The sequence below is a fragment of the Enhydra lutris genome, unplaced genomic scaffold, assembly GCF_002288905.1.
Source record: "Enhydra lutris kenyoni isolate GAN:26980312 unplaced genomic scaffold, ASM228890v2 scaffoldscaffold6, whole genome shotgun sequence".
In the NCBI taxonomy this organism is placed as follows: Eukaryota; Metazoa; Chordata; class Mammalia; order Carnivora; family Mustelidae; genus Enhydra; species Enhydra lutris.
In genome coordinates this window covers 21,013,181-21,140,906 of record NW_019154090.1, presented here as the reverse complement: position 1 = coordinate 21,140,906, position 127,726 = coordinate 21,013,181, and the positions used below count along the sequence as shown (strand labels likewise).

Genomic DNA, 127,726 nt, shown 5'->3' with positions numbered 1-127,726 from the left:
GGATGCCTGCCCCCCCAAGTGTGTGCCCCTCTCAGGGCTCCCCTGCTGACCCTGTCCCAGAGCTTCTCTTTCTGCCCTGTGCAGGGTGGGGATGGCTAACTGACAGTAAGGACAGGCTTCTGTTCCTCCTTCTTGGTCCTTTACCCCAGGATTCAGAGTATGAGGCAGGAATGCCCCATCTTAGGAGGTAAGAGTGTGGCCACTAGGTTTCAACCCAGGGGCTGGCCTTCTTGGTTCAAGGCAGGACTGACTATGCTCCTAGTCCTGACAAGGGCTGGCTATGTGATTAGCTAACTAAGAGGGCCGGGGTCAGTTCTGAAATCATCCCGGCACCTGAATAAGGAATGAGGTCGGGGGCAGGGGATGATGGGGGCCTGGTCCAAGGGGAGGTGGGAGGGACTCAAGAGCCCCACCAGGGACCCTGGAAGTGAGTGGGGTCTCCTACCCACCCAGGTCCACACTTTGCCCAAACCTGGGCTTCTGAGTCTGGGGAGCTTGTGAGCAACCCAGGTTTTGGGGCTCCGTCCCTGGAGATTCTGACTCCAGAGTGGAGCCCAGGAATCTGTATGTCCCACAGGATTCTGAGGAAGGTGGCCAATGGATTGTAGTTTGAGAAATAATTTACCATATGATCCCTTAAAGAGAGAGACACACATAACTTAAAAAAAAAAAATACTTTTCATATAAGAGTGGGTGTTTGTTTCACTCACCCACATGCAACAGGCCTCGCTTCTCATCAGCACGGTCTGGGGCTGCTAACCAAAGAGCCTTCCCGCACACGGACGCATATTCTAGCACAGTTAGCCTAACGGCTCCCCTGTGGATGGACAGCTAAGTTATTTCTAGTGATTTGCCGTTACAGGTGATGAGTCTCCAGCTATGGTTCTAGGACCTGCTTGGCACACCCGAGGTTTTCCAGGGGTGTGAGAGATCACTAGCACCAGGTAGAGAAATCTACACTTTCAATCTGAGGCAGTTTAACAAACTGCCCTCCCCAAACAACACTGACAAACAAAAAACGGAGAGGGGTGCGGAATTTAAGGGAACACCGTGAAATCAGCATTTGGCACACTGAAGCCGCTTTCATTCAACCACACGGGAGGGCAGGGCCCAGGAATCTGCATTGCTCACAAGCTTCCCCACAGGCTCCCTTGTGAGCTGTTGGGATGCCCTGCGTGGCTAGCAAGTTGTCTGAAAGGACACCCGCCACGCTGAGAGCTGCGGTCACTTCTAAGGAGTGGAATGGGAGGGACACACCCCAGTAGGCTGAATATTTGCAAAGGGCAAGTGTTCCACCTGTAACTTGATATGCATAGAGATATTTTTCAAAAACCAGTGAGGAAACGAAGGTAAATAAAAAGGGGGGGGGCGCCTGGGTGGCTCAGTGGGTTAGACCTCTGACTTCGGCTCAGGTCATGATCGCAGGGTCCTGGGATCGAGTCCCACATCGGGCTCTCTGCTCCGCAGGGAGCCTGCTTCCTCCTCTCTCTCTCTCTGCCTGCTGCTCTGCCTACTTGTGATCTCTCTCTCTGTCAAATAAATAAATAAAATCTTAAAAAAATTTTTTTAAATAAATAAAATGAAGGGAATCCTGGTACGTGCCACGTGTGGGGTCCGAGTGGTCTTGCCTCTCGCTGCGGTGGTGAGGAGGGTTCTCCTTCTGAAGGAGTCCCCGATGCTACGTGGAGGGAACGCTGGAGCCATGGCCATCCCACTCTCCCGCCACGATGCTCCGCCATCCCCTCCCCAGTCCCACTTCCTGTTTTGCTTGACTTGGCCCTGATTTAGCTTAGGAATCCACGCTTGTCTGAGGCCGCTTGTCTCCGTGAAGACTTGCCCACTCCCAGCCCTACCGTGTGAATCTTGATTGATCTAAACGAGGGGCACTTCATGAGGAGTCCACAGCTCACCCCAGTGAGGGGTCTGTGGACGGTATGCATGGGATTCACAGACTTGTGTGGGGAAAAAAATAATCCATCTCTATCTTCACTACCCTCCAACGGAAATTTAGCATTTCCTCCTGCTATGAACGTAAGCAACAAACCACAGTTAGCCGTAACTTTGTGACTTTGTCCCCAAAAGAAATCACAAATGTTTTCATATCACAGAAGTTATTACAGTATCTTGGAACATTGTTCACACTCATCACTACTTTGAAATTATGGTTGTTATTAGATCGGCTGCTAGAATTTGTTATTTAATGCACTAATAAAGCGAGTTTATTCCTCTACCACACGTTTTCAAAAATATATTTCAGAAACTGTATTTCAATATAATTGGCTTCCTTTGTAATCCCATCATTTTATTTTATGCAGTCAAAAACAGTCTTCTGAGAAAGGGTCCATAGGTTTCTCCAGACTGCCCAAGGGGTCCATGGCACAGAAGAGGTGTATGAACCCTGGTCTAAGCCAATGCTGGCAATTCTGTTATCCTAGCTGGGGAGTAGCTTAGGAAGTGTCATGTGACCTGGTGTGTTACCTTCACAATGAAATTTGAGGGGCATCTGCTGGAGAGACAGTGGATCCCCTGTTGGGAAAGGTATCTTCAAAGGAGGTACAAGGAAGTCATACTTGCTTCCTCTGCTTCTTAGTGTCTAAACGTGTGTGCTTGGGAATTTCTTCTACCGTTGGGCAACCATGTGGAGAGTGGCTGATCCACTTGAGATGTAGAAGAAACTGTCGGGAAAAGCCTGGGTCTTTGAGGATGTGGTTGATCTGGTCTATTAGTTAGATAAGAACTTCCCTATCCCTGGATTCCTGTCATAGGTGAATAAGTCTCTTATGATTTAGGCCAGTTGTGTCACTTCTCAATGACTTGCAGACAAAAACACTTTCTTTAACCTACCATTATTTTTGTTCCCTCATGTTTTCCATGCTTGAAAAATATGTCTCTCCATCATTGGAGAGACAGGGAGAAACAAGTCAGCTCCTTCGTCCTTTCTGACCCTTATTTAGATTGGCCACATCACCTTTCCTTAAGGCTGAACATCTTCAGGTCCTTCAACTGGTCTCAAGAGACATGGTTTTGAGATCTGTATCTACCCCTAACATGTATGTTGATCTAGGTCAGTGGTTCTCAAACTTCAGCATGCATCAGAATCATGCTGTTTGTTAACATTAGCTTGTTAAAACATACCTTTCAAAGTCCCACTCTGAGAGTTTCAGATTCAACAAGGCTGGAGTGGGTCCCCATAATTTGCTTTTCTAACAAATTCCCTTATCACGCTGATGCTGCTTGTCTTGGGGACCACAGTTTGAGAACCACTGGTCTAGGTCCCTATAAAAACATGGCTTCCCCAGAAGAAACCACTACTCAAGCTGGGGTCTGACTAGTTTGTTTTTTTGTTTTTGTTTTTGTTTTTTAAAGATTTATTTATTTGACAGACAGAGATCACAAGTAGGCAGAGAGGCAGGCAGAGAGAGAGGAGGAAGCAGGCTCCCTGACGAACAGAGAGCCCGACTCCGGGCTCAATTCCAGGACCCTGGGATCATGACCTGAGCCAAAGGCAGAGGCTTTAACCCACTGAGCCACCCAGGTGCCCCGGGTCTGACTAGTATTACGCAGAACTATCACCTCTCTCAATATCGACAGTATGCTGCTGCTACTGTAGCCCAATATCCCAATATACAAACTGCTGTTTTATATACCATTGAACTCCAAGCCACCAGAACTGTGAAATTTGTATCATACAGAGGGCTCCTAAACTGTCTCCATATTCTAGAGAATGGGAAGTATCACTTGAGTGCTTATTATGTGTCGAGCACTTTAATGAGTTATCCCATTTCATTCTTTTTTATTTTTAAAGATTTTATTTATTTGACACACAGAGAGAGAGAGATCACAAGTAAGCAGAGAGGTGGGGGGGGCGGGGAGCAGGCTCCCTGCTGAGCAGAGAGCACAATGTGGGGCTCAATCCCAGGACCCTGAGATCATAACCTGAGCCGAAGGCAGAGGCTCAACCCACTGAGCCACCCAGGCACCCCATCCCCTTTCATTCTTACAATAATCCTTGAAAACAAAACAAAACAACAATAATCCTTGAAATGGGCAGTATCTCTCTCTGGGGAGATTAATACTCAGAGAAATAAAAAAATTCCCAAGGTCACCTAGATGGTCAATAAATGAGGGAACCAGGATTTGAGCCTGGCTTACAGAACTCTACAATGAAGAACTCTCCTCCTGCTTTACAGCATCCATTAATCAGCTGTCCTTTGGGGCCCAAGACAAATTTACCTAATTGGGCCTCGTCCAGCTCATTCATCTTTCTTGTCTACAAGGTTGTCAAATGTGATTTTTGTCAAATGCCCCAGCTTTCTTGAGCCTGCAATATCTCCTTCACCCACAACTCAGCCTTTTCACTGTGTCCACTCCTGCCCACAAAGAGTACCTTAGGCTTGCTGGGTTGCATTTGGAGCCACATGAGTTTCGTTTCTGAAAGTGTTAACTGTGGGCACATTTTAATAAAGACCATTTTCTAGGCTACAGTTACATAAACGTTCTCATTTAATATGCAAATGCACCACAAGTGATTGAGGGTGTGCGAGGCCTTTATTGTTCTAGTTGCAGTTATGTTGATTTAGCCCATAGCTTTATGGTTAATAATTTAGTAAGCAACCTCATTTTTTAATCTCCCTTTGTCCTCATGCCTCATCTCTTTCCACATTAAGGGACCTAAGCCTGCGCAAAGATTGCATTTAATGAACCATCAATCCTTGAATAAGAGTAGCTGCAAAAGGATTCCATTCAAATTCTAGGGAAGGCGTTATGTTCACGAAGTTTTCACTTTCTTGATGGGATTCTTGGTTTCATCATGAATATAATGACTCACTTTATCCTTAGCAGTGCTTTTGGCATTATATTCTAATTGGCTTGATATTAACCATTGTTAGACCAGTTTTCTTTGGTTAGTATTTGCCTGGGAGATCTTTTTCTGTCTGCTTGGAACATTTGTGTGTCCTTGTCTTAGGTATAGTGTTTCTTATACAGAGCTTACTTATAGCCGGATTTTGATTTTTTTTTTAAAAATTCATCTGGTAGTCTCTGTCTTTAATAGCTAAGTTTAGTCCACTTACATTTATTGTGATTACTGATTTATTTGGATTTCTTTTCTGCCATCTTATTTTGTGTGTGTGTTATTTGTGTTTTTCCTATTACCATGAGATTTGGTGGGGGGGAGGCAGGGTGAAGAGCATGTGTGGTTAGTTTAATTTTTTTTCTTCTTTCTTGACTTTTGATGACTTTAGAACCCCATCCCTTTTCCTCCCCACTTATTTGAAGGCTATAAGTAATTTTTCTTTTAGTGATTTTATTTTAGTTTTAACATACTTATTTAACTATGTGTTTTTTTTTTTTAAGATTTTATTTATTTATTTGACAGACAGAGATCACAAGTAGGCAGAGAGGCAGGCAAGGGGGCGGGGGAAGCAGACTCCCTGCTGAACAGAGAGCCAGATGTGGGGCTCAATCCCAGGACCCTCGGATCATGACCTGAGCCGAAGGCGGAGGCTTAACCCACTGAGCCACCCAGGCGCCCCATTAACTATGTGTTTTCTTAACAGTCTAAAGTTATTCAGTATCTCTATTTTCTTGTCAAGACAACCCCTTAAGGGGCACCTGGGTGGCTGAGCGGGTTGAGCCTCTGCCTTCTGCTCAGGTCATGGTCTCAGGGTCCTGGGATCGAGCCCTGCATTGGGCTCTCTGCTCAGTGGGGAACCTGCTTCCCCCTTCCTCTCTGCCTACTTGTGATCTCTCTCTCTGTGTGTCAAATAAATAAAATCTTAAAAAAATAAAAAGGACAACCCCTTTAACACAATGTAACTACCAGTTGAACTGCCCTCCACCCCATCTTCCTTGTTATTGTCTAGAATTTTAATTCTACTGTTTTTCACAAAAATTAATATTATATGATCAGAAATTAATTAGATTTACCAATATAGTTGTCCAATTTCTGACTCAGTGATTTTCTTCTTTCACTTTCTGTTTTGCTGAAGTACAGGCTCTATTAATCCTTTCAATGAAGGTATGGGTGGTAAACTCTATTAATCTATGAAAGTCTGAACAAGTTGTAATTTGCTCTTCTTTTTCAATGTTCCTCTAGCTGTGTATTGAGGGAGGTTGATTATGCTTTTCTTTTTTTTTAAATGTTTTTCTTTTTTAAAAAAATAATTTATTTATTTATTTGAGAGAGAGAGAGTGCAAGAGCATGAGCAGGGGGAGCAGCAGAGGGAGAGGGGAAAGCAGGCTTCCTGCTGAGCAGGGAGCCTGACTTGGGGTTTGATTCCAGGACCCTGGGATCATGACCTGAGCCAATGGCAGACACTTAACCTACTGAGTCATGCAGGCACCCCGGATTATGCTTTCCCTCTGCATGTTTACGATATTACTCTCTCACCTCTGTCATCCATTGCTATTGATGACAAATCTGCTGTCAGCTCAACTGGCATTCTTTCATAGGCAATTTGTCTTTATTCTTTTGTAACTCTTAAGATTTTTCTTTTTATCTTTGACAATTTTCTCTATCATTATAATTTTTCTGGGTGAGATTTTTTTTTTTGAGATTTATTTTTTACTATCCTATTTTAACCATTAGTATGTATTTTTCATCTGAGGACTTTCTTTTTGGTTCTGAGATACTCTTAGTCACCATACCTTAAATATTATAACTCCATTACATCCTTTATTCTGTCCTTCTAGAATTTCTATTACACATACATTGGAATCTTTCAATCTATTTACTATGTCTTAACTGATCTTTCATATTTTCCATTTCTTTCTCTCTCTGAGTGAATTACTCAGGAATATTTATCAATTCACTAATTGTCTCTTCAAATGTGTCTGATTAGAGTTTATTCCATTTGAATTCATTTCAATAATGATACTTTTCATTTTTAATATTTCTCATTTTTTCTTTTTCACATCAATAGTTAATTCTGTTTTGGGGCGCCTGGGTCGCTCAGTTGGTTAATTAAGCATCCAACTGTTGGTTTTGGCTCAGGTCATGATCTCAGGGGCATAGGATTGAGCCCTGTGTGGGCTCCATGCTCAGTGTGGAGTCTGCTGGAGATTCTCTCCCTCTCCCTCTCTCTACCCCCTGCTCTCCCCCAACCCCCTCACACACAGAGGCATGCCTTCTGTCTCTGAAATAAATAAAAAAAAAATCTTAAAAAAATAGTTAATTCTGTTTTACTTCATAACTTTTTCCTTTCTATAGGAAAGGAAGTCATTCCTTCCTTTACCTTTATTAAAGTCTTAAACTTATTTTAGCGTCATTGCCAGATTGCTCTATCATTTGCACATATCACAAATGAATCCATTCGTTAAGAGTTGAGTTTACTGATGGTCTCAATGTCAGTTTTCTTCACAGGCTTATTTTTAAGAGGAATCTTTCTGTCCATTTTCTTTCTTTATCCTTGTCTAAACCCAGACCCTAGGGACCCTACCCAAATCAAGCTTCCTAAAGGTAGCTCAAGATTCCTAGTTTGGGGTCATATCAGAGATGTCACAGAAAAGGTTAATGAGTCAGGGTGATTTAGCTCAGGTCCTACTTTCCAGATCTGCATCTGTGCCCCTGTTACCCAAGGTATAGTTTTAAGCAGTGAGTCTGATACTAGTAGGCCTCCAGTTCTCGAGGAATCTGTGTGGTCCCATTTACTCTGCAGGACTTGAATTCCTAGTCACTTCTGGAACCTGAGCCTGGCAGATCTGAGGTTTCAGCCTCCATTTACTTTGTATTTCTCATCTCTTTCCACCCCAAAGAGAAGTTTACCATATTTGTGAATGTGTCTATGTAATTTTATTTTTAAAACATTATTATATATATATATATACTATATATATATATATATATAATAAAACATTATTATTTATATATTATTGTAGTGTATAAACGGAGGTTATCTTTTCCCCACTAATTCATGGACAATGTGGTTAATCTTTCCTACTTCAGTTTTATTGAAGTATGATTTATACCCAACAATAGCACCAATGTAAAGTGTAAAATTCAATGAGTTTTGATAAATCTATAGTCATGTAATCACGATTATAATCAAGAAAAGAATACTTCCATCACCCCCAGCCAAATTTCCCTTGTGCCCCTTTACTATCAATCCTCTTCCCCAAATCCCAGCCCAGGTCATCACTGATCTGCTTTCTATCTGTAGATTAGTTTTGCCTTTTCTACAGTTTCAAATAAATTGAATCAGACAGTAGATATTCTTCTGTGTTTGGCTTCTCTCACTAAGCATAATGATTCTGAGATTTACTCGTATTGTATACACTGATACTTCATTCCTTCGTACCGTTGAGTAGTATTTTGTTTGTGGGTTTATCACAATCGGTTTATCCATCCTACTGATGAACATTCGCGTTGTTTTTAGTTTGAGGTTATTATATAAAAATTGTCCAGTACATTCATATCCAAGTCTTTGTGTACATGTGTTTTCATTTCTCTCAGGTAAATATGTAAGACTGGGATTTCTGGGCGGTAAGCTAAGCATATGTTGGGCTTTACAAAAAACTTCCAAACCTGTTTTCAAGGTGGTTGCACCATTTTGCATTTCCACCTGCAATGTCTGAGGGTTCTCGTTGAGCAGCAGGTTATTTTTAAAGCATGAACTCAATGCCATCTTGACTGGAGGTGACCGTAAAAACACTTTAGAATGTATCCTGAGTTATAAAATGCCAGCAATGGTAATGAAGGCTCTATGAGGGCACAGACTCTTAAGTGTCCTGTCTACTGCTGCATCCCCAGCACCTAGCACCAGTCTGGGTTGACGGCACACACTCTGTATATGAATCAACAGATAAAGATTTGTCTCTGACAAACACTAACAGTGCATAAGAGTTGGACCGAAGTTTGGACTTACTGCCTCTTATCTAATCAAAGGAGGTTTGGGGGAGCCCTGTTTTCTCCTTCCCTAAATGTCACAAAAACCCTTGTTTTGAGCTAGTTGGCATTTCTACCCTGAGCTCTACCATCCCTTCAGTCAGACTTCTCTTCACAGCTCAAGAAGGCCACCCCCACGTCCCTGTATGGGGCATGCGTTTCAGCCAGCAGGCAGGAGAAAAAGGGTGAGAAGGGCACATCTCTCTTTAAAGACACTTGCTTGACAATGAAGATCGTTTCTGCTTATCTGTCATGGGACAGAACTTAGTCACATGGCCACATCTAGCTGCAAGAGAGATGGGGAAATGTGGTCCTTATTCTGACAGTTGTGTGCCTAGATAAACAGCAGGGCTCTTTTACTCAGAGGAAAGGGAAGATAGACACTGGATCACTTCCTGGAGGCCGCACTGCGAGCCCGATTTCATCCTGAACTCTAGGCACTTTAGGCTCAACACACCATATTATTTGAAAAACATGTTTATTCCTCAACTCCAGGGAGAAACTTCCAATTCACTATACAAAAGAACAGACTGGTGGATATAGGAGGTATCTCACTCAGCACCTCTAGGCCCAAGCCCCTGGCCCCAGATTAGCTACCCTGGATCCTCCCTCAAGGTTGTCTGCTCCAGCTACAGTAGGGAGCAGTTGGAGGATGGTGCATTTATAGATGGGGGACGTTAATGATGGGCTCTGTAGGGGGGCCTATGCTGCTGAGCTCCCTGGCACCCCGCATGGCCTTCCTGAGGAAGCTCTGGTGGATCCTATCACTGAACTGGGTGCAGACAGCTGGGCCCACATGGTTGCCCTTCTCACAGTTCATCAGGCTTGGGCTCTGGGAAACCTAGAAGTCTACAGAGGGTAAGGCATGTCCCAGAGCCGAGTATCTAATACAGTAGCCACCAGTTGCATAGATCTATTGAAAATAAAATAAAATATTCAGTTCCTCAGTTACACCAGACACATTTCAAATGTTCAGTAGACACGTGTGACCAGTAGATACTATATTGGATAGCACAGATATAGAATATTTCCATCACTGAAGAAGGTTCTGTTGGCTAGCACTGTTGCAGAGGAAAGACATCTCAGGTCATATTAACAGAGGCAGAGTACCAAGAAGGAGAGCAGCTGATGGGGCTGGTCTACACTATGCCAGGCAGACCCCAGCTGGGCCACTATGGTCTATGGGCTCGAGAGTCTGTCAGGGAAACAAATGAGAGAGGGGAAGGCATCCAGGAAAGGATGACTAGAGTACAGAGCTGTAGGAAGTATATATGTGTCTTGTTTAAAGTCGTTTTAGCATGGGTTCCTCCAGAGCAGATACTGGGCCAAAAATTCAGGGCAAGGAGTTTACTTGGGAGGTGATCTCAGGAAGTTCCAGTAAAGGGATGGGGAAATGAGATGGGGAAAGTGTGCATAGTTACGCAAGTGATCATTGTGAGCAAGTGGGGCTCCATCCTACCTGGGAACTCTGGGAGCCAGGGCAGAGCACACACCTCAAAGTCATCCTGCCAAGGCCTGGGGACCTGTGGTTTTTCTATCTCAACTTCCTCAGTCATTGACTGAGGGTTGCTTCTGGGTGTTAATTCACCAGCACTTCTGGCCTACAAAGTATAAAGACAGAAGGCCTTCCTTACCTGTAGGAAGTCCTCAGGCAAAGAGATGCAAACATGGGGCAGCTGGAAGTTGGCTGGAGCATACTAGAGTAGTGAGATGAGTGGGATATGGGCTGGGAGCTCAGCACTGTCTGCTACAAAGGAGGAAGATAGACTTTTTTTTTTTAAGGTTTTATTTATTTGATACAGAGAGAGAAAGACACAGAGAGAGGGAATATAAGCAGAGGAAGTGGGAGAGGGAGAAGCAGGCTTCCCACTGAGCAAGGAGCCCAATGTGGGGCTTGATCCCAGGATGCTGAGATCAAGATCTGAGCCAAAGGCAGAAGCTTAATGACTGAGACACCCAGGAACCCCACAAGACCGACATTCTTAACCCCAGCTCATCTCATACATGCATATACCTACACACCCACACATGCACCCCACATATGCCCTTGTACATTTCTTGCACTGGCTTCTTCCTTTTCCTCAGACTTACCCTGCTTCTTTCCCACTGTAGGACGTTTGCTTATAGTGTTCTAGCTGTCTGAGACACTCTTCTACTCTTTCTCATTCCCTTTCATTTAGTTAAGTCTACTTATTATTCAGATCTTGGCTCAGATGACCTTTCCTCTAAGGAACCTTCCTTGAGGGACATCCCATCACCACCCCAAAGTAAGAATAAGTCCTCCAAGGGGGGCCTGGGTGGCTCAGTTGGCTAAGTGTCTGCCTTCAGCTCAGGTCATGATCAAGGGTTCCTCTCCCTTGATCCCTCTCCCTCTGTCTACTGCTCCCACTGCTTGTGCTCTCTCTCTCTCTCTGTCAAATTAAAATGAATAAAATCTTAAAAGAGAAAAAAAAAAGAATCAGTCCTCCTGCTGCACTTTGTCCCAGCTCCCTGCCCTATAAGTGTGTCATTATATGTGAAGTTAGTTAATCCTGCCTTCCCTGTTGGACTGTAAGGAAGGGATCTTGCTTGTCTTGTCAACACACAGTAGGTCTTTAAGAAATGTATGGTGAGTGGAAAAAAATGAATGAATAAAAAAGTGAAAAAGTGAATGAATGAATTCCAGTCAGATTGACTACGACTCCCAGTAGCCAGAGAGGGAATTTACAAGCTAAAGACCCCAGGAAGAGGAGAGGGATAATTAGCAATTCATTAGGATCCATTTTCACTTCTGTAGTCAATGCTAATCACTTGTTTGTTTAAAACGGGAAGTTCTGCACTCATTAAATCCATTAGTAAATGGAAATGTTTCTCAGGCAAGTCTGGCCTCCTGCATCGGAGTGTAAATTCAAGGGCTGCACCCCCTCTTTTGTACAGACCTCCCAGATGTCAGCAAAGCAGGTGCTCACAAGCTGGAAATACCCTAGGTGAGGACCCTAGTCCTTTCTCACATGAGGGGCCTGTTTCTCCAGCTTTCTAAGCTCGGGTTCTGCCCCTGTACGATGGGCACAGCATTCAATTTCATGGCTAGCAGTGGAGATTAGAGGGAGCTGAGCGGTCGGGAATGTCAGCCACACCTCGGTATTATTCTCCTTGAAAGACTATGTGGGGAGGGAGTCTATTTTGAAGATGTAGCTACTGTGCAGCCCTACTGGTCTGAACTCTTTGGGTCTTGTTAGCAAACAGGTTCCTCTTTCCTTTTCCCTATGCACAGAGGGTGCTCCCAGGTCACACTTGCTTTGCACTAGTCATTTAATCCTCACAGCCAAAGCCACCAAGTGACCATTGTCGTATGTATTTACAGGTGTGGAGACTGAGGTTTGGAGGGGAGAGGTCTTGCCCTGGGTCTTTTCTCTTTGCCATGCTGAGATGTCTCCTCAGGAAGCCATCTCTGACTCTTGAGGAAGAAATGGTTGTTCTCCCCAGTCTTGGGCTTCATTAGGTGGGTCTGCCATTCCTGGGTCTTACTCATCCTAATGTTCCCAGGAGCCTGGTAGCTCTGCAGAAAAGAAACAGCTATGTTTGTCTGAGTGCTAACTAGCTTCAGGGCTCAGTGTGTGCCATGCATTAAGTTACCGGAGTTCTCAAACAATGCTACAGGGATGAGCTACTATTATCATCTTTATCTTACAGAGGAAGAAACCGACTTCTCAAAGATCACATAGTTAGTGCTGTAGAGGAAAGAATTTCCTCTGCCCTTCAAGATCCTTCTAGCTGGACTAAGAATCAGATTGACAGGAGACAGATTAATAGGAAAAAATAAAATTTAATAGTGTGCACACAGGGAATCCACACAGACGTGGAGTTCTGAAGACAGTGAAGCAGCATGATGCTTATTTGAGCTAAGGAGAGTGAGGGTAGGGGTCTGAGGATACAAAGGAGAGAAAGGCCATTAGTAGGAAGGTGAGAGGAGATGTTTGGAAAACAAAGGTTGTCCTGTTGTGCAGGTAAGTTCCTTAGATAAAAAGGAATCTCTGTGAATAGCTCTCTTCCCACTATAAGCAGGCAGTTGAGGGGAAGGTAATAAGTTTTCCTGAATGGGATGTGATTGGTTTTAACTCAAAATAATGTTCATGCCAAAAGTGGCTCACCTTGGGGTGGCCTGTCCTTGACCCCCACACTGGAAAGTATATAAATGGCAAAGGCAGTCTGCCTTCAGAGCCCCATACATTTCACTTCCGGAAGGACTGTTTTGCCCACACTACAGGCCTCAGAAACTGTGGACAGGGAGGAGGGATGCTTGGGGATGACATGGCAAGGGTAAGCTCTGCCCTCCCCCAAACAGAGCCCTGCAGAAAAGCCCCAGAGAACAACTTCCCAGGGGGATTACCAAGCCACTCCTCAGGCACCTTTTGGGTGCCCACTGGCAGGGGAGCCCAGGTCCACCTTTGGAGTGTTAACCTTAAAAGTAAAATTATGAGTTATTTTACCAGCAAAAGGTGGGTATATTCGGGAATAAAGGAGAACTGCAATCTGGGACAAACAAAACTATAGGCAAGTTGGGAACAAAGGAGAGGTACACTTTTTTAAGGAGAAAAGGAAGCTGTTAGGGAACTAAAAATCCACTGGAGTAAACTGGGAATTTGAAGTGTGATGGCTTCTCATTGGCTGAGCTGTTGCTGGGGGGATAAAGAAAACATCTCTCTCCACATTGGGGTAGTGGAGTAGTATCCACGTGCAAGGTCAAGCCTGCCCAAGGTCAAGTCTGTCTCTTCCTGCTGGGTCTGAAATTGACTATGAGTGGTAGGGCATGAGAGCTCCATCTGCGGAAACCTCCCCACTCCATTATAGTGACGTTTCCCATTACTAATTTTCAAAGGGTTATTGAACAGACCAGCCTCCCTTCCCCAAGCTTCGTCCTTTTCTTCAGTCTCACTGTTTATGGTTCTCACCTCCCATTGACATGAGCAACGCCCTGAATGTGCTGTGTGAACCTCTGTACGTGCTGCTTCCTCTATCCAGAGGGGTCCTTCCCCTCTGTGTCTGACAGGCAAATACTGCAAGCTAGCTTGGTTGGCCTCTCGTCCATGAAGCCTCCCAGTTTCCTTTCAGTTCAACCTCTGTGATGCCATTTATACCTTTAAGGTACCATCGTCTGCATCATGATGACCAGCTCCTATAGCACACTGCTCAGTGGCCAGGCCCTGAGTCCAGCACTTTACTGGTTGACTTCTCAACATGCTCTCAGGGAGGTATCATTATATATGATTTTTATATATGATATATCATATTTTATATATGATGTATTTTTATATATTTATATATACATACATATAGATACATATATATGTATGTATATATAAATATATAAAAATAAAATGTATATATGTATATATGTATATATATGTATATATATATGTATATGTATATATTTCATTAAAGATTTTATTTATTAACTTAGTTATTTATTTGAGAAAGAGAGAGGGTGCATGAGCAGAGGCAGGGGCAGAAGGAAAGGAAGAGGGAGAAGCAGACACCCCACTGAGCATAGAGCCTGATGTGGGGCATGATCCCAGGACCCTGAGATCATGATCTGAGCTGAAATCATATGCTTAACCTACTGAGTCATCCAGGTGCCTTGGGAGGTATTATTTTTATTATCATTTCATCAAGGTATTATTTTTATTCCCATTTTATTCCCATTTCATTCCATTCTCAGAGTGATGAAGAGACTTGCCCAAAGCAGCAGGGTGAGGATTCAAAGCCAGGCTGTCCATCTCTAGAGGCCATGCTTTTTTTTTTTTTTTTTTTTTTTAAAGATTTTATTTATTTGCCGAGGATCACAATTAGGCGGAGGGGAGGGGGGGGGGGGGGGGGGGGGGGGGAGCAGGCTCCCCGTCGAGTGGAGAGCTTGATCCCGGGACTCTGAGATCATGACCTGAGCCAAAGGCAGGGGCTTAACCCACTGAGCCTCCCAGGAGGCCCATGCTCTTAACAGCTGCTCCTGACCTCCTCCTAATACAGAAGATAGCTGCCTCCTCATGACATGTCTTGTTTAGCTCTCCTTTGAGCCTAGCCCCTAGGAGGCAGCATTTATGTCTTTTTGTCTCTGGGCCTGGTCCATAGAAAGCCTTGGAAAATGCTTTTTGAATTGAATTGGTTTCCAACCTGCAGAGTTTGGATACTGTTGCATAAATCTGATATAACTGATCATGTGATGTTAGTAGCCTCAGGTTCGAATCCTATCTTTGCCCTTTACTTGATGCTTTGGGCTCCAGCACTGGAGAGCTCAGTCATCCTAATGTTGAGAGGACGGCGGAAACTTCAGCCCTGTCCAAGGTGCTGAAAATGCGGTAAGAAAGGTGACCCTTCCATGGGAAAAAGGCGCAAGCCCCAGACAGAGCCATGGCAGGACAGAGGGCATCATGCAATGCCTTGAAAGCACTAAGCGTGAACCCTAATTTCTGTCTGGGCAGTCACGAAAGTGTCTGAGGCTCGACCTGCTTCTCTTGGGGTTCTACGCAACTCAGGTGAGCTAGGGCATAGAGGGGAAATAGTTTTCCTACATGCACACAGGAGTCATAGGGGTGGAGATGGGGGCTGCCTGCCCAGTGCCTGGCCATTCCCTCAAGAGATCCTCTCTGAGATCCCTTTGCATTTTTGGATTAAGCAATGCCTCCTCCTCCTCCAGCCCTGGTTCTACTTGAGAAATGCAAAGCACAGGAGAGGAAATCCCGATGATATCAGGCTCCTATCACCAAAGTGTAAGTTTATCATAGCATTATGGACTCACAGATGTCTTATATTTTAATAACAAAAAATTTTTAAAGATTTTATTTATTTGACAGAGAGAGACACAGCGAGAGAGGGAACACAGCAGGGGTAGTGGGAGAGGGAGAAGCAGGCTTCCTGCCGAGCAGGGAGCCCAATACGGGGCTCGATCCCAGGACCCTGGGACCGTGACCCGAGCCGAAGACAGATGCTTAATGACTGAGCCACCCAGGCACCCCTAATAATAAATTTTTTGTGAGTGAATAAGTTACACATGTATATTTTTTAAAGATGTGAAGAGCATAAAGGGTATAATGTGAAAAGACTTCTTATTGCTGATCCTGTACCCTTCCTAGAGCCTGTCACTTGGGTGTTCTTTTAAGAGAAATTCCACACTTAAGGTACCCTCATCCCCCATAAACAGTTGCATTGCTCTACTTGCCATTTTCTTTAATATGTATCCCGGAGATATACACAGAGAACTAGCTCTTTCCTTTAAAGGCCACATGGCAAATGACATGTTAGTAACAGACCCACTAAGCCGGGCCTCTCTGGCTGGACTTTTAAGTTGTTTCCAACCTTTTGTTAATGCAAACAATGCTTCAACGAACACTTTGTTTGTCGTTTTTGCACACGACAAGAAAATTCCTAATGGTAGGATTGCTGAGTCAAAGGGGATGTGCATTTTAGATTCTGATAGCTATTGCTGTTTTATTCATTCTTTTATAGGGTTGTACCATAGTTTATTTAACCAATCCATCCCTCCCTCCCCAAGCTCTTCTCCTGCTTTCTTTTCAATTTCTATATTTACTTTTAGGAAATAGTGAACAGTAACATTTCATGACTTTTGACGGATCATCCTTCAGTACGTATAGTTCGCCAGAATTTCTGTGATGTGAGGTGGGGGTGGAATGGCGGTGCTTTGGCCTCTTTTGGATGGATGTTTCTATCCTATGATTAGGGTTTTTTTTCTATCTTTTGCACCCAGTCTCTCGAGATATTAATGCAAAGCATCAGGCATAATGCCTGGCACATACCCAGCATTCGGTATTTGTGAGTTTCTGTAAATTACAATGTTGCAGTGAATTGCCTATGCACGTACATCTTTGTGCACATGTGTGAGCATTAAATTCTTAGAAGCAGAATTGCTGGTCAAAAGGTACACGCATTCAGATTTGGTAATACTGCCAGACTGACCTCCAAAGAGCTTGTACCACCTTACATGCTCGTTTCCCTACATACTTGCCAACACTTTATTATCAAGTCACAGATGTTTTAGGGAGTGGAACAATGCTTGGACAGTGACTGGTTCAAACCCTTTATGGAGCAGACAGAGCCACTGAGGCCCAGGGATGGGGAGGGAGTGCCCAAGGTCACCCGTGAGCTATAGCATGGTTCAGTTAGCATTTGGGGCCTCTCTGCCCCCTTCTAGGGAACTGGGCAGTGTCCTGGGTGGAATGTGTGGGTGCACTGGAAAGGTTCCACGAGGCGAGAGAGGACATGGAGATGGGGCAAAGGGGAGGTGGGTGTGCAGAGATCTGTGTCTACTCCACACCTCTGCCTTGGGGAATGCCACATTTTTATTTCATGAAGGAACTTCTGACTCTTCTCCACTACTTCTCTCCACCTCTCCCCGCACCATCTTCTTCCTTGGAAACGGCCTCAGAGATTCTGAAAGGTGCTTTCCTTACTTCTGAGCCTGCCTGTGTGGGAGGAAGCTGAGGACGTGAGGGTACTGATTGAGAGAGCAGGTTGAGACCCAGGAGCTGTTGTGCAAAAAGAATGGTAAATTATATAAGGAGGGAAAGTGGAAGGGTGGGGGGGGGTGGAGGCAGCCATTCATCAGTGCTTTTTAACCCTTTCCTGCTGCAGAAGCAGGCAGCTCCGGACAGAGGGCTCGGAGATGGCTGCAGTGAGAGACATTTTCATAAATGGTTTGTGCTGAAGGCTTTGAAGGGAGGACAGCATTGCTCCCTCCTCGCCCTTTGCCGACAGGCTTTGTACTCTGGGTAAAACTGTCGGAAAAGGTAGAACAGCTCCTAATCTAGGAGATGATTCCTGTGGGAAATCAGGCTGCTTTTCAAGCATAATTTGAAAAGCCGCTGCCTCCAAAACTGCGGGGGGGGGGGGGGGGGGGGGGGGGGGGCGTAGAGAGGAGAATGCCATTTATAAAGCAATCAACGCTTCGACAGAGTCAGCCATCACTCAGAATTATTTTCCGAAATTTGGCCTCTGTTCCGTACTCTGGAGGAAAGGCAGTATGGGCACTTCGCTTCCAATCAAGCCTGACACAGAGGCTGGGGTAAGTCACACAAAGGGAGAGGGGCCCCCGCGCTGTTCATCACGGCTGGAGCTGCGGAAAATCATTTCTAGGGCTTCTCAACTCTCCGGCATGAGCTGGAGGAAGACTCATCAGAGGCTCCATTCATCTCACTTCTTACTTTTAAACTTTAAAGCACATATTTATGTGCCTCAAGTTGCCCATGAACCACGGCATGTCAAACAGTTTGGGGTTGATGGAAGAGGTACATTTTCTCGTCCTGGGACTTTTGAAAACACAATCTCATCGCTGGTCTCTCCTCCTTCCGATTGCTCCTAGATGCTGCCGTGAGATGAATATTCCTAAAATGCTGCTTTCAGAGCATTACTCACCTGTTCAAGAACCTTCCAAGGCCACTTGATCTGTTAAGGCTGGAATCCCTAGGTTGGCATTCAATGCCCTTCATAAATGTGGCCTCAGTGAGCACAGCCTGCTCACACATACCCTCCCGGGCTGCTGAGCCACACCGGTCACCTGCCACAGGCATGGGGTGGTGGCTGTCTATTACCATTGCCCACTGCCTGGCCACCAAATGCAGTGCTTCCTTTTGGGGGAAACCACTCCACCCCAGCTCTGCCTCCATATGCTTTGGGTGAGCGGATCTGAGCACCTGCCTCTAGGCCTGCCAGGAGAATGCAATGATCAGAAACCAGCAAACTAAGGTCCAAGGGCAAAAGAATGGCCCATGGCCTATTTTTGAAGGATTTTACACATTTAAAACATTGTTAAAAAAAAAAAATCCAAGAAGATGGCTCAGAGATCCTATGGCCTGCAAAGCCTAAAATATTCACCATCTGGCCCTGTGCAGAGAAAGTTTCCCGAAACCTGCTTGGATGTACAAGGCTTGGTTTGGGGTGGGGCGAAGGACTTGCTGAGCAAGCGGGAGGCGCTAATCCTAGGATTTGAGCTTGGAGCTGCCAGAAGGAGGTGCACACTCTCCTAGACTTGTTCAACTCAGAGAACCTCAGCCTGGAACTAGTGGCCAACCTTGACACTTTATAGAGAAAGGCTGCTAAAATGCGGAGCCTGGCTGTGGGATCTGGAGCAGGAGGGTGGGTGGGTGGGGCTGCTGCCTACGTGAGCCCAGGCATTTCTTTCTGCTCAAGCCAGTTTAAGTCGGGTCTCCTGTCAGTTGCAACCGAAGGAGTTCTGATGAATACAGATATTGGCAGGGATGCCCGGCTGCCTTCGTCATGTCATTTTCCTTGCCTGGACTGCCCTCATCCTCTCTTCCTGCCAATAGTCTGCCTGTCCTACCAGGATCTTACCGTCTTCCGTCAGGGTCCTCCTTAGTTTCCAGGGGGTCTTAGGCTCCGAGATTAAACCATCTCTTCCCTCAGCGATAACTGTCCAGAGGACGATGTATTTCACCCTGCCAAAGCCGTGAGCAGTGGAGTTGGACGGAGGGAAGGGATGCACAGCGTCGAAACCCTGGGCACTGTGTACACAACAGCACTCACTCTTCCCTCTGCAGCCATTCAAAGAGGCAAAGGCAGCGACTCCATTTTAGAGAAGGGAAAACAAAGGAAAGTGACTCGCCCAAGGTCACACAGGCACTAAGGGGCAGAGTCCGAAACCAAGCCCAGTGCCGATGGAGCTCCAGGTCACCTGAGCTCTTTCTACAATACGAGCCTCCTGAGGACCACGCCAAACCCCGTGCAGGAACCCCGGTTCCATCTCTGTGCTTTCCTGAACCCCCCAGGAGGCATCCACTGCCTGCAGATCAGAGCTCAATGTCTGAACCTCAAACTCAAGGCCTCTCAGTATCTACCCTTAACTCCAGCCAAACCAACACTCAGAAACCCTGAATGAAAGGAGAAACCCTCACTGCACCAGCCGGGTTGAACAGGGGGAAACGATCACTTTGAGAAGCCCACGTAAACAAGGACTAGAATGAGTCAGCTGGATGGGTTCAAATTAAAGTTGCCTGGATATAATAATGACTGGAGAGGCACTCTAATTAGTTTTTTTTTCTTTTTTTTTTAAATCAAGCGCAACAATCTGCCTGCAGGAATCCAAAAGCAACTTTACTCTTTGAGGACGAGATGGGTTTTTGGAAGACTGTGGCAAATCCTCCCACATGGATTATCTCCCGGAGAGCCTCCCAAGGGCCCAAGTTGCATCACGGTGCAGGATGTGTGTGTGTGTTTCCTTGCCTCTTGGAACGCCATTATGGCCTGCCGTGCCCAGGCACCCTGGGAAGGCAGACTACTTGAATTGCCCTGGAAGCCAGGTATTACTCGGTAAGTCCCACCACCTCTCTGACCTGTTTTTCATTTGTCCCGACCTAGAGATTCAATTAGCCTAGCACTTTGTGTCCCCAGTGGAATTGGGAACAATGCCGTGAATCTTCTTACGGTCCTCTCAATTAGAAGGTATTTCCCCCCTTTTCCCAAAGGAAATCATCCCAGACTCTTAAAACTAGAAGAGAGGTAAGTGATTATCTTTCTTTCAGGGGTTCGTAACTCGGGGTCCCTGCAGGCTCATAGATGAAGGCTCTAGAATTGTCCATAGAATTTGTGAGGTCAGCTAAGCAGACCCACCCAGCAGGAGATGAGATAGTGGATGACTGCAGTCTTGGGGGGTGGGGAAGAGGAGGAACGTTTCTGGGGGAGCGGGTCCTGAGATGTCATCAGATTCCTGGAGAGACTCAGGATCCCCCAGATTAAGCTGTCTCTCTGGTGCACTGTCTCCACTTTACAGGGAGAACTGAGGCCCAAGGAGAGGGAAGGCCTCCGATGACTCACTGGCAGAGCCAGACCAGAACCCAGGCTGCTGCCACCAGCGGTCCCAGCTAGACATCCTATGCCCTTGCAGAGAGGACCCTAGTAGGAGATGAGTGGGCCTCTCCAGAACTGGCCGGGGGCTCCAGTATATCCCCATGCCAGCTGCCTTCTGGGTTTTATAGAGCGTGGGGTTATCTACAGCACTGGAGGAGTTCTCCGGATGGAGTCTCACCATGCATATGGTGAGGAAGCATTCGTCACTCCTAGGATCCTTTAGCGTGTGTGTGTGTGTGTGTGTGTGTGTGTGTGTGTGTGTGTGTGTGTAGGCCCACATTTACATAATCTGTGCTTTAAATCCCTTTGCTGAAAAAAAATCAAGTATTTATCCTGCCTTTTCTACACAAACTCCTTCAAGGTTACTGTATAGCTGATGCAAGGAATGTTCCCCTCACATAAGTACTCTCGCGAATAGCAAGCCGCAGGCGCGGTGGGACCAAACTGCTCTACTCCGCATGTCCTAATGAGGGAGTGGGTCCAGGTGACGATCGCCAAGGACCGCTGCTCTCGTAAGAGAGCAGATATTATACACCTCCTGATGGAAGTAAGTAATACCACTTACGGAGGAGTGTGGCCAAAAACAACAAGAACAAAAGACCCAAACCAGATCACGCCTCTTGTTCTGCCTCCCCATTTACAGGAAATACAGGTGACAGGAGAAGCCCATGAAATGACCCCCACAGGGATGTAATCAGTAGATCCAGACTGTGGGAACTGCTGTAGGATAAATGACCTTGTTTCCTCAAAAACATACAGGGAGAGAAAAAGAGAGGTGGAGGGGGAAATCTAGAAATTACAAGAGATTTATTAAGGGACATAGAGATAACAGCAATGTATATACCTTATTTGGATCCTGATTCAACGCGCTGGGGAAATTTAAACACTCACTGCGAACAATATGAAAGGACAGCTGCTAATTTGTTTAGGTGTGATAATGCTATTGTGGTTGTACATTTTATTTATTTTTTAAAAAGATTTATTTGAGAGGGAGAGAGAGAGAGAGAGAGTGCACAAGCAGGGGGAAGAGGGGCAGAGGGAGGGAGAGAGAGAATCTCAAGCAGATTCCCCACAAGTCATGGAGCCCGACATGGGGCGGGATCCTAGGACCCTAAGATCATGACCCAAGCCAAAGGTAGACACTTAACTGACTTCAGCCACCCAGGCGCCCCGTGGTTGTACGTTTTTAAAAAAAGGTTTAGATAGGACATCTAGGATGTGCTTCAAAATACTCGGGGGACGGGTGAGCTGCAGAGGTAAACGCATGAGGCAGCAATGAAGCAAAGCTCGCCATGTGCTGGTACCTGTGAACCAGGTACCAGGTACTGCCATGTGCTGGTACCTGGTACCTGGTTCACAGGTACAGGGGGCTTGAGGTGTACTACTGTCCATAATAAAAAGTAAAAACGAATCAATCTTTCACTTAACAGGTATGCAAAAAATTGTCATGTGTTGTCTTTGGGGAGGGAAACCAGATGTCTGCGGAGCAAGGTGGGGAGACTGACTTTTCACTGTTTCTGTTTTGTCCTGCTTGGATTTTAGGCCACGGCTCTCTATTACCCATTCAAGAACATAAACGCATTTCTTAAAAAGCACCCGATTTAAATAACAAACTTTAAAGTGAGCTGTTGATCATAGTTTTCATCCAAGAAGCACCTTTATTTCATTTTCCTCCAAACTGACAGGTTTCTTCCGGTAACAGCTCCAGCTTATTGTTCCAGGAGAGGGGGGTGCGCGTGTCTGTGACGCGGGGCTGCATTCTGAAGACCCCTGAGTCGTGGTACTTCCACATGGCCCTTGGGTGCTCAGGAGACACACTCGGTGCCTAGTAGAGGCCTCCCTCCATGTGCCCCTAGGCTTTTCACTGTACGGGGCATATGTGGCGGGGATGGCCTGTAGAGCAGCTGGGGGCGAGGAGACGATAAGGGAAGGAGTTAAACCCTTAGAGCCAGGCAATGTCATCTGAAAACACCAGGTATGAAGTATAAATAACAGTCAGCTACTTTCCTTCCATCCAGTTTCTAAGCAGTTGTGTGATCGATCAATTTATTAATCGATTGGCTGTCGGATCCACTGTCACAGTCTTCTCCGCCACAGCCTGGGGCCAGGGTGGGGTCTTCCCCGCCTGCAGGACGGAGCTACCATCCGGCTGCACCCAGGTGTGCGTGGGAGGGGGGTGTCACTGCAGCTCCTGGAGCAGGCGGAGCACATTGGCTGCGTAGGGGTTCCCCTGCCCGGCAGTCCCCCGCAGCTGCACCGGGGGGAGGCTTGGGTGGGGAGGTGTGAGCTGCTCGGGGCAGTAAAGTTCGTTCAGGAGAAACCAGATGCAGTCCGGGTCCACCTTCATCAGGTGGAGGAAAACCCTGTGGAGAGACAGAAGGGAGGGTGGGCTGGCGTCTCAAGGGAGCAGAAAGAGGGGAGAGTGGCCGCTGTTCTCCCGAAGAAGCTGCTTAGTGGGTTATTGGGGGGAGAACCTGATAATAACATCAAATCCCTTCAAACAGCAGAGCAAACCCACTGTCGTTCCTAAGACAGGGCCATGAGGATGGTCCCACAGCATATAAAGAGTTTCATATCCATTGATGTCGAGGAGAAAGTTAGTCCGAGCAGAACAACACTGACATCAAACACGCTCTTGGCAAAGAAACCAGTCAAGTTCTGGGGTGTCGAGCAAGAGTTTTCAAAGAAAACTGACAGGGCCCCCCCCTCATTCCAGGCTCACAGGGTAATAAGCCCGCACTCCCAAGTCCCCAGGTCCTCATCCCCGGGCCACTAGCCTGCGGCTGAGCTCTGTAGCTCAGCCCCTTCTGGCCACCAAGAGCCGTGGGTTCCTGGTGGTCTGGACATGCTCACGCCAGGATCAGACCCAGTTACTCTCCTGCAGCAGGAACCGACTGAGCCAGTGCACTGGTGTCCTACACACGACAGGGACAGAGCTGAAGGGCCCAGGTCACCCGACACCATACGCCCCACCAAGGGTGAGGTTCTTCAACCTGGCCTGAACTCTGGGGTCACCACCCTTGCCTCTCCTCTGCTCATATCCCATTTCTGAATGACCAACCACGTGCCCAGGGCCACCGCAAATTTCACGCACCTGGCTGACTCAGTGATTCAGAGTCCGGCTTTTCCATCCCAGGAAGGATGAGGCCCTCCCCTGGATGGGCAGCTCCCTGTTGGCACATATCACCTGCTCAGAGAGGCTTGCCTTCCCGAACTATTTTGCTTAGGCAGCTGCCCCTTATTTCTCACTTCCAGGATACCTGTTCAGCACCTACTGTCTACTGACCACCTCCCTTTCTCACGAAATAGCTCCTGAGGGCTGTGACCACGACTTTTTGCTTTGCTGCTGCACCTGGGATGACACACGGTAAGTTCTCAACAAACACCTGACCTAACTGGTTCTTTTATTTATTTATTTATTTATTTATATTTTTGGTAAAGATTTTATTTAGAGAGCGAGAAAGGGAGAGAGCAGGAGGTGGAGGGGGGAGAAGCAGAATCCCCACCGAGCAGGGAGCCCGACACGGGACTTGATCCCAGGACCCTGGAGATCGTGACCTGAGCCGAAGGCAGACGCTTAACCCACTGAGCCACCCAGGCGCCCTTGGTTCTTATATTTAACAAGTGATTTATGACACTACATGGTAATAGCTTAAGACAACTGGAAAATTACACCCTATGAAAGGATCTAAAGGAGAGGGTGACTGTTCATCTCCAAGAACAGTCTAGTGCAGTCTCCCCACAGGATTCACGTTATCTTGGCCATCACTGCTCGGTAGCTGGGGGAGATGATTTGAGTGGACTTCAGTCCCCTCATTCTAGAGACAAGGGATGTACTTCATTCACGGTTTTGCTGTGGTTTAAATGAGGAAACACGGATCCAGCCCTACAGTGTCTAGCCCAGGCGATCCCTATGTACCAAGTAAGAGGGTGGATGGTACGTATCTGATGAATCACATTTTATTCTTGATGACTGAGAAGTCCCTCTCATATTGCTGGACAACAATCAGGAATTTAAATGCTTCCTGAATGGAGCTAAATTCTGTTTTTAATTTTGTTAATCTGAAAACCCTGTGCCCTTCGGAGATTTGGGTCTTACCCTGGGGGGAAGCCAGTTTTGCTTTGTTCCTTGGGTTTAATAGACATCTGCTAAGGAGGCAAGGGAGGCAGGTGGGAGGGGGCCCTTTGAAAATTTTCCTGGCCTGGTTTGTACCTAAACCATTTAAGTTTTCTTTACTTAGGATAATCTTGTGCTTATAATCTCAGCGGTGGTTGCCGGAGAAGTGATTAGAATATTCTAATTCATCGTTTCCACTTTGCCGCAGAAAGGAGATGGGGCCTGCGTGGGAGACAATTTTTGTTTAAAAACAAAAATATCTTTGATAATTAGAGTGGCAAGGGAAATTATGAAAAAAAAAAACACACCAAAAATGGGAAGCTGATTTCTATTTACGGTGACACAGTTGACAGTTTTCCCTGGTGCCAAAGACGGTTAGAATGCAAATGGTTTCATTTGATTTTTTTTTCCCCCTTCCAGAACTGGAACGGTTTCTCAGGCTACAGCCTGGCGCACTAAGGAATATTCTGATCTGGGCAACAGCGAAGTGAGGCTGTGGCCCACCTCAGTCACGGTTCCGCTCTGACTTAACTCAGCAAGAACATGTTGCAATGTTCACTCTGAGTCCTTTTTAACATGCTAAATGCAGATGTTGTACTCCCTGGCAGGAAAGGAAAAGGGAAGAAGCCACTCTCCTTGCCCTGCGAGAACTAGGTTTGTTTTTTGTTTTTTATTTTTTTAAGATTTTATTTATTTGAGAGAGAGAGAAATGACAGGAGAAAGAGAGCATGGGGGGTGGTCAGAGGGAGAAGCAGACTCCCCGCTGAGCAGGGAATGGGATGCTGGACTCATCCTGGGACTCCAGGATCATGACCTGAGCCGAAGGCAGTCTATTAAGCAACTGAGCCCCCCAGGCGCCCCGCCCTGGGAGAGTACCAAATACAGTGCTCACAGGGAGGCCAAGGAAGAATGAGTGTAGGAAGCCCACCTTCTTGTATTAAGTGAGAGCCAAACTCTTGCAAGGATTATTTTGGGTCTCCTTTCTTAGCTCTTAAAGGGGCAGACTCCCCAGAAGGGCAGGCAGCCATCCACGTTCCCTCTCCTGCCTCTGGGGCTTGGAGCAAATTATCTTGCCTCCGTGAACCTGTTTCCTTTTTCTCCAAAGGAAGAGGATCACACCCGCCCCGCCCTCCTCACAAGTTTGTGGCGAGGCTCTAAGGAGATGAGGTGCAGGAAAACACTTTGAAGTGCATAATGAAAACACTGGTCCTTCTAGAGGGTATGTGTGTGTCTAAGGAATAATTATCACTACCAACCTCTGCAGCGCCGCCACACCGCGGAAACTTCTCAGACACTCCGAAAAGGGCAAAACATTTGTCTTTTGTTTCACTAGCAATTTCCCTCATACTGACTTGGTGGGGGTCCCGGTCCTCCGCAAATGGCGCTCTCCTTTCGCCTGTTATTTTCCAGAAGAAACAAAGGCAATATTCTTCGTCCTCTGCGTGCCCGAGGCTGGCAGCGGATGCCATGCTGGGCAACCAGGAGCTGGCAGGTGTAACCATGCTCCGGCTTGGCAAAAGGTACGCAACCTGCTGAACCCTGAACACGGGCACATTCTGAACCTGAACCCTTGTTCGCTTTAAGCCCTCCCGCGAGTGGAACGGAGGCCCAGGAGGTCTTGTCTGAGAGCTCAGGGGCCCAGCTTTGCTCCAAACTCTGCTGCCACTTTGTCCTGCGGCCAGTTCTTGCTCACCCTGAGCTGGGGGTGGGGGTGGGGTTCCCAGAACGTGAAGAGCCCAAAGCTGAAGACCTTAAAAGCCCTTTTGCATAATCCAAAGCCAGAAGACGAAGAGAGGGCCTCCGCTTTGAAGGGACCGGGGTAACTGCCTGGAAAATGTTCCTAATACATCACGAGACATGGCAGAGATGGTTGTTGAAATGCCAAATGGCCGGTTCCATGTTTCCTCAAACCAAAGAGAGACACTTTAAAAAAATATATATGTACACCATTTAAGTTCTGAACAAAAATTTCTCTCTCCTTCCCCCAGGCCCAAATCAGTGGCTCCGGGGAGCACAGTTATCAAGAGATTATCTGGTCCCCAGAGTTTCGGGAGGCACTCGGCTGTGCCTCATGCCTCCGAGTGTCCTGAGGCGAGTGATTATCTCTCAATAACCTGTAGGGCCGTGTAGCTTAAATGATAACTTGACTTTAAAAAATTTAGAACTCGCCGTTAGGCAGTTTCTAAGCAACCTCCGTTTCCATGGCAAAGAAGCCTGGTGTTTATACTGATTTTTCACTTAAAATGCGGTTTTATTGAATTTCGCTCCGTGCAGGCAGCCATTTCCCTGCACTCCAGCCCTATCTACAATTGACGGGCATCAGCAAGTCCCTAATAAACTCCAGACACCAAACCAACGGAAGCCGCTCATTCCTTCATGATCAATAGTGGCCTGCCCCAAGTGACAAGGCTGGCGGTGGGGGTGGGGTGGGGCAGGAGGAAATGTGCTCCTAGAATCCGGTCAGTGGGGCTTGGGTCCCACCTCCCTGTGGTTCACCTGCTCCAGCCCAGGCACTGAGCCGGGTGTGTGGGATACAAAGACGGACGGAGGAAGGCTCCGGCCTCCGGGCTCCGCCTCTGGAAGGGAGAACGGACCAAGCAGAGAGACCCACGGTGCACATGTTGGGTGGGGCTGGGGAAGGACGCCTGAGGAAGGGAAACGGCAAGTTGCTTCTCTGCAAATACCAGTTCTAAGGCCCCTTCCTGCGTCAATGGTCCACAGTGATCCCCACGCACGGGCACTGGAGCACAGCTCCTTCATGCCCTGAAATGTGGCAACACCCCAAGAAACCGCTCTGCTGCAGATGCAAATGTTCCAGAGCGCGTCCTCACCACCTCGGTCTAGCCGGCATCTGCTCAAACGCAGCTCTAGAAAACCGCCAGCCAATCCGGGCCCAGTGAGGCTAAATAAACCGTAAGTGAAATGCAGGCTTCCAGCTCTCCTGGGTAACGGGCTACTCTTTCTCTGTCAATTACTTGCTGGAGGGATCTGCTGCTCCTTGTCTCTTTCTGGATTTATAAAACGCTCTCATGAGCTGTCTGCATAAGTGCCAGTGGTATAGGACTTGTGTATTTATTTATTTTGGGCTTCTAAAGAAGTTATTCGGTGATGTCTCCTTAGGAACGCGATACAGGCTGTCTCTACACGGCCATGACGAAATGCAATCGGGAAACAAACTCACTTGTTGGAAAGCAGGCACACCCACAAAGTTATTCTGGCTTCCCTGCTATTCCCTTCCTGGCAGAACTTGTACAGTCTTTTCCTCTTTGGCCATCTCTTCTCCTGCGACGCGGTGCGCACCGATGCTACAAATGAGGCTGTGTGTTTCCTTTTAAACAAATGGATGCTTGGGGGTGTCGACGTACGTGTCCCAGCCAGCGAGCAGAGGGGTGATGTTTCTATCTTGGTAATTTACTCTAATAGGTCTCGGTTCATTGGTTAACCAGTATTTCAAGCCTGTCCTTTCTTGCTATTCAATTTAGCTATCTTCTCCTGCGAGGAGGTCATTTTTTTGTTTCTAAATGTTGGAAATGGAGGATTATGACTTGGAGCAACAATTTACTTTCCGAATAAATTCTACCAATTGCCTCTGCGGATATATGTACTCGTTAGACTTAACTATATTTACCTGTTACCATCCATCTATCCATCTGGCTCCACCTCGCATACTCACACAGAGACCGATAATAAAAATATTTAAATGCAACGGGGACAGAATTTAAAACCATAAACACCAGTAGCAGCTTACGCTGCTAATCGCACCCCCAAAGTACCGCAAGACAAAGTATCATAAATGCAGCTGAATGACTCCATTGCTTTGTGCATATTTAAAAAGATATGGCACTGAGAGGACCAATCTGTCACAGACAATTCAAAAATAAGCCAGAACCTAGAAGGGTTTAAATCCCACTGGGGCAGGATTTAAAAGCAGCCCCTTCCATCTGGCTGCCTCTCCTGCCTCTAGGCCCCCCGCAGGCCTAGATCCACCCCCAACGTCCCCACCCCTGGCCAGGACGCTGCTAGGTGCAGATTTCAAAGCAGCCCTGTGCCAGAGCACTGGGTTGGGAGGGTGGGGGCTGGCCCAGGCCCCATGCCGTGATTCCTGCTCCACATCCACCCTCTCGCCCCAAAGGTGCATACCCTTGAAGATAAAGACATCTTTGTAGCAACCTACCTATTTGGTCCCCCTCCCCCCAGTCTGTTTTCCTGGAACCCACGCGTTGGCACTAAGCCAGCAGCCTCTGCTGATGGATGCGGGGAAGCGGCCGCTCGAGGAAGTGCACTTGTGCATTCACTGCAAGGACGTTAGAGACATTAGTTACAACAGTCCCCCGCGTTCTAAGATGACCCCTGAAGAAATTTTCTTAGGGTTCAGAACCAAGAAAAGCTGTGCCTCTTTCTGCGAAGCTCTCTTTTCTTATTTTGGGGATGCCGGGAAGGTGTGCACTAGACGCTCCGCCTGTGAGGAAGACGAGGGCCGCACTGAAGGCCCATCTCCAGCAAGGGCGTGGAGCTCTCGGTGCGCACTTTATAGAGTAACCTCTACCTTGCCTTCACCTTGTTTTTTCCCCCGCTCTTGTTATTTTTGTCGTTGTTGTTGCATACGCTTAACTGATAAGATGACCTGGGTCTTTTTTTGGAACCAGGAGGAAGGTAATAATGCTAACAATGACTACTTCCTTTTTCCTCTGTGCTGACATTCTGTGCTGAAGAATAATAAGCATGAGTTTACCGAATCCTGGCAATAATTTGATTAGGTGGAAAATAACAGATGCGCTCCCTCTAGTCTTGCAGATGAGGGAGTGAAGACTTAAGAGAAGTAAGCTGGTTGGCCCAGGGTGATGCCGCCACCGAGCAGCAACGTGAGGCCACTCTAACTTGGTTGTCATCTTTGCAATCTTTCAACTCTCAACACAGTACTTGGCTTAATTTAAGAAAAAAAAAATCTTGTGAATAAACACACATATAATAAGATAATCAAGGCCATTTTCCTGGCTGCCTTACTTGGTACTGAGGCCATGACATTGACGGCGGCCTCTTAGGTGCTCAGGACAGACCATGGACCCTGCAAAGTGATGAAACAGGTACCCTGTGGTCTGCCAAAGCTTTTGACATGTGAAATCCACTGTGTGGATTTGTGCAGGTGGTCCTGCCTCCTGGAACATCAAGTGCATCCTGCTTCCCAACCCAGTGTGCTGTGCAGACACGCAGGCACGCCCCACGCCTGCCTTTCCACTGGGTGGTAAAATGCTAGACCCCGGCAGATTATCAATCACAAGACAGCGCCAAGGAAGCAGGGGAAGGACAGGGAGCATTTGGCTTAAGTAGCACGGAGGTCCCTGCCTTCAGATCTGAAACCCAGCAACCCACTTTGTTTATAATCTGCATGGCAGATGTCTCTTATCTTTGACACCAGGAAATCATGCCGGTATATGCACGGTGAACAGCTTCAGATCTGAGTGTATTTTTAGAACAATGAGCCTGGAAAAGAAAAGCAGCAATGCCTGTCAAAAGATGGATAATAGGAAAGCTAACTACTTGGGTCTGGATTTGTCAACTATTAATCAAATGTCAAAAGGGAACATATTAGGAGCGCCTTCATTTCCATGCTGGGTGTGATCTGAGGGGGAAACAGCCTTGCAGCCCAAGCTCAAACAAACTGCCCACAACATTTGAGGGGATGAGCTACTAATTTCAAGCTCAGCTGAACTAACGGATCACCTCTGTGGCTCCTGATCTGTTCAAATATAATAGGCCCACGTGTGGGTAAAGAGAGGAGCCGGGCTCTGACGGGGATGAAATGAATGAGCCCGTGCCAGCGCGCGTTCGTCCAGGGTTTGAAGGCACCGGCTGGTTCTTTGATGGACTGGGATCCTACTGCTAGCAAGAAAGCGGGGCAGTCAGCCAGTAAGTGAACCTTGAAACCTGGGCCTGACTTCTCACGCAGAGGGTGGTAGGGGGCGGTGGCACAATTAACATGAAAAGATCATTCCGCGGTAAAAAACTCTCTTCGGAGTTTGGTGAAGATGAGGCAGACTTACAGTAGGACACACCACGCCCAAGTGCCCAGATGTTCAGAGGATGTGTACACGCTGTATCTCCTATTTGCCACGTTTATATATACATATATCCCTAACCGGGGTGTGCATACACACGCAAATACACCTCCAGAGTGCAAGCCCGGTAAGGGCAGACGCCTCCTCTCTCTTGCTCTCCTCTCATTTCAGTGCCTACAACGGTGCCTGGCAGGCCGCAGCCCCTCGGCTGGCCAGGAGAATGAATGGACCTGCAGACTGGCCTCCCTCGCAGAGAAATGCAATTCATTCCCACCACCCTTAGTTTACGGAGCAGGGAAATGAGACATAAGGAAATGAAGTCATTTGCTCCAAGTCCCAGGGCCAGTAAGGTCAGAACCTAGGTCTGTCCACCTCCACGGCTGGTCCCCTCTGTCCTCGTGTACAACGGCTAGGCAGCAGAAGCTGGGAGGGAGCCCCCTGGCCACCAGCATGCCTAGGACTGCAGCAGTGAGCGGCTGCACAACCCAAAGGGGCACCGGCCAGTCACTACCTGCTGGCACCCTGCATCCCCGCCGGGGGTTGGCAGGTGGTGGCAGGACTGGGGGTGGAGACCAAGGGGCCTGAAAGCCTTGTTCTTCCATCGTGAGACCCGTGGAGCATGGACTTCATCTTTTCAAAACAGGTACTGCCTCGTCTGTTCCCTTTAGCCCCAGGATGGAAGGCTTATTGGATGATTTAAGACCTCCCTGCAAAAGACAGGGAGCCTCAGACGCCGCTCGGAGATAGGCCCAAGAAGCGTGGTTTCAACGGAGTTGAGTTGAATCAAGCTGACAGCACTGACTGGCTTTAAGGAAAAACACAGAAATTTGGGGTATGTGCTCTCATCTCAGATTCCTTTCATGTGTGAGAAGGAAGAGCTCCATGGTCAGAAAGGCACAGAAGTGTGGAGGCCCACTGCATGCTGGGAGAGATCTCGGAGGCGTCCAGGGCTACTGGGGAATTTCAATCAGTTGAGTGGGCCTCTGCCATGGTTGAGGTGGGGGCATGACTGACCTGTTCTTTGTAAGCTAATGCTTACCCTCAGGGACCCAGCCTGGTTTACAGCATGTGGTATGCTGACCCCTCCTCCCACATGCCAAATTGGATTTTTCTCGTTTGTTATCCATTGAAGTTATTTAACTAGATGGACTTTGGGGGAGCTGGTATTTTTCTTGCATAGCCAGTTAACAGTGACACCTAGTGGTAACATACGGCGAGGTTCTACCCTACCCTTACCCCCCCCTCCACCTCCCCCAAGTTGCAAGATTTATGCCCCTCCTTACAAGGCACATTCGCTAGATAAAAGCATTAAACTGGAATGGCATTTCTGTTCTTAGCATTTACAGCCTTGGTTATATCAACCACCCCCTGATCAATTTCCATTTCTAGAGTTTACAGCCTGGATGTAAAAGCCTGCCACAAAGGCTCTATTTAATATGACAAATTAAAAAAGCAAACACAGGCTTGGTCATTCTTTGGAGCCAGGAGAAGCAAAGAGGAGGGAGGAAAAAGCCAGCGGTAATGCACACAAAGAGGAACTTTCACGGAGCTGCTGAGTGTCTCTGTGCCCTAGCCAGGGAGGCTGACCCTTGGAGGCTCCAGCCCCCACTCGCCAGACCCACAGACACGTGAAGGGGAGCAGAGTAGGCTGACCCCAAAAGTGCCACTTTGGCGTGTGGACTGAGCTGGAGGCAATCAAGACCCAGCAGATTCCAGAAAAACTCTTACTTCTCCTTTAACTGCCTGGAAGAATCTGAATAGAGGGCCTCGCCCAGAAAGAGAGCTATTACCAGAGATAACTTTTCATCTGATTAACCTATGTGGATGGCCGGGCCAGCCTCTAATCACCAAACACCTGCTCTTCTTAGGTCCTGTGAATCACCCTCTTGAAGCCCCAGGCCCCTAGGCCATTCCTCAGCTCAGAGTGGCAAAAAAGTCTCAACTGCCCCACTTGACTTTGGGTCTCATGTTTTTATAAAGTGCCCTCAGGTATGAAGTAAAAAATGTGTTTTCCTCCCGTTAATCCGTCTGCCAAAGAACCTAGAAGCGTACGATGGAAGGAAACTTCGTCCACCCCTCACACAGCTGCTCCCCCATCTCCTTTCAGAGCAGCCACTGGCCCTCCCTGGCCATCCCTGTCACACAGAGAAGACATCCCCTAGGCATTGGCAACTCACTAGCTCCAAGGAAGCCGGGGCATCTGTGGACGGCTCTGGCTCTCACTGGTTCTTTTGAACACTTAGCCGAGGCCGGAGGCTGAACACTAAGCCACAGGGCTCCCTCTTGGGCCCTGGCAACAAACACAACAGCCTTCCCTTTTCCCATGAGTGTGTGGCGGGTGTCAGTGACTGCTGCGTGGGGGATACACAGGGGTAGGAGTGGGGGGAGGGGGCTGGCAAGGAGATGCGGATAGTCTGAAGAGAGAGTCTGTAAGTCAGGTAGACAGGTGTCCCTTCTGGAATGGATGTGGGGTGTGAGCGCTCCCTGAGCCAGGGGACCAGGCACGCAGTGTTTCAGTATCAAACCCCCCTCCCCCGCCCTCCCTTCCTTCAATAACGAGGCTCACAAAGAGACCAGGTTTCCCATTGTCTCAGGATTCTTCTCCTATTTACGGAGCTTATTAATTTCTGAATCAAGATGCCAAATCAGCTCCTGATCAAGGACAACGCTGGTTTTTTTCCCTTGGCTTCAAAATAAGTTTGCAGATGATGTGTTTGTGAACCAATCAACCCTGCACTTCCTCCCCTCCCAGCCTGGCAAGAGGGAGGTCATCTGACTCAACACCGAATGGAATGCGCTAGAGCAAACAAAGGCGAAGCAGTCAAGTGGTCTGGCTGCGTTTCCCTCCTCCAGAGGCACCCTGAATACCAACTCAAGACTCAGCAAGGTCCAATTCCAGGTTTAATTGCTTTTAGCGGCACAAAAGAAAATTAGAAATGAAAAGATAATGAATGCGAATATTAGCTTGTTTGATGGGTCTGAACTGGAAGGATGGGTCTGGGGTGGGCGGAGGAAAAGTAGAATGGGACAGAGAATGGAAAAGTCACATATCTGGGACTCTTGGTTGTTAACAGGCACACAGAGAATTTACTTCAAGATGAATGCATTACCTTCTTGAGTTGTACCTGAAATCAGTGTGAGAGCAGCTTCAGGAACACCACCCGGAGGGGGAGGGCTATTTTCACCCTAAGTTGGTTCTTGAAGGAACAAGAATGTCTGAGGGTAAGAAGCTGGTTGGGATGCGCCCCTGTGCTCAAGAAACCATGACTGATTCTGGGCCTAGGGGAAGTGACGGGAAAGTGACAGAAAGAAAAAGGGGAACTGGGGAAATCAAGAGCAAAGAATTGCAGAGGACAATAAATCAATCCAAAAGGATATTTCCATCACTCCCAGAGAGTGCAAGGTTTATAAGGGAGCAAGCAGCTTCCTCATTTCACAGTCTGAGCGGCCTTGCAGGCCTTCAGGGAATGGGAGGACTCCTACCCCACCACGGAAGATCGGAAGATCGGGGACTAATTTTTAGAAGCCTGAGAGGTGGGAGGGATTGTTGATTTGCCCTGGGTCACGGGAGCTACAGTATCCAGGGGAGTACACAGGGCCAGGCCAGGGAAGCTAACTTCTGTTCCAGTAGCAGACACTGGGGGATGGCAGGCCCACTCTGGCCTCCCCGCCCCAGCTCTCCATCCAGCTGGAGCAAGGGGGCCACAGTGCATTTTTGGTCTCAAGTTTGGGGAATGCTGCTGTACTCAGAATTTTAGCTTTTGAGAAAAATCCTTTGGGGCTCAAGGAACCAGACATAGCTTCTCCCATTAGCGGTGGCACAGCTACTTGAGAATAAGTAAAACTCTTGGAAATCACAACCACCTCATTTCAGAGTTGGAAAAGGCCCTTTAGACCATTAGTCTAGCGATTCTTTATGTCCCTCAGTTCACAGATGCCTACTATCATCAGATGAATGCCATGGACTCGATCCAGAGAAAGGAATGTTTAAGGGTTTGCTTGTACACGCCCCATTTTGTGTACAAAGTGCGAGGGTTCAGAACACCTGACGTCCACTCAGATGCTCTGGGGAGTCAAGGTGTGCCCGATCAGTAACCCAATGCTTATGCTTTGCAGAAGAAGGAGCCGCGGTCCAGACAGGTGCCAGGGTCACTCAATCACTAGAATAGGGCCTAGAACCAGATCTCTCTCCTCCCAGGAGAACTGCTTTGTCCTGTTTGCACACCATCTTTCTGCTTTTTGCCCCTTTGGAATTACTGCTGACACTGCAGCAGAGGGAAAGGTTACTTGCAAAGAGAAATGCATCTAGTAAAAATACCACCTCTAGAGTTGGCCCAGTTAAAGAAAGCATCTTAACCCGGCGAGAAGAGTGAGGAGAGAAGAGAGCGGAGATGCCTTGACTCTGCTCGCCATTAGCAAATCATCTATAATTTAGAGCAAACGTAAAGAGATGTGGGTGATCAAGCAGACGTACCTCCTGGCAGCCTCTTGTAATTTCACGGGCTGTTTGACGCTGAGGTAAATCAAGCAGGCATCAGCCACTTTATTCAGGTCACCCTCACCTGCGGAGGGGAGAAACAGAACAAGCATCGGGGCTCAGACTTCATCTGGGACAAGCAGAACGACTGCTGTCTGCTGGACCTGGAACAGCGAGGCGAGAGGCCCCGGGCTCTTGACTCCATCCCGTGAGTCAGAAAAGCACAACAAGATAGGTGGGGAAACGAGGGCGAAGTAAAACTGAAGGAGGTACCCACGAAGGGAGAGGAGGGAGCACGACTGGGTGCCGGGTGCCACGGTGCTGGCCAGATCGCACGCAGGCTGTGTGTCCCCAGGGGAGGGTGGCTGGTACCTACCGAGGTCCAGTCTTTCGCAGAGGGGGCCCAGGCCCTGCAGAACGGCTAGCTGTAGCTTGAAGGCCAGCATGTGTGTGTACACCGGTCCGGCCCGGGCGCTGACGGGAGCCTGGGTGACTAAGGAGCCGGCCAGCTGGGGCAGGATGTCTTTGCAGAATCGGCTCCTCAGAAAGTCGCCACACTTGCCTCCCAGGGTACGCAAGACCTGTAGAAACAGCCCCGGCTCTGGTGACTGCACATTGCCAGGCAGCACAGAGCTAAGGAATGTGTGGTAATTCAATTTCTTCTTGGGGGGAAAAAAAAATAGAATTACTGCTGTTAATTTCTTGCCCATGGTTTGTGATTCTGACAGTTATGAATTCGGAGGTCTCTGCTCCCAAGGCATGGCTGCTTCTATCCATAAATACAGATTACACGGGGAATAATTCAAAGGAATCTAGGGTTGGATGAATAATATGATTAATACCTTGATTTTCCTCCCTTTTTTGGTTAAAAAAAAAAAGAGCTTAAAGCAGTTCACATAGATCATCTCTTGACTCTTCCTAACATCCCTCGAGAGAAGGCTTGTGCTTTGAACTCCAGCTAGCTGAACAAACACCGTGACGCCCAGCGGCTGCTGCGCAGAGGCCCTGGGGGGGCAAGTAGCTGGCCGTGGTCCCTCTACTGGGTCCAGGCACGGGCCCGGCAGTCAGGGCCCCAGCAGAGCCCTGCCTGTCCCACCGCACCATCTCCCATGTATGTCACCCTCGTCCCATCTTCCACCACGGGCGGTTTCTTTACACGTCTTGTTTTAAACTTTCTCTAGCAGAACATATTGAAATGTTTTGCCCCGTTGCACAAGGCTGAATATACAGGATAATAGGAATTTCTTTAAAAATTGGTAAGCAAGGCATAACCAGCACAGAGAGTGTTTGCCGACTTTGCAGAGAATAAGGTCCTTTCCACAGGGCCCTCAGCTGGCCTGCACAAGGCCCTCCAGGCCTCGGATGTCACCAGTGTGTCTGAGGGTGGAAAAGCAGCCTCAGTTACAGTGCAAACATGTTTCTATTTCTCCCTTTTTCTATGCCTGCTGTCATTTCAGATCACCTATTAATTTCCATAAAGGAAGGCAGCATATCTGAATAAGATTTGGCAAGACCCCCCTCCTTCTTCCTAAGTCTCCCTCCTCCCCTGTGTGTGTGCATGTGTGTGTATGTGCATGGTTTTGTATATTTTGCTTTAGAAAAAAATATTAACAATTTTATATGTTTTAAACATAAGCTCCTACTTTGGTCCAGTATATGCTGAAGAATCTTACAGAAAACCAAGATACTTTTGCCAAGTATACTGGTTGCATTCCTGGTTTCATTTTATGTCCCTACACATCTTTTTGCTTTGCTTCATCTTGCTCGCCTACTCCTAATTTATGTTAGCTTGCCCTGGGAAATATATCTCTGTAGGTTGCCTTAAGTGCTTTTCAGAATAAGGAAGAATATAAATAAATAAGCCAAAATACATGTGCTGATATAAGCCAAACTAAGTCGGGGAGAATGAAACCTGACACACACACATATATATGGCTTTTAACTTTTCAAAGCATTTCACCAAACAGTCCCACTGTAGCCTTGACAACAATACTATGAGGAAGGTGGAACACAGGCTCCTAAGGCCAATTTGAAAGTGGGTGGGCGTGGCCTTTGCCCAGAGTCACCTGGATGGGCAGAGGAAGCTCACTGCTAGAACCCAGGCCCCTTCATCTTGACTCCTGTGCAGTGCAAAGAACCTGGGCACGAACACAGATCTGGGTTCTATCACTTACCCGCTGTGTGATGCTGAGAAAATCCCTGAACTTCTCTGAGCTTATTTTCTCCTCTGTCAAAAAGGAGGAGAGCAGAGGCTACCTTGGAAAGCTGTTGTGAGGAGATGCGTTCGCATGGGAGGCAGTGCCAAGGCACACACGGGGCTCGATAAATACTGGCAGTCCTTTTCATCTGCTAGTTCCTTCTGCTCCTAACTCAAGAGGGGACTGACTTTTACTTTCTTCTTTGTGCCTTTCTGATTTTGCTCTGCTTTCTTCGAGGACCAGCTAAAATGAGTGGGGATCCCCAAAGACGCGGCCGCGCTCTGTGCTGGCGGCCCCCACCCGCCCGGCTGACCGCGGTGGGACAGCAGCACGGTACCTTGAAGGCCCTGAGCACCACCAGGGGGTCGTCACTGGTGAGTCGGCGCACGAGCGAGGGCCAGGCCCGGTGAGCCAAGGGAAGGAGCTGGTTCTTGTGGGACTGAAGCACAACCACACACAAATCCAGCACATCCAAGACCTGAAAGAAGAGACAATGTGATTTCAGCAGGGCGGGAGTTCGTCATGGGAAGCGTGGAAGAGCGTTCCTGGAAGTTTCTAGAGGTGGTGATGGCAGCAAGGAAGACCCAGAGCAGGGCTCACGGCACTAAGGCAGGGCCGTGGGCAGTGTGACGCGGGAAGAGTAAGAGGAGTAAGAGTAAGAAGGTGTCACATTAGAATTTTTTAGTTCGTACTAAGTGTAGTGGGGAGCCATCAGAATGGGTTAAGCAGCAAAGGGCCATGATACAATTCACGTTTGAAAAAGGTCATTCTGGCTGCTGAGCGGGGGAGGGGCCCTGGGCAGGAGAGAGATGCGCAGGAAGCAGGCACATGCCCGAAGAAGAGGACAGGAATGTGGCCACGGGGTGGTGGCAGCATGAAGGGGTCTGAGGTCTGTCCTGGAGGTGTGTGTATACTGAACGTGTATACGAGCTGTTGTAGATGCTGACGGCCCCCGACATCGGGGCAATAAAGAGTGGTGTTGACAGGGACTGCCTGGAGTCAGGCTTAGCGACTGAACCAATGCAGGCGCTGCTGGCTGAGACAGGAGCAGGGAGGGGAGGACGCTGAGAGGCTGAGAGGCTGGGTGAGGTCATGTTCCCTTTGTTCTACGTGGAGAAGCCAAATAGGCAGCCGAGGTATAGGTCCACCTCAGAAGAAAGGTTCGGGTGGCCTAGACATAAACTGGATTATTTACCCTCCCCGAGAATATGTGTCCTAATCTGCAGTTCAGAGAGAGACTACTGGCCTGCCTCAGTATCCCCAGCAGGGGTCACGACGATGAGCAGTGTGGCCTTTCCTCCCAGAGATGGGCTGGCCTTCACAGAGCAGGGGAGGGTGCACGGCTGAGTCAGAGAGACTGAGGTCTGCTAACAGAGCAGTAAACCCCGCTGGATGTCGGCTACGTGCTGGTCACACGGAGGCCGGAACAGCAACAAAGAACAAAAGAGGGCCCGCGCGTGAGGGGAAAGAGGCAGGCAGGGCAGGAAGAGAAGCCTGGGCGTGTACCGCACAGCAAGGCAGCCCAGCGGAAAGGGTGCTGCTACCGTGGGCTTCGAGTGAGTTCTGTCACTAACTGGGCAAGTTACGTCAGACACTCCTGATTCCAAGACAGACATTTCCTCCTTCTGCTTAAAACGCTCATCTCCTTGCCTTTGCCCCTTCTCATGGCTGGCTCCTTCTCTTGAGCCTTTAAGTCTTGGCTCAAATATCACCACCTCAGGAGAGGCCTTCCCCGATGACCTGGCCGAAGCCGGGGCAGAAGCTCTGTCTTCTGCAACAGGGTTTGGCACAGAGTAGGCTCCTAATGCATGTTCACGGATGGGGACTTACTATTTTCTATCACAGAACCTGCTTATTCTCTGCAGAGATTTCTTTGCCTTCTAGGTGTGTATATGTGTATTTCCCCACGAGAGACAGGAAGTTCCATGAGGACAGGGACGCTTGCTTCACTTTAGTCTGTACAGCCTCTGCCTGACCTGCAGCCGTGCGTAACACACACTCGACCGTAGCCGAGACTCAGTGCTTCGTATTTATAATCAACAACCCAGTGAGGCAGGTCCCATCCCACCCATTTTACAGAAGAAGTAGAGGTTTAAACAGGTGAAGTACTTGCTCAAGGTCACAGAGGCAGAGCCAGGATGTGAACTCAGATATGCAGGTCTGACTCCAACGCCGGTGATCTCAATAACACGGTGTGGACACGGCTACTACAGAGCCTCCGTGAAAGGGAAGACACTCGGGCTAATGTATTGCCCAGACACCTACCATCAAGCCTTGCATACAGCCGGCACTCAAACAGTACTTGCTGCATGGAACAAGAGATGAATGCTAAGAAGCTCCTCTGGGGAAATGAAGTGAGTTCCACAAAGCACAGAACCTGGGATCTGACATGATCCTGGAGGGGGGTTTCTTAGCCCACCACCTCCAGCAGGGCAGCGTGCTCTCATCGCTAACAGTAACTCACAGAGGTAGCTGTGTTTCTCACATCTGCTCGGGGGTGGGAAGGAACAGGCCCCTCCCTGTGAGAGCTTCTCCCAGGTGATTCTGAAAGCCCCGTCCCCACGCCCAGTCGCCCCACTGTCCAGTTTCACGATTGCATCGTTTAAGTCCTTGCTGATGGGGATGCTGCTTGGGAAACTGCCGGCAAACAAGGAAGTACAATTAAGAAATGTGGGTGTTTTTCTGGGGATGAACATGGAAACAGACACAGAGATAGGGGCCAGAGTCAGGCGTGGAAGAATGACTGCTCCCAAGGATTAAAACCTGCCTCCCACATGAAGTCACTTTAGAAAATGATATCCTTTCCAAAGCATAGGGCCTTCTTTCCCTTGGGAGAGTCAACGGATGTACAAAACTTTGTGTTTTTTTAATTCCACAAAGAGGAGACTTGGCTCCCTTTTGGCATCTGAGCTGATACAGAAGGCCATAAGGCTGTCATCCCACAGATAAATTCTTCCTGATGCCTTCCCTTGGCCACCACACATGGACCGGGAGATAAGGGCGGCCTCTTGCTCATCCATGCCGTCCCTGGCAGCCAGAGCGACCCGGGGTCCCACTGCTGTGCAAACGCAGGGAGAGGGCTGCACACTGACCTTCAAGCGGATCATCAGGTTCTTATCGGACAGCAGGTGGATGCAGCGCTCCATCACATCTTTGGCTATCTGGATCTGCACTGGCGGCGGGGGCTCCACATCAGGACCAGTGTCACTCTCGTCTACCTTTGGAGGCTCTGACTGCTCCTCTGGAAAAAAAGCTTAACTGGGGACAGTGTTTTATGAGAGATGCCCCACATCGATGTGCTCTCCCAACCTCAGACGCAGGAATGGCGTTTACAAGGAACTGATCCTAAGGAAACCATATAAAATTTGGGTAAGAGCACCTGGGTGGCTCAGTGGGTTAAAGCCTCTGCCTTCGGCTCAGGTCATGATCCCAGGGTTCTGGGATGGAGCCCCGCATCGGGCTCTCTGCTCAGCAGGGAGTCTGCTTCTCCCTCTCTCTCTGCCTGCCTCTCTGTCTACTTGTGATCTCTATCAAATAAATAAATAAAATCTTAAAAAAAAAAATTGGGGTTAAGCTATCAGTCAAGATATTCACCAGAGTGGCACCTGGGTGGCTCAGTGGGTTAAAGCCTCTGCCTTTGGCTCAGGTCATGGTCCCAGGGTCCTGGGATCAAGCCCCACATCGGGCTCTCTGCTCAGTGGGGAGCCTGCTTCCTCCTCTCTCTCTGCCTGCCTCTCTGCCTACTTGTGATCTCTCTCTGTCAAATAAATAAATAAAATCTTAAAAAAAAAAGAAAAGGATATTCACCAGAGCATTAACTATATAACAGCTAAACTGGGGGTGGGCGGTGGGGAGAACCCCTCCATTGCCACCTAAGGGGGAATAATTACATAAGCCATGCTACGTCCATACAAGGATGTTATCATGGGGGCCCCCAAATTTGTGTTTACTGAGGGCTTTAACAACAAGGGAAAATGTTTATGAAAGATTATTATGTTGAAAAGAGAAAAGCAGTATATACAATTGCATACACAGGTGGAGCATTATTATGTAAATTTCTCGCATAGCAGGAAGTACCATGAAATACTAACAGAGATGGGGTCATGAGATCATATAGGATTTTGATTTTCTTCCTATACCTTCTGTCTTTTCTAAATTTCCATTAATAAATATTTCAAATAAAAATGTAAGAGGGCAATATTTTAATTTGGATCCCTGAGACTGGCAGCTCCTTTGCTCTGACCTTTACCCTTTCTTTCTTCTTGGTTCATTCTTTGACTAAGAGGCTCGTTTGTCTCCTCCACCAGCTTGCAGGATCTTTCAATGGCCAAGTTCAGGCCTTACTGATGTCTGCATGAGAGATCCCAGCGCGGCAGCCTGGTATAATACCCAGGGAGGGGGTTTGGTCAAAGGAGGTCAGTTCAAGTCCTGACTGCACACCTATTAGCAACCTTCTCATCCTACATTACTTCATCTGGAAAAAAGGTATAAAGCACGTACACCTCATTTGCTTGAGAGTTAAGTAAGATGAATGCCACCAGCTATCAGCATTCTTTCACTGCCTAGAGTGCTATGCTGCACACGATAGGCCTAAGTTTGTAAATTAAAACAACAATGAAAAGACCTGAGAATTGCATGAAACCCAGGCCAAAATCCCTAGCCCGGAAAATTTTCCTCTATGTACATACAGCCCCCAGCTCTGCAGCCCCTCCACCAAGCCCCCATTACTAGCTGTGCTCATTTCCACTGAGCTGAACGTTGTGTCCTTCACTTTTTTCCATTTCTGTTTCCTCTGCTGGAAAAAAACAAATCTTATAGCAGAGGCCACACCTGTCTCTACCAGATGCTGAAAAGATAAATGAAAATGCATTTGTAGAATGCTTGGATTTCTTGGAGAAAGGGACCTCAGATACACGAGGTGCTTTCATTGTGGCTAAAACAAAAACACATGTCAAACCAACATGAAGCCAAACATTCTTTATAATGCCAAGTCTGTGGTGTGAACTTGATGAATGATAATTATAAGAATGATAAGGCTGTGCTTTTCTTCCCAGAGGAGGATTTGTTGTTTGAAATTCACCTATTGCACAATGTTATTTGAGGGATGTGGATTTTTCCGTTACTGGGAGAAAGGTTGATTCATTCAGTCTGCTCCTAGCCAACATCAACTAGAACCAGAAGATCCTAATCGTGAAAGAATGGATTCACAGACAATACTAGAATTTCAAACAAGAATGGCAAATCCGGATTACGAGGGATCATGATGCCTCCCCTCCCTCTGAGTTTCTGGGTTTGGGTGTGGGGTGCAGGTCAGGAAAAGAAAGATTGGGTTGGCTTGAGAAATAAAACTGAGAAGAAAAGGCCTCGTAATAGACTTCTGATCAGAAAACTGTCCTCGGGGAGGGCAATGACTCTGCGTTCCGCATAAATCATTCCCCGGGCCCTGTGATAATTCCCTGACACACTAAAGGAACCGGCAGTAGTTAGATGCATCGAACAGACTATTTCCTATTATCCTGGAAGTACTGGTTTCAGTTCACCAGAGTCTCGGAGTGGAGACCACCAAAAAAGAGAAAGAATCCTGCTCAATTCCAACCTAACAAACTAATTTGGGATTCAGTTCGATTTAGGATAGTTCTGAGACCACCAAGCTCATTATGACTTGGAATTTTATATTTGCAGAGGAGATTCTAACAATTTATTAATCCTTCCGTGACCTGAAGCTCCAGATTGAGCTTGTGAATAAAACAACAGGCCGGAGCTTACACTAGCTTGAACTCCCTTCTCCTTTATCATATAAGTAGGGAAGAAAAACATTGAAATCTCCTCCCACCAATAAATAAACGGACAAAACATGTGAATAGACGATGAGCATGAGAAAAAAAATCGTCGGGAAAGGAACATACAGGAAAACGTTTGACCTTGCCTGTAATCGAAAGAAATGCAAAGTCAAATATCGAGAACCATTTTTCATCTATTAATGCAGCAAGAAGTGAAAGTCATAATGGCCAACGTTGGCAAGGCTGTGGTACCACCAGTGTTAATCCCGCGCTGCTGAGGGAAGGTATAAATTGACACAACCTTTCTGGAAGGCAATTTGGCAAGCATAAAATAATGTTCATATCCTTGACCCAGAAATCCCACTTCTGGGATTTATAAAGAAATATGCCAAAAAAAAAAAAAAAAGGGAAAATGTTCACGTGCACAAAATCATCCACTGCCACACTGTTTATTAGAGTGAAAAGCTAGAAGCAACTCGAACTTCCCACAGGGGAATGGGTACTTAGTAGCAGCTATTAAAACATTAATTATGAAAACTCTACAGCAACATGGGAGAGTTGCTGATTGTATAACTAAGTGCAAAAAGGGCATAATGCATTTAAACTCTAGCTGGAACCATACAGCAATAGGTCTGCAACAAAAAAGAATGGGATAAGATGGCACAAAAAATGAGGGTGCTTCCGCTGAGCATGGTGGGGTTAGGAGCGACTTTTCTGATTTCCAAATGTCTTGTAATGCGATCTCATTCTTATAATAATCTGCTTCAAAAAGAAAAAACTGGCTAAGCCAAAATATACAGTTACCTTCTTCATTATCAAAATCTGAGACATTTCCATCTGCCACATCCTTTTCTTTGAGGTAGTTCAGCAAAAATTGTTCAATGTCTTCTGCTGTGGTGGTATTCTCAGGAGCTACTGGTCTTTGGCTCAAATGACTTCCCTCCTCCCCTGCACTCTGCTCTTGGGGTTGCCCGAGATCACCTGTGTCTGGGAACCACTGGGCTGAAAATAAAGTGTTATAATGATCACCACGGTCATTGACAATAGGCATTAGCACTCTAGCAGCAGAATACGCTCTTTGCCACGGCCTGCGTGGCCCCACACGATCCAGTCCCTCCGTCCATCTCTCCAACCTCATCTTCCAGCTCCTCCCAGTTGCCCGTGAACCGAGCATCTTCCCATTCCTCCAATGGGGCAGGCGTTTTCAACCCCAGAATGTTTTGCATACACTCTTCTTGCTGTCTGGACTACTTTCCCTACGACGTCACATCTGGCTAATTCCAATTCACCTTTCATGTCTCAATATACATAGAACTTGCCTAGGAAAGCCATCCCTTGGCTTCCCAATCCAATATAGGTCCCTAAAGGCTCTCTTATAGAGTACTATCTTCTCTCCTTTCATATCAACTCATAATGATGTGTAATTACCTTTATCTTGAGTATACTGTTTAGTGTCTGCATCTCCCATTGGACTCTACACTCCACTGATTGCCACTGGAATCCAACATGCCCAGCGTGGAGTGGGTGTGCCCAAATATATATGCTGAATGAGAAAATATGCAAGAGAATACATACAAGCAACAGAATTCTGAGTACAGGGTACACTCCTCATTAGCAGAAGACCGGCTCTATAGTCTTGGAATGGACACAGCCTCTCATCTGTATTTCTGATAAAAAAGGCTGGCATGTTCTTTCCAAAGCTTTTCCTTCTTCAGGCTGCTCCAATACTTCTGATGTGTCACTACAGAATAAGGCTTAAACATCACTGAACCAGTCAGTGGTTTTCAAACTGTGCCTTGAGGAGCCCTAAGCGTTCTTCAGGAAAGTCTCGGGGCCACAACAGGGAGGGCCCCGAGAGACGGCATGCTAAAGGGGGTGGGCCCAGGGCGTCTGACTCCCCTCTAACCCAGCAGCTCTGATTTCAACTCTTTTTACGTACTGGGTTTCCCCTAGGGCTTCATTTCAAAAAAAGACTCTAAACACTTAAAAGAAACAACAACAAAACCCCAGAAAACCCCAGCGTGAATTTTCACCCTTTTACAGACAGCAGGAAAAATGCCTCCGATAACCTTTAGCCCCTGCTAATCTCATTTCTGTCAAGGAGCTCGTGCACAGAGCAACAGCAGACAGGCGATGCCAGGACCAGGCAAATGGGAACCACAGAGAACAAACGCTGGGTGAGAGTCTGTACCCCAGAGCCTAGAGGTTCTACATGGAGGGGACCACTTAGGCCATTTCCTCAATGTCCCACCCCCGCACGTAAGTCAGGCCCTAGCAGACTCCAAGGGATTGCATTCCTGACATGTTAAAATCAGGACTTAGCATTTACAATGATAAACGTAGATATGCTGCAAAGATTTCTACATTGAGGCTAGTACCAGACACTGAAGTCTTTGCTTACGAATGGCTTTTAAACATACGAAAAGCAGCTCAGCCTCACTCTTAGTGCAAATTAAACTATAATAAGGTGCTATTTTTCTCCTATTGGATAAGCAAGGATTAGCAAAAGACTCAGGAATATAGTCGAGAGGAGGGTATGGAAAAATCAGCTCTCTGCTCCACTGCTGACAGGAGTTTAAATGGGTGCAATTTTTTGGAGAGCACCCTAAAACTCTCCATCCAAAACTGAAATGTGGGGTGCCCGGCTGGCTCAGTCTGGAGCACATGACTCTTGATCTCAGGGTTGTGAGTTTGAGCCCCACACTGGGTACAGAGATTATAAAAACAAAACAAAACAAAACAAAACAAAACAACAACAACAAAAAAAAACCAGATTAAATGTACTGTCCTGTAAGCCAGCAGTACTCCTTCCTCGGAAGTTACTCTATTGATATACTCTGACATGTTCAAAATGACCTCTAAAGATATTCACTGCAGCATTTTTTTTTTTTTTTTTTTTTTTTTTGTGGTGGCAAAAGAATGGAAACAACCAAAATCTCCAGCCGGAAAGGACCATTTAAGCAAACTGTGCACAGCTGCACAACAGTATCCCAGGCAGCCACGAAAACCAGGTGGCAGCCGTCCACATATGGCTGTGGCACAGGCTCTCAGTGCCAAGGGGCGTGGCACAGACTCTTCCTTGCTTTCAAAGCTACCCTGTTCTCGTTGCTGTGGGTCCTCAGAAACTGGCAGGAGGTGCTCAGCGGTAACCACGCTGATCGCTCCTGCCCTCACTGTGGCACTTAATGTTTTCTAGCCAGTGAACACTGCTAATTATGGTGACTCCATTTCCTGAAACATGTGCTGGGTCCTCTGAAGACTTTCTAGACGGTCTCTGAGACCACACTTCCATTCCCATTTTAAAAGAGTGGCCATCAGTTAGGTCAAGATCTCAGGGTTGGGGGCGCCTGGGTGGCTCAGGTCATGATCCCAGGGCCCTGGGATCAAGCCCTGCATTGGGCTCCCTGCTCAGTGGAGAGTCTGCTTTTCCCTCTTCTCTGCCTGCTACTCCCCCTGCTGTGTTCTCTCTCTTTCTCTGTCAAATAAATAAAATATTAAAAAAAAAAAAAAAAAGATCTCAGGGTCGTGAGATGGAGCCCCATGTCTGCAGGGAGTCTGCTTGAGATTCTCTCTCCCTCTCCCTTGGCCCCTCCCCTCTCCTCTCTCTCTCAAAATAAAATAAAAAAAGAAGAGAGTGGCCATCAGTTAGACAACTTGAAAACAAACAGAAACGGCAACACAAAGTGACTCACGTGCAACTGACCAATTCTTCAGCACTGCTCACCATTCCAAATGCAAGTATATTTGGGGTGATTTCAACGCTTTCAGGAAAGCCATCTCCCATCTTGCTTCTTTCCCTAGGATGTCCTCAAGTCAATATTAACCATCTTCCTTTTTATCTCTACAGTGGAGACCCTTCCCCTTCCGCTTCACTTAAAAAATAATAATAAAAATAAAGTGCTACACAGGGTTTCTCCTTTCGAGGTGACCAAAGACATCAGCAACCCAAGACAATTCAATTTTCAAGGCCCCAACTGAGATATCTCCTGAGAGCATATACTTAATAGGCCTTTTCTCAATATAGTTTTTTTTTTTTTTTAAAGATTTTATTTATTTGTTTGACAGAGATCACAAGGAGGCAGAGAGGCAGGCAGAGAGAGAGGAGGGGAAGCAGGCTCCCTGCTGAGCAGAGAGCCCAATGTAGGGCTCAATCCCAGGACCCTGGGATCATGATCTGAGCCAAAGGAAGAGGCTTTAACCCACTGAGCCACCCAGGTGCCCCTCTCAATATAGTTTTAAAATCTCAAACGGACACGTAGTCTAGTTCCCCAAAGCACTAAAGGTGGAAGTCTGGGCTAGCTTCAGACCATGGAAGCTGTTAGCCAGTCTCAGCAGTGCTGCCGCGAGGGCAGTACCTAGTCCTTCTCGGTCACTGCTGACGTCTCAGCGACTAGGCCAGTCCAGAGACTTCCAAGTCATTGCAAAATAAAATCCAAACTCCTTCCCTTGGTCTAAAAGGCCACATGGGGTTTATCCTCGCCTCACCTCCCCTGCCAGCTTTATCTTGTATCACTCTCTCCACAGTGGCCTCTCTCCCAGGCTCTGGCCTCTCTCCCAGGCTCTGAAGTCCTTTCTTTCCTCCACATCTTTGCATCTGCTTCTTTGACCTGAAGGTTCTTAAAAAACATAAAAAGGATAGGACAGCTCCACACGTACCGAGGGACCCTTCTCAGCCTTCAGGTCTCAGCTCCACTGTTGCTTCCTCAGGGAAGCCCTCCCTGACCACTCGACTGAAAGTATCCTAGCCCTGTTCCTCTGGCATCAGGTTGTCTGTTTTCTTCATAGAGCTTATTAGACTCTGAAATGAACTTGTTTAATAATTTACTTGCCATCTCTTTTGCAGGAGCAAGAAAATTGCATGACTGTACTTGCCTTGCTCACTGCTGTATCCTGATGCCTAAGCACACTGTCTGACACATGGCAGCCACGCTTTGGCAAAGGAATGAATAAAAAAACATTTAGATGGCATGCGAGTGTTTACGAATGAATGAATGAACACTGGAAATGGTTTGAGGTATAGGGTAGATGACGGTCTCTGTTCCAGCCACCCGTCCTTGCTGTGACAAACTTTCTTACATGATCTTGGCTTTCTTGGCTGACAAAATGAGGTCTGTAACATTTCCACCTACCATGGAGGCTCCTAGTACTGGAATAAATACTAGAGATACGGTCTTTGGATAAAAGGGACTCAAGTATATAGCTCATTATTTTTTTCAATCAAAGACTGACTATCTAATTAAGAGATTCTTTTTCTTATTGTCCAAAACTTTGCCACTTTAATGGTTTTTAACACCTCCAACAGACACCCAACAGGATCACCTTATACAATTAAAAGGTTAAAGACGTTTCTACAGGTGCCTGGGTGGCTCAGTGGGTTAAGCCTCTGCCTTCAGCTCAAGTCACAGTCTCAGGGTGCTGGGATCGAGCCCCACAATGGGCTCTCTGCTCTGCGGGGAGCCTGCTTCCCCCCCACCCCGCCCCCGTGCCTGCTTCTCTGCCTACTTGTGATCTCTGTTTGTCAAATAAATAAATAAATCTTTAAAAAAAAAAAAGTTTCTAGACCTCTGTCTAGTATGGTAATCACTGGGTACATTTGGCTATTTAAGTTAAAATAAAGAATTCAGTGCCTCAGCTACACTAGCCACGTGTAGCTAGTGGCTACTGCAATGGACAGAACATATATAGAATATTTCCATCATCACAGAAAGTTCTAGTGGGCCGTAACACTCTAGCTCATCTGCGGACTGAGTAATTCCTGTTATTCCTATTCTCCATTAGTACAGAGACTTCTAACCCCACATATTGTCAGAAGCAGTTTGGGATACTGAAAAGAACAAGACTGTCACAATTCCTGACTTTACTCCTTATTACCTGTGTGAACCTGGCTAAGTCGATCTCCCTGTGCCTTAGTTCTTCTTTTCGGTTAACATAAAAAGAATGTTTACATTTAATCTGCAGGGTTTATGGCCCGGACATAGAGAAGTTCAATATATGGCAGAGGTTATTAAAAGTGTGTGTATACACAGACATTAAAAAAAAAAAAAAAGCAGTAGAACCCTGGCATAACCTGTAGGGCTGGACCAACAACTATTCAAATAATGTCCTCCATAGCATAACCACACACAAACAAAAAAGAAGATCAGGCAAACAAGGATACTAGGCCTTCCCCTAGATTAGCATTAAAAAGGGCTCTGACTGTACCTAATGCTGCCAGCAAGGCATGGAGGACGCCCACAAAGGAAGTAGCTCTCTTATCATAAAACTGGTCCAGAGTGGCCAAGACGTCCTGAACCACATCTACCACCAAAGGAAGCAGGCTAGCATCCGAGTCCCACAGCATGACTTCCAAGACCTTTGGGGTATGGGGGTGCAGAGACAGATGACGCAGATTTAAAGAGATCCCATTCACCAAATAGTCCGAATTTTGACTGATTAGGTGCTGCGGAGAGTCGTAGCCACAGGCGTGGCAAATGTCCATCATGGCGCCGGTAGCTGCCTGACTGATGAGCAGGGTTTGGTCCCCGGCCTTCTCCAGGACTGGATAGAGGGCTGACATCAAGAGCAGACGGAAGTCTTTTCCTAGTGCATATGCAAAGCGGCCGATCCCTTCCAACTGGATGCATATTTGCCAGATGTTGCTATTCATGGAGCAGATAGTGGGACCTGGCTTTGAGAAGGCTGGGAAAGATGTGACTTGGCAGGGGTGTGCAGCAGATGTGATGGCCTGGAGGCCTGACTGCTTCATTGTTAGCGCCTCTCCCCCTTCCTCAGATTCGATACAGGTGACCAAATACCAGTTTTCTTGGCTCGTGTATTCTTCAAGTATAGTGGTCACAATCTCTTTCAGTTCCTCCGGGCTTGTTTTAATGTGGTTTTCGTGAAGATTCTCCACCTCCAGCCCAGCAGCCCCCACAACCAGCTCATTCAGGATCATGGCGGCTTGCTTCCGGTAAACCACGGACTCGTGGTAGAGCTCCATAAAGTGATCGACGAGCAGATAGAGGTCCCCATAAAACCCGAGGAGCCGACACAGCTGCTGCAAAAGCAGGAAAAGCCTCTCGTCGGTGAAGAAGCGGAAGTACCTCCTCTGCATCAGAGCCGCGCTCTCTGGGGACGAGCTCAGACCACCAGAAGGCCGGCGCCGCTCTTCGACGACCTTGATGTCGGCCACGTCCAATTCCAGCACTTGGATGAGCGCTTTGGAAAGGCGCTGAAGATGGGCTGCAGAGCGGAGGACGAAGTTCACTTTGGGGCCCAGGAGTTTCAGATAACCGAGTAACAGGGAGAGAGTAGAGAATTTGCCCTGATCGTCCTGGGAGTTCATGAGGCGGGGCAGAGACGTGGCGAGGGAATGGAGGTTTTCTGACAAGATGTCCGCAAAGGCTCTGTTGCCGACCACTACTTTCCGATCTGCGAAATGTCTCAGAACTTTACTGCACTGGGCTTGGACCTCGGGACTCTCATCATTTACTAGACCCACCAAAGCCTTCAGAAGGGGTCCAGCTGAGCCGACCAGGGACTGACTGCATTTTAAGAGAAGGGCCTCAACGAGTTCTGTCAGGGCTAGCCTCACCTTCCAGTGTGGGTGCACGGAAACACACTCAGTTATCTTTTTAATAAGGACGGTCAGTTTGTCGCTGGTGTTTTTTACCCACTTGGCTTCCCTGTGAACCATCAGCTCTGCGACTCTGGGCTCCACGGAGGCAGGCTTCTGTCCGGCGTCCGAGGTCCTTTCGAGCTGTTCGTCAGCCATAATGAAACTCACTGTCTCGTAAAAGATCTTTAGGGAAGACACGACAATGCTGTGCCCTTGCTTAAAGTCTCCCGTGATCACCCGGGTCAGTGCCATTGAGATTCCAGGTAAAAAAGAAGCAAACAAATCCCCCAGCTGTTTCTGTTCAGGCTCACCCAGGGACCTCGGGTGGTCCTGACAGTCGCACTGGAAGAGGAGAACCTGCAGACATTTTAAGGCAGCAACTTTAATTTGCTTGGATTTCTCCTGTTCTGCGAGGTCCAACAGTAAAGATACGGCAAATCCTAACCGAGGCAGGATGGAGGGCTCATAAAAAGCCAGGATGGTGTCCCCGTAAGCCGAGTGCATCAGCGTGCTGAGGCCCTGGATCACGGCCAGCTTCAGCTCCTCGGACACAGCTGCGGGTTGCCGGGTGCCAGGCGAATACAGGCACGCGGAGAGCTCAGAGAAGAGCTCCTGGAGAAGCTCTCGTTCCCTCACGCAGGTGGAAGAGAGGACGAACGTGAGGCATTCCACCACGCTCTGGATCAAGCGCTCTCTCTTGGGGCCCGGCGTCTTCAGCGCGAACCGCAGTGGGAAGAGGACGTACTGCTGGAGCTCCTGAAGGGCCGAGTCGCTCACTGCCTGCAGTTGCGCGCGCAGGCGCTCTACGGTCTCCACCGTCTGCGTCTTTGTGAGCTGAACACAGACCGGGCGCAAGGCCCCGAAGGCCTCCTCGGGAGTGTTGAAAACGGCCATCGCGCAGCAGCCGTCTTCTCACTGTGAAGCATCCTGCAGGCCGGAGGAAGAAGGCTTTTCAGTGAAGGTCAAGCTCAGAGCAAATACAAGGCGAACTTGCTTTCATTCAACCACAGACACTTCGTGGGGGCCTCTGTGCCAGACACCGCACGAGGCACCTGGGGAGCAACGGAACTGAGAGAGGTGGCTGGCTGCTCTTCTCGGGGTGGGGGGGCCCCCCAGTCCAGGGAGGGAAGAAGCCCGACGGTTACGACACAGGCTGCTAAGAACTGGGACCGGCCCGTGCTCACGGTCCTGGGTGGATGGTCCTGGGAGACCCACGCGTCAGAAGTCTGCGAAAGCCAGGGGAGGGGTCACAGGAAGAAGATGCTTAAGCCGGACTTGAGGGAGGAACAATAGCAATCTGTGGGCTACGCTAACGAGTTTGGATCTTAACCTGTGGTAGAAGTGGAGAGCCACTGAAAGTTTTATCTTTTTTTTTTTTTTTAATTTAAAGATTTTATTTATGAGACAGAGTGCATGTGCACACAAGAGTGGGACGAGCAGCAGAGGGAGAAGCAGACTCCCCACTGAGTAGGGAGCCCGACGTGGGACTCTATACAAGGACCCTGGGATCATGACCTGAGCCGAAGGCAGACTTTTAACCCACTGAGGCACCCAGGCATCCCAGTTTTCTCTTTTTCAAGTTGAGGTATAAGATTCATAGAGTAAAATGCACTAGTCTTAATGTACAGCTCAGTGGATTCTTGTGAAGTAGAAATCTATACAACCATCACCCAAAACAAGAGAGAATATTTCCAGCACCCTGGGAGGCTCCCTCAAGCCCTTTTACAGTTGATTCTGATTTCCCCTGCCCAGTGGTAACCTCTACTCTGACTTCTATGACCACAGGTTCATTTTGTCTGTTCCTGTCTTGGAGAGGTTTTAAGTGGAAGTTACAGGATCAGCTTTATGCACTGAGAAGGCCCCCTGGCAGCCAACGATATGGGAGAAGAGTCAGAGCTTGGGTGAGACCAAGAGCAGAACAAGACAGGAGGGAGTGGCCAGAGAAAGGGGAAAACCGGGAGCACACACCATCACAGAAATCACGGGTGAAGACAGAAACCAGCAGGATGGAAATATGGACAGCAGGCAGGCAGTGAAAGGAGATAGGTTTATAGGTGAGCAAAGGAACTGAGCAACTTAATACCGGATAGTCTCTTTCCTTTGTGAGGAGAAATTCAAAGTCAGGCTGACAGTGAACAAGAAGGGGGAGGGCGGGGTAAACAGAGGGTTTGAGAAGAGAAATAAAAGTCTCCAATATTTCCCTTTGGGGAAGCAGAGCATGCTGGGAAGACATAAAAGTGTGGCCCAAGGGTACTGAGGACTGAGCTGAAGCTGGAGACCATAAACGAGTACAACTGTAAAACGCTGGCACTGGAGGGAGTTTATAGAGATCGTCTAGTCTGGTGGGGTCTGTCAGTCCGTCTGTGTCTCCCAACCCCTTTCTCTCTCTTTTGGCTCAACTTACTGGGGGCTTCTGAATAGATGATGCCCCTTCCTCCAGATGAACCCTCCAGAGCCCCACTGACTACAGGGCTGACAGGCAAGTGGTGCCTGGTGGATGTGGGCAAGACCTGCTCAGCCCAGCGAGAGAGAGTCAGTGCCAGATTTCCTCCTGGGTCAGGAGAGGGCTCCAGGGCAACAATCAGGCTCTAAAACCCTGGAGAGAGTCTGGTCCACAGAGCCTCACGGTATTCTGCAAGGAAGGGCAATATTGGTCACTGTGAAGCTTGCTGGGGGGATACCTCTTGGTCTCTGTGACTCCCCACCAAGGGAGAAAACTCAAATCTGCCCTATCTCAGGCTACTGATGGCAGAAGGCTCGGCCAGGGATTACTGCCATCCCACTGTCACCGGCTCACACACACGTAACCCGGAGGCTACTGTGCCGTCCCCTGCTTGAGGTACTGTAGTTGGAACACCAGAAGGGAAGGAAGATAGCCACTTAACGCAACCCAGGAGTCGGAGGCAGGAAAAGCAAGCAGAGCACTGTCTGAGGTGGTGAGTTTTAGACTAACAGAACCACTAAGGGAGACAGACAAGAATTGGAAAAAATAATAAGAGTGATAAAAAAAAAGTCTGATCACAAGACAAATGATATCTTTTAGGATTTTAAAAACATGATTTTCCACACCGAGAAAGCTCAAGTGATGGTATTTTTTAAAAAAAGATGGTTAACTACTGAGATCCAATCAGCAGCCTAGAAGACCTAGGAGAGCTACTTTAAAACTCAGAGCAGAAATACAAAGAGACGGAACTCATGAGACTTGGAGAACCGACACGTAAATAAATAGCAGGGAATTCTGGAAGGAGAGAAAGGACCAGATGGAGGAGCCAGAACAAATAAACAAATGAAACATTTCCCTGAGCTGCAGAAAGATTTACCTGGAGACTGAAAAGACAGAAGGACACACACCTAATCACACTCTGGTAAAATTCCTATATGCTAAAAGAGACAGAAGAAAATTATACATACTTTCAGGAAGAAACAAACAAATAACTTAGAAGAAGACCAGGTCTGGCTTTCTCATCTGCAACAAGGGACATCAGAAGACAATGGAATAGCATCTACTGACTGCAAAGGAAGGCCTGTGGCCCCCAAGTCCTATATACAGCCAAGAGAGACACCAGTCAGACTGTATGAACAAGAGCAAGGATGCAGAGAGGGCATGACCCACACACCCTCTGAAGGAAGGTACTTCAGAATGGATTCCATTCAAATGAACAACTCAAAACAGAGACCTTAAACAGGAAGATGAATGAGGAAGGAAACACTGTTAGCATTCTCTTAGAGTGGAAAACTTGTTTCAAATAAAATGTTGAAGTGGAAGCCCACACAAGGTAGAATAAATCAGAGGGTCTGGTTGAAGCTGGAGTGAAGGCAATGGCCTGGGGCTCTACATCTCTCTTTATCTATCTCAGGAGTTTCAAGAACACAACCTGGGGCCCCCCCGGAACTACGCTCTCAGATTCTATGACACAAACAACTATAGAGCTAATGAAGTGGGAAGACACAGTACATCCCAAACTGAACTCAGCTCGACTGTCGGTGCCCCCCTGGTGATTTACGGCCTTCACCTGAGCTAGAAACCTTAGCCTCTCTTTCTCCCGCCTCCCTCTTAATGCCCCCATTCTCTTCAATGTCATCAATGCTACCCCGTCAACATCTTTCAAATCTGTTGCTGACGTTAACCATCTATTTAATGTTGGACTGCCTGGAACTGTTTCCTCCAGGGCCCTTGGCCTCGCGTGCTGGCCCTTCTTGGAGCCACATTTCACAATGACATGTACGTAATCTTTCTAAAACAAAAATCTGATCCCTCTTCGCTGCTTAGAATTCAACTGCGATCCCTAGCCTGCCTATTCACCATGGCACATGGGGCCCTTGGCCATCGGGCTCCTGCCTAGCTCAGCAACCTCAGCTTCAACCCTTCCAGCTGGAACTGCAGCCATGTGAAATGACAAAACTTGCAACTTCCCGAGCAGGTGGCACTCCTTCACATTCGCGTCCTCTGTCCCGTTTCAGTCACCTCCATGCACACTGCTACTATGGAATTCCGTCTGCTGCAGGATTTATCCTTCTGTCTTAGCTGCTTTAGACGGGGCAATCCTGTACATCGAACCTAGAAAGGCATCTGGCACATGACAAGCTCTCAAAAACATCGGGCCCCTTCTGCCTTGAAGTTGGATATGGTAGGGTCCTGGCAGGCTAATACTCCTGCTGACAACTACAAAAAGCCAGATAAATTACAAAAACAATTTCTTAAAACATAAGTAGTTGTGGAAGCAACAGGGACTAGGTGGACGGATACTCTCGCCAGGGGGGAATGTTCAGTGAGTCAATGGTTGATAGCTGTTTCTCTTTATTTTTTTGCTTTTTCATTTCACTTCATTTTATTTTATTGCCCTTGCTGCATTTGCCGACCCTTGACATGAGCTCAGGATTACAGTGTGGCCCAGGCCAAAGGCTGTCCCTTAGGAAAGAGAAACCACAACGCTTTTAAAATATTGTTATGTGGGGTGGAGGGGGACAAACCTGCAGTTTTTAGAGCTCTCAAAATACATGGCTTCTGGGAGAAGGCTGCTGCTGGGGGATGGACAGCTGAGAAATGTCCAAACACATGAAAGAGATCAACCCCACGGATTCAAGCTCAGCAAACCCAGGTTGGCGGTACAAAGACAAAGACACACAGATCACAGCCGAACTGTTGTAAACTGAAACTAAAAAGAAAAATCTTAAAAGTAACAGAGCAGTAAGACTGACAGATACTTCTCCACAGAAACGATGAAATCTGGAAGACACTAGAAGGAGAGGGACATCTTTAAAGGGCTAAGAGGAAATAACTATGAGGCTTGCATTTTATACCCTATGAAGCCAGCGTTCAAAATTGAAGGTGAAATAAAGATGGTTTTGGATAAAAACTAAGCGAATTCAGGGCACCTGGGTGGCTTGGTGGGTTAAAGCCTCTGCCTTCGGCTCAGGTCATGATTCCAGGGTCCTGGGATCGGGCCACATTGGGCTTTCTGCTCAGCAGGGAGCCTGCTTCCCCCTCTCTCTCTCTGCCTGCCTCTCTGCCTACTTGTGATCTCTGTCTGTCAAATAAATAAATAAAATCTTAAAAACAACAACAAAACAAACTAAGGGAATTCATTGCTATCAGGTCTGCACTAAAGGAAAAAATAAAGGGAAAAATGAACCTAGACAGAAGCACGGCTATGTAGGAGGGATTGAACAACAATAGAATATACCGGTATAAAATAATTCTAACTATACAAAATGATTATGTCTTTTGCAATTTAAGTATATATATAAAACCAAAGTGCAAGACAATAATGTAGAAACAAAGGTGCATGGGAGGGGATGTAAAAGGAGTTACATGTATTAAAAGTCCAATAGTTTGAGGAGGTGGTACAATAATCTGAAATTTGTAGGGTAAGCGCCGAAAGTATTGTAAAAGAATATACACTTAAGTTCAGACAGCAGTAAAAATAGGACAATAAATATTTTTAAATTTATCCAAAAAAAGGTAAAAAATGAGAAAAAGAGAAGCAAAACCAGTGGTCATATAGGAAACAAATAATAAAATAGTAGAGAGCTCCCTGAAACAATGATTACATTAATGCAGATTTTCTCAACGGTGGCACCTTTGACATTTTAGGTTTGATAATCATTTGTTAGTGGTTGGCTGTCTTATCCATTATAAGATATTTACTAACATCTTTGGCCTCTGTCCCCAGGTGCCAGTAGCATTCCTCCAAGTGCAACAACCAAAAATTTCTCCAGGCACTGTCAAACGCCCCGTGGAAAGCAAAAATGGCCCTTGGGTGAAAATCATTGGTGTAGCCATCAAAATCCCAGCAGGATTTTTGTAGAAAGTAACAAGATGACTCTAAAGTTGATATGGGAATGCAAAGTGCCTCAAATAGCAAAGACAATCTTTTTTTTCTTTTTAAGATTTTATTTATTTATTTGACAGACAGAGAGATCACAAGTAGGCAGAGAGGCAGGCAGAGGGGGGGGGAACAGGCTCCCTGCTGAGCAAAGAGCCCAATGCGGAGCTAGATCCCAGGACCCTGAGACCATGACCCAAGCCAAAGGTAGAGGCTTTAATCCAGTGAGCCACCCAGGTGCCCCCCCCCCTTTTTAAAAAGATTTTATTTATTTGAAAGAGAGAGAGAGAGAGAAAGAGCACAAGTGGGGTGAGGGGCACAGAGAGAAAAAGGCTCCCCGCTGTTCAGGGAGCCTGATGTGGAACTCGATCCTGGGACTCCGGGATCATGAGCTGAGCTGAAGGCAGACGCCTAACTGACAGAGCCATCCAGGCACTCCAGCAAAGACAATCTTGAAGAGAAATTAGATTGGTAAGTTGTGGTAGTGTAAGTTCTTTCACTATCTGATTTCACTATCTGATTTACGGTACATGTACAGTAAGTAAAATCAGTGTGTTATTAGCATAAAGATTGAAAAACAGACTAATGGAACAGAATAGCCCCCTCAAATGCAAGAGATCCACATACCTCACGAAGGCAAAAGCTGAAATGACCTGGTGGAAAGAATAGTCTTTTTAACAGAAGGTGCTGTGTCATTTGGTTATCCATAGGAAAAAATATGTATGTCTTGATTCCATCTGACACTGGATTTAAATGTGAAATGTAAAGAAAATGTAAGAAAACAGAGAAGAGCATCTTTGTGATCTTGGGGTAGGCAAAGATTTCTTAAACAGGATATAGAAAAGGGCCAACTATTAAAAAAAAAAGAAAGAAAGAAAGAAAAGGATAAATTGGATTACATTATGATTAAGAACTTCTGTTCCTCAAAAGACACCATTAAGACAGTGAAAGGACAACCCGTAAAGGGAGGAAAGGTGTTTGCTATATATCTGACAAAACACTCATATTGATAATATTTTTCATAAATCATTAACAACCCAGGAAAAACATGGGAAAGGACTTGAGCAGACATATCAAAAAAGAGGATACCCAATGCTTAATCAACATATGAAAAAAGACACTCCACATCATTAAGTCAGGAAAATGCAATTCAAAACTTCAATAAAATGTCATTATGCATCCACCAGAAGGGCTAAGCTGAAAAAAGGGAAGAAAAAAAAAAAAAAAGATAAAGAGGGGCGCCTGGGTGGCTCAGTGGGTTAAAAGCCTCTGCCTTCGGCTCAGGTCATGTCCCCGGGTCTTGGGACTGAGCCCTGTATCTGGCTCTCTGCTTGGCAGCGATCATGCTTTCTGCCCCCCCCCCCACCCCCCCCCCGCCCGCCCCTCTTCCCCCCTTTTATCTCTGTCTTTTAAAAAAAAAAAAAAAAACTTAAAAAAAAAAAAAAAAAAAAGAAAATACTAGTTGTTAGCAAGGAAATGAAGCAACTAGAACTCTTATTCAAGGCTGGTAGGCATGTAAACTGGTACAACTACTTTGGAAAACTCTTCGGCAGGATCTAATATTCTAAACACATGCATGCCCTATGACCTAGTAATTCTACTCTTCGATAAATCCCCAACAGAAATACATACATAAACATACCAAAAGGTGTGTTCAAGAATATACTATCCACAATTGCCCCTGAATGCCCATCTCCAGGAGAATGGATAAATTGTGGTATAATCTCTCAATGGAGTATTATACAGATGAAGATTTACCGCAATTGGAGATCTTTAAAAGAACAGGTTATAGACTCAGAAATATATAAACCAGCTTTTGCAGGGAAGACAGTATACCAAATTGCTGCTTTGACATGACTATAAAAGGCAATCATATACCTTTATGGGATGGCCATGAAATCACACTTGTGTGACAATATGTCAATTACAAAAGAAATTGTTTAGAGATTTAGAGACTGAGGAGTCTCAGATTCTATTCCTATAAAATGCAGCCCTGATTACTGAAAGTGGTGCTGCAAAGTTTGATGTTTCTGTAACTGATGGTTCCAGGGGCGTTCTGGCCCACTGGGATGAGGCATTCAGAAAGAGTGGATTCTCTGGCTGAGTGGAGAAAACCACCCAGAGTTCAACTGTGGCAAACAGTGACTGAATAAACATAAGCCTGAATAACCAGTTCTCGATTGCTGATGGGCAACTATGTCTTTTCTAGCTCAGCACACCCAAGCTGTGGTCACGGAAAGCAGTCACTGAGAGGCAAGGGAAGAGATCCACAATCGTAGTCCATGGGTGAACCCATAGCCTCTCCCCATCTTCCCCTTCTCTCTCTGTCTTGTCACTGGATGGGTTAGAGACCATCCCTGGGCCATGGCATATAGGTGGTGAAGAGAAATGGAGGAATCGGCACCAGAAAAGATGCTATACCTTATAGACACTTAAAAGGATAAGATGGTAGATCACAAGGCACTTACTATATCATACAATCAAGAAGTGGAAAAGGGAGAAAAAAGGAAAGAAGTACAAAAGACATTTGGAAAAAGAATGAACTTCAACAGGGAAGTGTTCACGGAGGGAGGGGGATTTGTGTTGGAATTTGAGGATTACATGTTTAGAGCTGTGCAGGAAGGCTGCTCAAGGTAAAACAGCTGTTACAAGCAAAGGCCAGGAAGAAGAAAAATCAAAGCACCTTGTAAATGTAGAGACAAGATAGAGATGCCATCACAGCAAGTGAGCCACACTTCATCCAGGGCTGACATGCTCATCCCTGGGCCTTTGCACTTGCTGTTCTACCATTATTTCCTCAAGACTTGCTCTCTCATCACTTTTAGGGCTTACTCAAACGTGAATTCTGAGTGAGCCTTCTCTGACCACTCCTGTTTAAAACTATATTCTATCCTCCCTCTTCCCCACTCCTGCACTATCTCCTCATCCTGACAAAGTTTTCCTCCAGAGCACTTAGCACCATCCATCAAACCAGATTATCTACCTGTTTATTTATTGTCTCTCTCCTCTCACTAGAATATAGGCTCTAGAAGAGTGATAATTTACAGGTTTGTTTATTGCTTCAGGCACACAGCAAATATTCAATAAATGCCTGTTGAATCAACAGCCATATTCTAAGCTCTGGTTCTCTTGTTGTTAGAGCTTTAATATCAGCTGTGCCTGAACTGGATTCTGGGTAAAAACTGCCATACTCTTCTTCTCTTGGGTAATTCCTACAGGTAGCCGACATCATCCTTTATGGGAGGATCCTGTTAGATTCTCCTTCTCTTTTTTTTTTTTTTTTTAAGATTTTATTTATTTATTTGACAGAGAGAGAGAGATCACAAGCAGAGGCAGAGAGGCAGGCAGAGAGAGACGGGGAAGCAGGCTCCCTGCTGAGCAGAGAGCCCGATGCGGGGCTTGATCCCAGGACCCTGAGACCATGACCCGAGGGGAAGGCAGAAGCTTAACCCTCTGAGCCACCCATGTATCCCTAGATTCATTCTTAAGGGGCAATCATAGCTCTAGACTTTGGCTGGGCTACTTTTAGACTGTTTCTAGGACAGGGACAGAATAAGAACACAAATGTGACTATCTGGATTCGAGTCCTCGCTCTACACCTGGCAGTATGATTTCCATGAATTTCAATTTCTTCAACCTACATAAATTTGGTACATAAGACTTTTTTCCAAAAGTTCTAACTCTGAATAACCAGCATATGGATAAAAAAAAAACTGGGCATAGATTCCACAGACAAGCATTTAGACATAAGAATTGCTAATACAGGTTCTTGAACAGAAGGAAGAGAATTAATACTTGCTGGAAAAAACCCCCACCAAATGACAGGCATGTACTAGGTATTTTATGTAATAAAAATTCCTCATCCACCAGCTGAGTAACTCAAGGCTCAGAGAGGTGAAGTGACGCTTGGTCACACAGCAACTGATGTCAGACCTGGAATTCATCTCAAAGGCTGAATGCATACTTTCCGCTAGACCAGAGGCTACCCTCAGTCTGTTTATCAGAATCAAGGGGGAATCAATGGAAGCACAGATTCCTGGGCCCTACACCAGAGCTACTGAATCAGAATCTATGGGGGGTGGGGGAGTAGGGGAGATGGTAGGTATGCTTGTGAATCTATTTTAAAAGTTTGCAAGGTTGGGGCGCCTGGGTGGCTCAGAGGGTTAAGCCTCTGTCTTTGGCTCAGGTCATGATCTCAGGGTCCTGGGATCAAGCCCCACATTGGGCTCTCTGCTCGGCAGGGAGCCTGCTTCCCCGTGCACCCCCCACCCCCCACCTGCCTCTCTGCCTGCTTGTGATCTCTCTGTGTCACATAAATAAATAAAATCTTAAATAAATAAATAAATACAAAAATAAATGTTTGCAAGGTCAGTCTGATGCTCCTCCCCCCCCAGCATGGAAATCCCACACTGTACACATTCTACACAAACTCTGTCTTCTGAAGAGTAAGCACCAGGTGATGAAAGGAGTACTCGCTCAGGATCCATCTGGCAGTAGTGTGCAGAGTGCACTTCAGGGCTGCTGCCTTGGGTTAAAGTGACTGGTTTATTTGTGTACCTCTCCAATAGAACAGGATACTTTTTAGTGTTACAGCTTTCCTTGTGATTTTTCCCAGCATCTGGTATAGTGTCTGCCAAGCAGTTCCCACTCACTGTTTGTTTAATAAATGAGTAAGAGAGGCTGGATAAACCTTAAACCTCCAGTACACGTGAAATTTTGTAGCTTCCTACTCATTCTTTTTTCTATCTAGAAATGTTTCCTTAGCATATACTATGTGTCATGCACCGGGCTAAGTTCTGGACAAGGAAAGGGAGATACAAAGTTACCTAGAGGGTCTAACACTGCAAAGAAGGAGTATACAACAGAACAGTAAGGAGAGGGGTGCCTGGGTGGCTCAGTGGGTTAAGCCTCTGTCTTCGGCTCATGCCATGGTCTCAGGGTCCTGGGATCGAGCCCTGCTCAGCGGGAAGCCTGCTTCCCTCTCTCTCTGCTTGCCTCTCTGCCTACTTGTGATCTCTTTCTCCATCAAATAAAAAAAAAAATGAAATCTTAAAAACAAGCAAACAAAAAACACAAAGGAGTATACAAAATAGAAGTGGAGGAGGGGAATCAAGGAGACTTCCCAAAAATCCTTCCCCAAATTACTTTAGGCTCATTTCATTTATAGCTGTCCTCTATAGAATATTTGTCAAATGGTGCCCTGTATTAGACTAATATTTATGTGCCTATACTTTCTACTAGACAGGAAGTTTTTTGGTAGGCAATACATTCTAGAAAAGTGGTTCGTAACTTAGAAAAGAGTGTACATCAAGAATATACACTCCTTTCCCTCACCCTCAGGGTAGTGTCAGAGGAGGCTTATGGACAGTCAGGACTTTTGCTACTGTCCTGTGATAAGGAGGCCACCCTTAGTGCAGCACAGTGGATACCAAATGGGGTGCTGGAACTCTCACTTCTACTGGGAAGTAATGAGGAGCCCTTCACCTTGGGTGTCAAAGGAGACTGAGTTAAGACTCTGAACTTCTACCTACACTTGGTTCTCCTGCCAAAGTGGTGTCAGAGAAAGCCAGCTAGAACAGAAAACTTAAATAAGATCCAGAGTGTCAGAAATTAATGCAAAAATGTCCAATCAAAAAGCATTCATCATACCAAGAGACAGGAAGGTCTCAAACTGAAAGAAAAAAACAAACAAACAAACAATCAATACATCAAACACTGAGACGAAAGAGATGTGAGAATTATCTGATAAAGTTATTAAAGCATCCATGATTAAAATGCTTCCAGGAGCAATTATGTGCTTGCTTGAAGTAAATGAAAGAATAGGAAGCCTCAACAAAGAAACGGGAGATGGAAAGAAAAATCACATGGACATTTTAGAATTGAAAAATCAATAATTACCAGAGATAGAGAAGGACATTCTATAACCATGAATGGGTAAACCCATCAAGAAGACATAGTGGGGGTGCCTGGGTGGCTCAGTGGGTTAAAGCCTCTGCCTTCGGCTCAGGTCATGATCCCAGGGTCCTGGGACCGAGCCCCGCATCGGGCTCTCTGCTCAGCAGGGAGCCTGCTCCCCACCCCCCACCTGCCTCCCTGCCTACTTCTGCCTACTTGTGATTTCTGTCTGTCAAATAAATAAATAAATAAATCTTAAAAAAAAAAAAAAGAAGACATAGCAATACTAAATGGATTATGTTAAGACACAAATCAACCACAAAATACAAATACAAAATAAAAATCCAAAATAACCCCAAAATGTGTGATGCAAAAATTCATTAAAACTGAAAGGAGAAGCAGGGGTGGTCACCACAAATACAGGTGGTGACTTCAACATTCTTCTCTCAACAATTGATAAAACAGGTAGAAAATCAACAAGGATAACAGGACTCAACAACGCCCTATGCCTACAGGATCTAATCAACATTTAAAGAACACTCCAACCCACAACAGCAGAATACATTTTCAGGTGCCCACAGAGCATTATACCAAAATAGATCATATCCCAGGCCATGACACAGTGAATACGGCAGCTTCCCCAACCACAATGGAATCAAACTAGAAATCTCACAACAGAGAGATTAACAGGAAAATCTCCAAATACCTGGAAACTAAGCAACATGTTTCTTTCTTTCCTGCCTTTTTTCTTTCCTTTCTTTTTCTTTCTTTTTTCTTTCTTTCTTTTTTTTTTTTTTTTTTAGAATTTTTATTTATTAGATAGGGAACATAAACAGGTGGAGTGGGAGAGGGAGAACCAGGCTCCCGCTGGGTAGGACTCCCCCCCCCAAATGCGGAACTCGATCCCACGGCCCCAGGGTCATAACCTGAGGCTAAGGTAACCGCTTAATGACTGAGCCACCCAGGAGCCCCAAAGCAACACATTTCTAAATAATTCATGGATCAAAGAGGAAATCTCAAGGGAAATTTTAAAAAAGATACACAGAGGGGCGCCTGGGTGGCTCAGTGGTTAAAGCCTCTGCCTTCAGCTCAGGTCACGATCTCAGGGTCCTGGGATCGAGTCCCGCATCGGGCTTTCTGCTCAGCAGGGAGCCTGCCTCCTCCTCTCTCTCTGCCTGCCTCTCTGCCTACTCGTGATCTGTCTGTCAAATAAAAAAAAAAAAAAAAAAAAAAAAAAAATCTTTAAAAAAAAAAAAAAGATACACAGAAATGAAAGTAAAAATACAACGTATCAAAATTTGGGGGACACAGCTACAGTCATGCTGAAAGGGGAAATTTATAGTAGTTAATACGCATGTTAGAAAAGGGGAAGATCTCAAATCAATAATCTAACTCTCACTTTAAGAACCTAGAAAACGAGGAGCAAAATAAAACCAAAGGAAGCAGAAGGATAAAGAGCAGAGTAGAAACCAATGAAATTGGAAAGAGAAAATAGAGAAAGATCAATGAAACAAAGCACTGGTTCTTTGAAAAGATAATAAAATTGACAAACTTCTGGCAAGACCGACAAGAGGGAAAGACAGACAAGAGGGATAATACAGGAACACCATAAACAACTTCACACATATAGTTGATAACTTAGACCAAATGGCGAATTCCTCAAAAACTACTACAGCTCACGTAATATGAGAAAAATTATTTAACCTTTGACCAGACTTACAACTTTTAAAAACTGAATTTGTCATTTAAAAACTCAAAAAGGAAAAAGAAAACAAATCCACAGGCCCAGAAGGTTTCACCGGGAACTTCTACCAACCATTTAAGGAATTAGCACCAATCCTACCCAACCTTCTAGAAAAAGGAGGAAATCTTTTCAACCTGTTTTATGAAGCTAATATTACCCTGATACCAAACCTACCAAAGACAATATGTAAATAAAAAAGCTACATACCAATTTCCTTCATGAACATAGATGCAAAAATCCTAAACAAAGATTATAAAATAAAATGTGGCAGCATGTAAAAAGAATTATACGCCATGAGAAAGCAGGGTTTATGCTAGGGATGGAAGGCTGACTCAATATTTGAAAATGAATCAGTGTAATTAATATTAATGGACTGAAGAAGAAAAATCAGATTGTCATCATCTTATCTTTCAGACTTCTAAACATTGAAGTGTTTGAGCACTCAGTCACTGGGCCTTTCTTTTTCTTTTTCTTCATTTATTTATTTGAGAGAGAGAGCTCACACGGGCATGTTTGCACGTATAAAAGCAGAGAGAAGGGGCAGAGGGAGAGGGAGAGAAGCAGGCTCCTTGCTGAGAAGGAAGCCCTACGTGGTGGTGGGGGGAGAAGCTCGATCCCAGGACCCTGGGATCAAGACCTGAGCCAGGCAGACGCTTAACCACCTGAGCCATCCAGGCACCCCAAACTCTCCTTTCTACAGCTATTTCCCCTTATGATGCCCACATTTATATGTTTAACTCTATCATGTCTCTTCCTTGAACTCCAGACCCATAAATCCAACTGCCTATGAGAGAAGCCTTTACCTGGATAGGTATTTCCACGTGGACACGTACAAACCTAAACTCCTGCTTTTACTCCCTAAACCAGCTCTTTCTGCAATTCAGAAAATGCACAGTCCCATTTTTATGGTTGCTCAGGCTGAAATCTTTGGGGCCACCTAGACTCATCTTTGTTTTACATCTCATACCTAATTTGTCAGCAAATACTGTCCTACCTCTTAAAGACAGAATCCTGGGATTCCTATTCCCGGAATCCAACCCCCTCTCACCACCTCAACCCTGGTCTGAATCATCCTTTCACCTGGGTTATTACAACAGCTGCTCAACTGCTCTTCCTGCTTCCACCCTTGAAGCCTTACTGTTCTCGGCCTAAGAGCCACAATGCTCCTCTTTTTCTCAAAAGCATTCAGTGAACTCTCATTTCATTCAGAGTATTATCCAAAATTCTTCCTATGGCTTACAAGTCCCCATGTGATGTGGTCCATGTTATGTGGTCCCTGGCTACTTTTCTGAGCTCATTTCCAGCCTTCTGGTTCCTATCACTCCAGCCTTATCATCCTTCTTGCTGTTCCTTAAAAATGCCAACAATGGTCTAACAATTGCATTTAGTTTTCCCTCTGCCTTGAACAACATTCTACCATATGGCATATGGCTTGTTCTCTCGTTTCTTTCAGGGATCTAATCAAATGTCACCCTATCAATGAGGCCTTTTCTAACCCGCCTATTTAATAGACTCCTATCCTCCCCCAAATGCATTCCTCATCCTCCTTGATTTTTATTCAAATTAGGTATCATTTTCTGACTTGTTTTATACGTGAATTTTTTTTTAAATCTACCTCCTCTTGTAGGAGGTAAGCTTCTGGGGACACAGATTCTTTTTGCTTAAAATAGTGCTTGAGATATAGTGCTCAAAAATTATTAGCTGAAAGAATCAATCTGTGGCTCAGAAGTCAGATCAGACATCATGGGATCAGACATCAGATAACCTTGATTTGACTCCTAGCTTTTCTATATCCAAGTGATATTGGACAGATTACTCACCCATGTTTTATGTTTTCTCATCTTTCAAATAGTGATAATAATCCTCATCACACAAAACTATTTTAAGGATTAAATAAAACAAAGTATGTAATGTGTTTAATACAGAGTGACTTGGTGTTAAGTATTCAGTATATGACAGTGCTACTTAATATAGAAACATGGTCAAGATTGGGACTCAAAGGCCCTAGGTTATAATTATGACTAGATATTGACTGTGTAATTTTAGGGCATTTACCTTTTTAATATTAATTCACTCCATCAGCTATGAATAAGGTGGTGGGATGAGAAAAATGCATAAGATGCAGTCCTTTCCCTCTAATCTTAGTTATGTGATCTTGGGTAGGTCACCTAACTTCTCTGTGCCATTTCCTCATTCGCCAAATGAGAATAACATAGTAACTACCTTATAGCTTTGTCATGAGGATTAAACGTGTTACTATGTGAAAACAATGTCTAGCCCTTAGAAATTGCTCACTATATTGGCTACGATGATGATTATGATGATTCTAGTCTGGAATAGGAGTCAAAGCATCTAGGCAAAGAACTACAATATGGTGCAGTGAGAGAAAAAAATAGTCATCAACTAGGAAAATGTCTCTTAACTGGAGTTTGCCCATAACTGGTAAATGCCATGATAATCGGGAAATTTTAAAACTGCTGTCTACAATAACCTAACTCCCTACCACCAACCCCAGAGCAGCTGGAAAGACAAATTTCTCTGATTTGATAACTGGAATTTAAAACTTTTTATTAAACATAGGTAAAAAGGTCGCAGTCTCAAACGGCGTTTTAAAGGAGGTCAAGGGAACAATTGACTTCCCTGCCCCAACCCTCAAAAAAGTTAACATATTGCTTAAATTTCAGAACGTTTAAATGGACTCCCCAGAGGGCAAGGGCAACATGTAACTCCCTGAACGAAGCAACCAAATTAAGGGCACAAAGGTGTGTTTTACGGCAGTGCTGTCACCGACTAAACGTCAGTACAGGATATTAAAGGGTGGTCCTGGAGGCTGAGTGGGAGCACACCAGGTGAGAAGGGGGTGGGGAGGGAGGCCTCACCTTTGGAGAAAAAACACAGCAAGAGCCAAGGCGTGAAAAGTGCACGTGGGTGGCTTGGCACAACCAAAAGGAAGCTTTGGCGGGCGGGGGATGGGCGGGGGGACAGCCAGAGAGCAGGACGTGTACAGAGAAGAGTGCGGACTGGGGCCTGCCAGATGAGGGAGAAAGCCCCCCCTCCCGTATATCCTGATCACTCAGCATCAGTGTCCCCTCGAGATTCCCCTCTAGGGGCTCCCGGTTGTTGGGTTCCCTCTTGCTCCCGCCACTCTTCCCTTACCTCGTTTTCCAGCCTTTCCCTCTCTCCCGCCTCCTCCACCCCGCCGGAAGTGGCGTGCTAACTAGCGCGCCGTACAGCGCCAGAAAGGTTCTGCCGGAGCGGGAGAAAGGGTTCCGGTGAGCCTCACTGCGCCTGCGTGCGGGCGCGAGCGGTCAAAGCGCCTTCCGGAGGCCGCCGAACTGCGCTTCCCTCCCGGTCTGTCCCTTTCGAAGTACCCTGAGCGAGATTCAGGGAGGCCACCGCCACTGGAGGGGCGTTTTCCTCTAGCTCTGACACCTCCCGGTGCCCAGCTACTCCGGCCCTTCCCCTTTGACCCTGCTCTCGGCGGGGTGAGAGGTCGGTGGCCATCTTGTGGCGGCGGCGCGGGCGACTGTTACTGCGGAGACCCATCCCCTCCCCCTCCTTACCCCCCTGGCAGTCTGTCAGTCTGTGAAGAGCCACGCAGGCAGTCAGGTGAGGCCCCGGCCTCGTGCCGTCGCTCTTCCCGCCGCACTGGGCGGCCCAGGCCGCTCCCTGCAGGGCCCCACCGCCGCCACCATGTCCTCCTTCTCCGAGTCGGCGTTGGAGAAGAAGCTCTCGGAGCTGAGCAACTCTCAACAGAGCGTGCAGACCCTGTCCTTGTGGCTCATCCACCACCGCAAGCACGCGGGACCCATCGTCTCTGTGTGGCACCGCGAGCTCCGCAAAGGTAAACACCCCCTGTCCAGCTCCTTGGGCCCTCCCCTGATTGACCTCTCCCCAGCCCATTCCCGAGGCTCCTCTAGCTTCTTAGTTGAAGCCTGCTTTCCAAGCCCGGGCCTCTGATTGCGCTTCTGAGGTTGGTGACAGTGTTATCCCCATTTCTCGGAAAAGGAAACTGAGGCCTGGGAAGGTTTAGGATACTTGTCTGAGGTTCCCAGACTCCCAGTTCAGCCAGCCCTTTTCCCAGCCCGCGGACTACTCCTGACACTTGTGACTGTTATTATCTGGACAGCTTTGCAGAGGGCATTGGCCCTAGACTGTTGTGTGCCAGGCACTTTGCTGGGCATTTGGAGTAAGACACAGAGGACTCTGGAGTAAGACTGCCTAGATCGAGTCCTGGCTTAGCCACTTATTTCGCTGAGTGATACTGGGCTGGTTTCTTCATCTCTCTGTGCTTCTGTTTTCTCATCTGTAAAACGAGACAAGGATGGCTGCCCCTTACAGAGCCTTTATTCTGTGCCAGTCACTATGCTAAGACCTTTATGAATATCCTCACATTTTAGTCCTCAGAATGGCTCTGTGAAGTGGGTACGGTTACCCCCCATTATGGAGAGGTTAAGGGGCCACGCTACCTAGACCTTACCTCTCAGGCTCCTCTTCTAGTGCATCTTTCATTGATTCGAGACCCTGCTTGGGATCTGACAGGCGTTCATTGAGCTCAGCCGGTTATGTGCCAGGTGCTGGGTTGGATGCTTGATAATACGTTGACTCCAGAGGCCATCTGCCTGGAATTTAAGCCTGGTGTTGCCATGCACTGACCCCAGCAGCCTAGCCTCTCTGACCCTCAGTTTCCTTACCTATAAAATGGAGGTGATGAAAACTGGTATTTACTGTGCCTTTAATTATGTGCCAGGTGCAGTACTGATATCTTTACATACATTGTCATTTTTTAAATTCTCAGAGTTCTCTGGAGTAGGAACTTTGCAGATGAGGAAAAACTGAGGCTCAAACAACTTGCTGTGGTAAGGAGTAAACAGGGTAATCCAAATACAAATGAACATCCCACATGGGGTCAAACACAGTATAGGCGCTTCATAAATAACGGTGAAATGGGACTACTGATTACTCAATGTGAGGCATGGTCTTTGCCTTCAAGTTGCTTACAGTCTGGTGGGGAAGGTAGGCACCTTCACAGCTGTTCCCCTAATGATTCCATAGCAGAAAGCTGAGGAAATGGAGATTAGAACCACTTTGGGCAGCCTCTGTGTCGTAGGCCCTTTATAATATAGGAAGTAACTTTACGTGTGTTTTCCACTATCTGTGAGATGGAGACTCCTACCTGGATGGTGAAGTGGTATTTTCATTGCCGTAGAGCTGGTGAGGCTAGACTACTACATCAGGCTGTCAGACACGAAAATCCAAGAATCTTTGAGGAGACCCGGTTCTAGCCTTCTAGCACAGACTCCCCTTTCCACAAGTATGTGCCATACTGAGATAGGGGTCCCTTCTGGGCAGTTGGGGAATAGAGCCTAGAGCCCACAAATCCTCCTCCTTGTACCCTATTTGAGTTATGGAAAATAACAATTCAGAGACTGCATTCATCTGTGAAGCTCCTTTAACCCTAATCTCATGATCCTAGTTTCCTGAAACCTTATGTTTTAAGGAGACCAGCATTATTATCTCCCCATTTTATAGATGAGAATGTAAAGATAAGGAGAGATTAAGTGCTTTGTTTAGGGTGTATGGCTGGAGTATCAGCCCAGCGTCCTCCAATGCCAAAATTTGTGCTTTCAAGTACCCAGTGCCTCAGTCCCCTTTAATAAGTGAAGGTGATTGTCTGACTCCAACCAACCCATAGCACTTTTGTTGATTAGAATTAATCACTGTATCCCACCCCATCCCACACTAATTTAGCATTTATTCATTCTTAGTAGTTCTGTTTTTTCACTAGATTTGTGTTTTGTGGGAGAAACTAAGTCTTCTTATTTCTTTGTAATGCCCATGGCATTTAGCATGGTACCTTTTAACACAGTTTAAAAATAGGTTAGGAGGGACGCCTGGGTGGCTCAGTTGGTTAAGCCGCTGCCTTCAGCTCGGGTCATGATCCCAGCATCCTGGGATCGAGTCCCACATCGGGCTCCTTGCTCAGCGGGAACCTGCTTCTCCCTCTGCCTCTGCTTGCCACTCTGTCTGCCTGTGCTCACTCTGACAAATAAATAAATAAAATCTTAAAAAAAAAAATAGGTTAGGAATATGATTGTGGTCTCCAGTGTCATTTTCATGGTTGAGTAGAGGATCCAAACAGCACTACGTACAGCTTTCTGTGAAATGTTTTATATCCACAATGCCCAGCAAGGTAGCCATTTGCTACGTGTGGCTGTTGAGCACTTGAAATGTGTGACTAAGGAACGAAAGTTTTATATAATTGTGTTAGTTCAAGTGTTCAATAGCCATATGTGGCTAGTGGCTACCATATTGGATAGTACCAAGGTAGAGATGCTCTTCCAAGCATCAGGATACAGCTTCCTAATAACCCAGGCCTCATTCATGAATAGAGAATGCTCCCACACAGAAGTGGAAAAATATTTTGTGCCATTATGTTCAAATTGACTAGCCCCTTAGATTCTGGCCCACCCTGAGTCTTTAGAAGTGGACATTTCTATCTGGTCAAGTCATTTCCCTAAGATGTTTACAGATTCTGTCTGAATCGCCTTCAAAATATTTACGGGGTTTATAGAAATTACTATTTTTTGCTTAAATGCTACTTTTATTCTTGATGGGTTACTGTCTTTCCACTAGGAATAATTCTTAATTTATCGCTTTGGGCTCTGTCCTAGGTAGAACTTCCTTTCTTTATTGTGAAGTTTGATGTAAAATGCTCCTTAGTGAGTATTTTTTAGTAATGTTTTTATATGTTGGCCTGAATGCAGATAAATAGCCCCCCTCCCAACTTTTTTAGATGTCAAAACCAGCTAAACAAGTTGAGTTTTTTGGTCAGCCAGTTATATAAATTTTGCCTAGTAACTATTCCATCCCATTTGGAATGGGCATAGATAGGGAGTGAAAGGATATACTGTGTCATATTGGAAAGACATCTGAATAAGTGAGTTGTCACCTGGGTCTAGAGTAGAGGGTGTGAGTATTTAAGTGCTCTGGGCTTTGTCTTATGACCTTTACACACATGGTACTCATGTTGGCTTCAGGATGCTGGATGTCGAGGGATAAATTTTGACTAAATCCCCATTGCAAAGTTTGAGGATGATGAAAATTAATTGGCATTGTAAATAGTGAAAACTTTGGCTCTCTGGCCTCTTGGCTATCATGTTTGCAGCACTGAAAAAAATGTATCATGTCTTAATTGTCGAAATTGACATTTTATACAATGGAGTCTGGGTTTTTAAACATGAAATATATGGCATTTGTAAAGCATCACTTAGTCAAATTACCTTTGTTGAAGTTCTGGTGTACTTTGGAAACTGTTAACTCATAACATCATGGACTTAGTAGTTTTACTTGTTGCAACATTCCAGACAAGGTTTACTTAAAAAAAAAGAAAAGCCTTTGCTATAAGATACCTTTGTAGCAATGGTAGAATATTGTAACTATTGACACTTTTGATCTGCTTTTGAATAATAATTAAAGTTGTTAAAGATTAAATATTACCGTCAGTCAGCTATGTAAACTAGGTTATTACCAGAAGGTTAATACAGCTCAAGATATCCATATTTAATTTTATGAATACTTTAAGTCATCATTTTAAACTATTACATGCTTTTAAAAATCTTGTTTTTAACTTGGGTTATTCTTCTGTAGCTACCTTTAAAAATGTCACATCTTATGCCTGCTGTGTCAGAATTTATACATGCTGTGTGCATATCAAAAGAAACAAGTGGTTTCTGAGAGGAATAGAGTTAAGGACTAGTTTTTCAGGTATGTAAAGGTTGATATAAGGCTTGCTTGAGTTTTTCAGGTATTTTAGCATTGGAGAAAACTTAGTGTTTTGGACTGTCTGATTGTATTCTTATTTATTTCTTTTAAAAGAAAACTGGGACCAAAAATGATAGTGATGTAACTTTATGGTTGAGAAGTTATGTGCATAGAAGCCAGGAAATTCAGTAATGTTCCCCCAAGCAACTGTAACTCAGACATAGTACATGAGGTTTTTATGGTTTAATATACGATGCCATACAGAGTAATAGGAAATACTACATTTAGTATGTATAAGAGAGAAGAATTATGGTTTCTGTGGGAGCCATAATTTTGCATATCCAGAATTCAGACATCTTTAAATTTTCAATAATAATGTAGCATTAATATATATTTGTATTTGAGATAAACATCCGTTGGTGCATATAGAGATTCTCTGGATCGTAGAGTTATTATCATTGATGATTGTTATAGGAATGTTTAGAGAAATTCTCAGTGTAGGAACATAAATTACAAGAATCTATTTTAAAACTGAAACCTGGCTCAGTCTTCATTCTGCAGTATTTGGTAATTAATAGTGAATTAAAAATGCTCATCTTTGCAATAGAATAAACCTTGGTTTTATTATGTCTTCTTGAGGATATTGACTGCTTATCCTTTAGGAATTTTCTTTGGATTATCTTTATTTTACCATCAGTTATTCTGGTTAAAATATTACAGAAATGAAGATGGCCCATTCTTGTTTTATTTTGTTTTTCAAACTTGTATTCTCAAACCTTTTTTGTTAGTGATGTCAACAAGTTATTTAAGTTGTTGTTTCAATTGTAAAGGAAGCCTGGTCTCAAGTAAATAATAACTTGTCTTAATATTCTTTAGGAGTAGCTTAGCGCAGAAGAATTGTGCATTGAGAATTTCCTTGGTGTAAATTAAATTATCTTTTTTTTCTTTTTTTCCAGCCAAATCAAATAGAAAGCTTACTTTTCTGTACTTAGCCAATGATGTCATCCAAAACAGTAAAAGGAAAGGACCTGAATTCACTAGAGAATTTGAATCTGTCCTTGTGGATGCTTTTTCTCATGTTGCCAGGTATGTTTGGATTTTTTGTTTGGTTTGGTATTTAAATGAATTACCCTTTCTTCCTTACTGTTCTTTCCTTTTCTGGGAGAGCCTTTGCAAATTGACAACTTCATATTTTACAGGGGTGTGCTTTACAGAGTGTTGGAAAGGCCGAATTACAGTTTTATGTTCTGCTGAGCCCTTCAGCTGTCTCAGATGTGTAAACATTTTGATGCATTGAAGGGATTGAGTCTAGCACTTGTAGAACATCTTTTTTCCTAGCTGTATTCATTTATTGAATTCATTTTTTGAATGTGGTGTTTCCCTTGTTTTGGCTGAGTTGTCTCATTAGCTTATGGTCAGAACACAAAGCTAAATAGTACCAGGAAACATTCCAGCAACAAATATCTTGCTATTTTAATAACTAATATCTTGCTATTAAGATAGCTTGCTATCTTAATAGCAAGATATTAGTTAGTTATGCCTTCATTTTTACTTGTTTCCTTCTAGATGTCTAGATGTCTCGTTTACTAAAAATAGTGGTTATTACTGTAACTGCAAAGATAATAATTGTCAGTGTGGAAAGTAGATACTAAATCTCTGTCACTATTGTGTTTTGTGAACAAGAAGACTAGAGTATAGAGCACACATGTAACTAATATCACAAGAAATTCATTTGATTAAAACGTCTACAAATCACTTTTATTTATTTAAAAACAAACTGCTTTTCTGTAGACACAAGTTAGTTGCCCAGGAGGAGCAAAGAAAAACTATTTTCCACTAGAATATTACTTAGTAAACGCATAATAAACATCTTTGCAGAAGGAAATTGGGAAGGCCAAAAAAAGGAGACCAGTTCGTTAAACAAAGTTGTTCTAAGGTCTGAAGTCTACGTGAAAGGCCTCAAATGTATAAATGAGCCCAGCATTCCATGAAAGATTTGAGAAGTTTGAAGGAATAAAATTAAAAATCCGAAAGAAAGAAATGATACCTAATTTTCTAAAGATGGGAAAAAGATTTTTGTTTGTCAGCGATGTAGCTGGCTCTAACTTGAGATGAACATGGACACCGAAGAAGCAGAATGCATTATGAGCTGGAAACAATCCTGAACCCCGAACAGACTGCTAGGATAGCCATCTCAAATTGGAGCCGGGCATTTTCTTGTTTTGAGGAGATGTGGTTCAGTTTCTTAGGCTGTAGCTCTACTTCCAGCACTGTCTCAGTGACCTTGGACGTGTTACTTAGCTTTTACTGACAGTTCAATTACAAGTTTCCTAACTGGTTAGAAGGGGACGACACCACTTCCCTCACTGAAGTTGTTGTGGGGCGGAAGTACACCAGTCTGTTTGAAAACTTGTAGTACGGTGCCCAGTCACCAGTCTTTGCTCAGTTATAGAAGTATGCTAAATTGTAAACTTTGTGACAAGAAGGACCGTTTCTTTTTTGTTCTTCACAGTATCCCAGGCACCTAGTAAAGTGTCTGGCATAGAGCTGTCAGGTTTCATAGCTTTAGGGGATACCATTTATGTAGCCTTGATGTGATTGGTGTTCCAGGAGTTGGGCAACATTGTGGTCTACCCTGGTATAGTAAGGATTCAGTAAATATTTGTTGAATGAGTTAATTAGGGTATAGGAAACTGACGAAAATAATTTCCTGTAGGACTAGGACACAGAACATTTTTATTTAAAATTGAACAATAATCGTTAACTGCCCACCAAACCAGAAAGGGTAAGTAGAAAGGAATAGGAGAAGGGGAATGTGAATGGGCGGTACTGGGATTGAATTTTCTATTTGGTCTAACATCTTAAAGCCTATCTAGGAGGCGCTGTAAAAATGTCTTTGGCAGATTCTGTGTATGGCATTAATGTGGAAAGTAAACCTGGTCCTTTTCAATGAAAAAAAAAAAAAACAAAACACAAAACTCTAATTCCTTCTTTTTTTTTTTTTTTTTTTTTTTTTTTTTTTTTTTTTTTTTTTTTTTTAAATATTTTGCATTCTTCTTGTTCTTTCAAGGTCCTTTTTTGGTATTAGATTCAGGATCCCCATGTTTCTAAGCCCTTTCCTCCTGCCGTTAGAAAAGCCGCTGCTTAACTTCAATCCTGATGTACCCTATCCATAGTAAGAAGTATTCTCTCTGGTTTTCTGTGCCCAGTTGATGAACAAAGATAGTGGACCCATTAATATTGACCAAAGTTAATGAGGAATCTTTTTATGATAACTTCCTACCTCCTCCCTCACCGCCCCCCCAAAAAAACCCAAACCAAACCTCTCAAGTCAGAGGAAGCCACCAAGCTCATAGGTTAGATTTAATTTGAATAGTAGTTTAATTACCTCGACTTTGGACTTTTTTCCCACACAGATGCCTTCTTACTTTCTCCTGAATTTGGAGATAGTTGTGTGCACTTTGTTTTTATTCAACATATATTTGAGTGCCTTCCATGTGCCAAGAGCTGATGCAGACACTAGAGTAGCAGCAGTGAACAAGGCAGGCAAGGACAAAGAAAGGAGCAAGATACTTTCAGAGGGTGATAATATGGACATAATGAAATAGAATGACATTCTGGAGTCGGATCTCTTCTAGTGTGATGAAGGAAGGCCTCTCTAAGGAAATGACATTTGAGGTAATCATGTGAAGTAGGAACAAACAGCTATTAAAAAGAACCTAAGGTAGAAATAATCTTGGCATGTTAAGAGGATCAGAATGAAGGCCAGTGTGGTTAAAACAGATGTGTTGAGCAAAGGGAAAAGCGGTATCTGGGTAAGATCAGAGAGGTAGGCAGGTGCCAGTCAAATGTGTCTTAAAAGCCTTGGGAGAGAATTTTATTCTGGTGGGATGTCAGTGACAGGTTTTAAGCAGGGGAACGATATATTCCATCACATTGTTAAGAGGTCCCTGTGGCTTGGTGTGGAGAATGGATTATAAAGGCCAAGGGAATATGAAGGGTATTGCTCTGCTACAACCTAGAGATGACATTGGATAGAAGTCAGGGCAGTGAGAAGATAGTAATAGCTTCCAGATTATCAAATGTTTACTTTGTGAATGGATTTGCTTCACCCCCCCCCCCCACTAAAACTGATAAGACTTGGGGGAGCTTAGTGGAACTGGTAATGAAGGAAAAGAGAAATCAGATTATTTCTAGGTTTTTGACATGACTAAGTGGATGGCTGCTGGTGCTATATGCTGAGATCAAGTTTGGGGAAAAGATGTGGTAGAGGAAGTCAGAAGTTTTGTTTTGACCATGCTAAGTCTGAGGTGGCTAGTAGATATCCCAAGGGGGTGATGCCAGATAGGTAGATGTATATAGATAGTCTGAAGCTCAGTAGGAAATTAATTTCTGGAGACATAAATTTGGAGTTACCACCATATACACACTTATTTACTATTGTGTCATGGATTCCCAAGACCACTTCCAGGTTTGGTGACTTGCTAGGAAGACTCACAAGACTCACCATATGGTTGTGTCTATGGCTGCGATTTATTACAGTGAAAGGATAGAAAGCAAAATCAGCAAAGGAAAAGTTGAATCGGCTCAGTCCAGAGGAAACCACATATAAGCTTCCAAGAATCCTCTCACAGTGGAGTTACACAAAACATACTAAATTCCTCCATTTTTGAGTAGTGACAACATGGGTGAAGTGTTGTATACCTGGGAAGCTCATTAGAGTCTCAGTGCCCAGGGTTTTTATTGGCATTGGCCACAGGTACCCTCTGCCAAAATTCCCAACTCTCAGAAAGAAAGCAAGTATTCAGCATAAATTATATTGTTTGCACAAACAGTCTAGGCACAGTAAACCACCCTGATTATCACTTAGGAAACTGGAGGAACACTCCTGAAACCCAAGTTTCCAGATGCCAGCCAAGGGCCAGTGTGGTGAGCAGGCCTTTCTAAGGGTGGCAGTCTCAGGCTTGCTACGCTCTTTTCTGCATGATTGGCAACGGACTATTTCTGCTTCAGTTTCACAGGAGGCTCTGTTGGAAGTGCTGGGGATATTTAGAAAGAATTCCTACTTTTAGTAGGCTTATCACAGGGCTACTGTGCATGGGATAAGATAGAAACACAAATTATAGTGGGTGTACCAAGGAAGTGCCATTAGAACTAGAGAGGAAGAAAAGGCCCCCAAGTTTAAGCTTGGTGAGGCCTCAGCTGGCACTTCAGGCAGCAATTCTGTATGTATCATACGCAGTTTATACTTTTCAGATCAGTTTTGCAGTGATTGAATTTATAATTAAATTAATTAAATTGTGTTTAAGTTATACTTCCTTATCGTTTTCTGCTTACTCACTGATTAATAGCAAGGACTTTTTGGTGTTTTTTCGCTTAAAGATTTCTCAGTTCAGGATGGAGTTAGTGCACCCTGGAAAGATAATTCCGTCTGTTATAAAACTACTTTATTGCTTTAGTTGTACCCACTTCCAAGTGCTAATGGGATTTCATTTCGTTGGAGCTACTTAAGGCAAAACCTCATGAGTAAAAAGACTTCTAGAGTGTTCTATCTGTAGCCTTGAAACTTACCTGGCAAAACTTTGACTTTTATGATATTGCTCCAGGAATTAGCCTATCCTGACTAATTACATTCACCAGTTAAACTCGAGCTCCTATTTGACTTTTGCCTTAAGTGGTAAAAGCCTTTTGAAAATGACTCTGTGTCATTTATTATCAGTTTTGTGTATCAGTTTCCATCGCATACAGTAATGTGGCTGAATCTATACCCCCAACCAGTCTTGGTCTAAATCGAGTCCCAAATATTTAGTCTGCATTATGTCCCCCACCCTTTCATGATAGGTTTCTCTTTATATTAAGTGAACAGAGAATTTGCAGAGAACAGGTTATAAAAAGTATCAACCAGTTAAGTTCTGGTAAGTTGTGATTTGGCTATACTAGTTATTTTCTAAGACATACATTTGAGACTTGCTGTTTCCTTCAGGATAAAGGCCACATACTTAATATGGTGTTCAGGGCCCTCATAATCTGATTCCACTCTGTCCCTCCAGATTCTTCTGCTATTTCCACATACTCCGTATATACTTAAACCACCTGCATTGCTCCCAACTTCTCCCTCTTCATCTTGTTCTCCTTTGGGGATTCCATTCAAAGGAGAGGAGATAGTATGAGCAAAGGCACATGTGTGACAGAGAGCAAGTTCTGAGCAGAGGGTAAATATGTTTGAGGGCCCTGGTTGAGGTGTGGAAAAGGAAGGGGCTGTTGGGTCAGGCTCTAGGCCTTGTCTTTGTATTACAAGCGCAGTATTTCATAAACCTCATTGAATGAGCAGGTGAATGTTTAGCTGATGCCTGATACAAATGGCTTTATTGTGGGAAGATGATTCTTGAAAGGTAACTAATTGTATGGCCTATCGAAATCTAACTAAAAATTTTCTAGAAAGATTACAATGAGGCCAATATTGTGCCTGTTCTAGGGTGGGTCGCCGTGTGTGTGTCGGAGGGAGAGGACAGATCGCTGCCCTTGCGGAAGCTGCATTCAGATGGGCAGAATCTAAACAACAAGTAAACTGAATAGCATATCAGAAGCTAAATTGCATGGAGAAAAATTAAGCGTAGGGGTGGGGAGCATTAATTTTAAACAGGGAAATTAGGAAGGGGTGCTTGAGCCATGCTGCCCTGTAAGGAAATGTGGTTCCAGGCAAAGGCCCTGAGTCAAGAGGGCCAGAGTAACTATTAGGGAGTGAAGAAGGGAGAGGTTAGGTGAGGCCAGAGAAATAATGAGCTGTGTTGAGAATGGCTTTGTAGGCTTTATGAGAACTTTCACTTTTATTTTGGGGGAGAATGAGAAGAACCATTGCAAGTTTTGAGCCAAAGGGTGACATAATTTGCCTTGATGCAACAGAATTTTTAAAGCTTGAGATTAGTTTGTAGGAGGGTAAGGGTGGAAGCAGGGAGACCAGAAATCAGGCAAGAGAAAATAGTGGCTTGGACCACCTTGACAGAGAGGAAAGGGTGAGAAGCAGTTTGTTTCTAGATATATTTTGGAGGTGGAGTGTTTTTATCACCAGTATCAAATGATTCAGTCATAGCTCTAAGTTTTATAAGCTACCATTGAAATTTTTTTCCCTTTTTCCCCCTTCACCTTTGACTAAAAAAAAGTTTGACAAAAAAAAAAAATTTTTTTTTTTGTACTCTGATTTAGTACTTTGACTCTAATGCAGTAAAATTTGCCACTCCTGTTTCCTAAATGATGCATCTGAGCAGCTCAAGCTGAACCCTCAGGTGACCTTGAGTGTTGCCATAAATTGTAGAAAAGTGCCATCAGGACATATTTCCTTTGTACCTCTTTCTTCTTGAAGTTCCTGTTAAAGATCTTGGCTTAGAAACTAAGGTGTCAGTGTATCCCTTCTTGTTGGAAGTCACTCAGAGTAAGATCACTGACATCCAGACAGCTTTATAAACCAGAACAAGTCATAGTAACACTATGGATGGTGATAGAATTTGTTTTCCTTTCAGAAAGTCTTCCCACACTCTTCCACTTGGTGTCTCTTATTTTCTGGTAAGCAGCTGTTGCACACTGAGTGCTAGTGCTAGTTATCTCATTGAAAATACTCTGTTTCCAGAGTACAGTATGTCAGAAAAAAAAAACGGTATAGCTTCTCTCAGATATAAATTACAAAGGACTATGTTATGCTCAGTGTGTTCTAAGATTACCCACTAGACACCTTTGTGAGAATGGGGACTACATACCTAACCCAGAATTAAAATAATGATGAAGTAGTTAATTTAAGTCGAGATCAGTCTTGGTATATGTGTATGATTGTATTTATAAGACATGTAGAGATGTTGATGTGCTAGCATTGATGGGTCATGGTGAATTTATTCCCCATTTTTTTTTTAATCATTTTTTTTCCTACCCTTAAAGGTTTTGGCTCCCTTTAATTTCCAGCAGAATGTCTGGCCCTACATTTTGATTAATGTCTTCTTATAAAGCAAGCTGTCACATTTGAAATGATCGATTTTTGATAATTCTCGGTAACAATCAGCGATTGGCTTTTTGCCCTATTTGCCCCATCTTTCAAAGGAGATAAGGACAGATTACTTCTATAACATACTCCCTCTGTCTTCCCTACACACCACAGGAAGAATGTAGTTTTGGGTCAAATTTTGGGTATCTGTTTGTCACAATGTGTGTCTTACTCTTCCATCTGTGTTTAAATATGTAACTCATTTAGTAGGTCTGTCCTAATTAAACACAAAAAATCTTAAGCTTATATCTATCTTTTCGTCTTTTCTGGGCAGAGAGGCAGATGAAGGCTGTAAAAAACCTTTAGAAAGATTGCTGAACATCTGGCAAGAAAGAAGTGTGTATGGCGGCGAGTTCATACAGCAGCTGAAGCTGTCTATGGAGGACTCCAAGAGCCCTCCCCCCAAAGGTAGAAACATCACCACATGTTTACAGCTCTTGGTCTTTGCCTACTTTCGAATCACATATGAAAAGCTGCAGTGGGGGTTGCTGTGAACCACCAGCGATTGTATGATTCTTCAGAGAGATGATCATAAATGATGGTGAGAATTTATGTAGTGCTCGCAGCGTGTAAGCCTGGTTCTAGTATTCATGCTATCCATCATCTCACACCCTTAACTTTGCTGTGTATTCTCTGTGGCTCTCTTCTGCCTTGGCAGAGAGTTTCCGTGCACAAGGGAAAGGAACAACAACATTGTTTAGTTTTGGGGAACTAGGAGGCACCTTGGACTAAGATTTTGCCCTGGCCCTACCACTGACTACTCTGGGGTCTTGAATATGTCCCTTAGCCCTTCTAGAGCTTGGTTTCATCAAATGTTGGTGTGGTTTTGGAACGTGCTTTTGCTGTTGGTCATCTTGCTGTCTGTAATTGATTTTGGTCTTTACCGAACCCAGAATATCCTCCAGAAGAATGTACATGTATGTGTGTGAACCTCACCGAGTCCTCTTAAGAGCTTCTTTTTCTTTAAAGAGGAGTCAGATCAAACATTATTTGGTTTGTAGGTTTGTGGTTAGTTGCACGGTTTAATTCTAGTTGGCATGACGTGTTTCTGAGCTACAGATTTGATCTGACTGCACACGAACTCATTGTCTGGAAGGATAAGTCTAAGTACTAAGGTAGTACTTAGGATCCTCTGTAATCTGAACTCATTTACTTTTCCAGATACTTCTTCCATTTCTTCACATGCACCATGGTCTTTGGCCATACCCAACAGTTTCCTTTCTGGGTGCTCTCAGGGTACCTTTTCCTTTTGCATCTGGTGTTACCTCTGCCTGAAATGTCCTCTGCTGTTTTCACTGTGTGGTGATCTCATTCTTTAGGAATGCTCTTCTCATTTTGTCATTTTCCCTTGTCTAGGCACATGTAGCCCTTCCCTCCATGTTCCTCTGGTACTTTGTATATGCCTCTGCTATAGCATTTAACCATGGTTAGTTTACCTGATAATATCATTCATTCAGCAACCCTTTATTTTGTACCTTTCATGAGATCTTCCAGGTCTGAGTTTACATGCATTTTAAGATGGGGCAACTTTCCCATAAAACTACAAGTTAGAGGCTTTGTAAGAAGGACATAAGTGCTTTCGACTGTAGGTCATTGTTTTACTTAGAGTTGATGGGAAACAGTTTTGAAGTCACTCTGGAGGTAGCTTCTGAAAAGCAAGGTGTTCCCTACTTTGGATTCTGGTCGTGTTTGTATTGTATCTTTTGGAGGTGTTCTGGACAATGTTAGAGAATTATTCAGCATTCTCTTCTCTACTCTTAGACTTCATTGGTAAACAGTGCTGATTTTTTAAAACACTTTGGGCAGGTAGGGGAACTCTGAAAGACAATGTTGGAAGCTAAGTGTTGAATTTCAATTTGACAAGCATTTGCCAGACATGTGCTATGAGTAAGTGGCTATGCTAGATGCTATAGGACTGAGCAGAGGGTGGGGAAATAGTTTCGCCCCTCGGGAGCAGTCCGGCAATTTGGGGAGTTTGTGGCAGTGGTAGATTTGAAAATAGCTCCATTGGGTTTCTGATTTTTTTGAGCGCCTAGACATTAACAGCCATTGAGGCAGTTATTCCTCCATGTGGAGGATAAAGCTGATCTAAGGTGATTTCTCTATCTTTGTGCTGTAAAGATGGAAACATATACCAAAGGTTCCAACACGTGTGTTAGTCTGAGCTAACTCCATCTATCTCCTCACCATCTTCTTTGGACCTGAGTTATCATAATATTTTACCTCAGTCCTTTGACAATATTGATGAGTTCTCCAGAAGTTTATTTCTAAAATTATATAGTCCTTTTATATTTCAGCTTTGACTCATGGATATTTCTTTGTCTTGAGACAACTCTAGAATTTACCTTTGAAATAAAAATTTTCTTGTGGAACTTTGACAGTAGAGAATAAACAAGCTTAAAAATACTGTTTTAGAAAAGTAGAACTTGGGTGTATGTACCCATTTCCCCTTGTATAGGACCCAGGGTTCTAAAGTTGTCTCTCTGTTCTTGGGCATACTCAAGCTGTCACTGGACTGAATTGAATTTCATTATTTACTTAAGTCACACGTGAGTGACACAGTATCCTACAATTGTAGAAGGATTTAGAAAAGAAAGGTAGATGCAAAGGAAATAACATTTATTGAGCACCTATTATGTTCCAGCCTGTCTGTTGGCTGCTTTTCATGTTAATTTATTTTAGATTCTTACAACTCCTCTATGAATTTGGTATTATTTTCGTATTTCAGATAAAGATACTAAGACTCAAAAGGGTATAGTTAATTTTGTCCAAATAGATATAATTAATAAGTGGAGAATTCATGTTCTGGTCTATATGACTTTAAAGCCTGTGCTCTTCACACCGTATTTTTTTCCTGGAAGCACATGGATTCAGGAGATTTGAATTAGGGTATGAATTCATGAGCAGGTCACCCAGCTTTCCTGGACCTTAGTATAGTTAGTTTAACTCTTCCAAGCAGGGGTTTGAAACCAGGCTTTCAGAGGATGAATCTCAGCTCTGTCACTTCTAAGCTGTGTGACCTTGGGCATAGCATTAGATCTCTCTGAGCTTCAGGTTCTTCACTGTGCCATATGGCTATTAGTAATAACACCTCACAGTGTTGTCCTAAGATTACTTGAGATAACATGGGTAAATGTTATTAATGAAGTGATGATATGACTTTTATTTGAGACCTATTCCCTGTTTCTAATATCCAGCATTCTGAGTTTCTCAATGATCCAGTGCCAAACGTAGGAGGAGGGTTGTTAGTATTTTTAGTCCCCCAGATTTTGTGCAAGATGAGCTCACATAGTGGTTAAGTGCACAAGCTCTAGGCCCAGCTTCCCCAGGTTTAAGTCTGGTGCTGGCGCTGGCCACTCCGTTTGAGATGATATTGGTGGAATGCTTTCAGAACGGTACGTCCAGCATCAGACCTTGGCTGCAGGGCTCTCTCTTTCCGTGAGTAAAGTTTAATGTGTTCTGTTTTACAGTTTCCTTTATTTGGCAGAGAGAGAACAAAGAATGCAGGAGCTATTGCAAACAATATTTCCTGATTCGTTTCTCATTAATAAAAAGTAATATAAAACCTGCAGGTGTTGGGGTTTTTCTGTGTTTTTTTTTTTAATTTTTATTTATTTGTTTTATTTTGTTTGTTTGTTTGTTTTTTAATCCCAGAAAATTTCAAGTGGATTCCTTGAAAGACCTAGCTTTACAAGTAGATGGCTGCATTTTATAAAGTGTTCAGGAACCTTCAGGCCAACTTTTTGCCTCAAAGTTAATTTTGTAGTCTGCTGTAGTGTCTGAAATTCTACCACAGTCAGGTATCCAAGAGGCATATTAGAAATGCTTAGGGAACCAGGATTACTTGAATGTTAGCCGAGTATAAGACCGCTAGAGACACAGGAACAGGTTGGAGGATAGAGTAGAGAGTGTACAATATGAGGACAGGCAGACTGGGGCCACCTGAAGTTTATGCCCAGACTATAAACAGTGGTTGAGTCAAGAAGCAAGTGTAAATGGTATGGGCAGAACTGAAATGATAGTGGGAGGGTGCCTTGTCTTAAATTGAGTGATAGAAGTGGGGTTGACAGACTTCCTCGGCCATTTTTAATAGCCACCTGACTGGACTGAGAATGCCGGGCATTATAATTGCTGACTTTGTACACATGAGTCGGGACAGTTAACAGAGCAGGCTGTCCTGTTTGTGTAAATGGAGGCACATGGTCATTTTTGGTATAGCGCTGGTATTTTCCAGACTCTGTGCCACGTCTGCTTTCAAGAAGTTTCCAACTCAGGCTTAATGACACTTTTCTAGGTATTCTAAGGATACAAAGAAATAAGATACTTAATGTTTCAGTCGGAGAGGTAAGGCATGTGCCTGCCGGCGCCATACAGCACAGCAGGGCCGGGTGCTGCAGGAGTAGAGGAAGATGCTGGCCCAAGATCCTGCTGCTGTTAACCCCGGGTGGGCTTTGAGCATAGCTGGACATTGTAAAATCACGAGAGGCCGTTCTGGGTTTTTGAGTAGAGGCCTGCGGGCGATTCATTTCTTAAGAGTGTAGTCTAAGTTGGAAAAGGAGTGACTAGCGTCAGGGAGACTGATTGGGACAGTGATCTGCATAAGGCATGGAAAAGGGCACATTTCTGATAAGAGGCTATGGGAAGGAACAGAGAGGAGAGATCTGTAAGCTACATCTCAGAAGTGTAGAATCTGCTGGAAGTTGGGACTTTAGGAGAGATTCTGGTGGTCTCCAAGGCATTGTATTTGGAAGATGGTGCCAGTGGAAGTGTTCATAGTGTAAGTAGGTAGCTCAGGAAAGGAGAAGCCTTATGAAGAAAATGATGAATAATTCATTTCCAGTGGAAATAGGAGAGAACTGAAGTAGGATGACGGTGGTTATCTCTTATTACACCCGCTTCCATCAGGATGGCCAAGGACAGAAATGGGCCTGCATTATTTTCATTAGTTTGATTTCAGTCTTGCAATGCCATGAGTGAGTACCAGTACGAAGTGGTAAAAAGTACTCCAGTTTAGGGGGTGGGTGACTTTGGCTTAGGGCCCAGACGTAGACTGATGAGCTCCTTGACTTTGGACAAACTGCAGTCTGTGGGCCTGGATATATGCTCATAAAGGAAAGCAACAACGTAGGTCTGTCTAAGGCCTTCCACTGCCCAAATTCAGTGATTCTGCGGGTCCTGAGGTGTTAAGTGCTGTGCAGTTTTTATATATAACTTCTGTATGAGAGTTTGAAACTGAAGGATTCAAGTTTTGTAATTTTTCTACCTTCTTTAGTGTATTTAACAATTATTTCATTGAGCACTGTTCTGGGTGCTTGGAAATGGACAAAAATATTAAAAAATTATTTTCGTTTATGTACTTGTTTTAGTGGCTACTCCTAACACATTGCCACTCTGATGCTTTCTAAGTGTCAGTGAGGGTCATACCACACACACTGCACATTAATTAGGCAGCTAGTGTGGTGCTAAGTACTGTTAGATATTTCATATGCAAATTATATACTGTTAGATTTTCTGTTCTACAAATATAGCAGTCCTTGTTTTACATAGCGCAGGACTGTAAAAATGACTATGTAGGCCGAAACCATGCAAAATGATCTTAATAATCGAGGGGAAGAGTTATGATAGTTCCATGACTTTAAAAAGTTTTTTATCAAAGAATTGAAAACTCATGGTTGATTACAAATCTATAGGGAACAAAAAAGATAGCAACACTGATCGTTAAAGAACATAAAACATTAGAAACTTTGAGAAATAAAGTGCTTTATTCTTCTAAATGAATTGCATGATAGGAGTTTGACCAGAGCTTGCCTTCTTGTGTAATCCATGGTGTGGAGCAAGCATCCTGGTTGTTTGGATCGGCTTTCAGTGGTTTACCCTTAGTGCTCTCCGTGTCAGGAGGTATGTTGGAGAGTTCCTATAATGTGAAGAGTTTTGTCAGCATCACTTCCTCGGGGCACGGTCGTCCTTGTCATCACAGCCAATTTCTTATGTTGATAAGTTGGCTTTCACCAGGTGATTCTGCCTGGGGACCTAGAGTTTCTGGGAAGGGGTGGCAAGCCAGTGTCCCCGCAGCCCCCCAAGTCTTCTGCAACTCCCTTTATATTCCGTTCACTTCTAGCATGAGCTTTAGTTTTAGTTTCTGGGCTCCTCTTTCATCTTTGTCATTTTCACTCAATTCCCTGTTCTGATTATTCATTTGAATGAAATGTCATGTGAATTTGATCCCTGGGAGACAACACAACCAAATACTTTGCTGTTTATTTGTGAACTGAAATAACAGTTGTGCAGTGACCATCCAGTGACCTGAACGGCGTGATGTGGCCACTGATTGCGATGCATTTCTGTTACTCACGCAGTGATTTGTGGAGTGAAGTTAGCAGCAAAGTTTGTCCTTCATGCAGTTACTCAGAGTGAATATGCCACCGTAACTGCAATTTGAACCAGGTGTTGGGGGACTGGTGTTGTTTCAACCTTGGTAACAAATCTGTGCCTACTAGAATCTCGCAGAGCGAGGGCTGCCTTGATGGAAATGTTACCATTTTCCTTTATTTAGTAGAACAGAGGAACAAAGCGCTAAGAAAAAATAAAACCCGAAGTACTGACTTGGCTTTCACATCAAGCAGTTTCGTCAGTTAATGTGTAAGGTTGGAACAGGAACTACATCCTTGGTTCCAGGAGAAAATGTTTAATTAAGAAGTGTACGTTACTCTGTTTATAACTCACAGTTTCGGAGGCAGGTGCATGATGACTCCTCCTTTGACAGATGAGAGAGTGTGTGCTGCTGAGGAATTTGACTACAGTGGAAAGAGTACAGATTTTGAAAGTCCTGCCTTTAGATGAGTTTTGAACTTCTCGGGCCTCCGTTTTCTCACCTGCAAGCTGGAGATGCCATATCTCAGAGTTGCACAGAAACTGTTACTGTGCTTGCCACATGTTACCATCGTGTCTTTACTTCCCAAGCCTAACTGTGTCATTTAGACTTACGTCCCACAGATGTTTGGCATTTATTTTGTATTGGCCAGTTGTTGTTGTTTTTTTTTTTTTTTTTTAAGATTTTATTTATATCACAGAGAGATACACAGCAAGAGAGGGAACACAAGCAGGGGGAGTGGGAGAGGGAGAAGCAGGTTTCCAGCCGAGCAGAGAGCCCGATGCGGGACTCTATCCCAGGAGGATCAGGACCTAAGCCGAAGGCAGATGCTTAACGACTGAGCCACCCAGGTGCCCCTGTATTGTCCAATTTGATACAAAAGGAACGATTTTGGAATGGGCACATTTTCATAGCCATTTAAAAACATACAATACAAATAATAAATGTAAACTGTTTGCCTCAGAAGTGGTTAATTTTAAAATAGCGACTTAAGTAACTTCTCTGAATTTTATCAGTCATATTTCTCAGCAATGGTTATCTTTAATTTTAAGATAAAATAAGGTTAGTTTTATTTTTAAAGGGAGAGTTTAAAGGAAATGATGTGTGGAATTTCTGATGTAATTTTATTGATAGATTTCTCTCTACCTCAGGTTTTCCCTGCCATCTGAAATTAGACCATTCCTATGAAACATCTCCTAAGCTGAAATGGCCTAAAGTGAAGAAGCAGTTACCATTAATTTATATGGAAAAATTTTTGTGCATTCCCAGACCCAAAAATAACCTCTCTCAGGCTTTTCTGATACCTTAGGCCACATCTTGCTAACAGATGCACAAAATAAATCGAGATAAAGCACAGATGCTCACAGATACAGCTCAGAGCTCTGGAGGCGTGATGCTGAGATGCTGAGTGTAGTCGCTGGGAAGGAGCTCGGCAGGGCCGCGCTGGCCGCGTGGGGTGCCTGCCGCCTCCATAGCCACTCCCTGCAGCACACATGCTGACCGCTGTTTGCGCTTTGTGCCTTTCTTTGTGAAAGCGAAAATCCTCTTTGAATTTCTTTTGGTTAGTGAAAACCGGTACTATTACTGTAGGTCTTTCATAAAAGCAAGCTTTAGAAAAGTGAGGAATACCTGTTTTTACTTTTTGACATATCTTGCAGAGTGTATAGCGTTTCATTTTATATGCAGTGTATTTTCTGTGAACCCTCCCATACATTGGCTTGCTTCATTATATTCTCATGGGTTTCTTACCACTTTGAGTCTCTTGTTAACTTATATTTTCAAGAGATAAGCTTTTTACTTAAATGTATTAAGTTTGGTAAGTTTCATTTTTAGATGATGGTTTTTGGTAGTATTTTTTCCAGTGAGTCAATCTGAGATGACAGACCTGAGACCATTTTTTGACTCTTCAGTAATGTAGGGAATTACGATCAATTTAAAATAACTAGCGTCTAGGTTAACATTAAGCCATCTTTGGAAATGTACACCCCTTTGCCCTTTTTTTTTGCATGTGGCCCATTGTGCATAGCATTTGACTCCTTCCTGCACGGGCCCTCATAACCCAAATTTTGTGCCCTTTTACTTCCCTCTAGCAACAGAGGAGAAGAAATCTCTGAAGCGAACTTTTCAGCAGATACAAGACGAGGAGGATGATGACTACCCTGGAAGCTACTCTCCCCAAGATCCTTCTGCAGGACCCCTCTTGGTATGTCAGAACTCCCAGAGAGGACACAGTGGCTTGGTGGAGGGACCGCTCATTGAAGATTACGGCCACAGGGTGGCGCCAGGGACCAACAGTATGGAACCACCAGAGGGCAGCTCTTAGGGCACTGGGCGCAAGATCCACCCAGTAAAGCTTGCCAGACAGCAGGCTCGCCTTTGTCTTTGCATGCCATGAGTCTGGATGGATTTATGTGTTTTACAGTATTTGGACTTGGTTTTGTTTCATTCCTAGGACTTGAAAATACTCTCAAAAAAGTAGATATTTGAGAAAGGGTGGATAATGCTACAAAGATATTTGAATGCCCTCTGCGATGGCTTTTCTCCTGTAGCATGGTTATTTTATATAAGTAGACAGCTCATTAGTTTCTAGGATAGTCCGTGTGGCTATAACAAATTTGCTACACTATCACATACTTAAGTATTAAAATAGAGATGAGTTTTTGATTATATATTTGCATTGTTTAGCCCTTCATATGAATTGGCTCAACCTCTGTATGATTGGTTAATTTTTGTTATTTATTTGCTTACTTACTTACTTAACTTATTTTACTTACTGTCAAAGAAAGTGAGACTCAAAGAGATGTTAAATAACTTGCCCAGTGTCTTAATTTGACTCTGGGTGTGACTGACCTCAGAGACCGTGCTCTTTACTGAATTACTGAATTACGTGGCCTCTCATTTTGGCTAAAAGTTTTACTTTATCAAACATAGGTGTCGCTAAGGCCTATGTAAATAGGAAGCAGTTCTGGTTTGTGTTATGTTAAAATGTTGAATGAGATGGGGGTTAAGTGAAAACAGTGTTAGGCCATATAGCTTTGCATTTAAAAACCTACGAGGGGGTCAGCCTGAATTATTAACTTTTAGAGTAATTGGACTACTGTCTACATTGCCACTTATTTACTCCTGGGTCATGATCAACTGGCGAACTTGTCAGCACTCATTGTTTTCTGATTTTTTTTTTTTATATGTTTATTTGTTTGTCAGAGCGAGCAAGCACAAGCAGGGGGAGTGACAGGCAGCGAGAGAGCAAGAAGCAGATTCCCCGCTGAGCAGGGAGTCCTCTGTGGGACTTGATCTCAGGACCCTGGGATTATGATGAGCTGAAGTCAGATGCTTAACCAACTGAGCCATCCAGGCATCCTGTTTTCTGATGATTTAAAATTACCCTTTTAGTGTACAAAGTATGCGTTCTTGGTTTGCTCTTTTCTTCGTCTTTTTCCCCTTTGTTTGTAATTAATGAGTTTGACACATTTAATTTGGGGAGTGGCTGCCAAAATGGAAGCTGTCATCTTTGTGACACTCATTTTGTAAAACAAATCCAAGAAAGAATTGAAGTAGGCATTGTCATTTCATTTAATCAGTCAGTACGCAGTTGTTCAACATCTGTTACACACGCCTTTATGCTATACTGGAGACCAGACCATTCTGTATTAGGAATCATAACATTATTTGAAACTAAGCAGTATGAACCAGGCTCCTTTTTTTTAAAGTTGCCAAAAACATGCTCCTTTAAAAAGGTTGGTTTTTTTGTTTTTTGTGTTTTTTTCCAGGTTATGTAGAATTTCTTCATGTTCTGCTATCGACTTAGAAAAATTAACTGTACATTCTCTTAGAATCCATCGTCCAATCTAACCACTGACCTCAGTATAGACTCTGGTACCGAGCACAGTGTTTTTGTAAATGTCAGGAACAATTGTTTTTTTTTTTTTTTCCTGTTTAATTCTGGCTAACTTTCTTTAAATCCTGTATGTCTTAATGGATAGTGTTGTTTGTGCTTTTATTGTACAGACTGAGGAACTGATCAAAGCTTTGCAGGACCTGGAAAATGCTGCATCAGGGGATGCTACTGTCCGGCAGAAGATTGCATCTTTGCCCCAGGAAGTGCAGGATGTTTCTCTGTTGGAAAAAATAACAGGTAAGAAGGTAGAGTTCGGTCGAAAGGTGAAGGAAGAGGGACATTTCTCTAATGCATCAAACCCTAGGTCATGCTTTTATCTGCAGATACAGATTTCTTCAATGTGGTATTGGGTTTTGCAAACAGCGTAGCTGTTGAAACAGTCCGTGCTTGAGTAGTGATTCTAGGAACTAAGCAGAAATGCAGCATGCCACAACCTGTGGCAATCTTAAGTAAGGTCTGTTGAAAACGAAGGGCAAATTGTGTATGTGATTTGGGGGACAGGAGAGAAGACATTAAATTCATGATCCTCTTGCTAACAAAACTTATGATTCAGTGCTGTGTGATTTATACACTGCACACACACACACCCCATAGATGATAGTGCCTTTAATGTCAAGAATGCCAGGTGTATTTTGTTTGCCATGTCATTTTGCCCTCTTGATGATCACCGCCAGTTAAACAGGGAGGGACAGGTAACATTATTCCTGCTATATGCATGGGAATTGAAAGGAAGGAGTGAAGCACGAGCTAGTATTCATAGAGAATTCTCTGTGTCAGATACTTCTCTTTGTGATAACCTTTTGAGGTCCCTGACTATATATCCCCATATTGCATAGAAGGAAATTGAGGCTTTTGAGAGGTTAGGTGTCTTCGGGCAAGATTGTCGTCTCCATTTTCTTCACGGCATTTGATCACTTCATGTTTCTGTGTCCCATTTTGGTAATTCTTGCAATATTTCAAACTTTTCTACTATATTCCTTACAGTGGTCTGTGATTAGTGACTAGGACTCACTGAAAGTTCAGGTGATAGTTAGCATTTTTTAGCAACAAAGTATTTTTTGATTACAGTGTATACTTTTTTTTTAAAGACATAGTGCTCTCGCACACTTAGTAGAACAGTATAGTGTAACCATAACTTCTGTATGCATTGGGAAACCAAAAAACTCATTTGACTCCTTTATTGTGACATTTGTTTTATTGCAGTGGTCTGGAACTGAACCTGCAATACCTCCGAGGCACACCTCTATTTTAAAGGTGGTTGGGGAAAACCTTTCTGATGAGATGACCTTTGATCAGAGGCCCCCAAGATTAGGAAGCAAGCCGTGAGGATATCTGAGGGAAGCAAGTGCCACCCAGACAGAGGGTACAGGCCGAGTAAAGACTTCAGGTCAGGAGCATGCTTAGCTGCAGGACACAGCTCGGAGGCAGTCTCGATCCTACAGGCACCATCTGGGCTCATTCTTCCTTCCCCAGCTCCGGCAGGTGGACCCTCCTGTCTGTCAGTCCTTCCACCTTTTCTCAGCCTCCACTCCCCTCCGGCCTTACTTTCTTCTCTACTTAGCACAGAGTCTTTATAATCGCTCCCTTACATACGCCCTCAGTCTCTGTTTTTCCTCTTTCCTCTTCACTGTAGTCTTCTGGCAAAACTCCAGCTTTTCTCTTGGCTCATTCCAACTTTTGAGGTTATTATAGTGAGCAACTCATTTATTCTTACTATCAGAATTATAGTCTGTAAAAATTGGGAGCAAATTAACAGAAAGCTAGTAACATGTGTGATTTTATTTATCTGTTTTCACTGACCTAAAGGTCTCATATCTCATAGCCTTTTTTCTTTTTTTTTAAGGTCTACTTATTTATTTGCGAGCGAGAGAGTAAGTGCAAGGGGAGGCATGGGGGGTCTGGGGCAGAGGAAGAGGGAGAGAGGATTTCAAGCAAACTCCCCAGTGAGCCTGATGTAAGACTTGATCCCATGACCCTGAGATGATGACCTAAATCAGGAGTTGGACCTTAACCAACTGACCCACACAGGCGCCCCACTTTTTTTAAATTAATAAATTTATTTTGATTTTTTTTTTTAAGATTTTATTTATTTACTTGACAGAGATCACAAGTAGGTGGAGAGGCAGGCAGAGAGAGAGAGAGAGAGAGAGGAGGAAGCAGGCTCCCTGCTGAGCAGAGAGCCAGATGTGGGGCTTGATCCCAGGATCCTGAGATCATGACCTAAGCTGAAGGCAAAGGCTTTAACCCACTGAGCCACCCAGGCGCCCCTTTATTTTGATTTTTAATTGCAATAAGATACACCTAATTTACAATCTTAACCATTTTTAAGTGTACACTTCAGAAGCTCTAAGCACATTCACATTATTATGCAGCCAGTTTCCAGAACTCTTTTTGTCTTGCAAAACTAAAACTTTATACCCATTTAATAACAACTCAGTTTCCCCCCTCGGCCACCTTTCCTAAATCCAGCTTTGCCTCTGTTCTTTCCTGGACCCGCCCAGGTGGGTGTGGCTGGGAAAACAAATAACACCCCTAAGCTGACTTTTCTTCCCACTTCTGTGGTTGAACAGAAGTTCACCTGCCTGTCAGCCCTGTTCCTTCTCATTGCTCAAGGACAGTGCTCCAGCAGTTGTCCATGTTTTCCCTCTACTGGCTCATGTTGCACAGCACAAAAACATGTACTTTTCTTCCCACAGGGGAAAAACTTTTTTTCTTGACCCATATGTTCCTCTAGTTACTATAGTTAGCCATATTTCTCTGTTCTTTGTAATAAAACATTCTAAATAGAGTACCTGTGCTTATTTGTCTCCTTTTCCCCTCTTCCCATTCTCTTTTGGTTCTGCTTTACTGAAGCTGCTCTGATCAGTGTTGTTGATGATTTCCTTCCATGTTGCCAGTTCGGGGGTGAATTTTACCCAATATTTACTTGTGGTTGTCGTGACTTGATCTTAGTAGCGTTTGGCCAAGTTGGTCATTTCTTCTGATTTGGTGCAGTAGACAGAATAAAAGCACCCCGACCAACCCAGACATCTCTGTCCTAATCCCCAGAACCCGTGAGTGTGTAATCTTCCCTGGCAGTAGGGTCCTTACAGGTGTGATGAAGTTACGGATCTTGAGGTGGGGAGGAGTATCCTGGATGATTCAGGTGGGCCCTGTCTAGTCACAGGGTCCTTCTGAGAGGGAGGCCAAAGGGCAGTAGTAGAGAAGGAGATAGAACCCTGGAAACAGTCTTTGCTGAGATGCATTTTGAAGGTGGAGGAAGAGGCCATGATAATAAATACTAAGATAATACATTTGTGTTATTTTCAGCTCCTTAAATGGTGATAAATCTGTTGTAGCAGTGGCAGCAGCAGGAAAGTAGGACTCTTTCCTAGCTTTCCTCACCGCCCTCCGGCTGTAGCTCTGTCTCCTTGGCTAGTTTCTTCACTCCTCTGTTACCTCTTAATGTTTAGTATTTAGCACTCTTCTCTAGTTAGTTTCACTGACAGTTCCTCTTATCCAGGTTGATAACTTTAAATAATTTTTAGGCTAATAATTCCCTCATTTATATCTCTGTTGTTGACTTGCCATTTGAACTTGAGACTCCTACATCTAGCCTTCTGCTTAGTGTTAATAGTTGATTGTCTCAAAAACCATTTCATACTTGCCCTGTCTGAAACCAAACTTGTCATCTTCTCTCCAAAATTCATTGCTCTCACGGTCTTCCCCTTATCGGTAGAGGAGCCCCTCATCATTCCTGTTGATCAGGACCAAAACCAGTGTCTGACCCCAGTGTCTGATACTGTCACCACTTCCACTGCTACTACCTGGTGCAAGTCACCAACAACCTCACTGGGATTATTGTAGTTGTTTCCTCTTTGGTCTCCCTGCTTCCTCCTTATCTCCCACCCCTAGCCATCGCTCTGTTCTTCACATAACCAAAATAACCAGAGTGATCTGTTCAAATGGAAGTCAGTGCTCAGAGCACTCCAGTTATATGGGCTCCTTGCCACACACTTTCCCCTTCTAGGGCTTTGTACTTGCTGTTTCCTCTGCTTGGAATGATCTTGCCCGAATAGTCATGTTCATGTGGCTTGTTCTCACTTTTTCCAGGCCTTGCTTTACATACCATCTCAGGGAAGCTTATCCTGACCGCCACACTTAAAAGTCCAGTTCTCCCTCTGAATGCCCCATGCTTTCTCCTCTGCCTTTTTTTTTTTTCTAGAATTCTGATCTTCAGCTGATGAACAAGTAAAATGTACTATATTGTTTCTCTTCTTATCTGAGAATGTAAACTCCTTGGGACAGAGAGTTTTTGTCCTTTGTGTCCCCTTTTGCTCTGAGAGCCTAGATTGATGTTGGGCATAATAGAAGCCCACATATTTATTCTGCTAATTAGATGGTTTGGGGCATAGCAGTCCAATTAGAGTGGGTTAAGTGACAGTGGTAGGAGAGGTGGTGGGTACCAGGGTACCAGGTGGGTTCCAGGAAAATGGTCAGCTCTCCTGAGGAGTTCTGTAAAGGAGGCAGGGAAATGGGGCAGTAGCCAGAGAGTGACATGTGGACAGAAGGTAGAGCAGCATATTTGTATGCTGATGATAGTGCTGGTGGAGGAAGAGAAGGAAGTTGAGAGGTGTGGGGAGTCACAAGGGACAGTCACAGCAGCAGAATCTTGGAGTGAGCAAGAGGGAATGGGATGCCCTTGCTCTTGGTTTCAAAGCACTGATCTACTCTTTTGACCCTTAAAAGCCTTTCTAAAAATACTGTGTGTGTGTGTGTGTGTGTGTAATATGTACATATATATACACTTATATATATGTACATATTATTAGAGCTCTAATTTCACCAGATCCACATGAAATTAATTTTTTCATTACTTTTCTAATATAGATCATTCTTTTGTCACTTATTCTCATTTCTTAATGTTGAGCTTTGTTCACCTCTTTTCCAAGAATATCCTCTCTTATACTTTGACACTTCAGCACAGTTTTTTCCCAAACAGTGAGTTACAGCCCATTAATTGGATGTGAAATAAGTCTGGTAAGTAATGATGAAATTAAAACAGACAGACAAACACAGAGTAGAAGATGGAACACTTTGCACATAGTAAGGATAAGTGTTGTTTTATGAAACTTTCATTTCTTTTTATGTGTTTGCATAAAGAGTGTTTCTTACTGTGGGTCATGTTTAAAGAATTTGAAAGAATGTCAGTTCTTCTCAGACCCCATATTTTCTTGAATGGAAGAAGAGAGCTCCTTCCCAGGTTCAAGACTTATTACATGGTATAAGGGGCAGAGTCCTATTTCAGAGACATTTTAGATCCATTTTACAGACATGGTTTTGAGTCCCAAATCCTCTGCTAACCACATGGTATCAAACCTGTCCTATAGCTTTTATTTGGTCTTAGTTTCCACACCCAAGAAATGAGTGCTTGCTTTTGTATTTCAGAAGAACATATGAAGGATTCTTAACAAAATAGTATGAAAACGCTTTCGAAACTCTCAGAGGCAAGGAAAAATTATTTCATGTATGACTATGACCTTAAATATTTCTGTTTGTTTTGTCTGTAGAGCTTTTTCAGGAATAGGCATTTAGAAATCCTTTGCAAGATTTTCCTCCTTGTACAATTGCCTCACATCAGGTAATTCAGAGATGTCCTGTCTTGTTAATAGGAGTGAGTGCCTTTGGATTTCTCTGTCAGCCCATCCATTGTTTGTCTACAGGTTCTGGCTTATTCTTGGACTCTGTACATTGGGAGAGAAACTGTTAGCCTCCCCCAGAAATGTTTGCAATCATGCCTGTGTGATTTCTATATTGTCTCTGTTTTTTGGTCTCATTTGTACATAGACAAAGAGGCAGCTGAACGTCTTTCAAAAACGGTAGATGAAGCATGCCTGTTACTAGCAGAATATAACGGGCGTCTGGCGGCAGAACTGGAAGACCGGCGCCAGCTGGCTCGGATGCTGGTGGAGTACACCCAGAACCAGAAAGATGTTCTGTCAGAAAAGGAGAAAAAACTAGAAGTGAGTACCTGCTGAGGCAGACCCAGGCTGCCCAAGTTTCCCTTCCTCTAGTCCACAGCAAGAGGTTTCTTTGTGCTTTCGTTAACATATTTTTTTTGTCTTTTAAAAACTAATGAGTTGAGAAGATCCACCAGATATTATAGTCATTTGAACTGAGTTGAAAACAAGTCCTGTTTTTGTGTGTCCAAGAAAGAACAAACCAGAATGCAAGAAGCATTGAAACCTTAAAGCATTTAGGATCTTAATACTACTTTAGTTTGAACTCACATTAAAAAAAATTGTAGATCGAGGTACGAAAAGAACAGGTGGTTGGCAAAACCGAAGCATGTGTTGTTGGTAGGATTTGGAAAATACTTAAAATTGCCTTTCTTTTAGGTTATATTGAGATTTCTGACCGGTACGCCATGGTTAAAGCCAGAAAGTAGTCTGCCTGTCAGCTCTGTCTGCAGTCAGTTGTAAAACTTCACAGTAGTGCTTGTGGAGTCCAGTTCTCAAACTGTTGAGAAGGTGCTACTTTCTACCCTGAGTTGACATTAGCCTGAATGCCCTTGGGGAGGGGCTTTAGAACTAGTTCCTTACCCTGCATTTATTTGGCTTTGTAATTAAGTACACGATGGTTTTACATCAGTGCTTGCGTAACACAGCCAGCGGTATGGACATTTGGGAACCTTTGCTTGCCCCAAGCTGCTGGTGGTTTCAGGGGTCAGGACAGTTTTCAGTCAGAGAATCTGTTCTATATCACTTGAAGCACCAGAGTAGGTACAGGGGGGAGGGGATAGTCCCCCCTCCCCACCCCAGTACTCAAGAAACATGTTCTCTGACACAGAGGGAGGGAAATGGAGCTAGTCCTGTGGCTGAGATTACCGTCTTTGCTTTTCCATGCAGTTAGCGACTTGAGGAGGGCAAGCATTGACGGGCACTTTTGACCCTATCCTTACCTGCAGTGATTACAGGAGCAGGGCTGGGTAGTGGTTGGGGGAACTTCATGAGCCAGTCTGGAAGTGGAAGATGGGAAATGGTTGTGAAAGTAGTATGGCTTAGATTTAGAAATCGACACTGACCAGAAATCCTAAAGGGAGTTTCACAGGCAATACCAGACGGTCATTTATCTGAAATGCTCATCTTTCACTGAGGAAGCATTTTCAGCACTGTGCCCCGGGACTAATAAGAGAGTGTAATTAATGATTCTGGTTGTAAGTCACCATGCCATCTGTTGAACTGCCCCTTGGCGACACATTAAGGGCTTTCTCTGATCTGTCAGACATTGATTATCATGAGCAGCTGTTGTTGGGTGGAACGTGGCAAGCTACCATAGAGGACAGAGTCTTTGAGAAGGAGATTGGGTTGGTAGAGTGGATTAACTCTTTATTTCCCTTCCTCACAGTTGCACTTGGCTCCCTGTGTTTTCTTGGGGAATCATTCTGGTTTCTTTGGAACCAGTGGTTTGTGAGATGCTTTGAAACGTCATTAAGCACGGAGATGGATCAGAGATTTGGGTCTGTTCTGTAGCTACAGTCCAAATTCCTCTGCTCATCTGGGCATTGGGGTTCCATTGCTTAAGAATCAGAACAGGAGGCTACCATTGCTGGAAAGTACAGATTCTGAGCTAAAGGTCCTTTCTTTTCTCAAACCATGTCACATAGCCATTTGAACAAAACCATTCACTGTAAAAATTAAGCTAAATTTGCTTGTTTAAAAACAAAAGACTAGATACAATGTAAGATGTTGAGATCTGGCTAGTTTTTTTCTTTTTCTTTTTCTTTTTTTTTTAAGATTTTATTTATTTAACAGAGATCACAAGTAGGCAGAGAGGCAGGCAGAAAGAGGAGGAAGCAGGCTCCCCACTGAGCAGAGAGCCCAATGTGGGGGCTCTCTGGGATCATGACCTGAGCTGAAGGCAGAGGCTTTAACCCACTGAGCCACCCAGGCACCCCTGGCTAGTTTTTTTCTTTATCCATGTTTGCTGGCTGCTCTCTAGAATTTATGATTTTTCTCTCCTATTCGGGAATAGACTGGTCTTACTCTACCATACCCTTATGGCAATGGCAAAACTTGAGAAGTATGTGCCGTTTTAAAGGTGATGCGTTACCACTATGAATCATTTTCAGGCCTTGCAGTCTCTTGTTGAGGAGGGCTGTCGTGAAGTATGCTTGTCCTTTTAACACTCACTTTGTAATACTCGTAGTCCTTATTTTAAAATTGCCATATCAGAATGTAAATGAAATCTTTTTTTTAATCCTGTCATTACCTTTAATGTATGAACATTGAATTCTTAGAACTCTGGAAATGTAATGATTTGCTTGCTGTTTTCTTCCCAAGGTTCTAATTTGTTAACAGATAAGTTTTTCCTCCTCCCCCTCTTCACTCCCCTTTTTAAGTTCATCTCTTCCTTCATGTAACGAGCATACCTTTTTGTCTTTCACTTAAGAATCTTATGTTTGATTTCTGGGTGGCTCCTTAGCTTTGGAATAGGGATTTGGAGCCAAGAATGATTTAGGTGAGGGCATGTAGGAGGGGGCAGTTGCAGCTCACAGAGAGAGATTGTGTTTCTGCCCTCAAGGAAGTCATGAACAGCTTCGGTGAACATAAAAGCAAACCAGGGGATTATACATAATGTAGATTAAGGAGGCAGTTGGCCACTCTGATTGTGGTTTAAGGTCAAATCCTAACTTCCTGGAAGGTAATAAAAGGCTTTTTGTAAAAGGAAATTGCAAGTGAAGAAGAGAAATATATTTATAAATGGAAAAGCCAGACCGGAGCAGACAAAATGTGTGAAGAAAGAAAAAAACCAGAAGCGGTGGGAGGGAAGTGCCCCAGTGCTCCAATGGGAACCAGGCTCTGTACTCTTTAAGGAGCTGCTTATTCATGAATAAAGTCCACACAGCCGGTGCCAGCCAGATGTCCAAAGATGAGCAAGGTGTGCTGTCTTCCCTCAAGGAGCTCACACTCTACTGGGGGAGAAACAGCAGCGAATGGAGAGTTAGAATGTGAGAAGTAAGGGGAATATCATAGCTCACTGTCTGAGTAATAACAACACTAATTTGGTCAGAAGTTTATTTACAATATGAGAGAATTATCAAACACATGGGCAGTTTCTGAATCCTGTAATACCCTTCAGCAGATCTTCTGAAGTCTGCTGGCCTTTGTGGTCTCATGCTCTTGCACTGCCAGGAACAAAATTTTTCTCAATAAATATTTGTGCGTGAGATTTCCATCAGTCAATGTACTCTTTTTCTTTGTTTTTGGTTGTTATTTATTGCGGTTGGTGAAAAGGTTTGACAAGTCTGATTTAATTTGTGGTAAAGAAAGGTGACTTTTTGGTAGAAACTCCTATGGTTTTTCTCATTTGTGCTTTTTTCCCCCTTTAAGTAGAACCATGGTTCATTTTGAGATGACGGGGTTTTGTTTTTTACCCATTCTTTTGGTTTTTTTTTTTTGCCTCTGTTTCTGGATGTTGGCCTTCAGCCTTCCCCTTAAACTCCAGGCAGGGTTAGAAGGGGGCTGCTTCAAATCTATTTGCACCGCTTTTGTCACCAATGTGAGAAAATCTAGAAGTGGGAAGGAGGGCATGTGGAAGGAAGCACAAATGGTAGCCTCAAAGTGGTTAAGAAGTTTGGAGGGTACAGAAGAAAGCTAAATCAAAAAGGTGAGACCAAAGGTACCAGAAAAGCCTCCAGACTTCAGATCTTAGAGCAAAGGGAAAATTTGTTCCTGGTAGACAGAGGTGACTGTTAGGCCAGTTGTGTGTTAGAAGCTCAGAAACCATGTCAGAATGTTGGACTTCCTGTCTTGTCAGTTTGGATAAAAGCACGATGTGGGTATGTTCGTCTGAGTGATCAGGGCATGTGGGGGGAAGGGGAATGGACAGAGGGAGGGAAAAGAGATCTATTTGTACAAACAATGGAGGGAAAAAATCGAAAAGGAGCAGGTACTCACTGTTTTACTACCATAATATATCAGTTATTTTCATTCACATTTTAGTGTTTGGTTGTCATTTCTGAAAAAAAAAAAGTCATTGGAACTTTCATAGGAATCGCACTGAATCTCTAGATTGTTTTGGGAACTATTGCCATTTTAACATTCTTAACTTCCAATCCACGAACACAAGGTTTCTTTCTGTTTACTTAGATCTTTTAAAATTTCTGCTGCAGAATTTAAGAAAGCATGCAGGAGGCCCGCTACCTGGTGCATTTGCCATTACAAAGGCCCCGTTTAGGTGCCACGAATACCAGGGACCACAGGAGAGGGCATTAGTGTGCGCGCCTTTTAGTAGGTACGTGTCCCCCCATGTTTACGGAGCGTGCGTACCGATGCATGTGTGCTCAGCAAAGCCACCAAGGCACAGCCATGACAGACAGCCTCACTCTTTGCTCAAAATGAAGTGGCACGTTGAGGCCTGGCTGTAAGTCGTTAACAGGACTGTTGAGCTGGATGGAACTTTAGACATCATGGAATCTGACTTCTGAATTGTTGAAGAAATTCAGACTCAGAGAAGGGAGTTTGCCACAGACCAGGAATAGAATCCAAGGCAGACATCTGGTAACTTTCCACCAGGTTTGTGTTTTCCTTTGTTGTTGTTTTGTTTATTTTAAATTTGATTCCATCAGGTCAGCAGCCAGAAGGCATCCTACACGGAAGAGCAACCAAAGTTGAATCATTGCAACAATCCCCAAGAACCTTGTTTTAGAAAAATGCCATCTTCTGTAGGGGGATTAAAATAGTTGTATGAAGCATTTCCGAGTGGCCTCTGAGAAGACCTTTTTAAGGTTTGAGAGAGCCAGCTCTGCCACCGAGGTTCTACATACCCTTCTGGCTGTGACTATACATGCTTTGGGGGCGTGAGGGTGATTGGCTCATTGAACTTGGGGCTGCTGCTTCTCCCTAGCTTGGCACCTCCCCCTTGGCCATAACGAATACTCGGGAGTAGAGCCTTCTACTTGAGACAGCACAGCTGGGAAGGGGGAAATGGCCCAGGATCTAACACTGCCTTGTGACTCTTCGTATTTCTGTTTGCAGTTTGGTTATAACAACTTGAGAAATTCTTTGGCTGCAGCTGAGAAGGTGCTAAACCAAACTGACGGCTTTCTGTTGTTTCTGGCAGCATCGGCCCCTCCCTGCAGGGTACATATGGTTAAAAGCATTTATTTAGATAATGGGATAGGCAATAGGTGGAGATAAATCCATTTTTTGTCAACTTTGGAGTAAATTCTTTTTCTCATGATACTCAAAGCCAGTATCTCATTGTCCATTCCTGTAAGGGCAGATGGGAGCCGGTGATCTAATTCTCATTTTAGATGAGAAAACAAAGCTCAGAATGTCTATGAGGAGTTCAGGGTCACAGAGGAAGTCAGTGAGAACCAGAACCCTAATCTCCTGACTCCTGACCCTAGTCGTCATCTGCAGTGTTCCCCTGGGAGCTGAGAGCCCCCCCCCTCCCCCCCACCCCGCCTAGACTGCCTCTCACAGCCCTGCCTAGCCTGGCCCCACCTGCTCGCAGTCCTCTACACTCACTGCCCTTCCTTAGCAGATAATTCTTTTCCTCCCCAGAGTCGCAGTGCTGTCAACACCATGGGCTGTTCCAGCCATTGTTGAAAAGGTCAGTCTACTTACACTGCTCCAGGGACCCCACAGAGGGTTTGCACTCACATCCTTCCTCACACAGCAGCTCGTGGCTCGCCCCCTGCTTTTTCACCCCTGCTTTGAGATGGGAGCCTCCCCCCTACAAAGTTTCCTTCCAACAAGTGGGGACTTTTCTTGAATTTTGTGGTTCTGCAAGTAATTTGGAGTTTAGAGGCTGTGTCCTTGAAGTCCTTCCATTCTTTTCGGTTGCTGCTAACCCTTACACTCAGGTTTGATTTGTAGCTGGAGCTTTTATCTGTGAGGTTGCATGCACACAACACACTCGTGTGGGTAGGGGAGTGGGTAGGTAGGTGCTCATGTGTGTATTTTTTAAATGTTATCTTGTGAAGGGGGGCGGAGAATGCCTCGTTATAACCGTTCTAATGTACTTCACTGTACTTGGTGACCTAAGGGCATGGTTTGCCAACACTTGAGGCTTCACATTAAAGAAGTGACGTGATTTCAAAGCTCTCCCAGCTAGAATTCCATACGTTTAGTCATAGCATCATTTCCATACTTATAGCCCAACTTTTGGCGATTTCTCCTGTTTTCCAAAATAGCTCCACTGAGTTTCAGCTGGTGTGTGTAGCACTACTTTTTTGTATTTACAAAGTACATATACATGTTAAGTCAAAACAGCATCTGGGCCCCTAGTCACTGCTTGCCTGCTAGAACATTCATTCTTATGCAACTGTTGGTTCTTTATTTCTGTTTTTCTGATTACAAGCACATCACAGGGAAGCTTAGAAAATAAGTATAAAAAAATTATAATCTCACTACCCAGAGAACTTTTGATTTTGGTATGTTTCCTTTATTTTTTCTTCAATTATATATATATATGTATGTGTGTGTGTGTGTGTGTGTGTGTGTGTGTGTGTGTGTATATATATATATATATATATATATATATATTTTTTTTTTTTTTTAAGATTGTATTTATTTATTTGAGAGAAAAAGAGAGTGAGCCAGGAGAGGAGCAGAGGGAGAGGACCAAGCAGACTCCGAGCTAAGTGTAGAGCCTGACACGGGCCCTGATCCCACAACCCTGAGACCATGACCCAGTGGCCCCCAAGCCAAGACCAAGAGCCAGACGCTCAACCAACTGAGCCCTCCTGGCACCCTTTTTCTACAATTTTAAAATTAAAGTGATCATAATACATGGACAATTTTCTGTCATGCTTTTTTTAAAAAACTTATTAACAGAAACCCGTGTAAACATTTTAAATGGTTGCTTGAACACTATAGTTGGATAATCGGTGATTATTTTTATTGAGTATGTTTTTGTTTTGTTTTGTTTTGTTTTTTTACTTTGGGCTAACTTCCAGTATGGGAGTATTTGCTTCCTGTAAGTTTCAAAAAATGGATTATGTGTGTATGTGTAGATGCCTGCTTGTCTTTTAAGTATGCTTAAGTTTATATATTTCAAGGTCTTTGCCACTAATATGCTTTCCTACCTTAGGAGTTCTTGCTCTTCCAAAGCATCTTCGGCAGCCTGGCACTTCATAGAGCTTTAGAGTTGGATAGATAGGACGTACAGATATCCATCCCCAAGTTAAGCATTAATCATTGTTCTGTGAAGAAATGAACATTGAATAGTTTAGGTAGACAAATGGGGCTCTCTTCTGGGTTTTAAGTTATGTTTACGTCTGAAACAGCCATGAGAAATAGCAGCTACTTCTTATTATAACACTGACTTGAGGGAGCATCGTTTTGAGAGCAGGTTCAGATTACAGAAATTTGAGCCCTAGTGTCTAAATGTCTGATCCAATGGATACGTGTCATTTTGAGCAGAGATCTATTTTAGTCTTTAGGAATGTTCCTACTACTGTTAAGGTAGGCCTTCACCCACTTCCAGTCGCAATTTTTGTAGAAGATAAAATTGGGTTGTGTCATACTTTGCAATCTTGGAAGTTCCATTTCTGACTTTTGTTTTTATTTCTATAAGATACAGGGCTTGAATTAAGATTAGAAAGTCTTTTCCTACATTTACAGCTAAAAGTGTTAGTGGTTGTAATCGGGAGTCAGAATGAAACCTTTGCATATGAAGCCCACGAGCTCCCAAAGGTGTGACGTGCTTCCTGTGAAGAGGGGAAGATACCAGCTGTCATGATGACTTTGCAAGCCTCCTTGTTTTTGCTCTTATTCAGATTCCTTAAATATCTTCAGGGAAAAGTGTGGACAACTCTCTTGCTTAATCCATTCATTAAGTACTTGGAGAACTTTAAGCAGGGTAACTTTGCAATTTTAAACTCAACAAAAATTTACCAACAGCCTTCTTAGCATTCTTGGGGTTTGGATAGTGATTAATGGACTCAGTCCACTTTTTCTTCAAAATGTCTGGGATGATGTATTTGGTGCTTTTCTGGGTCCTTTTATTTTGCTCATCATGTTTCTGTCCTATGAGGCATAGACTTGCATAGACTTGCTGAGAGTTATTCCTGTGGGTATCCTTTACCCCAGTTACAATGCAGTGACGAGGATCTGTAGTCGCCATTCCAGGCTTTCTCTGGCGTTCTCTGTTGAGGCCAGTGGTCCTCGAAGCCTTTTATCTTTGGTGTGGTTTGTCATTTATAAAACAGTGACGTTACCTCACCTGCGGCAGATGGGCTCTACTAACACTTGTCTACCCTGAAGCTGTTGGAGCCTGCCTTTCCTTATCACATGGAGCCTTGAGGGGCACTTTATTTTCCTTTCTGGCAAAGAATTCTCCAGTAGACTGGCTACAGATGCCCTTCTCCGCAGGTAGCATGCGTTGCTTCTCTAATATTAAACAGAACAGCAACATTCACATGAGCACACTCTCACTGTCCCTTTTCACCTACCTTATTTTCCCTCGCTGCCTTTACTTCTGAACCCACTGCAGCTTGGCTTGCATATCTACATTCTGCTCAAGTGGCCATCTTCAGAGTCTGCCATCACTGGGTCCAGACTCAGATGCCAAGATACCTATCCCCACCCCCACTGTCTTTTGTTTCCTTTGCTCTTTTGGGGCCTCTCTGGAGCTCTGGAACTGTTCATTACCCTTTATGTGTTTTCCTTCTCTGGGTTCTGTTCCAGTCTTATTTTTTTGTGTGTTAGTAAGCTTTTCTCCAACCCTGCCCTATATATGTTGGTATTCCTTTAGCCTTTTTCTCATTCTGTCCTTGCGTGACACACAAAGTGGCTTCAGCTCCCACCTGCGTGCTGATGGCTTAAATCTAGATCTTTAGCCCAGACCCTGCCTTGTGCTTCAGACCCATATATCTCCACAGACACCTCAGATGTCATATGGCCAAAACAGACTGTCCTCTTCTTCTAACCTTTCCTTTCCTTCTCTTTCCCTTTCTTGGAGAATGGCATGGCCATTTGTCAAAAGCGGACACTGGAGCTCATCCAGTGTCACTCCCTGTCCGTCCGGCCTCTAAGATGGGTCAGTTCAGCCTCCTCTTGTCCCAGTCTTTCCCTCAGCCCCTGTGCTGCACCTCTGCCTGACAGCCTCTTTGATTTTCATTTCCATTTTTCTTGACTCTGTCCCCTCCTCTTCCTGTGTCTCCACACCCACCACCTTAGCCCGCACTGCCACCCCTCCTCCCCTGCTCACCTGTCATAGCCTCTTTGCAGACCCGCCTGCATTTGTTCTGTGTTCTGTAACTCATTCTTCACATGGCAGCCTTGTGATTCTTTTCCAAGATGGAGCTCTGAGCAGGTCATTCCCCTGTATAGACATTTGAATGGCTGCCCCTAGTTCAGGGAATATAAGCTCAAATCCTCACTGTTCCTGCCACATGCTCCGTGCCCCACCGCATGGTTTGCCCCTGCTGACCTCATCAGCCCTATCTCTTAACACGTTCCACTGCGTTTTGTCTGTGCTGGCCTATCCGGTCTCCGACTTTCTATGTGCTGCTCCCCCTGTTTAGAACACTCTGCCCACTTTCCTTCCCTCTCTTTACCTTGTTGATTCCTGTTTCATCATTTATATTCCATGTCAAACAATACTTCCCCGAGACCCTACCCTGTAAAACCAGGTTTCTTTCTTCCTCCTCCCATAAATACTGTCCTTTCTCCCTATCTTCTTCCTACAGAGCACCACATGGTTTGTTACTCTGTTTATGGATGATTTCATTATTTCCCTGACCAGACCACAAAATCCTGTCTGGATTGTCACTGCGTCATCCCCATCCCTGTCCTCATGCTGGACACAGTGTCTTCATCTCAGGTGGCAGGTACGGTTGCAACTGAGTTCATCTCTAGGCTAGGTCAGATGCTGTGTCTTTGATAGGGGGACTCCTTTCACATTGATGATGCTCCTGTGAGATCCAGACTTTACTGCTTAGACACATTTCTTCCTCTCTCTCGGCCTTTAGAGTGATGGGACTGGACTTTGTTTGCTATTACCTAGACATTAAAGTATGTTATTTTTTTACCCATGGTCTTAGAGGTTGAAGGCTCTTCTTTTTTTTTAAAGATTTTATTTATTAGAGCACGGTGAGGAGGAGAGGTTCCTGCTGAGCACAGAGCAGCCCAGTGTGGGGCTCCCCAAGATGATGGCCTGAGCCGAAGTCAGACGCTTAACAGACTGAGCTACCCAGGTGTCCCCAGAGGCTCTTTCATTTGCTCAAACTAACTTCTAGTAAAGGTGCCAAATTTTCAGGACATACTCAGATGGCTTGTAAGAGGATGGATCTTTGTATCCCGTTGGCACTTTTCTTTTTCTTCCGTTCTGCATGGCTTTTCTGAATATGTAGGTCAGGAAGACTAAGGGCTGCTTATAACAAAAACGTGGGAGTAGTGGTGGTTCTTTCCCCCTGAGATGTGCTGATTCACACTGAACAGTTTAGCATGTACCTGGTCTCATTCAGATCGGGCATCACCCCATGGTGCAGGCAGGTCTCCATTCCCATCCTAAATGTAAGGATGCCTCGTTCAGCAAGGTGTTCTGTGGTGCATCACAGGCAAGTGGTAGAATAGGATTTGAACTTGGGTTTTCTGATTCCATACTTACCATCACAGCAATCTTCTGGTGGGAGAGATGCGATATACCCTTAGTCTTTTGGAGGAGCCAGGAAATGTTATTTCCCTCCCTTTTTTTTTTTTCTTTTTTTTTTTGCTTCTGGAAAGAAATTGCTCTTTTCATTCCTTGTAGAGAAAACTATATCCAGTTGTAATGCAGTAATCTACACGCTGCCCCAGCCAGACCTACTAGCACTTAAAATAATAAATGTTGCCTAAAATTATTCCGTGTGGAAACTGTCCTTTGCCTTTCTATTTCTACCCTTTGCTTCTTAGCTGCCCTCCAGGAAGACTTGACTCTGTCAGCATTTGGCTCAGAAAGAGAAACCATTGGAAGGCCTGTATCTCTGATGTTTGCACAACATCAGTAACTTGGTTTTCCATAAAAATGGTTGTTAAGAAGGCCAGCTTGTGGGGGCTTTGTTATTTGCATAAAACTTAGATTTTTTTGACATTTGACTTAAAAAAAAAAACCCCAAAAACTCATTTATTTTTTTTGAAAGAGAGCACGAATGGAGGGGAGGAGCAGAGGGAGAGGGAGAGAAAGAATCCTAAGCAGGCTCCACGCTCCACTTGGAGCCAGATGTGGGGCTCAGTTGCACAACCCTGAGATCATGACCTAGCCTGAAATCAAAAGCCGGACACTTACCTACCTGAGCCACCCAGGCGCCCCTAAGAAAAATACTTAACTATAAATAGTAAATAGTTCTTCTTGTACTAGAATCATGGTTTTACCTGGTTTTATGTAATGAGGGACCCATGGTATGCATGTAAGCATTTTTGGAGGACCCAGGTACATTTTTAAAATAAATCTCTCTCTCTCTCTCTTTTTGGAGGACCCAGGTGCATTCTTAAATCTTTCTCTTGCGGGGCTCGAACTCATGACTGAGATCAAGACCTGAGCCGAGATCAAGAGTCGGACACTAACCCGACTGAGCCACCCAGATGCCCCAAAATAAATCCTTTTTAAAAGCATTTTACGGACATCTGTTAAATTGTAAATATTTAGCTTTATGAGTACATTAAAGTTGGGAAATTTGCTCAGTCCTAAAATTCACTTTTTTTGTTTCATTTTTATTAATTTTAATTATATATAGACACTATCTTTCTATTCTTCTTCTCTTGCTTCTGCAAATCCCTGTCAGAAGGGAGTTTCTGGGGCACCTGGGTGGCTCAGTTGGTTAAGCGACTGCCTTTGGCTCAGGTCATGATCCTGGAGTCCCAGGATGGAGTCCTGCATCAGGCCCCTTGCTCGGCAGGAGTCTGCTTCTCCCTTTGACTCTCCCCCTTCTCATGCTCTCTCTCTCTCTCAAATAAATAAATAAAATCTTTAAAAAAAAAGGGGGGGGGAGATTTTGCTGTAGCAGTAGACGCTCCCTTGAACCTTTTGTGTAGAGTGTCTGCTGGGGAGAAAGAAATACCCTGAAGACAAATTGTAGTATAGTTCCAAGTTTGCGAAGCCCCTTCCCATTTGACTTCCCCAGTGATGGGTTGGATCGCTCCGAGAACATTCCTCTAATTGTAGCCATTCTGTCATTTTCCCTTCTGGGAAATACTTTGTGTTTACCTTTTTTATGGGTTTAGTAATGGAGACGAGAGGCCGTGAGCACTGGAGCTGGAGCCGCAACTTCCTCCTTTTCTTCTGTCTTCCCCAGCATCTTACTCAGCAGCTCCAGCCCGGCTGCGACCCCCTAGAATGTATCATTTTGAAATGCTGCAGCTGCCACTGAGTCGTGTGGGAGCGGGGAGCTGGCTGGGGGAGGTGCAGATCTTCCTGCATAGATTCTTGAAGAGAAGTTAAGAGCGGCATTCTTATTTTCAGTCTGAAGATGTCTATGTTTTCCCTAAAAAAAAAAAACGAAAGAAAGAGAAGTGTTGTAGTATAAGTAGAGGCTGTGATTTCTAAGTGGAGCTCCTCTGAGCTTTATTGGCGAGAAGTAATAAGCCTCCTGGCAGGATGAAGAGGTCTGACTTCGGGGTGTGAAATCATTTTAGGGTGAGGGGCAGCTTCCCCTTTCTGCATGGCTCTCAGTCTTCATTGATGAAGCAGTTCTTTGACTTAAATTCGGTATGGCAGGTCACCTTTAAAACAGGGCCCTTCATAAACTTCTTCGTGCATAATAACCCTTTATGACTCTTAATTGGGAGTAGCCGAGCAGTGGGTGGTTTTTATATACCATATGTCCTATAGCACAACAGGGCCAGATAAAGGAAAACATTGGTCTTGATACTGGAAATCTTGTCTCATCAAATCAAGCCCGTGCCTGTGATGTTCTTTCTAACATAATTTTTCTTTCATAAATACTTCCTGGCCAGAAAAAAAATAGATCTGAGGATGTTTACATTTTATGTCAGTATTTCTTATAGGAGTTGGTTGGAGGAGAAGCTTATAATTTTGTTTGTTTTGAAAAATGAAATTCCTATAGAAAGGTCACTGCAGTGTCAGTCCCTGTCATTTCTAACCCTCTTATCTCAGAGCTCATCTGCAGCATGTCAGGTCTGGCCTGCTGCTCTTAACCAAAAAAGGCAAAGAATGTGGAGGGCTTGCTCCCTTCAGCCGGTTGTCTTGGTGCTCCATGATGGTCTGTGTTCGCACAGTGTCAGCTGGATCCACAGGAAGCAGGGGGTGTTGGACGCTTTTTCTGCTGCAAGTTCAGAGAGTCTGTGGGGCAGGATTCCAGAGCTTTGCCAGGATCATAAATCCTAGGCATTATCTCAGAACTGCACACTGGGCCTCACCCTCTGCGTTTTAAACATTTCTTGGCAGTCACATAAACCCAGGCAGTTTATCACAGGTGCCCACTTCCCTCTCCCCTTCTCAAGGATCCTGACACAGAAGGTAGCAGCAGCAAGTCTGATAGAACTCTCGCCTGTTCCATGGCTCCCTGCAGTCTCTCGTGGGAGAGGTAGGGTTTGCTGCGTGCGGTAGGCGCATGCAGCCGAACGGGAGCCCGGCCCCCGCCTCTGCCACCAGCCTGGCACAGATTATGCAGCAGCAGGGAAGGACTAGCCGCGGGACCACTTGGATTTGCCTTCTCTCCTCTTGCTGAAGATAGGTAGTGGGGGAATGGCAAGTATCTGAAGACAAGAGTACAAAGAGGAGCCATGGTGAATTGTGATGGAGAGGAAGAAAGAGAGGGAGAAGGCCGGGCAGCCCCGCCATCCTACTGATAGAAATCGTGCAGGTCCCGATCTTGCGCATTCCTCTCCCAGGCAGGGTAGCGTTGAGTGTTAGAGTAAAGGCTTAGTCCTCTATTGCACACAAGTGTCAGGTATTTTAAACAAGGAGCATGTGACCGCCTTGCCACATCATTTCTCTAGCTGAGTGGTACTCGATGTACTAAAGAGGTTGTGGGATATAGTGTACTTAAATGAGTCAGAAGACTTTGAACGCGTCTCATCACATTGATTTTAGTGATACCATGAAAAGAAGCTGGATTTCTGCTGAGGGCACAGTTTGTAACCTTGTACCAGCAGAGCTTGTGGACCAAACTTTTGTTAGAAGACAGACTGGTAGGTTGAGAAGAAAGATTCTTGGGTTCTCATGATCTCTCTCCCCTGCCTGTCCTGAACCAAAGAGAAAAACTGGGAAGGCAGCTAGTGGGGAAGTGCCACTGCCTGACCAGTGAGGGTCTGGGAGCGGGAGAAGTGGAAGGCAAGTGAGAGCTGGAATTGTGTTGGGGGATGGTTTTGTTTGGATTCAATCTTGATTTTCTTGTTTGTCCATGGTGACGTTTATAGATGACTTTGTTTGGGAAAAGACTGAATCTATATTAAAAAAAAAAAAGAAAAAAAGGTTGGAGATCAGAGTCTGTTACTACCTGATCTATTTAGGGGACTATAAAATTACTATCATTATTCAGTTTGACCTAGTCAGAGTTTGCCATGAATTCTTACCTACTCATTTCTCCTCAAAGCATTAAACGAGGTCATTCAGCTATCTCAGCTAAGCCAGCTGCATGTTTTAACAGTTTTCAAGCCGATCTTCACCTGTATTTGGATGTTCAGAATTACCCTTGCTGATGCATTTAGACCTCTTGGCTTATTTTTTAGGGCAGTTTTAGGTTCACAGCAAAATAAGAGGAAGGTACAGAGATTTCCCATATACTCCCTCTCACCCCCCCACCCCCCACCAGTGTGGTGCGTTTGCTGCCATTGATGAACCTCTGCTGACACGTCCTAATTACCCAGTGTCCATACTGTAAGGCTCACTCTTGGTGTCATAATGTTCTGTGGGTTTGGACAAATGTATGACAGTTATGTGCCCATCATTTTAGTATTTTCACTACCCTAAAAATTCTATGTGCTTGGCCTGTGCATCCCCACAACCCCTATCTCCATAGTTTTGCTTTCTCCAGAATGTCATATAGTTGGGCTCATACAGTATGTGGCCTTCTCAGATTAGCTTCTTTCACTTAGTAATATGCATTTAACATTTATCCATGTCTTTTCATGACTTGATAAAGCCCTCCTTTTTAATGCCACAAAATTGTTGTTTGGATGTACTAGAGTTTGTTAATCCATTCACCTACTAAAGAGCTTCGGGTGCTTCTTAGTTTTGGCAATTATGAAAAATGTTGCTACAAACATTTAAGTGTAGATTTTTGTGTGGCACAAGTTTTTAACTCCTTTGGAGTTACACACCAATGAGCATGATTGCTGGATCATATGGTAAGAGTAGGTTTAGTTTTGTAAGAAACCACCAGATTGTCTTCCAGAACAGTTGTACCATTTTGTATCCCCACCAGAATGTAGAGTCCCTCTTGCACCACTTCCTTGTTGGCATTTGGTGGCGTCAGTGTTCGGGTTTTGGTCATCCTAATAGATGTGTGGTGGTATCTGGTTTTAATTTGCATTTCTCTGATAACACATGTTGTCTTTTATAAAAATATTCTCTCCTGGTCTGTGTCTTGTCATTTTCATTCTGTTGACAGTGTCTTTTGCAAAGCAGAAAATTTTAGTACCGTCTAGCCTAGGTGTGTTCCTTCATGGGTCAGGCCTTTGGTGTTGTATCCTAAAAGTCATCACCAGACCAAAGATCATCTAGATTGACTTCTCCTGTTCTCTAGGAGTTTTATAGTTTTGTGTTTTGCGTTTAGGCCGGTGATTCATTTTGAGTTAATTTTTGTAAAGGCATAAGATTTGTGTCTGGATTTGGTGTTTTGCATGTGAGTGTCCAGTTGTTCCAACTTTTTTGTTGAAAACACTCCACTATATTGCCTTTGCTCCTTTGTCAGAGATCAGTTGACTGTACTGATGTGGGTGCATTTCTGGACTCTGTGTTCTGTTGCATTGATCTATTTGTCTATTCTCTGGGCAGTATCACATTGTCTTGATTACTGTAGCTTCATAGTAAGTCTTGGAGTTGAATGGTGTCAGACTTTGTTCTTCTCTTTCAATATTGTGTTGACAATTTGGAGTCTTTTGCCTCTCCATGTAAATTTTAGAAGCACTTTGTCTGTATTCACAAAACAGCTTGCTGTGCTTTTGACTGTGTCTACACTGAATCTGTAGATCAAGTTGGGAAGAACTGACGTCTTTATAATACTGAGGCTTCCTATTCATGAACATGGAATATCTCCCATTTATTTAGTTCTTATTTGTATCAGAGTCTTGTAGTTTTCCTCATATGGGTCTTGTACATGTTTTGTTAGATTTACACCTGATTAGTATTTCATTGTCTTGTCTGCTAATGTAAACTCCCTGCTTTTTAATCTTTTTCATTGATAGTCCTACTTTCATCCTTTCTGTAGTGATGTCGTCCTCCTCCTAGGCTCATGCACCTGCTCTGAAAGTAGAAATCCCTGTGGAAAGAGTAACCCAGTGGCATGAGGAGGTGTGTACAGGATCTGTCAGCTTTCAGACTGGCCCAGAGAGAGGACTTTAATGGGGAACATGTTTCCTTTAAAATTAAAATGAAGTTTCTTTGATGATATTTAGGATATAATAGCAGCCTACCTCCTCCCAACCTCCCTACCTCCAGACAGGAACAAATGGTGTTTGTTTGTTTGTTTGTTTTTAAAAGATTGCCTAGGAGAGGATTATTTGAACTTAAGGTGGTGTTAATTAATTAATTAATGAGATCACCTGCCTTCCCTTTTAAACTCAGATGGACTTGCTAAGTTAGTGTGAGTGTCACTCCAGAGTACAGAGCCTTGGATTCTGACCCCAGGTCTGCTCATGATCTTCAGACTGTTCTTAAGGAATGCCTTCTGTAGCTGCCAGGAGTGATGGCTCCAAGTCAGGGTGGTTTTTGTCTATCACCTTTGGTCAGAGGATTTGGGTAGAGAGCAAGGGATAACTATTTAGTAACTATTTTTCCTTCTTTGTACATAGAATCAGGAGAAGTTTATTAAATGAATCCATGTTCAGTAATAGAGAATTAGTCTTCTCTGTTAATTTCCCTTGAAGTATAAAAAACCAAAGAAGAAAAATGTTTGCAGAGGGAAGAGCAGGAAACCTTGACATTTTAGATCCTCAGATCTGAAATTAGTTACCAGCTTCAAGAATGAAAGCTGATTACTTAATGTGATGTGCTTGTAATGTTTTGTTTCATGTATTGTTAATTTATTGGGCAACTGTTGGACACCTGCTGTTTCCAGGGTACTGCTGGTCATGGGATGATGGGTAAAGCAGATGGGTTTGGTCTTAGCCTCGTGAAGCTCACTAATTTGATGGGGGTGTCATTATAATTTACGTCAGTCATTATTTTAGTTGCGTTAGGTCTACAAAGGAAAGAAATGGGATGCCAGGAGAGCTCACTTTCTGCCCCTGTCTCTCCATCCCATGGCTGTGTGAGCAGCTCTCATTTTAGGTGGAAGCCTTGACTGCTGGCACTAATGTGGGCACAGAGCCTCCCTGCCCGTGCTTCCATATCTCTTCTCCCCCTCCTTGCCTGGACTTTGTCTTTACAGATTGACCTCTTCATTTAACCTGTTTCCTGTCTTATCCTTCCCAGGAGTGCTTAAGCATGTGCCCTCAAACTCTCTGCCTCTGTAAGTGTGTAGAACGTATCTGGTACAAAGGATTCTAGAACTTGAAGAACAGTCTTGTGAGTGGGCAGTTCCTTCACTTTCAGATAAGGAAGGTGAGGACAAAGGAAGCGAAAGGCCACACCTACAATCACAGAGCAAGTTAGAGCCAGAGCCAGAGCCAAAACTAACCCAGTCTTTGACTCCTGGCCCCTTCTGTGGGCTTTCTGTTACATTCCTGCAGGAGAGGCTTTAGTCCGCAGGGATCCGTCCTCAGGAACTTTCTGTCTCTGTGGAAAGACTGAGGAGGGTGACACAGCTGTTCTTAAGGGAAAAAACCGGCCCCAAGAGGGGCCATAAACACCTCACAAGGCTCAGGGTTGTTACTGCATCCAGATTTACCAAGGGTGCCTTTTGCTGGGAGGAAAGAAAGTAGTGCACCAGGTTCCTGTCATCAGGGAAGTCCTGTTTTAGAGGAGCGGAGGAGTCTAACCTGTGTGAAGAGAGCACCTCAGAGTAGCCCGTTCGGGGCTCAGATGCACCGCCGCGTGCAGGAGGTCTCCAGGACCGGTGGAGGTGGGGACCAGTCTTCTGGATGAGGAGGAAAGCTTTTCCTGGGGAGACAGGGAGGCAGAACTTCCCTGAGACCAGGAGAAGAAAGATCCCCCTCCAGGCTTGAGGGGAACCCCAAACCAATGGCGCACGCAGGCAGCGGCCTGTTGTGCACAGGGGATTGGGAAACTGTAGGAAATACATGCGGGCGGGAGCTAGTCTTAGCAGATCTGGAGCTCTGAGCAGTCACGGAGAGAGTATGGTCCCCGCTTCACTTTCTTAAGGAAGTAGCTTGATGAAAGCTGGTCTTCCGGAAGATAAGCCTGGCGTGTTTGGGGGAGCCTCCCAGAAGGCCTCCTCTGGGCCTCGCTCCAGTTGCTCAGGCGTGGAATGACGAAGTCCTGGACGCAGGCAGTGGCAGTGGGGACTCGAGCTTCTGTGGTGCTCGTTGATACTGGATTACTCTCTCAGTTTAACACTAAGTATTGCTTTATATCGAGTTTTCTAGGGATGTCAAGGTGGAGCCCTCAGGATAATTGGAAAGCCTGAGAATCTGTATTTTATTTTATAAGGTGTTTTGAAATAGATAAGAACCAATTAAGAGAATGCAAATACGAAGTGTCACTGTTTTTCCTTCCAAATCTCAAGTGTGAAGCGAAATACCATTTAATTCACTGTTGCCAGTATTGAACTCTGCTTTCCTTTTTTATGTCGAGTTTTTTTTCCTTCTGAGAACCCAAACACTGTAGTTTGGCTGAAGCAGGGAGGGGTAGTCTGCTGGGAGGAACGTAGAGCAAGAAGCTGAGAGTATCTGTATTGGCTCCCTAAGCCTGGTCAGCACACACGGACTTAACCACATTGTCTTCTCTTTGTCTCCTTAGGAATATAAACAGAAGCTTGCTCGGGTCACCCAGGTCCGCAAGGAACTGAAGTCCCATATTCAGAGTTTGCCAGACCTCTCATTGCTGCCCAACGTCACGGGAGGCTTGGCCCCACTGCCCTCTGCTGGTGACCTGTTTTCAACTGACTAGGACAGATGTCGTGCCCCAGATCCCATCTCTACCAGCAGAAAGAAGAGGGCAAGTCATGGCTGGAAATAACCTTGTGGCCCCTGGTTCTGTCCCTCCATCCCGGTCCCGCAGCCTCAAGAACCACAGACTCTGATTCTCCTCTCCGTCCTCTCTCGAGCACAATTCAGAACAGTGGCGAGTGGAGTCCAGTTTGGATTCGTATGTGGAAGGAGTACAAACGCTCCCACTTCATGTTTTCATGCCCCTGTCGGGTTTCCATTCTTAGCTCTCTCTTTACACCCAAGAAGTTACGAAAATCATGTGTACTTCTGGAAGCGTTCAGAAGAATCTTGTCGCTTATGACAGCATTGTGTCATGAAAGCAACTTCTCTTTTCTGAACTGGGCTTGTTCAAGGTCAGTACGGGCCTCCACTGAAGGACTTACGCTGGAGTCCTGGACTTTCCTGGCTGCCATCCATCCCAGAGGGTGGAGGCTCACCTGTCAAGCAGCTTTGCCATAAAGAGTTTGCCAAATCTCATCCTTCCTTTCCCTTACTTCTAGTGACGTGTAGTCAGAGGTGAGGTGCGTTTGTTTTGTAAGCAGACTAGGGTATCTAGCGGTAAGATTCAAAGCTGATCTGGAACACAGTCACAGTTCAGAAACAAGAGTAACAGGGATCACAAGCATGAGTTAAAAATAAGTTATTTGCTCCAGGTTCCTACAAACAACCTTCCCAGCCACCCACTGTCAGAGAAAACGTTCCTAAAAACCTGATCTTTTGGCCCTGATTGGTTGTGAAGGCAATTATTAGAAATGGCACTGGTGGACCCCAAAAGCTGAGACTTACTAAGAGTCTGGGCTCTGCACAGGTGTTGTTGCTTTTTCAACCCATGTCTTTCGGGGAGCAGGGCTCACACTAACATTTACTTCGCTGGGCGCGTGTCTGCAGTATGGTGAGTAAACTTGAGTATGTCCCTTGCGAATACGACACTGTGCCTATGTGTGTGTTTGCGCGAGCCACTGGCCACCACACGCCCCTGTGCCTGGAAGAGGGAGGGGTCCTCGGATGGGCTGTCACAGGATAGCTCATCTCGGGCAGAGGAAGGGGGGCAAGTCAGGGATTTTTAATTTGGGGTTTTAATTCCATTATCATGCCAGCTGACATTATGACTATATATCGTAGTCAGAGAGGATTTTTACCTTGCTTTTAGTGAAGGTTAGGCCTGCTAACTGTAAATCATTCTGATTCGGCAGGCTGATTTTTGACATTGGAAAGGGCAGAAAACAATTTGCCCCAGTAGTATAATAGGAGTAGAGCCCAGAGGCTGAAATCCAGAAGCTGTAAGAAGGAATTCAGTGGTGGGGGCCGCAGAATCTCCATTATTTTGAGTTGCTATTTTCAGGATTACCAAAAAGCCAATTACTTGTAGTTTTACATGTTAAACATGTTGAAACATAGCCTGTGTTTTAAACGTGTGGCAGGCTTTCCTTTAAGAAGCTCTCCCTCCTGCCGTGAAGTGAGAACGACGGAAAGTCGTAGCAGGTGTCAGTTTAACTCTGTGTAGAACATAGTAGCATTTAAGCTGTTTTTCGGATTTGACTATGGACTGTGTGTTGTTTGCTTATTGACACTGCCTGTTGTCCTGTCATTATTAAATTAATGAGTCTCTAACTATAAAGTTTTTCTTCCCAGAGGCCGTAGGGCAGTAGGTGACCTAACTAAAATTGCAAGATCAAGTCGAGTCTTCGCTGTTTGTGCACATGCGCCCTGCTCCCCATCTGGTGCGCTGCTTTAGTCCGCGTGTGAGCTTGCTTTGGAACGGACCCATCTCGGACATTCTCTGTGCTTTCGCCGAGGAAGCGAAATTTTACTAGCCATGAATCAAAAGGGTATAGTAGATGTTTGCTCTGATCAGCTAGACGAAAGCGTCATAACGTGATGGATTTCACCCACTGCTGTGTTTTATCTGATTGAGTTTGACCAGCAATTGGTGCATAATTAATACAGCAAGAGCAAAAAATGAAACTGTAGCAATTATGTAAATGAATGTGTTGGCCTCCTAACACCTGTTACTAGTGGACTTCCTATGAGGAAGTTAGTTTGGGGCTTTGTTTTGTTTTTTAATGAAATACTTTTGTTTTTTAAATCTTAATTCTCCCCGGATCCTCCCCAAGTGTGCTTATTACTTCTTTTGTTTAATTTAAATGACCCTTTCTTCTCCTTGTATGTATGAGGTGATCTGGTGGGGTGGGGTGGGTGGTTTTGTTTTGTGTTTTTTCTTTCTTTAGGGCATCCATAGGCCTCAAAGGACCTTTCCTTTAGGTCATATTCCTCAGAAAGTCTGCATTCTTCTTTGTTTTGTTTTGTTTTTTTCTTAAAGAATATTTTTAAAGCTTAAATTTGTATATTAATTTAGGACTTTATTTAGCAGTATAGGCTGTCAGTGGCGGCAGCAGTATATTCTGAAATGTCTCATAGATCTATATTTTTGAATAAAGATGGTGTTGTTGAACGACATTGTGTGATGTTTCTTTTCCCTGCCTTGATACAGAACGCCCGCTGCTTTCCTCGTGAGCAGCCGGTAATTAGGACCCACCAATAGGGATCGCGCCGTCTGCACAGAATCTTGTCCCTTAGGAGTTTTGTGACTGTTAGTGGCCCATAAATACTCGGCACTTACATAGTATTTTCTGGTTCTTTCCAGGGGCTTAATTAGCTTTAATTAGCCAATCCACACAGTGCCCCGGAGAGGTACCTCCCTAGTTTTATCCTCACTGTACAGAAGTGGGAACCGATGGAGAGAGGTTAAATGAGTTTTTCCCCAGTACCACAGTCTCTGACAGATTCAGACTTGGAAGTTCTTTGATTTCAGCACTTTTGTTCACACTGCTGGGCCTCCAGAGAGAGATTTGATTTTGGGAATCCAATGAAAGCCACTCTAAACAGTTAAAAAGAAGAAGAAATGTGAGGAATCATTAATCCAGGTGGTATGTTCCTTTCTCTTTTCCTTTCACTCTCAGTGAAGGCACGTTGGCTGAGCATCGTTGGCAAGAACTTGAAATAATGGAAAACAGTTTGAAAATACAGCCTTTCTAAGTAACTGATTGGTTTGAAAGGCTGATTTTAACCTCTCCACTGGGTGATGGCAATATTGGCCCGAAAAAGTGGGGCTCCCCATCTGGGAATGCAAGAAGGCTGCAGTAGCTGTGGTCCTTCGAAACTAAAGTGCAGTTCAAGGCCAAGTCCAGAATCAGGGGAGTTGAAACCGTGCATTGCTGAAGTCCTGCCTTAAAATGTAAAGGTTGACTGTGACACGTGAGTCTCAGGAGACAGAATCTCCTGTGTCCACAGGTTTCATGGCCTACTTAATGCCTCCACTCCTACCTATAAATAGTAAGTCCATAATTCCTTGGGTTTAATTAGCACTTCAGGCTACAAAATATGACTGAAAGATTCTCAGCTGAAGATGGAACTGCCTAAGAGTTCATGAATCTGTCAAAATGCTTAACTTTTGTGATTAGAGTCGTTAACTCTCCGTGTGACCTTCCCGGGCCACGTGCTTCCCTCCCTGGGTCTCCGTTTTCTTACCTCTGAAACACGGTATTGCACTAAATTATTTCTGGGTTCTCTGCCAGCCCTAAAATCTTGGGGTGGTTGTGTTGCAGGAGAAAAGCTCAGGACCGAAGTCTGAGAACACTGAACGGCAAATCCTAGGTTCCCAGGAGCATTCGTTAGATAGGTTAATAATACCACCGCTGTGCTATATACAGGTGCTTTAAAAAAAGAGGGGTGCATCTGCGGAACCCTGGAGACTGCCGTCTACAAGGATCAGAACACAAGACACAGGACCGGGACTAGGAAGATGGGAATAAACACTGTTGACTGGGCACAAATTAATCTGCATTTGGTGTAGTCGAGATCTTTAAGAAAAAGCTATTTTCCAGCCTGGTTTGCTGTCTTATTTTCTGCCAGAATCATTCATCTGGCTAAACTCATTTCTCATCACCACCTCCGTGGGGTTTTTCATTTAAAAATCATTCTTCCACTCTAAGGCACAGATTCAATTAAGAATCCATTATTCTCCTGTATAGTAGATTGGGATTCACGTAGCTTCACGTAGTGTTGAAAGCCCAGTTGGTTCAATTTTTTTAGACTCTGAAATAGTTATTTTGCATTAAAATTTAATTTCTACCACTGGTTGGATAAACATTAAAATTAGCAGTATGAATCAGAATTTATCTAATTTTTTTTTTTTTTTTTTAACAAATCGGAGGCAGCTGTGGCAAGTGATGGCCTGCATCTGATCTCTCACTGTGATGACCTTGGCTGAGTCCCTCAGCCTTTGGAGACCTTAGCTGCTGCTTAAAGGGAACGAATGGGGGTGAGGGGAGTTGACTTGAGTAACCTCCGAATTCCTTTCCAGATCCCAAGTTCGTTACACCCAGGTTTTGAGAGCATTACCTCCTCCCGAGAGTCTTACTAAAGTGCACACAATGCACTCCACAAAATTTTGGAACGCCAGTTATCTGTGTGACTTCTTAGTTATAGAATTGTAAAGTGGTTACGAACATACCTATTCGTAACTTGAAATGAGTTTTTTCAAAAGGACCTAGTGCCACGTCTGGGATAAATTAGGGGTTCGATAGTAGCTGTACTATGTATAATAATAATGTAGGTATTGAAACGCTCATACAACAAGATGTTAAAATAGATGGTTTTTGGAAGGCAGCGAGAAATCCCACATGCCTGTACCATCTGCTGTGTTTACAATGGAGATGGTAAAACACCTGTAGCCCACTAAACTTTCTCACTCATGTGGAGGGTATAAAAGAGTCAGGAGTTAGAGTTGAAGGTGGGGGACTTGGGGTGTGGATTTCTTGGAAGAGAGCCATTGGTGTTTTGAGTCCCCCAAGGGAGAGGGCTGCCAGCTGCCCCTTACTTACCTTCAGGCTAGGGAAAAGGGCTTCAGTGGAGCTTAATATGTGTATTAATATGTGTATCCTCTAGGGTGACAATCCAGTACACAGGACAGACCCCTGCCTGGAAAAAAACTAAAGGACAGGATGTCAGTAGGAAGGTGCTTTGATGATGGAGCAAGGGAGAGGTGCCTGGGTTGTGTGCAGCCTCTTCTAGAATTTGCTGGGCAAGGGATGCATGTCTGTCTCCCCAGGACCAGATGTGGGCTCTGTATGCAAAAGAACTGGCATGGGGTCATCTCAGATCCTAACCAAGAGCGACAGTCCTCGCTCAGGTGTAGTGCTGAGGAGGAGAAAGCTGAGAGCTGGGGGTGTGCCTATAGAGAGAAAGAAATGTTAAGGAATGGGTACATGCAATTGTGGGGGCTTGTTAAGTCCCAAATCTGTAGGGCAGGCCAGCAGCTGGAGACCCAGGAAAGATCAGCATATGAGTCCAAAGGCAGTCTGCTGGCAGCATTTCTTGCTCAAGGGGAATGTCAATCTGTTTTATTTATTAAGTCATTCAACTGATTGGATGAGGCCCACCCATATAGAGGATCCTCGGATCCTTCCATTTAAATGTTAATCTCATCCTAAACGCACCTTCATGAAAATACCCAGAATAACCCTTGACCGAAGAGCTGGGCTTTGTGGCCTAGCCCAGTCGATACATAAAATTAACCATCACCCTTGCCGACACTTTATTTTCCATTTTAAAAATTATACCTATATATCTGTCCTGGGGCTCCACAAGAAAGTAGCGGAAACCAGGTGGCTTAAAACAACAAATTTATTGTCTAACAGTTGTGAGATGTTTGCAGGCCCGTGCTCCTTCCAAATCCTCTGGGAGAGGCTCCTTCCTTGCCCTCTTCCAGCTTCTGGTAGCTCCAGGCATTCCTTGGCTTGTGGCAACATAACTCTTATCCCTGATTCTGTCTTCACATGGCCATATTCCCCCTATGTCTTTGTCCAAATTTACCTCTTTTTAAGGCCCTCCCTGATGACCTCAACTTGATTAAACCTGCAAGCCTTTATTTTTAAATGAGGTCACAGTCACAGATCCTGGGACTTAGGCTTTCAACCTATCTTTTTAAGGAGGGGACATAATTCAACCCATAATAGTAGCCATCCTGGTGGGTATGAAGTGATTTGCATTTTCCATTGGCTAATGGCAGCGAGCGTCTTTTCCTGTGCTTCTTGTCTTCTTTGGAGAAGTGTCTATTCAAGTCCTTTGCCCATTTTTTTTTTTTTTTAAGATTTTACTTTTTTATTTGACAGAGAGCACAAGCAGGCAGAGTGGCAGGCAGAGGGAGAGGGAGAAGCAGTCTCCCAGCTGAGCCTAACCCTAACCCTAACCCTGATGTGGGACTTGATCCTAGGACCCCGGGATCATGACCTGAGCCAAAGGCAGATGCCTAACCAACCGAGCCACCCAGATGCCCCCCAGCTCAACCTTTCATAAATTCCTGACAGACTGGCTTCCTGGTAGAGTTGTAAAACTCAAGAATACTCAGGAATTAATTCCAAACACAATGTTGTTAAAGGTCTCTAGCAACCTTTAATGAAGTCACCGTCTATTCGTTAAATGATATTTTGGAGTTCAACCCCAAATGAAAACAACTAGGGTAGAGATTTTCAGTTCCACCTATGAAGGGGTAAGTGCTATGGGAATTGCCCTCATGGTAACTACTGGAAAACCATTCAAATATGTAAAACAAATGTTTTCAGACATTGGCTATCAGGAAGCACAAAACTGTGAGTTCCCGAGACAAGGGAAATAGACAAGCAGAGGTGATTGCCCCATCTTATGGAGGGTGTTCCCAATCTGCTGGGAGCCAGAGGCCCCCTGTATCACTGAGATGAGGAGGCAAACATCAGAGTTCAGGAAGGTTGCGGTGGCTAGAATCTGCCGGGAGGACTAACAGGAGTTAGTCATACAGACGCTGTGCTCCGAAAATCCGAAAATCCGCAGAGGGTTTCCTGGACCCCTTGGGGAGTTCTGAGCAGGATGTGTGGGATGAAAGCCGGTGTGACCAAGGGAAGAACAAACAGAAAGCAATGGCCCAGCTAGTTCCTGCCACTCACAGGGGTCTGGGAATAGTTGAAGTTTCTGCTAGCCAGAGCAGAGAGGCCTCATCATAACACAGAGCACTGGCCAGAATCTGCAGAAAGGTCATGCCTTTGTAGTTGGACTAAATTAGTACTAGAGTAAAAGCTGCTTTCAGCCAACCATAAATAAAGCTTGGTAGTGAGCTTCAAGCTGGTCTGTAACTGAACGGCTTGGCAAAAACGAAGTCCAGCTCTGTTTAAAGAAATACAACAAAACCTAGCACGCCACAGTGTAAAATACACTCTTTGGCATCCAAAAAAAGAAAAAAAAATCAGCACACATGCAAAGAAGCAGAAGAAATATGACCGGAGTCCGAAGAAAAATAAACCAATAGATCCAGGATGGCACAGATGATGGAATTGGCTGACAAAGAGCTGAAACAGCTGTTGTTAACATGATAAATGCTCAAGGATATAAAGGAGAATATGAACATAATGAGGAAAGACAGAGGACATATATTTTTCTTTTTTTTTTTTAATTTTAAAGATTTTATTTACTTTTTTGAGAGAGAGAGAGAGCATGAGAGGGGAGAGGTCAGAGGGAGAAGCAGACTCCCCTGCCGAGCTGAGAGCCCGAGGTAGGTGGGACTCGATCCCAGGACTCCAGGATCATGACCTGAGCTGAAGACAGTTGCTTAACCAACTGAGCCACCCAGGCACCCGACATATATTTTTAAAATCCAAATCGAATTTCCAGAGATGAAAGATACAGTATCTGAAATTCAACTGACCAGAGTGGCAATAACCTCAGATGGGACACTGCAGAAGAAAAATGTGGAATTGAAGAGTGAAATTAAAGAAATTAAGAAATTAATTAAGAAATTTAAAAAGTGGGGCACCTGGGTGGCTCAGGGGTTAAGTCACTGCCTTCGACTCAGGTCGTGATCTCAGGGTCCTGGGATCGAGCCCCACATGGAGCTCTCTGCTCAGCAGGGAGCCTGCTTCCCCACCTCTCTCTGCCTGCCTCTCTGCCTACTCATGATCTCTCTGTGTCAAATAAATAAATAAGATTTAAAAAAAAGAAATTTAAAAAATGAAATTAAAGGCACAGGAATGGAAATTATTCAGAATGAAGCACAGAGAGAGAATACCAGAAAAAGAAAGAAACAGAGCCGCCTGTGGGACAACACTGACTGCCCAAGATATGTACCAGAAGGAAAGGAAAGAGGGAAAGAGGAAAGGACTAATGGCCATTCCCCAACTATGATGAAAATTATAAAGCCATTGTTCTAAGGAGCTCAGCACCTCGAGAAAAACAACCCTGAACGAGCTGCACAGGCTAACACACATCATAGTCAAGGTGCTGGGCCAACGATTAAAAAAAAAGAGGAAGAAAGAAAGACACACAGAGTAACAAAGATCAGAGTGACAGTGACTTCTCCTCAGACAGCCTGCAAGCCAGAAGAGAACGCCCAGGCCATCCCACAGGTGTTGGGGGGTGGGGGGGCCTGCTGTCGACCTAGCAAAAACGTCTTTCAAAATAATAAACAATAAATAAATAAACAAAAATAAAAGCTAGATAAAAAACGTTTTCAGTGCAACAAAAATTGAAAGAATTAGTCACCGCTAGACCTGGGCAACGTCAGACAGAAGACAAATGATAACGGATGGAAATCCAGATCCCCAGAAAGGAGGGAACAACACTGAAAACCGCCTGGGGAAGTAGATCCTGTTTTTTGTTGTTGTTGTTGTTTAAATATCTCCAAAAGAGAATTTTTGAAACAGAGATAAGAATGTATTTGGGGTTCATAACGTACAACAAAGCAACAACGCCTGACGATAGTGACCATCAGTTCCCCCCACCAGCCTGCGGTTCTCACCCCAGAGCCAACACGGGGACAGTCTGTAGGGCAGGCAGAGGACCCTCTTGTGCGGCAGGCAAGGGGACCCTGCTCCCTCCCACCGGGAGCAGAGAGCAGCCAGGTGCCCGTCCTACCATGCACATGCTTCAGCAGAACCAACAAGCATGCATCAAGTCCACTGGAGGGGAAAGATCCTTCCAGACAAGGTGCGCTGCCCAGCACCGGCTATGAGGGCTTTTCATGCCACGTCAGGACTGGTGTAACGTGCATGCGGTAGAGCCAGATGACTTCCGGGTTGCTGGGTTATGAATTCCTGAGGTCTTCATCTAGTTCCTGAAATGGACTCGTTCAGAATATCAGCTGCCTGCGTTAGGTACTCCTCCTCCTGTCCCCGGCCCAGGGGCTCACTGGGGAGATCTATGTGGACTCAAAGCCAGGTTTGAACGCATTTCACTTCCCTCGACAGGTTCTTTGTACTATTGTTACCCTGGCGGATTCTTTTTACGTTTTTATAAATTTTTAATTTTTTAAAAATTTTATTTATTTGACAGAAATGACAAGTAGGCAGAGAAGCAGGCAGAGAGAGAGCAGGGGGGAGGCAGGCTCCCTGCTGAGCAGAGAGCCCAACGCGGGGCTTGATCCCAGGACCCTAAGATTATGACCTGAGCTGAAGGCAGAGGCTTAACCCACTGAGCCACCCAGGCGCCTCAACCCTGGCCGATTCGACTTCGGTTAAACCTGATGAGTCCATCTAGCATCCAGCATCGGCTGGAGCCAAGAGCCCCGAATTCCGAACCCGGTTAAAGCCCCAACTCCATCACTGCAGAACGGAGTGACCTGAGACAACTCACTTCACATCTCGGGATGAGTCTGACTGATCAGGAAGAGAGTACTTCGGGTGCTCCCGGGAGGCCTTCACCCCCATGCTCAACATGACAGCCTCAAGGAAGGAAGGCAGCACAGGGTGGCTGTGAGCACTAACTCCAGGCTGCGGCTGCCTGAGTTCGAGGCCCAGGCTCCAGGCTCCCCACCTCACTGGCACCCTGAGCGAGGGACTTCCCTTCCCTACATCTTGATCTCTTGACTTCATCATCTGTATCGTATAGACGATAACAGACTCCATCTCAGATGTTTGGGGCGGTTTAATGAATCAATATTGCTAAAGTCAGCTGAGCGACATGAGTATGTGTTAAATAAACAAAAGCTGTGTGCTGATATGAAACCATCTGGACAAACTCTGGGCGGGCAAGCCTGGGATATGGCACAGCTGGACTTGGCCTTTCTTCTCCCCAGAGGTCCTGGGGCAAGAACTGCGCCCTCTTAAAGCCATAGCTGTCGTGAAAAGATGCTAAGGGTTGGCGGGCAGGGTTGGGGGGCGGCCCTGGTAACTGCAGGAGGGTGGGCAGACCCCCAGCTCCCAGGGAGGAGTGGGTGACCTGGGACAATTTAGCTTGCAGATGGGGGAGGGCAAGTGTGGTGGTCCTTGAGGGGCTGTGGATAAATACAGGCTTAAAAATGGTTCTTACTCTGGGGATAAAACCAGCGACAAGAGAAGGATGTTTCAGTGGAGAGAACTTCTGACCCATCATCAGGAAGACTGGTGGCCCCGCCAAGGCTGGCTGACCCTTCTTGTCTGGGGTCCTGTCAGGCGCTTCTCAGCGAAAGGTTAGAGAGTGGTTAGAGATGACCCATGCATGGCCCCTCCCCGAGCTAGTAGTCCCGGACTCTAGTATTTCTGTTGGCTTTGAGATTTGACGGCTGATAAGTGGTGCTATTCTAAAGGTCCAACATTTGAAGCTTGCCAAGAACTCTCCAAAGAGCGTCTGCCCAGATTCGCTGGGCTGCCTCCTGATGAAGTGCTCAGGGGCCTGACATTGCTGTAGGAAGCCCCCCCTCTGCCTCCATGGGTTATGAAACATGGGAGTGGCGGTTTCAGCCCCCGGCAAGGTCATGGAGATGCACTTTGTCTGAGAGCTGTCGTTGCTCAAGAACCCAAGGATGGACCTTCAAACCCTCTTTTGATATTGCTGGTGGCTGCCCTTGAAACGTCAAAAGGGACATCCAGACCTGGCCGCACATTTGCCCATAATCCCGTGGCATCTGGACTTCATTTCAGTGGCCTGGAAGTCTGTGAAGTCATTCCGAAGAGCAGCTTTCTTATGTGCCTTGGCCAAAACAAGCATGGAGAAGCCTGGTTAGCAGGTGCTTCAAAGTTTATTAAATCATAGCGCGACCTGTTAAACATGGATTCAAATAAGCCATGGTTCTCGTTCCCACTAGGGCTCTTTGACCAGCTGTGCAACAGACTGGTAGTGACCCCTCCATCTCTGGAGGCATCCAACAGTGACTATGTGACCGCTTACTTGGGCCATGCTCACAGAAGGGGTTCTCCAACCCAGCAGCAGAAAGGCAGTAAACTTGAATGCCTTCAAGGCCGGGGAGGGCTGTGGAAGGGAAGAAATGTGGCCAGCCATGGCCAGACGTGTGTGTGATAACCGCTAGGCCGCTGAGCCGAGTGTCAGCAGGCTGGGCGGGGGCAGCACCACGATGGCCAGACTGTCTGATTTTTCTAAGAGAAGGTGGAAACCTGGATTTGTTTGTAAAAATCTCTCCATTTTTAAAGGTTGGCAACTAATTTGAATACCAGTTGGAGGGGGTTTTTTTGTTTGTTTTTTGTTTTTTTGGTTTTTTCCAATGCCAGCATGTTTTTGCCATCCGGGTTTGCAACAT

The 127,726-nt window shown here is 44.8% G+C and overlaps 2 protein-coding genes across 4 annotated transcripts; one reads left to right on the top strand and one right to left on the bottom strand.

Annotated features, from left to right (window-relative positions):
* Window positions 1-22,366: 22,366 nt before the first annotated feature.
* LOC111141435 (TELO2 interacting protein 1) lies at window positions 22,367-68,111 on the bottom strand. Its single transcript, XM_022493978.1, has 8 exons — window positions 68,081-68,111; window positions 49,564-51,886; window positions 44,167-44,364; window positions 40,675-40,823; window positions 37,920-38,060; window positions 35,761-35,965; window positions 35,382-35,469; window positions 22,367-23,097 (listed from the first exon to the last, which is right to left on the bottom strand). The coding sequence occupies exons 2-8, from the start codon at window positions 51,851-51,853 to the stop codon at window positions 22,914-22,916; spliced, it is 3,255 nt and encodes a 1,084-aa protein (XP_022349686.1). The 5' UTR covers window positions 51,854-51,886; window positions 68,081-68,111; the 3' UTR covers window positions 22,367-22,913.
* Window positions 68,112-68,260: 149 nt separating this feature from the next.
* LOC111141768 (regulation of nuclear pre-mRNA domain containing 1B) lies at window positions 68,261-118,634 on the top strand. 3 transcript variants are annotated; one of them, XM_022494574.1, is made up of 8 exons: window positions 68,261-68,768; window positions 73,645-73,774; window positions 80,992-81,125; window positions 89,178-89,290; window positions 91,096-91,222; window positions 96,812-96,987; window positions 102,535-102,583; window positions 116,000-116,020. In XM_022494574.1, exons 1-7 carry the CDS (start codon window positions 68,618-68,620, stop codon window positions 102,577-102,579), a joined length of 876 nt encoding a protein of 291 aa, XP_022350282.1. In that variant the 5' UTR covers window positions 68,261-68,617; the 3' UTR covers window positions 102,580-102,583; window positions 116,000-116,020. The 3 variants fall into 3 exon arrangements, with proteins under 3 accessions (XP_022350282.1, XP_022350281.1, XP_022350280.1); XM_022494573.1 differs by lacking the exon at window positions 102,535-102,583 and having other exon boundaries at window positions 89,184-89,290; window positions 116,000-118,634; XM_022494572.1 differs by lacking the exon at window positions 102,535-102,583 and having other exon boundaries at window positions 116,000-118,634.
* Window positions 118,635-127,726: the final 9,092 nt, after the last annotated feature.

Bases quoted from the DNA above. Each gene is read 5' to 3' on its own strand.
- LOC111141768 (XM_022494572.1), top strand. From the start codon at position 68,618: ATGTCCTCCTTCTCCGAGTCGGCGTTGGAGAAGAAGCTCTCGGAGCTG. The intron at 73,775-80,991 runs GTATGTTTGGAT...TTTTCTGGGCAG, and splicing joins GCTTTTTCTCATGTTGCCAG to AGAGGCAGATGAAGGCTGTA. The intron at 89,291-91,095 runs GTATGTCAGAAC...TTTATTGTACAG, and splicing joins CTTCTGCAGGACCCCTCTTG to ACTGAGGAACTGATCAAAGC.
- LOC111141435 (XM_022493978.1), bottom strand. From the start codon at position 51,853: ATGGCCGTTTTCAACACTCCCGAGGAGGCCTTCGGGGCCTTGCGCCCG. The intron at 40,824-44,166 runs GTAACTGTATAT...CTTTTTTTCCAG, and splicing joins AGATTTTGATAATGAAGAAG to AGGAGCAGTCAGAGCCTCCA. The intron at 35,470-35,760 runs GTAGGTACCAGC...TCCCCTCCGCAG, and splicing joins CTGCGAAAGACTGGACCTCG to GTGAGGGTGACCTGAATAAA.